The sequence below is a fragment of the Drosophila ananassae genome, chromosome XR (assembly GCF_017639315.1).
Source record: "Drosophila ananassae strain 14024-0371.13 chromosome XR, ASM1763931v2, whole genome shotgun sequence".
Classification (NCBI taxonomy): Eukaryota; Metazoa; Arthropoda; class Insecta; order Diptera; family Drosophilidae; genus Drosophila; species Drosophila ananassae.
In genome coordinates this window covers 9,311,288-9,455,466 of record NC_057932.1, presented here as the reverse complement: position 1 = coordinate 9,455,466, position 144,179 = coordinate 9,311,288, and the positions used below count along the sequence as shown (strand labels likewise).

Below are 144,179 nucleotides of genomic sequence, written 5' to 3'. Positions count from 1 at the left end.
AAATTTTAATTACAAATTTTCCCAAAATTTTATTAAAATCCAAAATTGTTGTGGGAAACCAAATTGTTTAAACAAACAAACAGATGAGGGGCCGATCCTTATGAAATTTTGTACATAAGATATTTTGGCCAAATATAACATATGTGAAAAGTCCCAACCCTGTAACTTAAAAAACATCAAAGTTATTTTCGATCAATCAGTTATATGGCAGCTATAGGATATACTCTACCGATCCTGGCCGTTCCGACTTATATACTACCTGTAAGAAAAAGAAGGTTGTGTGCAAAGTTTCAACTAGATAGATCTAAAACTTAGAGACTAGTTTGCGTAGAAACAGACGGACATGCTTATATCGACTCAGGAGGTGATCCTGATCAAGAATATATATACTTTATAGGGTCGGAGATGTCTCCTTCACTGCGTTGCACACTTTTGACCAAAATTATAATACCCTCTGCAAGGGTATAATAACCCAATCCAGCGGACCAGCACACAGTGGTTGCGCCCATAGGACAAAATTAAAAAAAATTATAAAAACAAAAATTTTCGAAAAGTGACCACATTGCTTCAAAATAACCAAGCTTCTTTATAGCAAACCGGTTTTTTTTCTGGAAATCTAACGGGAATTTCTAAACAAAAGAATTGAAGCTGTGTAAACGTGTTCAAAAAAAAGGCATGGCAAAGATTTCACGACAAAAGGGAATTTTAAAGTCATCTAATTACACTGCCCAATTTAAATTATATAAAATGGATTTTAAAGTTAATGGCATTATTTTTAAGTTTAAATATTAATAAAACCTAACTTGTGTTGTCGTTATTATGCAATTAATTCTTTACTTTATTATATTTTTAGTATATTTTGTATTCATTTTTTCCCCCCAAGATGCGCCGATTCATTTTTTTTTCAGTGTATGTGTTAATAATTTAAGGTACAAAAGAAGTTAAATCTAGCTGCCGACATTTGCAGTTGAGTGAGTAATCTTCAATAAACCAACATCGTCTCTTTTTCCCTTCAAGGTCAAATCAGCTGTTTTGCATTGTAGATGTGCTGAGTCGTGCTGTGCCGTCTTTTGTGTTATGTTCTTAGCTTCCAATTTTGATTTTTATTCCAGATGCAGCCACTGTCCTTCTACGCAAACTAGTCTCTCAGTTTTAGAGCTATCGAGTTAAAACTTTGCACCCATCCTTCTTTTGTCTGCAGGCAGTATAAAAGTCGGAACGGCCAGGATCGGTCTAATATATCCTATAGCTGCCATATAACTGATGGATCGGAAATGCCATAACTTTACAGGGCTGGGATTTTCCACACATGGTATATTTTGCCAAAATATCTTATGGACAAAATTTCATAATGATCGGCCGACTATATGCCATAGCTGTCATAGAACGATCGGAATTGGCATAACTTTGGTGTTTTTAAAGTTAGAAAGATGGGACTTGGTAGAAGTTCTATTTTGGGAAACATTTTTAGATTTGCCAAATTTCTTAAGGATCGGCCGACAATATCCTATATCTAACTGAACGATCGGAATTGGCATAACTTTGGTGTCTTTTGAGCTAGAATGATGGGACTTTCTACGGACTTCTACATTTTGGGCAATCTTATTTGTCCTGCCAAATTTCATAAGGGTCGGCCGACTACATCGGAAATGATCGGAAATGGCTCAACCTAAACTGCAAGGGTATTTCAACCTCGGCTCCGCCCCAAGTTAGCTTTCCTTTCTTGTTATACCCTTGCAGAGGGTATTATAATTTTGGTCAAAAGTGTGCATCGCAGTGAAGGAGACATCTACGACCCTATAAAGTATATATATTCTTGATCAGGATCACCTCCTGAGTCGATATAAGCATGTCCGTCTGTCCGTCTGTCTGTCTGTTTGTAAGCAAACTAGTCTCTCAGTTTTAAAGCTACCGAGTTGAAACTTTGCACACACCCTTCTTTCCTTCGCAGGCAGTATATAAGTCGGAACGGCTATATCCTATAGCTGCCATATAACTGATTGATTGGAAATGCCATAACTTTGTTTTTTTCAAGTTAGAAGGATGGGACTTTCTATGCATTCTAATTTGGGCAAACTTTTACTTATCTGCAAAAATTTCGTAAGGATCGGCCGTCTATATCCTACAGCTGCCATATAACTGATTTATCGGAAATGTCATAACTTGGTTGTTTTTCAAGTTAGAAGGATGGGAGTTCCAATGGGTTCCGCTTTGCGCAAAATAATTCGATATGCCAAATTTCATAAGGATTTTTAATTATGCTTTTTGTAAATTGTAGATAATTTAAGCAGGGTGAACTAGGTGTCATACATGTAGAACAGCTGTAACTAACCTATCTACGATGCTTATTTTTTTGGGGGGTCTTAAGCAATATATTCACGCGAAACCGATTCTTTACGGATATAAATTTTGGGTCGGCACTACACGGTTTGGCTATATCAACTGGTTTGAGCCATAGGAGGGAGCTTCAACCAATACAAGTAAAGATTATGCAGATTTTGGGGTTGGAGCAGTGGTGGTCCTGGAACATGCTCAAGCTATACACAGTGCTAAATGGCCAGACCAAAAACTCCATTTATTTTTCGACAACTTTTTCAGCTCCATTCATCTGATCGAAAATTTAACAGAATGGAACAGCCGTCCGGGAACTCTACAGGTACCTGATTTACGATATGATCGTCTTGATCATCTTGTCATAGTTCAAAATCGACACACAAGATGTGCCCAATGTCATTAAAAAACCACTACTAAAATTTAATAAATTTGTGTTTTTGTAACGATTAGTTGCAGTGCTGAGGTGGCATTGTTGGGGATATGGGGTGAAAAATAGGGTTAATAGGGCAGATCTCGTCGGCTAATGGGTGGGTTCTGTAAAACTCCCTTCTCTCTCCCTGATGCTGCCTCGGTAATCAGAAATTATATCAACATTGATGCGTGCACGACCTCACGGACTGAGTGGGGTCAAACACAGTCTCCTCCGAACGATGGACACCAGGATCCCATTACGGTCCTCGAGAAAGCCAATGGGATGGTCTAGCGGCAGGGCGGTGGCAAATTAAACGAGGCGAATTATCTTTTCTTACTTCATTATAATTACCATATTTATTCCTTAAAAAAGATCCTTACATCACTAAATGACATATTTCCCTGGTTTCCTAAATATCCTAATATTATCCTAATAGTATTCAATATTCTCTCTTGCTAGGCTATCGATAATTTATCACTGTAGATATGCAAACTTAATGCGTACTTATTTCAGCTGGGTATGCGGGAGCGCGGTTAACCCCAACACTTATAGTTCTAATAGCTAAACAAGATCCACTACAAACTCCGCGTTCGAAAGTGGGCTGTACTGAATCTTCATTCCAAAACGCCTTCCTCACTCGTTCTATATTGCGAGACCGTTTGCGCCAATATTTTACACTAATACTTAATACTAAAGTACTAAAGTAAAGTAATAACATTGTGTACGCTATTTTCTTAGTACTGGCCAAAGGGAGTCGACTCTTTACCGTATCAACGCTCGATATCATTCAAAAGCGCGGGTCACTACCGCCGATCCCTTTGGGATCCAATTGGAATCCAACTCCTGGGGTTCTCTCTCTCTTCTCTCAGCGCGATCTAAACATTATGGAGGGCAACTATTTAGCTGGGGAAGCCCCTAGGGCCGGAGTTTGCAAAACGTGGCAAGGTAATGATCGGAGATCCGCATCACTTCAGCTGGCTTGGCATAGATCAAAGATTACTCACCCCTTTTTTATCCGCGACGAGCTGTCGAAGCGCTTCCACGTGCTCGAGGCTGAAAGGGAAAAAATATATCGGGAGGACTCTCATCTATCCCGTAAACAACGCCAATACAAATTACATCGCCAGCAGCAGTGCTCTAGCCCAAATATTTCCGGACACTACTCCTTTCGATTATTGCCAATCCCACGTCAACTCCTTAATGCGCGCTGATCCCTGAGCGGGTAATCTTCCATTCTAGCACTTCCTGATTTCCTCGTCGTCTCTTCCGACCGGATGAACCGGCGGTTAAAACGCCGAAGAAAGCTACTCCCACGCGGTTTTTTAACCTCCGCTTTATGCCTATTGCCAGATCGTCAAAACCCGCAATGAAATAGCTAAATAGGGTCCTACTATGCAACAGGGCTGCCACGTAGGTTACTTCACCGCCGCCCCTGTGTTACCACCTAGGCCGATCTATCGCCGACGTTACATTCTTCAGTTTAAGGATGTTTTTTTTTACTTTATTTAAAGCCAAATAGACCAAAAATTTTAATTATTGCTGAGCGAGATATGGGTTTATCTGGGTTAAGCTAGATAGGTGAAACTTTCTACCGACTGTGTTTTGGGCAACCTAACCCGATTTGCCAAGTATAATAAGGATCGGCCGACTGAACGATCGGAATTAGCATAACTTTGTTGTTTTTTAAGCTAGATAGATGAAATTTTCTATGGATTTGTACAACAACTCGAACAACTTAATCCGATCTGCCAAGTTTTATAAGGATCCGCCGACTATATCCTATAGCTGCCGTGTAACCGAACGTCAGAAATGGCACAACCCTGCTATTTTTAAAGATGCTTGGGGCTGGCTGGCAGCTATAACCTGGCAGCAAGCGCCATTCAAGGCACCCGGTGGGGAAGGGGGCTCCAAAAAGTACTGCCTGGTAACAACACTCGACATCAAGAACGCCTTTAACTCAGCGAACTGGTCGCGAACGTTAGAGGCGCTTATGAGGATGAACATACCTGGATACTTCCTAAGGATGGTGGATAGCTACCTGAGCAAGAGATCTCTTCTATTTGTCACGAACGAGGGACGCAAAGAGCGCGAGGTCACCGCTGGAGTGCCCCAAGGCTCAGTGCTCGGGCCACTGCTCTGGAACGCGATGTACGATGGTGTTCTTCGAATTCCAATGGCCGAGGGAACATCTGTAATTGTATTCGCCGATGACGTTGCAGTGGTCGTGGCGAATACAGTCGGGGAGGTGGAAGCTACTACGAACCGTGCGATCGAAAAAGTGGAGGCTTGGCTGTCCACCGCCGGCCTACAATTGGCACCGCACAAGACGGAGGCAGTGCTAATCTAGTAGAAACAAGTGGAAACAGCAATGGTCCGCGTAGGAGGAGTGGCCATCACCTCAAAGAGAGTGATACCTCGGAGTGATGCTGGACACGCTGCTCTCATTCCGGGAGCACTTGGAGTATGCTCACAAGAGGGCAAGTGAGACGATAAGGGCACTCTCACGCATGCTGCTCAATATTAGAGGCCCGATGCAAGAAAGGCGTAAGCTCATCACCAGCGTGGTAAGCTCGCAGATTCTCTATGCCGCCCCGGTGTGGGCCGAGGCAATGGCCGTGCGGTCTTATGTGTGGGCAGAGCTTGCAAATAACTGTTAACCGTTTTTCGTTGTCTGCAAATAAATGTCTTTCTCTGACTCTTTACGAAAAGACTCAGAGTGCAACAGTTTCATGGGTTCTTTAACTAGCTCGCTCGCGCTCAGAGCGAAACCCTTTTTTTCTATTCTGTTTTGTTTTGGTTGTTCCAAGCCCGTTTTGTCGTGTTCGGTGCAGCAAAAAGTCTTTTGCGTATGTATTGGTTTACATTCACACGCATAGGTAAGCAAATCGTTAAACGTTTAATTGCAATCGTGAATTGAGTGTGTGAAGGTGCAAAATAATTGGTATTGTAAAATGGGAAGAGAAATGAATAAAAATGTGCACCAATTCTTTAAGTTTAATTTGGACGAGAACAAATCAATTTGTAATGTTTGCGGTATGAAATTGTCCGGTAATCATTCGACAAATTTAAAACGGCACTTAACAACCAAGCATAAGGACATTTTCAATGAGTGGAATAATGTTGAATATTCAAAGTTAACACAATGCGAAGAAAAACGAAGAATATCGTATCAAACGAGTGAAAAAGCAATTGTTTCTTCCTTGATCAAAATGGTAACCACAGACGGAAAACCATTCAAGTTTCTAGATAGTGAAGGGTTCAGGGAAATCATGGATCCAATACATAATGCACTGGGCATGAACCCTGTAACGTCTAGAAATATTATGAATTTTGTGTCAGTCAAAGAGCAGTTTGTTAAAGAAAATATAAGGGCACTTGCGAAGGGAAAACTAGTGTCGCTGAAAATCGATGTTGCCACCAGAATGGATAAAGCCATCTTAGGAATCAATTTGCAAATGATACACGCAAGCCTGGCAAAAACCGAGATAGTTGTGAAGACCTTGGGCATGATTGAACTCGTGCAATCTCACACTGGAATATATATAAAGAGCAAAATTCTAGAAATCTTAGATGATTATGGCATATCACTTGATCAGATCTACAGGTAAGAATTGAATTACATACAATTTTTAAAATAGTTGATTTTTTTTTACAAAATTGTAACTTCATGTACACAGCATTACGTCTGATAATGGGCGAAGCATGATAAAAGCCGTCCAGGTATTAAATGATGCGACAGAGGAATCCCTCTTTGAAGAAGACATAGAAAGTGAGAAAGTTCTGAATGTACTGGATTCTATTGAACTGGCTAATATACACCTTGTGAGATGTGCAGCACACACTCTGCAACTGTGCGTATTTGATGTGAACAAAACCAAGGAGATCGCCGATAAAATAAGTGCCTGTCGCACATTATGTAAATCGCTGCGCACTGAAACATATAGGTAAGTTATAAGTTATAAAAATTTATTTATATATATATATAATATATATTTATATTATATATTTATAAAATCTATGCAGACGTATCTTAATTGAGAATGAAAAAAACATACCATCGCTCGACGTTGCTACAAGGTGGAATTCAACGTATTCAATGCTAAAGAATTTATTGGACTTAAAGGATTTTTTGGCAACGCAGTCTTATATTTGTGTAGAGGCCGATTAGGATTGGATCGAGACGTACATTGACGCTTTTAGTGACACATATCAGGCAACTTTAAAGCTACAAGATAAAGATTTAGTTTATAGTGAGTTCTTTATAGTATGGATGGAACTAAAATTAAAATGCGAGAATAGCTACAATTTAATTTAAAAAAAAACAAGCGGCACAGATAAAAATAAGAGAGACAAAATTGTTAGAAAATGATGCATTGTTGGCAGCAATTTACATGGATTCTCGGGTAAATTGTATGTTGAAGAACAATCAGAAATCGTTAGCAAAAGCTAATTTAAAAAAAACAGCATTTCGTTTATATGAGTTGAAAGAAGTAAGCTGTATGTCGTAGAATGTTTGAAATTTGGGTCCTGTTTTGTTTATGTTGTAGTTTTCAGAAACTAATTTAAATTGTCTTCGTCAAGACTAATACTTTTACTAAACTAAAATCCAAAAAACATTGCATACTTATTTTCGCTTTATTATTCAAGGCACAAACACGAAATGTTCCAGCGCTCGAGACTCCTGAGCATGAAGAGATGTTTGCTTCCCCAGTCTCGTCAATTCTTTCAACCGCATCCTCATCTGAAGAGAAGACGCTGTTCTCGGCTTTTTTGGACGATTCGCAGACAGTTTCAGAAAGCAAAAAAGATCCTGTTTCTTCAAAACTTGCCAAAATTTACGCTGTCATCGAAAACTTCGACGTAACATTTGGTCGCTTGCCATTAAATTCAAATATATTGGATTTTTTTAATGATTTGCAACTTAAGATTCCGCATATAAGTGCACTAGCGCAGGTTGTGCTGGCTACACCTGCAACGCAAGTGTCCGTCGAACGGGCATTCTCAGCCCTACACTTTATATTAAGTGAACGAAGAAGTTCGATTAGTGCTGAAAATTTAAACTCCTTATTAGTTATAAAGCTTAACACATAATATGTAAAAAAATGTTACAAAAAATTTATATATAATTTATATAAAAATAAAAAAAAAAACATTTATAAACATTGTCTGAAATTTTTGTTTTCTTTTTGGTAGCATTATTGTATATGGAATATGGAATCTAAACGAAATTTGTTACAAAAATATTTCAAAATAAAATTAAATTGTTCTATTAATTTCTTTGCATATGTATTGGTATACATTCACAATCGTTCGTTTTGCACACGAAATACATTAATTGCAACAACAACGAAAGTAAATGTGAAGACCGTTTGCGTTGAGTTTTTCGGTCAATCGGTCTTTTGCTGACCTATTTGTGCGAGCGTTTCTCGTTCCGCTCTTTACGCACTGCTCATTGAACGACCGAAATAAAAAGAGCTCAACGAAAACGCTCAACAGGAAACAGAAACAAAGATAGCAAAAGTCTCTTGGTCAGAGCGAGAGCGAAAGAGTATGAACTTTTTCGATTGTGCTCGCCACGAGAGCACAGGAAAAAAAACGGTCGACAGTTATTTGCAATCTATGTGTGTGGGGCATCGAGGCTGATTATCGGCTTTGTGCGTTATGCACGTCATGCGCCTTCAGAACGGTGTCGGACGACGCGGCACTCGTGATCGCCGGTCTCATTCCGCTAGGGGAACTGGTCCGGGAGAAGTCAGGGCTGGCCCAGACGGCGCAGGACGAAACCGCGTCGGCGTCGGCTAGGAAGGCAGCGGCGAGAGCCAGAAGCCTGGCCAACTGGCAGAGCTTATGGGAAAACTCTACAAAGGGACGTTGGACGCACAGGCTCATTGCGGATGTGGGCATATGAACCGGAAGAAAGCACGGCGAGGTGGATTTCTACCTGATTCAGGCCCCTAGTGGACACGGGTGTTTCAGAAGCTATTTGAAGCGATTCGGGCACGAAAGAGAGGATGGCTGCCCCTCATGTGGCAGGGGGTTCATGGAGGACGCCTACCATGTCCTCTACGACTGTTGGCGCTTCGACGAGGAACGCACTAACCTTGAGGAGAGCCTGGAGGAGATCTTCTCACCGGAGAGCAGGTGCCACTAATGCTGGAATCGGGCGCAAATCGGGGAGGACTAAGTTGCAGGAGTTGGGCGAAGCATTGCTTCACGGCCGTACCGTCCAACACAGCAGCATCAAGCTCCTCTAGCCCCAATAATAAATTAAATTAAAAGTAATGTAAATAATGTACTGGTAGGATATATTTAACATAAGAGCAAATAAATAAAATACGAATATAAAAACAAAAAAAAAAAGCTGCAAAAACTCGTAAATGTAAAGTTTATTCAAAGCGCGTAATTCAAAGCGTGCTAGTGTTTTTTAGTATATAAGTCGGAACGGCCGGGATCGGTCGACTATATCCTATAGCTGCCATATAACTGATTGATCGGAAATTCCATAACATTGGTGTTTTTTAAGTTGGAGGGTTGAAACTTTCCACACATGTTATATTTGGCCAAAATATCTTGTCTACAAAATTTCATAAGGATCGGAATTGGCATAACATTGATGTTTTTTAAGTTAGAAAGATGTTACTTGGTACAGATTCCATTTTGGGCAAAATAATCTTATTTGACAAATTTCATAGGGATCGGCCAACTATATCCAATAGCCGCCATATAACTGAACGATCAGAAATGGCACAACTGCAAGGATATATCAACTTCGGCTCCGCCCGAAGTTAGCTTTCCTTTCTTGTTTTGTATTCATCCGAATTGTTCGTTTCAACCTATAAAAACATCAATTTTCAGAAAAGGTAAAAGTTATTTAGGCAACGCCGTCCTCCATTAAAACTTTTTTCAAAAACTTAATCAATATTTAGTAATTCCAAGTTATGAAAATCATCTGCCTCTATTTGCTACAATTAATGTAATAGTGCGTAGAATATCTGCGTCTCATCCAGGATTTCTATGTTGTTGTGTCTTTGTTTCGTGCGTTCCTTATTTTTTTCTTTCGTCGTCAGCCAATTGTTTTTTATGTAATGCCAACCCAACCGAAATTAATAACATAAAAATCTATTTAAAAAGAACAGTTCATCAAAATCGGTATGAATTTGGATTATCTCCGCTGCATGTGTATGTTTTTTTTGTAATTCAAAACACATGGGTGATTTGGATTTTCAATTAAACAATGGCAAATAAGAACAAATGAAAGAAAAAAAAACTTCAAGAGCGAAAAAATTTTAATCAGAACGAATTTCATCAAAAAATGGGACTCATTCTAAACAAACCAAAAGTTAGAGGAAGTGAATCCACAAACGATGGAAACTGAGGCAGAAAGTAGCCGAAGTAAAAGGGATAGATGGTCACTTGATAGATAGATGTGGTGCAGAATTACGCATTAAATACAGTTGAAAAACTAACAAGCAATACTCGTGGAAATATCTCCCAGCCACAGTTCATAAAGTCATTTATTCAGTTCAACGATTCACGGACCTGACATAATTGAGAATGCTTTAGTTTCAATTGGCGAACTTTCGGAAGAAAAGAATAAGTCAAAAAAAAAGACATTAAAATATTTAGAAGCCAGAACACACGTAAAGTTTCGCGTATACGGCCGGGATTGGTCGACTATACCCTATAGCTGCCATATAACTGATTGATCGCAAATGCCAAACCTTGGGTGTTTTTTAAGTTAGAGGGTTGGGACTTTCCACACATGTTATATTTGACCAAAATATTATGTACCAAATTTCATAAGGATCGGCCGACTATATCCTATAGCTGTCATACAACTGATTGATCGGAAATGCTATAACTTCGTTGTTTTTCATGGGAGTTTCAATGGATTCCTCTTTTCGATATGCCAAATTTCATAAGGATCGGCCAACTATATACGATCCGCTATATATCTAATAATATAAGATGCGTGGCGCCACCTAGCGGACTACGACTCAACTGCAAGGGTATATAAACTTCGGCTCCGCCCGAAGTTAGCTTTCCTTTCTTGTTATACTTTAATTTGTATTTTTGTATTAAATATACTTTGTTAATTGTTTAATTAAAATGAATTTTTTAATAAATTCATCTCAGCAATCGAAGAAATTATTTTGTATTGTTGTTATTTTGAACAATTACCTCAAGTAATCCAGCTGAGGCGGTAATGAGCTCGTGTGTACATCTTGCACACGAAGTCTTCTTTTGGTAACTGCAAAGCGGTGGCTACTATGGTCGAGTAATCCAACAACGATAAGAGAGACTAAAATCGCTCTGCGTTTTGCGTAAGCGGGAGGTCGTTTACAAATTATTGTGAAGACTTTTTGATTTGAACTGAAAATAATATAATGGAAGAGTCATCTTGCTCGCAGCCTAGCAACAGGAACGATAAATATGAGAAGATGAGACAAATAGCTGATGCATACCCTGGAGAAATAAGATCCCAAATCCGCGACCGGCACTTAAATCGATCTGCCCACCTTGCAGGTATGCCTTAACAAACAGCGACCACCAGCTCCATGGTGACAATTAGCAGTAACTCTACTACCAGTGTAATCTGCACCATTACAAACGCCAAAACAACTGCGGACGGCAGCATATGCTCAACTACGACTCCGCTTGGCGAATAAAACAAGTAATTCAAAATTTCTGTTCCAAGCTCCTGGACGAAATGGCAGTCGAAAACGCATAGACGTGACTATTTGCTCTCACTCCACCCCCGATCCGTAAAGCTAAGTTTCAGACCTCAACCCCGCTCAACAAGACGGCTGATTCTTCCTCTGCAAAGGCATTGGGTAACAATCGATTCGCGATTCTGGCTGCTGAAGCAGAACAAATGGAACAGGATCTGGAGGATGTTGACTCTATCAATGGGGATACAGGTGCCCTTGGTGGAAATGACCAATCTGCAAAATCTAGAAAGATCCCTGCTATCTGCGTTCCAAATGTAAGCGATCCGGTCTTAATAGAAAAATCTCTTGATCGTAGCATTGGCTCCTCAAACTAGAACATTTGCACTTCCAAATTTGGTGTTTCCTGAATATATGCAGCCAACTCTGACGCTTTTTGAGCATCTGTAAAAACACTGACATCGCTTAACCGCCAATTTTGGCACCATCTAAAAGAAGACAAGGCATACAGAATTTTAATCAAAGGAATCCATTCAAACGTACCAAAATCACAAAGTCCTTAACATATACTGCCCAAAAAGTGTGATGGGAAGAAAATTCAGGTTAACGAAGCTACAATAAATTTTAAAACTAGGCAAAACTTATTTTTTGTCAAGTTAAAAGCAGAATGCTAACGTAGCAGAGTCCCTACAAATAGCACAAATTGGGAGATACAAAGTCACTGTCGAGCGTGCTTCTCATAAAAAGGATTTACTTTAATGTCAAAGATGCCAAACTTTTGGACACTCTAAAAACTACTGTGTCCTGGACCCTATTTGTGGTAAATGTAGTGGCCCTCATGGTACTGGTTCCTTACTCTGTATAAGCGATACATGCTTGTGCATAAACTGTGACGGTAAGCTCGTCTCGACAGATAATAGCTGCCCAGTCTGAATAGAAAAAATTAAAAAACAAAAACCGAGGCCTATAAGCAATGATCCCGATAACCAATGATCCACGACGTGTCTCACGTGGATTTATACCAGCTGAAGCCTTAAGAACGAATCTGTATTATGCTGATATAGCTCGACATAAGGCATCCAAGGACTGGCTCAATCTTGCAGAGTGACGCAAGCTCTTTTTCCGACCCTAGGCTCAGCCATAAGTTCACATAAATAGATAATGCCATCCGCGACATCAATACCAAACTGGGCACTCTATTTAAGCTGTAACGTGTAACGGTGTGGGTAATGAAAGGGACCCGTCTTCACAGGAGCACGCTATAGAGTCCGGCTCACGCTCGTCGGCTTGGGGGGTGGAGGTCTTGTTTCGGACGGATCGCACAGGTTACAAATTAATAATCTAAAGTCAAGAATTGAGCGTGCTAACGACATAAGAATTGCAAGATAGAACCGGTAAAGTATATAGAAGATCAAATTTTATAGAGGGGGATAGAGAAGGACGAGAGCGCGAAGATGTAAACTAGGCGGAACCACTGGTGTAGATGTGGCCTTCAAATTTGCCCTCCCAACCTATGATCATCATCCTTGAGACTGGCTCTGATGACCCCTTTATCCTGCGACCGCTAGGTCATTAGCTGAGTTCAGATGAATAAGGTTTAGTTAGTTTTCATTGTTCAATATTAACAGGGTTTAATTTTTCAGATAGACTTACATGCTAATATAATGATATATGTTCTAAAATACTTCGATAAATTTAATAAAACAAAAATTCTTCATAAATGTCTTCGATTCAGTTTTTTTCTAACTTGCTAATGAGTATAAGATTCGAAAAGATTTTTAAAAGTTTTCTTAAAGTTCACAATTATAGCTTCGGCATTGGAAATATACACCTTGAAGAGGCTTAGATATTTCATTAAACGCAATCAGAATGATAAATGATGTACTTTTAGTTCAAGCTTAAAGCTTTGTAATAAGTTTACGTTATTTACTTTTTTTTAAATTCATTGACGACCAGGTATGCTACACTATTTGCAGATCATTATAAAATTTATCAAAAGACAAAAGACAATATAATAAAAACATGCACAAAAATGACTCACAGTATTCACTCCTGATCTAGCGTAGAAAGATCGATCTTCCGAGGGCTGAAAGCTGTAAAGTGGCCTAAAAGTGGTCATCCCCAAAATTAGGCATTAAAATTTGTGTTATCTGCTCAAAAGTGTAGAGATTCCTTATCGTTAGAAGATTCTGGAGACTGGTTCTTACATATAAAAGCTTTAAGCTTGCATACGAGCGTTTATATACACTGAGAGAAATTTAGGTTAGATAAACTTATAACTAAAAAATAAACAAATTTGAAAACATGATGCTTGTGGTTTGGAATCCAAATTGATTTGGACTTAAATGACTAATGAAATATTTATAAAAATTCAGTTTTGTGTTTAAGAAAATATCAAATTAGGTTAGAGACACGTGATTCTCATTCAAAGTCCAATTCTTGAGCTGGCAAAAAGGTATATTTATGTGTGCCAAGAATAACAGGATCCGAGATAGTAATGGGCCAGGGTTTTGCGGCGCGATCGTGGCGACATGGTGTTCTTCTAGGGCTCAAGACCGACCCTCTAAATTAAACATGTATTTTGATGCCGCGACAGGGCCGAAGCTCGGGAAGATATACAAGGGTTTCGGGTATGTCGTCAACTCATCTCATTTGGCCAATTTTGTTAGTCCCTCAACGGATTTTTCCGTTTTATTTTTAATTTAGGATTAAGAGGGCCGAACTAAAAGAACGTATTACCCCTGGGTTAGGAGCACCGATCCGCACTGTTCACATAGTTACATACCCGCAGATCCGGCCCCTTTAAAATATGTTGAATTTGGCGGCTGGCCAAACGCAGATAGCTCCTGCTAAATGCAACAGTCCGGGCTTCTCGTAGAAAATGCTCCTGGCTCTTGTTCACTATTTTTCCACTTTTCAGCACTTTTTTTTTCCCCCACGAGGTTAACGTCCGATTTTAAATAAACGTAGACTCGACTGTCCCTTACGACTGCGCACACAAGAAAAGAGAGCGAAACTGCACGCCTCCGACCTTTTAAAGCCAGCTGCAGCGGAAATGTCCCCGATCTAAATCATCCTCCATATTTTAGAACAATCCCCTAATCTTCCCTGATCAATACTCCACCAGGGTAGACTAATCTCTCGCTGAGCTTAAGCGGTACTAAATAAGTTTTCTAGCGCCACCTATTGTTAAAATCCAAGCGTCCCAAAATAACAGAACGTAATCTGTCCACTTTAAACGCTGCAATGAATTTAACGGCTACTCCATTCAAATATTGAAGTCATCTTTTACCTATCTCGTTTAAATTATTGGTTTCTTTCAAAGTCCCTTCAGAAGACCGCTACAAAGCTCCCCCGCTACATTCAGGCAAGGGTATATCCAGCGTACCCTAGACTTAAAACCCAGCTGAAGGGACGCTATTGACGAATGTCTTTAGCGTGATAAATCCCTATCAAATGCCCTTGTAAGTCTTCAAGCTCGTAATACGAGTTCCCTATTTTCTTGCAAACTCTTGCTTTTACGAAAGCGGGTCCAAATTTAGAGTTATACCCGGTCTGAAAACAGCTTTGTCTAAAGTTCCGTCTATAAACTTCTTGCCCTTCTTTGAAATAAACTTGCCTAGCACGTAGGTTATTTCTTTTGGCATTTTCCTCGTACGCCTTTAACATGTGGCTTGAAGTCTGTTGTCGAACAATTTCAAAAGAGTCGGATCTATTTAGCAAAAGAGAACGATCATCAAGTAAATTTAATTTTCTGAGCAGTACATACGTCGATCCAGATGTTATCATATGTTGACCGAATGCCATGTAGTAAGGAGAAGTTCCTATACTCGAATGCACCGAGGAACGTAAAGCGCAACATATATGATTGATGTGTTCGTCCGAGTCCTTTTGATCTGGTCGCAAATAGGATCGGATTCTGGAAATGACACAACGATTAACCCTTTCGGAAGCGTTGGCCTGAGGCGAATGAACTGTCGTAAAGGAGTGACTGATCTCGTATTTGCCGGTCAACCTACGAAATGCCACAATTGCGAGCCATTGTCAGACACAATCGTTTCAGGTACCCCGAACGACATGAATAAATCGTCTTCGAGATATTTAATCACCACTTCTGCGTTGATCTTTCGCACTGGTCTCAAAAACACGTATTTAGAAAAATGATCAAGGACGATAAAAATCCCAATATGCCCACTTCTGGACCGGGGATAAGGACCCAGGAAATCTATGTATAACCGTTGCAAAAACCGTAGAGTTTTAGGGGCTTTTCCCATAGGCGGTCTTAAGGTGTGATTAGGTGCCTTTGTGGTCTTACATACATCACAGGAATTAATGTAGGCTTTGACGTCAGTTATTAAACCAGGCAAGAAATAATACCTCCGGATTCTTTCAATCGTTTTATGAATGCCTCCATGAGAAGCAAGGGGATTGTCGTGTGCTTTTCTAAGAACTTCGGGAACTAAGGTCTTCGGAACCCATAATTTCCAGGCATACTCGTCGTGGACCTCAACACCCGTGAGATGTTCTGCTTTACGGTAGAGATACCCATCTTCCACCTTTAGATCAGGAAAATTATTTCCGTTTCCTTCACAAGCTTCAGTAAATCCACATACTCCTGGGATTGGAATCAGTCCGATGTCCACCAAAAATCCATCCCGCAAATCGATTGCAGCTATTTCATTCTCGTTTAAACGAGACAAAACTTCAGGTACCACGTTCTGCGAACCCTTTTGGTGCTCTATGGTGAACCGATATCTTTGTAAAGATAATGCCCACCGAGCTAAACGAGTACTAAGGTCCGTGTTAGACATGAGCCACTTTAAGGATGCGTGATCCGTTATGATCTTAAATTCATGCCCTTCCACGTATGCTCTAAAATTTCTAAGCGCCACTATTGCAGCCAGACATTCTTGTTCCGTCACCATGTAATTACGCTGCGCCTTATTTAACTTCTTTGATATGAATGCGATCGGACGTTCGTCCCCCTCCTCCGAATTTTGTACAAGCACCGCGCCTACTCCGGTTTTACTGGCGTCACAGTGCATAGCAAAAGGTTCAGAAAAGTTGGGACTACTTAACACCGGAGCCTCACACAGACAGCATTTTAACTCGTTAACCTCTCTCTTCGGTCAGGACGAACCATTTCTTAGTCGTCATCAAATCTGTAAGAGGAGAAGCCAGAGAATCGAAATTAGGAACAAACTTGCGATACCATCCGCATAAACCAATGAATCTTCTCAAACTGCGAAGGTTTTTAGGTGCTGGAAAGCTGCTGATAGCTGATATTTTCTCGGGATCCGTCCTGATACCTCCCTCTCCAATAATATGACCTAAATACCGAACACTCTTCTTGCAAAAATGGCTCTTCCCCACATTAATTGTTAGACCCGCACGCTTTAGGTGCAGCGATATTTCACTTAATACGTCCAAATGTTTCTCGAAACTGGATGAAACCACTAAGAGGTCATCAAAGTAGATAAAAACCTCATTTCGAAGATTTGCAGGAATGACCTTGTCCATTAGCCTTGGCATAGTACTGGTAGCGTTACACAGTCCGAACGGCATTACCTTGAATTGATAAAGCGGTCTGCCAGGAACTGTGAAAGCCGTTTTATCTCGAGACGCAGGATGTAAGGGCACTTGCCAGTACGCGTCTTTTAGATCTAAACTTGTTATGTATTCAGCTTTTGGCAAGCGACTAAGTATCCCACTGATCTGCGGCAGTGGGTATGCATCTTTGCTGGTGAAACTGTTCACCTTCCGACAATCCAAACACATACGAGCCTTACCAGGTTTCGTCACCATAACTATCGGAGAGGACCAAGAACTTTCCGGTTCTTCAATAACCCCGAGTTCCAACATACGGTCTATTTCCGCGTACATGGACTTTTCCACCGCGGGTGAGACCGGAAAGTGTCGCTGCTTGACTGGTTTGGCATCACCTACGTCAATTTCATGGTGTATTAAATTGGTTCTCCCCAAGCCCTCCCGAGCAAATGATGGAAAACATTTTACCACAATATCCAATCTGGCTCTTTGAGTGTCTGTTAAATCGTGTTCATTACCATCATTACCCTTGTCGTGACCAATCGGGACTTTCTCCACTTCCGCTATGTTTAAGTGTTTTGGAAATAGATTATAAGTTTTCCAAAAGTCCACCCCTAAATACAAATCGTGTTTCAAAGATGGTACAATATAAATCGTAAAACTTCGCTACGTTTTCAAATTCTAACTCAACCTTCATTAACCCTAATACCCGTTGAAGAGTTCCATCACCCGTGCTCGCCTTTTGCTTAAGGGGCTTGTAAACCATTTGACTGGCACCTATTTCTTTGGCTAAACTCCCTCTTACACAGGATATAGATGCTCCTGAATCCAGCAACCCGTAGACGGTGCGATTTAGAAATTCTACTGGCAGAAACGGTCGAGGATCTCGAGAAGTCATTTGGAGTTCACAGACATACTTAATGCCTTGACGAAATTTTCGACTATTGTGCCAAAATGATTTCATTCTAGCAGCGCTACGAGTTTTCGGGGGTTGTAAACGTTTGCTACTGTTACTTGTCGAAATTTTAATTTCCGAAATTTCAACTATCTTCCTATGTAACAAAGCCAAATCCGGGTTTGTTCGTACGTCCGGTCTGTTTCTTGAAGCATTTATGGATACCTCATTTCCTTTTCGGTCATCGTTGATTAATTGGGTCGAGCACTGGAAGTCTTCGGTCTGTACTTCGGCTTCGCAGTGCTGCCTTTGAAGTTTTTTGAACACTTTAGACAGCTTGGTTTATAAGTGTCGGCCGCACCGCAACCACAACAAAAAATCCGTCTTTCCGATACACATTCTTGGTAGCGGTGCCCCTCTTCTTGGCAGTTCCAACATACAAGTGTAAAAGCTTCTACTGCCTCTTCCTCATCGGACTCAGTAGGCTTTCCCTCATCACCAGGTACTATCTCCGAAACGTCCCTTTTAAAAGGATTACTTTTGCCGTACCCATGAGTACGCCTCACGTCTTCAAGAAAGGATTCCCGACGCCTACATATCTCTCTTAAATCAGAAACGGAGCTAACTTCCACGTTTAAAATTTCGTGCCGGATCTAAGGTCTCAAATTATTTTTGAATCCTCGGACGAACTTCGCTGATCTTCGGTTGTTCGAGCTGATTTGTTTTAAATTAAACTCCCATTATCTTTAGACTAGTGATAACCTTATTACGAGAGGAATAGAAATGATTTCCATGGGTGTTAATTTTAGCCGGACAGACAACTAACCGCAGTTGTATTTGATCTGTGTTCACGCTCTAACTAGCCTTAACTCCGATGGTTTCGTAGGAAATGGTGTGGATAAATCCAGAATTTAGCTTTGGCCAGAAAAGACACTAATGTCCTTTTAACTGTTATCCTCACTAAATTCTGCGTTTAGCCAGCCCTTTGGATAAAAAGGATAAGAATAATAAAATTTGAAGTTCTATTCGTAAGTCCCAATGAGTGTTTACTTTACTCACAGAGTACTTTTCTTTATGATTATTAATAAAAATAACTGTAACGTGTAACGGTGTGGGTAATGAAAGGGACCCGTCTTCACAGGAGCACGCTATAGAGTCCGGCTCTCGCTCGTCGGCTTGGGGGGTGGAGGTCTTGTTTCGGACGGATCGGCCAGGTTACAAATTAATAATCTAAAGTCAAGAATTGAGCGTGCTAGCGACATAAGAATTGCAAGATAGAACCGGTAAAGTATATAGAAGATCAAATTTTATAGAGGGGGATAGAGAAGGACGAGAGCGCGAAGATGTAAACTAGGCGGAACCACTGGTGTAGATGTGGCCTCCAAATTTACCCTCCCAACCTATGATCATCATCCTTGAGACTGGCTCTGATGACCCCTTTATCCTGCGACCGCTAGGTCATTAGCTGAGTTCAGATGAATAAGGTTTAGTTAGTTTTCATTGTTCAATATTAACAGGGTTTAATTTTTCAGATAGACTTACATGCTAATATAATGATATATGTTCTAAAATACTTCGATAAATTTAATAAAACAAAAATTCTTCAAAAATGACTTCGATTCAGTTTTTTTTCTAACTTGCTAATGAGTATAAGATTCGAAAAGATTTTTAAAAGTTTTCTTAAAGTTCACAATTATAGCTTCGGCATTGGAAATATACACCTTGAAGAGGCTTAGATATTTCATTAAACGCAATCAGAATGATAAATGATGTACTTTTAGTTCAAGCTTAAAGCTTTGTAATAAGTTTACGTTATTTACTTTTTTTTAAATTCATTGACGACCAGGTATGCTACACTATTTGCAGATCATTATAAAATTTATCAAAAGAAAATTTTTCCCAATCAGGGGAGAATTTAGGATATAATAAAAACATGCACAAAAATGGCTCACAGTATTCACTCCTGATCTAGCGTAGAAAGATCGATCTTCCGAGGGCTGAAAGCTGTAAAGTGGCCTAAAAGTGGTCATCCCCAAAATTAGGCATTAAAATTTGTGTTATCTGCTCAAAAGTGTAGAGATTCCTTATCGTTAGAAGATTCTGGAGACTGGTTCTTACATATAAAAGCATTAAGCTTGCATACGAGCGTTTATATACACTGAGAGAAATTTAGGTTAGATAAACTTATAACTAAAAAATAAACAAATTTGAAAACATGATGCTTGTGGTTTGGAATCCAAATTGATTTGGACTTAAATGACTAATGAAATATTTATAAAAATTCAGTTTTGTGTTTAAGAAAATATCAAATTAGGTTAGAGACACGTGATTCTCATTCAAAGTCCAATTCTTGAGCTGGCAAAAAGGTATATTTATGTGTGCCAAGAATAACAGGATCCGAGATAGTAATGGGCCAGGGTTTTGCGGCGCGATCGTGGCGACATGGTGTTCTTCTAGGGCTCAAGACCGACCCTCTAAATTAAACATGTATTTCGATGCCGCGACAGGGCCGAAGCTCGGGAAGATATACAAGAGTTTCGGGTATGTCGTCAACTCATCTCATTTGGCCAATTTTGTTAGTCCCTCAACGGATTTTTCCGTTTTATTTTTAATTTAGGATTAAGAGGGCCGAACTAAAAAAACGTATTACCCCTGGGTTAGGAGCACCGATCCGCACTGTTCACATAGTTACATACCCGCAGATCCGGCCCCTTTAAAATATGTTGAATTTGGCGGCTGGCCAAACGCAGATAGCTCCTGCTAAATGCAACAGTCCGGGCTTCTCGCAGAAAATGCTCCTGGCTCTTGTTCACTATTTTTCCACTTTTCAGCACTTTTTTGTTTTCCGTCCGATTTTAAATAAACGTAGACTCGACTTTCCCTTACGACTGCGCACACAAGAAAAGAGAGCGAAACTGCACGCCTCCGAGCTTTTAAAGCCAGCTGCAGCGGAAATGTCCCCGATCTAAATCATCCTCCATATTTTTGAACAACCCGCTAATCTTCCCTGATCAATACCCCACCAGGGTAGACTAATCTCTCGCTGAGCTTAAGCGGTACTAAATAAGTTTTCTAGCGCCACCTATTGTTAAAATCCAAGCGTCCCAAAATAACAGAACGTAATCTGTCCACTTTAAACGCTGCAATGAATTTAACGGCTACTCCATTCAAATATTGAAGTCATCTTTTACCTATCTCGTTTAAATTATTTGTTTTTTTTTCAAAATCCCTTCAGACCACCGCTACAAAGCTGATATAGGAAAATGCAGAGTCCAATGCAGAAAATGCAGCTGGTCCAGGTTCTCATTTCGCGTTTGCCGAAATGATTTAACTAACAATAAATATCGGATTGTAGAACGCTCGTGGATTAATCAGAGTATCTGAAGAGCTTCGATTATTCCTCGGCACTAATAACTTAGACATAATGCTTGAATTTTTGACAAGGGCCACTGGCCTTTGCCTTACTTTATTGCCTCACATATTTTCAAAAAGTCATGGCTATCTAAAATTTCTGTAAAGCTTAACTAAACCAGCTGAACTTGCAATAGATACGTTTTGAACATAGAAACAGCTTTAGATAGCCATGACTTTTTGAAAATATGAGTTTAAAAACTCAAACTTAACCCTCTAGCGCCTAAATTTTCTTTTCCAAGAAAAAAATAATTTTTGGATTCAGTATGTATCAAAAATGTTTTAAAAAAAATTTATTTTTGCTCGGATTGAGTTTTATGTGAATTCTTTTGTTGAACACATTTGTTCGTCCACAGATAAGCGTTGGCGGATCGGAACTAATTGGTACTTGTCATTAAAATGATTCGCGAGCGCCCGTATTTTTTATAAAGGATCGTGGTCGGCAGAATCCTTGGAGGGCAACTTACTGTTGTCATTAAAATGCAAATTTCTTCGTATTTTTTCAAAGCGATTTCTTGACATTGCGTTTTGTATTGTTCCAAATGCGTACTCCCTCCAATATGAACGAACATTTGGGGAGCGAGAAACTGACATCAAAATAAAATATTTATTGGTATTTTATTTTAATGTAAATTTTTTTTAGAAAGAATTGGAGAGTTTCTAAATTTGTTGTGGAAAACGAAGTATTGACATCCTTTTGGGTAGCATACAAATTTGTTTGCTGGGTGATATTTTCAATAATAGTATCATAAAAAAAAATTGAAAACACTTGAATGGCGTATATTGCAGATTTATCCATAACTAGGTTCTTTTGGCACCACAACATCTTTTTGAAAAGTGGTGCTTTCGGATCAATAGTCCAAACAGATCCACATTCAGCTTTTGTGCTTTCTTTAACATGAGCAATATTATGCTCAGCAGGCGCTTTACGTTTGCGTTTCTGTGCTTGAGGTGAATTTTACGCAATCGAACTTGAGGGTGACAACAATTTTGGAAAAGGAGTAGGACTTCCGCTTGAAGTTACACAAATCTCTCTACCCAACATAAATCAATGTCATGGTATCAATGTCAAATTGAATAGAATTTAATAATTTTTCAATCTCCACGTCGGAAAGAGCTGATAATTTATTCACATTATTCAATTAATTCATTATTCAAGCAATTATTCGTACTTAAATATGTCATAGGTTGCTTCCCTTTCTAACTTACCTAATACATTTTTTTCCCGAATTGTCCCGATAAATTCTTATTCAACACGAATTTCATCAAAGAATGGGACTCATTCTAAACAAACCAAAAGTTAGAGGAAGTGAATCCTCAAACGATGGAAACCGAGGCAGAAAGTAGCCGAAGTAAAAGGGATAGATGGTCACTTGATAGATAGATGTGGTACAGAATTACGCATTAAATACAGTTGAAAAACTAACTAAGCAATACTCGTGGAACTATCTCCCAGCCACAGTTCATAAAGTCATTCATTCAGTTCAACGATTCACGCGCCTGACATAATCGAGAATGCTTTAGTTTCAATTGGCGAACTTTCGGAAGAAAAGAATAAGTCAAAAATAAAGACATTAAAATATTTAAAAGCCAGAACACACGTAAAGTTTCGCGTATTCATTTTTAAAAATAAGGATTTATTTAATAGGCTTTTATAAAGTTCTGACCCTTACGCACCCGAAACAAAGAAAATTAGGAAACGAAAAATCAATTTTGGACGCATATGATATGCGTTTACGATTTGCATAAGTAATGGTTTTTAGTTCGCATTAACGTGTTCTTTTTATACCCTTGCAGAGGGTATTATAATTTTGGTCAAAAATGTGCAACGCAGTGAAGGAGACATCTCCGACCCTATAAAGTATATATATTCTTGATTAGGATCACCTCCTACGCAAACTAGTCTCTCAATTTTAAAGCCATCGTGTTGAAACTTTGCACACACCCTTCTTTCCTTTGCAGGCAGTATACAAGTCGGAACGGCCGGGATCGGTCGACTATATCCTATAGCTGCCATATAACTGATTGATCGGAAATGCCATAACTTTGGTGTTTTTTAAGTTAAAGGGTTGGGACTTTCCACACATGTTATGTTTGATCAAAATATCTTATGTAATAGGATCTTATGTATAAGGATCGGCCCACTATATCCTATAGCTGTCATAGAACGATCGGAATTGGCATAACTTTGGTGTTTTTTAAGTTAGAAAGATGGGACTTAGTACAGATTCCTCTTTGAGCAAAATAATACAATATGCCAAATTTCATAAGGATCGGCCGACTATATACGATCCGCTATATATCTAATAATATAGGCTTTAATATAGATTTGTAGAGGCGAATTTTGTTTTCCAGTGAGGTTTCGGATTTTCGACTTATCAACCAGGACATTTTTAGTGTTTTAAGTCTAAGTTGCTGACATTTGGCTTTTATGTGATTTTTCCACGTTAATCTGCGGTCGAGATGCAAGCCCAGATACTTGACACAGGTACTTTGTGGAATTGGCGAGCCGTTAAGTAACACATTTGGGCAATTACCTGGTCTCAATGAAAAGGTTATTTGGACAGATTTTAGACAGTTAATTCTAATTTTCCATCGAAGGAACCAGTCTTCAATTAGGCTTAGCTCACGCTGCAGAAGTTCAGAAGCTTCATTTCTAGATGAGCTTGTGGCCAAAACGGCTGTATCATCAGCATATGTTGCAACAGTGCAGTTGTTTGTGACTGGCATATCCGCCGAATATAAAGTGTAGAGGATTGGTCCCAATACGCTTCCTTGTGGGACGCCTGCATTAATGAGAAGTAACGTTGATGAATCGTTTTTCTGCTGCACGTAAAATCATCTTTTATTAATATATGATTTGATTATTAAGTAATACGATCAAACGCTTGTTGAACGTCAAGAAAAGCAGCTGTGCAGTATTTTTTGTTCTCAAATGCAGTAATTATATCAATAATGACCCTGTGGCACTGCTCGGGGGTCCCGTGGCCTCTCTTGAATCCGAATTGGTATTCAGGAATGATGGAATGTTCGTTTGGCAACATTCTCTTCAGGAGTATTTTTTCAAACACTTTCGAGAATATTGTCAGCAGACTAATGGGACGATACGATGTTAATTCTGTTTCCACTTTGTTTGGCTTTAGGATCATTATGATCTCTGCACATTTCCATTGACTTGGAAAGTGGTTTAGTCTGAGAATTGCGTTAAATATAAGGGTGATAAACTGTATGCATTTTGTTGGTAAGCTTTTCAGGGTGATGCCGTTTATTTTATCAGGACCTGGTGCTTTTTTATTGTTCAAGTCTTTGATTTTTGTTACGACTTATTCATATTTGATGCTTTTTATAGGTAAGCTCATTTGGCAGGGTGACTCAAGAAATTTTTCTACTTCGGTCTCTGTTATTAATTATTAAGAATTATTATAATCGTTGGGCTGGAAGATAGATTGCAGATGTTGTGCAAATGCTTTCGCTTGTTCGTTATTAGACCTACACCAATTTCCATTGCTATTACGAATATTTGTGTTTCTTTTAGCTGGTCTCTTTAGGTATTTAGTCGCCCTCCATAGGTTGTGTTCGTTGTTGCAGGAATTAGGATCTAAGTTTCTCAGATACGCAGCTAGAGATTCATTGCGTAAGTTCGACAGAAGTTGACTAAGGTAAGATGCGGCCTTGTTGTATAATCTTTTGTCAGGACGGTAGTGAGTTTCTTGCCAACGTTTACGCAGTTTTCTTTTATTTTCTACTTTCTGTCGAATCTCGATAGGCAGGTACAATTGGATTGACTGTTGATGATTAAGAGCATGATCCGTGTTTCTGTAACTCGCTTTATGAATTGTGTTTGTAGCATAGTCTATCTCCTCTCCTGTTTTTAACGAAATATCCAGGCTTATAGCTGAGTCTAAATAGCTCTTGAATGCGTTAATGTCTGTAGATGCTGAAATGACTGTGTAGGGCTTTTCCAACATATGGGCCATTGTGCTGTAAGTAGCTATTATTGGAGAATGATCTGACTTAAGGTCAAAGCTTTCCATTACATGGTTGGAAAGCCCATTGGCATTCCATATTCCTAAGTTTAGGTTTATTTGCATAGCTTGTTTACAAGTAATGTTGTTCTATTAATAGTTTTTAATAGCAGCCGAATAAATACACGCGTTTCAAATCAATGTTTCAATATATTTATTTTGGGTTCAATTTAACCCTAATCTATGCGGCTCCAATCAACTCCAAATCACAACAACGCAAAACCAAGAACTTGCGCAGAAGCTCAACCAAAGCTCCCCAAAGCGCATACGCTACAAATAACAATAAATCGCATGCGAAACTGGGAGACAAAACAGAGACGAAAACATGCTGATAACAACAGCTGCAGCTTAGCATATTATAATTATTTTATATGCATTCTTTGGTGGCTGCTTGGCCCAACATCCTCCCCCCATTGAAGGGTGGGCCTTCAATAACAATGTTGGAAGGGGCAGCAGTCACATTATTGCAGAGGTTATTCCATGGATTGTCCTTCCTACCACAGAGCGCCGACACATCCCGTGATAGTCCACCGTGGCCAGAAAACACCCAGCCAAATCGAGTTCTGAGCAATGGGGAGCCCGTGACCTAACTGGATTTGGCCAGCCGACAACAGGTCAAAGAATAAGCCGGCTCCAATCAGCAGGTCCACTCGCTGCGTTTTGTGTCAGTTGGGGTCAGCCAGGAATCTTCCAGCCCGAAGCATCTATGTCCTGGCTAGGCTGATAGTCCGTTATATGTGAAGCTACAACAGCCTCAATTTCCACTGAATATGTGCAAAGGCGGGACTTCAAACACACATTAACGGATGCTCCATCTGTTTCAAACCCAACGCCGTCGAAACCGGCCACCGTTGTGGAGCATTTGGAGCGGCCAAGCTGAAGTTCATTCGCCAGCCGCGACGAGATGAGATGCACTTGTGAACCGGAATCCAATAAAACTCGGCAAGGCAGGAAGTCTCCAGATCGACCACGAACGAGTACATTGGCTGTTGGCAGGAGCACTAGCTCAGCATTGCGTTCCTGGGTCACAACAGTGTTAATTGAGCGGGATGGGTTCGCACCAACAACTGCACCGAGAGGACGTGAGACTCGTGCTGGTGAAACCTGCCAGCGAGGGTGCAACAGAATATGATGACGGTGATTGCACGTCGAGCAGCGGGAAGCTGAGCATCCGCGAGCGAGATGGCCATCCGCTAGACAAACAAAACAGCGAGTCAGACGCCGCACTTCGTCGTACCGTTCCTCAATTGACAAAGCACTGAGCCTTGGACAAGCAGGAAGCTCGTGCGCCGAAACACCACACAGGGCGCATAGAGCAGGACTGGCGTTAATAACCATGCACGAGGATCGGTTATTGGACGATCTACCTCGGCCTACTTGGTTAACTGGTGAATACGCCGCCAAAGAAAAGTCAACGCTTTCGAGAGTCCGGCACCTTTGCTCTAAGAATCGTGCCATAGACTCCCAAGATGGAAGGCTGTCATCAGTGCTTCCTGCCAGAAAGTCTTCCCATTTGGCCTTTGTAGCAGGGTCCAGCCTTTGAAAGATGATCTGGATGAGGAGGCACCCTTGAATTTTGGCCGACGTCCCGGAACTCATGAGGGCCCGCATATGTCCATTGAATCGGTCGGATAACTCCCGAAGAGTAGCAACAGACCCTGGCTCAAACACACGAAGCTGCAGGATCTCATTAATGTGAGACTAAAATATTAAACGCCGATTACTAAAACGATTGCGCAATAGGTCAAGAGCCACATCGTAGTTCGCGTCATTAATTTCCAGAGCTCTCACCGTATCCAAGGCTGACTCGCGCAGGCATGAAATGAGCCCCCGGAGCTTTTCCATTTTCGTTAGGTGAGGATGGCTGTCAATCGTGGTCTTAAAAAAGGCGCAGAAATCCGGCCACTCGGCATAGCCGCCGCTGAATGTTGGCATCGGCAACGGTGGCAAGGAGGGGGCTGGCTTGTATGGCATTGGCGATACACGGGCACCGTCGAGAAGTGTGGAGTGGGCAGCGATTCCCATGGAGCGCTTGGCAACCTCCACCTGAATTTCCACTTCCACATCAGTCGCCAGCTGCGAGAATCTCCAATACAGATCACTCCCGATCTCGCTAAAATTAAGCTCCTCCAACTCTTCTTGAAGAGCGGTGAACCGCTCACGCAAACGCTTCTCCACTGACTCCAGCGCAATAATGGAACAATCCTCAGTCCGCGCCGCAGCCTTTACCTTATGATGCAGCGCCTCCATCTCCTGGCAGGCCGCCTCTGCTCTTCTCCGCAGCATCCTTTCCCTGTTTGCGGCAGCAAACCATTCTTCAATTAAAATGCAACTTGTAACAACAACAACAAGGGCGTTTTCTTGGCACTTTTAATGTTGATCACAATAATCAACCGGGATAAAATCACGTCGGGGTCACCAATGTTGTGCTATTAATAGTTTTTAAAAGCAGCCGAATAAATACACGCGTTTCAAATCAATGTTTCAATATATTTATTTTGGGTGCAATTTAACCCTAATCTATGCGGCTCCAATCAACTCCAAATCACAACAACGCAAAGCCAAGATCTTGCGCAGAAGCTCAACCAAAGCTCCCCAAAGCGCATACGCTACAAATAACAATAAATCGCATGCGAAACTGGGAGACAAAACAGAGACGAAAACATGCTGATAACAAAAGCTGCAGCTTAGCATATTATAATTATTTTATATGCATTCTTTGGTGGCTGCTTGGCCCAACAAGTAACATTATCATATTATGTAAATTACACAGTGTTACAAAAAAAACAAACATTAATGAACTTTTGAAGTGACATAGTAGGAATTGTTTTTGGGTCGAGTATATCACAAAACCATGTTTGAAATATTTGTAACACCCTCAAAATCTTGATTTATGGTTAAAAAACCGTTTTTCGGGACTTCTTTACGCTTAACAATTCCTGGACGCGTTTTTTTCAACCGATTTCAAAATTTTCGGTGTTTTTCAATAGTTAAATGTTGTAGCTTTTGAAAAAAAAATATATCTTTGATTTTGTGATTTTGAACAAAAAGGACAACAATTTTACACCTGAAACTGAAGTTTTCGACTTTTATTCGTGTTTTTCGGATTTTGACGCCAGTTTTTCGGTACAATTTACAAAAATTCTGTAATTTTTGCCACATATCAATGTTGTCTCATTAATTCTGAATAAATCAAAAAATAATGAAAATTGGTGAAGGTTTAACGCTTTTCCCAAAAAACTTCAAACATGGTTTTTTGATATACTCGACCCAATAAACAATTCCTACTATGTCACTTCAAAAGTTCAAAATCACTGTTACACTGTGTTATTCGTAAGTTCAAATTGTTTTTCCAGAAGCTGTTCTATTCTTTCTAGGGACGTGTTTGTGATACTTTTTCCCGCAGCAGCTTGAGCGTATGATTGATAATCCTTGGGTTGTTGAGTCGAATTATTAGACGGAGCAAATGATTGAGTTGTAGCATAGTCATTTCCTTTATTAAGACTTTGGTGTTTTTTAGGTGGTTGCGTCCGCTTACTATTTTTTTTTATATAAGTTCCTGATAAACTTTACACCCTTTGTAACTAACAGCATGATCTTCATTGCAGTTGGCACATTTTGGTGGTTGTTCTTTGTATTTTGGACAAATGTTACTGGGATGACTAAGAGAGCATTTTACACATCTGTGAGTTTTGGAACAGTATGACTTTGTGTGTCCAAATTCCTGGCAACGATAGCACTGTACGATTTCTTTGGTTTTATGGGGGGGGTTCTATATTAACAACTGCGTTACCAATGTGTTTAACTTTGTATATATCTAAGTTCTTATTGTTGGGCTCAATTTCTAAGAAGAACAAGTTCAATGGCTCTTTGGTTACACGACTTTTAATATTACTAATGTTTCTAACAGTGTGGCCTTTGGACTCCACTTCTTGTTTGATTAAGTCGATATCCGTTGAGAAGTGCAAATTCTTAATAACTACTCTAAATGCCCTCGTAAGTTTGATATGTGTGAAATTTGACAAAATCTCCAGGAAGAGTTTTAACAAGTTTCCTGTATTCTTCAATAGACTTAACCATAATTCTTACTTGATCATCGCGTTGAACTTTATAAAAGAAAAGCTCTTTTTTAATTTTTGTCTCGAGATAAGCTAGCATTCCTTTTATATTACTGCCTTCAGATAAGAATATAGATGGCGGCTTGGCAGATTCATCTAAGGTGTCTTCAGTTATCAAGTCCAGTGCTTCGCTTTCGTCTTCAATTCCATTATTTGGCGTGTTGTCGCTTAGGAGGGCGTATTGATTGGAGCTCGTGCTGGGTGCATGGGCCAGGGCAATTTTTTTCTCTAGTAGGATCGGACACTTGGTGTTCAAGCATTGAACACGATAAAAATTCCAAACATAGAATGTAGGAGATCGGACCCATGTGAATAAGTGATTAACAGCATGGTTTGAAAGACGATCTCCTGCAGTCTAACCAAATGTTTATGTGGTGCACTTGAGGCACTTAAGAAAGGGTCACATAGCATGTCAGCGAGCAGTCCGTTTATAAGTAGTTTTAAATAGATTTAAGATTTTCATGTATCTTTCTTGTAAGAGAAGTGTGTGAAATAAAAACAGTTTTTAAAACAGAACTCATTGGAGTATCACGAGTATTTACGGAGCTCCTCTTAACATTTGGTCCTTCGAGCCGGATCACTTGATAAGAGGAGCCCCTATACTAATAAGGTTTCATTTGAAAACTCATTGGAGTAACACCTTTATATAAGGGGCTCCTCTTATCATGTGGTCCTTCGGGACACCCTGACGTTTTCCCCCCTGTGGTAAGAGACTCAGGTTAGGCTGCGATCTGGGCAATAAAGAGCCCAGTTTAAAATCGCGTAGTCAAACAAAAAAAAAAAACTGTTGTTTCCCCCCAAGAGGTAAGGAACACAGAAAATTAAATTATAAAAATGCCAATAGGCATAATATAAGGCTGCGATCTGGGCAAAAAAGATCCCAGTTTAAAATCGTAGTCAGGAAAAAAAAACTGTTGTTTCCCCCCAAGAGGTAAGGAACACAGAAAATTAAATTATAATTAAAAATGCCAATGAGCATTAAATAAGGCTTCGATCTGGCCCAAAAAGAGACCAGTTTAAAATCGTAGTCAGAAAAAAAAAACTGTCGTTTCCCCCCAAGAGGTAAGGAACACAGAAAATTAAATTATAAAAATGCCAATAGGCATAATATAAGGCTGCGATCTGGGCAAAGAAGATCCCAGTTTAAAATCGTAGTCAGAAAAAAAAACTGTCGTTTCCCCCCAAGAGGTAAGGAACACAGAAAATTAAATTATAAAAGTGCCAATAGGCTTAACCTAAGGCTGCGATCTGGGCAAAGAAGATCCCAGTTTAAAATCGTAGTCATGAAAAAAAACAAAACTGTCGTTTCCCCCAATAGGTAAGGAACACAGAAAGTAAAATTGTGTAAATGCCAATGAGCATAAAATAAGGGTGCGATCTGGGCAAAAAAGAGCCCAGTTTAAAATCGTTCCTTTCTATGGTATTTTTTCCGGGACAGCACCGGAATAAATAACATTTGAAACTATAAAAAATAAAATTATAAAGGTGTTGGCGTATCCGAGGCCCTACATCGAAAAATTTAATAAACATCAGCCAATGCAGCAGTGAGCACCCCAGCAAAAGCAACATCAGTCACAGCAGCAGCAGCACCCCAAGCAGAAGCAACATCCGAGCGACAGCAACATCAGGAGCAACAGCAGCCAAAGCAACAACGGAAACAAAAGCATCGGCAAGAGCAGTAAAATAACATCAGCAATTATAGTCATCGGCAAGTTTTGTTTTATTTTTGGTTTTATAACATCAATTTAATTTTAATTAAAAAAAAAAAAAAAAGTTTTCAAGATGTCCACTAAAAACAAAAAATTAAAAAATATATATAATATTACAGTCCACTAAGAAATCGAACAGAAATAATAATTAATTTAAAAATGTAAACATAAGTCAAGCACTTTTGTGGCCCCTTGCAGGATGTTCAAACATTAAGTTGAACATGGGAGCTAATAAAATAACTTAAACAATGTTAAACTATTTAAAAATATGTAATAGAATGATATAATTAACGACATATTGTCATCGAACAATTATAATAATAATAGTTTTCTAATATTGAAGAAAACAAATTTAAAAATATATAAAATGTACACCTTTTTTGTGGCCCTTTGCAGAATGTTCAAGCATTGAACACGATAAAAATTCCAAACATAGAATGTAGGAGATCGGACCCATGTGAATAAGTGATTAACAGCATGGTTTGAAAGACGATCTCCTGCAGTCTAACCAAATGTTTATGTGGTGCACTTGAGGCACTTAAGAAAGGGTCACATAGCATGTCAGCGAGCAGTCCGTTGATAAGTAGTTTTAAATAGATTTAAGATTTTCATGTATCTTTCTTGTAAGAGAAGTGTGTGAAATAAAAACAGTTTTTAAAACAGAACTCATTGGAGTATCACGAGTATTTACGGAGCTCCTCTTGCCTTCGGCTTCGGTCTTATTGTCTGCCAGCTCCAAGCCGATGTGTCGTCTTCGTCGTTGTTCATGTTAACAACAACGATTTTTTAGTGCTTATCAGCAACCACTATTTTGTTTCGTTTTTTGTTGTAAATCGAATAATAATAGCTTTAGCTTCCGCTTAAATTTTAGGCACGTCTTAACTCGGGGAGTGTTTGATCGCGACTGGACTGGAATTGAAACTATTTCTTACTCCTCACGACAGATACGAGTTTATTTGCCACTATTTGGAATTGTCCTTTTTTATTTAACGCAATTAAAAAAAGTTTTTTAGAACTTTTAGAAAACTTTTAGATGACTTTTAGAAAATGTGACATTAAAAAGTCCAATTTTATTGACGAAAATATTGTTTAACCACCTATAATAAATTCAATAAAATTATTTCGTGTTTTTTCTTTAATCAAAAATGAAAACATGTTATGATCTACTGATTTTAATAAGAAAATAAAAATCTTCCATAGAAGATTTGCTAGAACTGCTAGATACCATTTTTTCATTTTCGTCGGTACACATACATTTCAAAAATGATATGTACTAAAAACAATGATGGTCATCGCCATTTCACGGCCTACATAATTTAATATATGTATGGTAAAATTTGATCCATTTCTTCTCTTAGGTGTACCGCGGAAACTGTGGGTGATAGAACCTATGTTTGTTCTGGACTTTGGTTCAGGGGAGCTTAAAGGTTATGGAGCAGGTGAAATTATGCGTGTTATGTGTGTTATTCATTGAAATTGAAACTAATATAAAAACAAGGAAAGAAAGATAACGGGCGGAGCCGAAGTTGATATACGCTTGCCGTTAAGGTTTGTGCCATTTCCTATCGTTCACTTACGTGTATAGGATATAGTCGGCCGATCCTTATGAAATTGGGCAAATCGGATTTTATTCTATCGGATATTTATTTTAGTCCAAAATGGAATCCGTAGAAAGTCCCATCATTTTAGCTTAAAAAACACCGAAGTTATGCTAATTCCGATCGTTCAGTTATATGGCAGCTATAGGATATAGTCGGCCGATGCTTATGAAATTCGGCAAATCGGATTATTTTGCCCAAAATAGAATCTGTAAAAAACTTAAAAAACACAAAAGTTATGCCAATTTCGATCGTTCTATGACAGCTATACTGATATAGGATAAAGTCCGTATGCCGATCCTTATAAAATTTTGTACATAAGATATTTTGGCCAAATATACCATGTGTGGAAAGTCCCAACACTCTAACTTAAAAAACACCAAAGTTATGGTATTTCCAATCAATCAGTTATGTGGTAGCTATAGGATATACAAAAGGGTGTGTGCAAAGTTTCAACTCATGCTGTCTCGTGTCAATGTCCAGGTACTGTCGGTGTAAAAATACCAAAGAGTGATCGGCCCCCGGGGGCTATAGATCCTCACAAAACAAATTTTTGCATACTTTTATATGTTTTGGAAGCAACAACTGAAACTATCCAGTAGAAAAGAAGAATACAAAGTTTATAACTATAAATATGTTCCGATTTGTCTGAATTTTGTTTTCTAGATATAATTCAGATATTGGAACTACAGCTTTTTCTAAAAACTTTTCTGACCTGGCGCTACATTGAGATTGCATCTTTGGTAGCAGGAGGGATAGTGTCAAGATTTTGACATAAACTTCATCTGCTTGGGTGACCTCTTGACGACGTAAAATAACGATAGCGACCCCGCATGCCACACTCAAAATATCTGATATCAATTTTGGCGACGAATAATAATATATATGTAATATATGTAAAAAAATTATACATTCAAAATATTCTTACCCGGCACGTGTTTATATTTTTGTTATTGTTACACGTGTCGAATAAGAATATTTTTGATGTACAAACAAAAAAACTTTTTATTTAAAATTAAATAAATTAAATGCAATATTTCTATTTAATGTTTTGTTTTTATTTTCAGACACTACAAAAATAGGATCAATAGAGCCAATTTTGAAAAAAAAAATTGAACAGGTTTTTTTATTTTTGTTATAGTGTATGTGGGATTTGGACGTATTAGGACTTATAGAAAGGGCCACACTTAAAAATTATTATGGTCGCAATTATTATTAAGATAATTTATTTTTGTATACCTTACCTAAAGAATTTAAATAAACTATAATTTGTACAACCCTACATGTATTTCTTTTTCCTTAAGACATTTGCTCTTAAAGAAAGTGAAAAAGATATTTAAACAAGTAAGGAAAGCTAACTTCGGGCGGAACCGAAGTTGATATACCCTTGCAGTTAAGGTTGTTCCATTTCCGAACGTTCAGATATATGGCGTCTATAGGATATAGTCGACCGATCCCTATGAAATTTAGCAAATCGGATTATTTTGCCCAAAATCTGTACCAAATTTCTAACTAAAAAAACACAAAAGTTATGCCAATTTCGATCGTTTTATGACAGCAATAGCCGATCCTTATGAAATTTTGTATATAAGATATTTTGGCCAGATATAACGTGTGTGGAAAGTCCCAACCAACAATAAACACCAAATACTGATTTTTTTCCCCTATAGATTTCCAAAAAATTTCTAATAAAAATATTGGAAACAGCCCCAAGCATCTTTAAAAATAGCAAGGTTGTGCCATTCAGTTCAGTTATATGACAGCTATAGGATATAGTCGGCTGATCCTTATGAATTTGGCCGATAAGATTTTTTGATCAAATGTAACATTTTCCACACATGTTCCAACCCTCCAACTTAAAAAACACCAAAGTTATGGCATTTCCGATCAATCAGTTATATGGCAGCTATAGGATATAGTCGTCCGATAGACAAATAAAGTAAAAGTTGAAAGAATTTACTCTATATTTTAAAGTTTATTGCACACATTCATGAACAAGCTCAAAAGACCCAGCAGTACTAAAATTCCTGTCACCTCCTTTTCCGGCCGTAATGTCAAAATTCGTTCGAAAAACAAAAACCATTCAATAAGGTTTGCCCTTGGAACGTCAAAACAAAGTAGGCGAAGTAATTCTCCGGTCCTCTGCTGCTGCTAGAGTTCGAAATTACGCATATTCGATATTAGTTTATTAATCACTAATATTTTCTTGTCATTCTAAATATTTTGCGCGATATCTGTCTGTTAATCGTAAGGTCGTGGGTTCGATTCCAAGCAGAAAAATCTTTATTATGGGTTGATTTTTGTTTACTTTAATTTTTTTATATCGCAGTTTCAAAATAAACTGTTATATTTAATATTTTTTATTATCTAATTGAATGCAAAGCAATTTAATATTTAATTGAAATAATACCTTTCGATTGGTATATAATTTATACCGATAATTTAGAACGGTTGCCTACAGAAAATTTTTAAAATTAAAAAAAAAAAAGGTTTTTCCAGTTTTTCTGGTTAAACAAATTGTTGAATGTAACACTTTATTTTGGGTGTGCGATATAAAATAATAAATATTAGAAAAGTATTGGCGGAGTTGGTTTGGCTAGTTTTTTTTTTAGCTTTTAATCCATGATTTGGCCCAAAAACGGTGGTGGCTGTAATTTAAGTAAAGCAGTGTTTTATTTATATGCATAATATGCTCAGTGGGGGCATATGCATATAAAGCATACTCGTAAAATTGTGCATTTGTAAGTCTTCTCATTAAGACATGAGACACTTTTCAGCAGAACACAAAGCAGAATTAAATCAAAATTTGCCATCAGGCAACGAAGTTCGAGGTTAGCCAAGTGGAGAGCGTTGTGGTTTCTAACACGGAGGGCCTGAGTTCGAGCCCTAGTTGAGCCAATGTTTATGTTCAACTTTTTAAGCCCTTTTTTATTTGGATTTTATTTTTAAATAAAAAAACTAAAAGCTGAAAAGATATACTCCATATTTTGTAGGGGGTACTCCATTTTTGTATACTCCATATTTTGTATACTCCATACTTTGCATGCAGACTCCAAAATGCAAAGTTGCCAATCAAATACACCCACATGTAAAAGTAAATTCAAGCTTCACAGGAGGCTGCACAAAATGGGTAGCTGCACTTACAGGACTATATCTTGAGTTAGCGAATTTTGCTAGATATGAGCGATATATTAAAAGTTGCGCCATCTCAAAAGCTATCTCCACGTGCAATATAAATAGGATCAAATAAGCAAATTTTTTTTTGCCAAAAAAAAATTTTTTCAGTGTATTTTTTTTTGTGTACTATAAAGACGTTTGGTCTCAAAGAAAGTTAAATAGATATTTAAAAAACCTTTTCAACGGAGTAAAGCACGTTTAAATATCTTTCTTAATTATAAAGTTATTTTTTAATTAACAACGATTTTTTCAAAATTACAACGAGTATTTAAAAAAGTTGTAGAACAATAATTGCTCATATGATAGTAACAAACATCTCCAATTTTTTTCAGGATTGCCAAGAAAAAAATAGTGCAAACAGACAACCAGACAAACGGACACACACTGGCTTCATTTTGAAGAAGAAGAAAAAATCGAATCCACAGTGATAAGGCAAACGCGGACGGGAGATTTTTCAGAGACAAATTTTACAAACATCTTCATTTGGGAAATTCTTAAAAATTTGTTTTCTCAGATTAACTTTTGAACGAAATGTCGGATCGGGTTGGTTATGGTTACCAATCGACGTATTTTAAAGCTGTTTATATACAAATATTTTGTATGGTGACACCAATGACCCCACTATATCCAATTTAGTAAATCAAAAATGTTTTACATTGACGCAAATTTTTCCCAAGTCAAACTACTTTTGGTTTGTTAAAACCTTCTAATGAAAACAATACCTTTCATTTGGTTTATCACTCATTCAGATTGAATGCACACAAAAATGTTTAATGTGATACAAGTGTTCATTCATTTTATTTATTCATTTGGCCATACTTTGGAATATAAAATTCTTTAATGAATATTGCTTTGGATACTGGCGTAGTGAATTTCTATTTTTTTATATTTTATTTAATTTTTAATTTTTTTTAATTTAGTGTTGCCACCCATACGATGGCATTCTATCGATAGCATCGATATTTGAACCGGGAATAATTAGTGTTTCTCAGCCATAAGACCACACCAAAAATACCAATTTTACCAAAATGTAAAATTTTTAGCAGAAAAGACAAGAAACGAGCAAATGAATTATCTTTAATATTTTAATCAAATAAGCACGGTTAAAATCTGTGTTGTTCTGCGAATTTTTTTTGCGAATTTGAAAAATTTGAGTGTTTTGGTTGAAAATAAGAAGTCGAAGTTCAAGCAAATTATGGAGAAAAACATTCCTCCTTACTGTTCAACCATTTTTTTTTTTAATTATTGTATTTTAGTTAAAACATATGGGCGGATAAAGATGTTTTTAGTGGCTTTTGAGTCCCATCCGATACGATTTTGAGGGAAATTCAAATTGACATCTGGTAACACTAATACGTAGAATGAAAATATTAAAAACATAAAAACGAATATTTTCATACTTTCGATTGCACATATCTTGGTTTCTATATTTTGTACTTTAGATGTATGTACCTTTTTTTTCTACCGATCTTGTGATATGTTACGGCTTCTGAAAATAAAACACAGCCAAGTTCGTAATCCTATTAGAAACAAGCAGGTGATTTTGTCGAAACAAACAGCGCGTTTTTACTCGGCGGGAAAAATGGTAAAATATTTAAGCCAAAGCGAAGCCATCAACGTGGATCAGGAGCTCTTTAACGATTACAAGTTTAGCGTGGACCAGCTGATGGAGCTAGCTGGACTGAGTTGCGCGCACGCCATAAGCAAATGCTTTCCGACGGATAAGTACGGTCGTGTCCTAATTTGCTGCGGACCTGGCAATAACGGAGGTGATGGTTTAGTTTGTGCCCGCCACCTTGCTCTCATGGGCTACACCCCAACAATATACTACCCGAAGCCCACAGCCAAGCCGTTGTACGAGAACCTGAGCCACCAATGTAAACTGATGGAGATCTGCAGGGTAGAGGACTGTCCAGCGATTAATGAGGCTGCCTCAAACTTTGACCTTATAGTAGACGCTCTGTTTGGTTTCAGTTTTAAACCTCCAGTTAGGGCTGAATTTGTGGCCATAGTTGAGTTGATGCAACAGACCACGTTGCCCATAGCTAGGTTGGTATCCTATCGTTATGACAAACAATGTTTTTAAATAATTTCTATTGTTTATAGTGTGGATATTCCCAGCGGATGGGATGTTGAGAAAGGCAAAGTAAACGACTCTGATCTAGAACCGGACTTGCTAATTTCGCTGACCGCTCCTAAGATATGTGCCCGGAATTTTAAAGGTAGATACCACTATCTGGGTGGGAGGTTTGTGCCTCCGGCACTGCAACGCAAGTACGATCTCAACTTGCCAACCTATCCGGGCAACGAGCTGTGCTTAAAGCTGTGATTAATATAATACATTGGAAATAAATAATATGTTACCATTGTTAATTTCCTTTAGAGGCCATAAATTTCGTTATATATTGGCAAGTGGTTTGTTTTAATTGGTTGTTACATTCTCAACCACAACGCAACTATGAGCTATGAAAGGAAAGCTAACTTCGGGCGGAGCATATGTTGAAGTGTTGCAGTTAGGTAGAAGCTTATATTATTGTATATATAGGGGATCGTATATAGTTGGCCGATCCTTATGAGAATTTCACCATAAAATCTATTTTATAATAAAAATGTTTAAAACAGACCCAAGCATCTTCAAAAATAGCAAGAATGTGCCATTTCCGATCGTTCTGTTACATGACAGCTATAAAATATAGTCGGTTGATTTATGAAATTTGCCAAATCGGATGACTGCCCAAAATCTGTACCAAGTTCAATCTTTCTAACTAAGAAATCACCAAAGTTATGGCATTTCCGATCACTCATATGGCAGCTATAAGATATAGTCGACCGATCCCGGCCGTTCCGATTTATATACTGCCTGCAAACAAGAGACTGTGCAGAGTTTCAAGTCGAAACTTTAAAACTGAGAGACTAGTTTGCGTAGAAACAAACAGATGGACGGACATGCTTATGTTGTCTCTGGAGGAGAACCTGATCAAGAATGTATATTTTTTATAGATTCGGAGATGTCTCCTTCACTGCGTTGCAAAGGTATAAAAAGTGGAGCCATGCCAAAAAAAATATTCACCAAGAAAATTTAATGGGAAAATGGTTCAACAGCCTTTCCGAGAAGTGTTTCTAATTACTTGGAAATTATGTAATATGAAAAAACGACGAAAATTAGTCTTTAAGTTTGGTCTCATTCTAATTTTTATAATTTAGGTTGAATGCGAAAAATTTCTATCAAATTTCAGCGCATTGCTACTGCTTTTCATGACAGGTCAAAAGCATCAATCATCCATTTATCCATGAAAAAACTACAAATAATGGCAATTCAAATTTCAACAATAAAATGGATCTACGTATGTGCAGCGTTGGTTGCAGGAAATATACCATTGTTGAATGTAGTTTACAATGATACATTAGAAAATTAAAAAAAAAATGCACAGGGCAACAAATACCAGATGAGAGTATGCAAAGAAAAACGCATTTGGACAAATGCTACCAGCAATCAATGCCAAAAATTCGCGACGAAATTAAGTACGAAATCGTTTGGATTTTAACGAAACAACCGATAAGCAAGACCGTTATGTCGCGAAATTTATTGGAATCTTAAGCGAAGGAACACTCAAACTCATTTTATTATCGTGTAAACAACTAGATGAGGTCAACAATGCAACAATATCTCGTTTCGTCAAAGATAGTATTCGATTATTGTGGCGACAAGGCAATGAAGGAAAAGTTTTGCTGCTGTTAACAGACGCTGCAGCATACTTTTTTATCCCAACATGATTTACATAGCATGTTTACCACATGGCTTAAATTTAGACACTTTTTAGACAAGGAATTACCCCCTGAATCCATAATAACCAAATGGGGCACGTGGTTGAAAGCGGCATCATATTATGCAAACAAAGAATTGCAGGAGTTCTTAATACACTAAGCCCAGAAGACGCTGAATCCATAGAGCAGGTAAAAAAATCGGGATTTTGTATTATTTAAATCGAATTTTGATAGACTTGCCAAAAAAATAACTTTCTGGGAAGCGAGGGGCCTTGCATTGGCAAGATCAATGAAAGTATAATTATTATCTGATTTGTATTTGAATTATAATGTTCTGTTCCCATTGAAAATGTTTCAACAACTTATTTCAGTAAAACGATACGAAATGAAAAAAAAAATTATGTGTGTGCAATATTGAATTAAATCTCTGGAATACAAAAATCTGGAGTACAAAAATTTTCAAAAATTACTGGCCATCTGATTTCCACAATCACATACATATGCGAGTAATGGAAAGCTTTGACCCTAACTCAGATCATTCTCCAATAATAGCTACTTACAGTAAAATAGCCCATATGTTGGAAAAGCTCTTCACAGTCATTTCAGCCTCTACAGACATTAACGCATTCAAGAGCTATTTAGACTCAGCTATAAGCTTAGATACTTCGTTAAAAACAGTAGAGGATATAGACTATGCTCTATTGGAGCTTTTCACAAACACAATACATAAAGCGAGCTACAGAAACACGGATCATGCTCTTATCATCAACAATCAAAACAATTGTTTGTCGAATCTACCGAGATTCGACAAAAAGTACAAAATAAAATAAATTTGCGTAAACGGTGGCAAGAAACTCACTACACTGCTAACAAAAGATTATTTAACAAGGCTGCATGTGAGCATTTGTACACATCTGAAATATGTCTTTCAGCCCAACCATAGTAATAATTCTATAACAGAGACCAAAGTAGAAAAATTTATTGAGGCACCCTGCCAAATGAGCTTACCTATAAAAAGCATCAGGATTAATAATAAAAAAGCACCAGGTCCTGATAAAATAAACGGCATCGCCCTGAAAAGCTTACCACCAAAATGCATACGGCTTATCACTCTTATATTAACTGCCATTATCAGACTAGACCACTTTCCAAGTCAACGGAAGTGTGCAGAGATTATTATGATCCTAAAGTCAAACAAAATGGAAACGGAATTGACATTATATCGTCCCATTACTCTGCTGACAATATTCTCGAAAGTGCTTGAAAAAATGCTACTGAAGAGAATGTTGCCAATTTTGGACGAACATTCATTCCTGAAAACCAATTCGGATTCAGGAGAGGCCACGGGACCTTTGAGCAGTGTCCCAAGGTCATTAATTATATAGTTTCTGCATTTGAGAACAAAAAATACTGCACTGCTGCATTTCTTGATGTTCAACAAGCGCTCGATCGAGTCTGGCGAAAAGGTTTATTGTACAAGATAAGGAAATTGCTACCTGCTCCTTATAACTTAATAATCAAATCATATCTTAATAAAAGATGTTTTTACGTGCAGCGTGCAGAAAAACGACGCATCACGATACTTCTCATTAATGCAGGCGTCCCTCAAGGAAGCGTATTGGGACCAATCCTCTACACTTTTTAAACGGCCGATATGCCAGTCACAAACAACTGCAACATATGCCAGTCACAAACAACTGCAACATATGCTGATGATACAGCCGTTTCGGCCACAAGCGCATCTAGAAATGAAGCTTTTCAACTTCTGCAGCGTAAGTTAAGCCTAATTGAAGACTGGTTCCTTCGATGGAAAATTTTCATTGAGACCAGGTAATTGCCCAAATGTGTTACTTTTTTTTTTTTTTTTTTTTTTTTTTCTCCTATTACTCCGCTTGGGAGCTTAGGGCATTTACAAGGACTTTGAACCTGACTCTGTTTGGTGCAGTTTGCTTAGCGTAATCCCACGTGATGTTGCTGCGGGATAATTCTTGTATTATAGTACGGCGCCAGGTAAGCTTGGGGCGGCCCACTCTTCTGCTTCCCTGTGGGTTCCAATCCAGTGCCTTCCTGACTATGCTGTCTGTTTTCTTCCTGAGTGCGTGACCTATCCATCTCCATTTTTTCTTCTTGATTTGGTGATGGATGGGAGCCTCCCCCGTGTTGCGCCACAGGTCACTGTTGGAAATTCTGTTGGGCCAGAATATCCCACATATGATCCTGAGGCACTTGTTAATGAATGACTGCAGCTTTGTCATCATCCTTTGGGAGGTTAGCCACGTCTCAGCTCCGTACAGAAGAATGGATTTTACACACGCATTGAAGATCCGCAGCTTTGTTCTTTTACTTATTTGCTGATTTCTCCAAATGCGGTGCAATCTTCCGAATGCAGATCTTGCCTTGCACAGTCTGCTCTCTACATCTTTTTCCACTCCACCACTGGATGATATTATGGTGCCAAGGTAGGTAAAGTGGTCGACGAAATCGACTGTTTTACCGCTGATGGTGATGCTACCTTGGTTGGAGTTATTAAACCGCATCGCCTTGGTCTTTGATGCGTTGATGGAGAGGCCTACTGCGTTGGCTCTCTTCTCGAGGTCGGACGCCTTGGCTTGTATATCGATGAGTCTGTGTGATAGGAGGCATATATCGTCGGCGTAGTCTAGGTCTTCAAGGTGTTGTGTGAAGCTCCAAGTTATCCCGCGTCGATGCATGCTTACTTCTCTCATGATCTCATCAATCACCAGGTTGAACAGTAGGGGTGATAGAGGGCAGCCATGCTTGACGCCAGTGTTCGTCTGAAAGGGGCACTGATTTTTCCGTTGTGCAGTACTGCCAGGTCCGCATCATCATACATAGCTCTTACTATGTTTACGATGTTGATTGGCACTCCTTTCCTTGCAAGTGCACGCCATATCGCCGCCCTGTCTATTGAGTCAAACGCTTTCTGGAAGTCGATGAATAGAAGGTATAGTGGCGAACGCCATTCCACGGCTTGTTCGGTTATTGTGCGTAGCGTGTTTGCCTGGTCTACGCAGCTCCTAAGTGGTCTAAAACCTCCTTGTTCATCTCGAATTGTTGGCTCTAGTTTCTCCATAAGTCGTTCGTTCAGCAGGGTCGCTAATATTTTATAGCTGGTGTTCAACAGGGTGATCCCTCGCCAGTTGTTACAGTCACTGAGGTCTCCCTTTTTTGGTAGCTTAACGATTACTCCTCTCTTCCAAGCGTCAGGAACTCGCTCACTTTCCCATATATCTTTGAAATGCGGGTGCAATGTTTCGGCCATTAGTTGCGGGTCAATCTGGAGGAGTTCGGCAGATATGCCGTCCTCTCCAGCCGCTTTGTTGCTCTTTAACTTCCTGATTGCATCTCGTATTTCTCTGATTGAGGGAGGGGTTGGGGGTATCCTAACGCTGCTGTTGGGTACGATACTCTTCTGAAGTCGGGCTGTGCGTTGCCTGGTTGCTCTGTACAGCTGATCTCCATGAAGTGTTGCCTCCATCTCTCAAGTTGAGCATCGTCGTCTACTAGGAGCCTACCGTCTGAGTCTCGAATGGGTTGGGTTTGCCTCTGGTAGCTTCCAGATAGTTTGCCTATCAACTGGTACAGTGAGCGCATGTTGTTTGTATTTGCTGCTCTTTCTGCGTTTTCTGCAATGCTGTCCAGTACGGCTCTCTTGTCGCGTCTAGCTGATTTTTTCACCAATTTGCAGAGATTCCTGTGTTCTTCTCTGGCTCTGCCGTCGTGATCCGCTATCGACTTGAGTCTATTCCGTCTACTGATGAGTTCCCATGTGTCCGCCGAGATCCATTCAGAGCAGCTGCGTTGTCTCGTGCCAAGCATCTCCTCTGCGGTACTTCTCAGTAGTCTGCAAGTTTGTTCCCAAGGGCAGTTCCGCTGTGGTGTCAACTGTTCGCGTAGTGCCGTTGCCATTCTGGAGGATAGGGTAGTATCTCTGAGTCGATGTATATTCAGGGGGGTCGGTCTTCTTATGGCCCTGGTGGCAGTGTGCTTTCGTTGGAGTTTGATTGAGATCTCTCCAACTACAAGCTCGTGGTCACTGTCTATTGACGCGCCTCTCCTATTGCGTACATCTCTCAGCGAACGCCTCCATCTCTTACTTATGCACAGGTGGTCGATTTGGTTGCGGGTCTTTCCATCTGGAGATGTCCATGTATATTTATGAAATTCCCTGTGGGGAAATACTGTTCCTCCAATGACCAACTGGAAGGTCTGGCATAAGTCGATCAGCCTGTCTCCATTGTCACTTCGCGTGCCGATACCATGCCGGCCCATGGTTGATTCCAATCCGGTGTTGTTGGGGCCGACTTTCGCATTGAAGTCACCCATGAGAATCTTGATGTCGCCTCTTATGACCTTGTTGAGGGATGAGATGAGTGCGTTGTAGAAGTCGTCTTTAATGTCATCGCTGGCGTCTTCTGTTGGGGCATGGTGATGTGCCTGGCGTTGCATCGGAATCTGGCGGTGATGATTCTGTCAGAGACGGGGTTCCAGGAGATAAGTGTCTGTTTAAATTTCCTCGAAACATAAATCCCTACTCCATTTCGTCCACCATCACTGCTTCCGCTATGCAACACTAGATTACTTTGTGATGTTGTTGTTGCTCCCTTCCCACTCCATCTCATCTCGCTGATGCCAGCAATTGCGATGTGCAGTCGGTCCATCTCGTTCTCCAACTGCGCCAATCTGGATGGCTCCATCAGAGTCCTAACGTTCCATTGTCCAATTCGTGTCCGTTTCGAGATGCGAAGGGTCGTCATCGGTTTTGGAGTGTCATTTGGTTCGATTGTACTTGTATTTGTTTTTGTAATCATTGTTATTTTCGTTCGGCCCGGTGATTGGCCGGACGCGACTTATCCCATGTAGTGGGGCTGCCACTAGCGTGCTAACCGCTAGGCTACGAGGCCCCCCATGTGTTACTTAACGGCTCGCCAATTCCACAAAGTACCTGTGTCAAGTATCTGGGCTTGCATCTCGACCGCAGATTAACGTGAAAAAATCACATAAAAGCCAAATGTCAGCAACTCAGACAGACGGACATGCTCATATCGACTCAGGAGGTGATCCTGATCAAGAATATATATACTTTATACGGTCGGAGATCCTTCACTGCGTTGCACACTTTTGGCCAAAATTATAATACCCTCTGCAAAGGATACCACATACTCGATCTCCCCGATAGATAAATTCAATTAACAGAAAAGATGTTGTGTATAATAGTGGGGTTCACTTAAAAACTGCTATTTCTGTCTTTAGTCTGACTTTGCCGTATCCCGACGTGTTTTTGCGATTGCTCTCATCTGATTACCTACATCTTTGATACGAGTTTCCCCTTTTCGCGTATCATCGTCGGAGCATATTTGACTTACATAGTTCATTTAACCATTCACTTCTTAAAAACAATATTATTATTCAATATTACTTCTGCCGCTCTCTTCGAATATTCATATATATATTCCCTTCCTGAGTTCTATTCTCAGGTTGAGTAATCCCGTTACATCACTGTTACTCTCAAGCGGTTATTCGTCATGGCGTTTCTGTTTTGTGACGTCTTCGCTTCGACGTGCCTGATCCGAACGTGCCTCTCTACCACAAATTTCTAATTGATCTCTTCTCGCTCTCACTACAGTGGACAAATCTCAGTCAATAATGAGTCTAATTTGCACTGCTAAGAAATGCGAGTTTGGAGGATGCATCACTGGTGACTCGTATCTGTCCAGCTGGCTTTGCAACAACTGCTCATAAATTAAATGTGCTGGTGGTGGGCACAATGGACGGATAAGCGATCTTATCACAAAGAATCATGGTCTGACATGGTCTTTTATTGCCTGTAGAGAGATTGAGTCTGAGATGCGGACTTTCATGAAGCAGACGAGAAACGGCTTTTTAGATGTCCGTAAGCAATTTTCTGCACTTAATGAGCAATTCCTTACACTTGAGACCCAATTCCTTGGTCTCAAGTTATTAAGTGAATCTCCAAGGAGAAAAATTCCAAAACAACAACCCGATGGGGGTCACTTTATTGGGTACTCCTGCCTGGGTACTCCATGCGATTCATTCGGATCTTTTTTTAACGCCTAATACTTCGTCGCCTACTGTTGTGCCTGTGGAAGTGATCCATTCACCAAGTCAGCCAATGGAATCGTCAAGGAGTATTGGTCCACCTATTGTCTTGGATCCTCCATCGTTGGAAAACCTGCAGGTTCCTGTAGCACCGTCTCCTAGGCCTCTCACTGGTGTAGCGCCTGTGTTAAGATCCTCTGGGCTTTCGCTTAGAGCTGTTGCACCTCGTAAAGCTTTATTTGTATCCCGCCATGATGTCAGGAGTCACCTCTTAAATCATCTTAAGGTAGCTCCTAATGAACTAGCGGTCTTTAAGTTTAATTTTAAAAATAAGCGTAGTATCCTCTTTTAAAATTGTGATTCCTGAATCCTACTTTGAAAAAGCACTTGATCCATCAGCCTGGCCTGACCACAGTATTAGTCATGAATTTTTAGCCAAAGATCCTCTAAATCCCCACTATGTCGATTCAGCTCCAAAAAACTGAGTAATAACGTATTTTCTTGCTGCTACCAAAACGTTTTAAGTATTCTGGGTAAATTGAGCCAATTTTTTACTAAGAGTGCTTCTTTTGATTTTGATTTTGATGCTATTGCACTAACTGAAACCTGGCTTAATTCCTCTGTCTCTGATTATGAAATTTTTGTCCAAAGTACACTGTGTTTCGAATGGATAGACCATCTTTCGGCTTTCAGCTGAACTAATCTCTTTCCCGAATCAGTTTGGAATCGAGCTTATCGCTTTAAAAATAGCTGTTGGACCGACTCATATTTTCATGACCTGTTCCTATATACCTCCATCGGTTGAGGATACTGTATATTTTCACCACCTCGAGGCTATTAAGTTCGTTCTATCATTAGTTAGTGACTCAGATTTTGTCCTAATTATGGGTGATTTCAACCTTCCCAAAATCTCCTGGATCCCGTGTGAAGATGACAATTCCTTGCATGCCAGTTGTCAAAACGACTTTATTGATGCATTAATTGAAATTGCTCTTTTCCAAATTGACCCCATCCTTAACACACTTAGCAGATCTCTAGATCTTATTTTCTGTTATAGGATATCCTCTGTGACTGTAAATCGGTCTTCACCTTCGCTTCACCATCGCTTCCTGAGGACGTACATCATCCTACACTATTGGTTTCGGTATTAATTGATGTCCCTAATATACATGCTAACTATACGACTCAGTATCGTACTAAATGTTTCCGAAAAACGGATTATATTGCTCTTCGCAATCATTTAGCTGGATCTGGGAATATCTTTAATCTTTTAACTCTATTGATGCTGCTACTGATTCTTTTTATGATGTAAATTGGTTCCTGTAGTTTCATCGTCTTCATCAACTAAACCGCCATGGTTTAATAAACACCTATTTCGTCTTAAGGACAGGAAATCTAGAGCTTACAAAATGTTTTTTAAGTCTGGATCTTTGTTTCATCAGACAAACTTTCTTTACATTCGCAATCAGGGTATTATTCTTAATAATCAACTTTATAAGCGTTACATCGTGAATTGTAAGGCAAACTTCCGAAATGATCCGATTCGTTTGTCAATATGAAATGCAAATGCAGTCTTTTTCCTCCTTCCCTAACTTATAAAAATATTTCTGATTCTTTAAAACAAGGTATTGCTAATCTCTTTGCTTCATTTTTTCAATCAACTTATTCGTCCGATTCTTATAATTTAAATTCTACATTCCCTTATAAAATTCCGTATATAAACAATATTTACTTGTCTAAATTCAATCATCTTGATGTTTTTAATGCTCTTTCAACCTTGAATATCTCCTTCTCTGCTGGTCCTGATAATGTCCCGAGCTGTATTCTCAGGCACTGCTCCGATATCCTATGCTACCCTCTTACCATCCTATTCAATTTATCTCTGGACCTTTCATGCCTTTTTAAGAGATGGAATGAATCTTTTATTATTCCACTTCATAAGAAAGGTTCTAAAATACTTATAGATAACTACCGCGGTATTGCTAAGCTCTCTGCTATTCCCAAGCTGATGGAGAAATTGGTTACATTGCAACTGCAACATCATTGCAAAAGCATAATTTCCTCCTCCCAGCATGGTTTTGTCAAATATCGTTCTACAACAACCAATCTGCTAGAATTCACTTCGATCGTCCACAAGGGTTATCTAAAACGAATACAAACCGATGTAGTTTACACCGATTTTAGCAAAGCTTTCGATTCTGTTAATCACCGTCTCCTTCTCCATCGTCTACAGTGGATGACTTCATTTCTATTGAATCGTACGCAGCGGGTTTTGTTCAAGAACATCACATCTCATGTTATAAAAGTAACATCTCTTCTGTTTATCCTCTTTGTTAACGACCTACCTAGTGTCGTGAGCTATGCTTCTAGACTTATGTATGCTGATGATGTCAAGCTCTGCTTTTCTTTCTCTGACCACTTCCTTCATAGACATCTGCAATTTGACCTTGATAAATTATTCTTGTGGTGCTCTAATAATCTTCTCTCATTAAACTGCTCAAAGTGCAAGGTTATGACGTTTAATCGTGTCATGCCTCATGTCATCTCTTACTCACTTGGGAATCACTTTTTAGATCGTTTATCCTTAATGAATGATCTTGGAGTTCTTTTCGATCACAAGCTGTCGTTTAATGAACACATTTCTGTAACAGTTATTAAAGCCAGAGGAGTACTTGCTTTTATCAAGCCTTGGTCAAAAGAGTTTGATGATCCCTTCACCACTAAAACGTAGTATATCTCTTTGGTTCGACCGATCCTGGAATACTATCATGCGTTTGGAGTCCGCAGTATATGGTTCATCAAAGAAGTATTGAATCAGTGCAAAAGCAGTTTCTTTTATTTGCCTTAAAATATTTAAACTGGGACTCAGATGATCTTCTTCCACCATATCTTTGTCGGCTAAAATTATTAGACCTACCACCATGCAGGTGCGTCGTACTTGTGCTGGGGCCATGCTCCTTCATAAAATTATTCTTGGTCAAGTTTACTCGAAACTTTTACTCGAAAAGATACTCTGTCCCAAACAGGTCAACCAGGTCCTTCCGACCCCTTTGGGGACCAATTTGCAGATCTAATTTTGCGGATCATGATCCTTTTCGCGTTATCTGTAAAAACTATAACCTATTGTACCATATATTTTCGCCTGAATTATCCCTAGATGTAATAAAATCTAAATTGATTGTTTTTCTATTAGAATAATTTGCCTAATTCTTAATTATAATTAATTTTAATAATTGTATAAATAACAGTTAATTGTTATATTCAATAAATAAAGAAGGTCTGTTTATTTCATATTAATTATAAAATTTACTTATTGTTTATAAAAACAGATTGTAAATAAAAAACAAAAAAAAAAATTCAAAATTGGTCGATTCAAAAATTTAAATTTTTTTAAATTGGTTCAAAATTATATACTGAAAACGGACCACTAAAACACGATTTTCAAAAAATTTCTTTAAAACTGTTCTCAAAAAAAAAATAAACGGATGTCTTTATCGTGTTCTCCGACCCCAAATTACTATAAAACAATCATCAATTTCACGGTTCACTCCCTTAAAGGTTTCACGATTACCCTTAAATTTGCAAGCTTGTGTAATCAGTGGGGTTTGTACTACGTGTTGTGTGAATCGAGGGAGAAAGCAATTCTTGATGTCTTTAAAACTAAAACTAGTGGCAGTATATCAGAGAAAACAAGAAAGGAAAGCTAACTTCGGGCGATGCCGAAGTTGATATACCTTTGCTGTTAATGTTGTTCCATTTCCGATCGTTCAGTTATATGTCGTCTATAGGACATAATCGGCCGATCCTTATGAAATTTGGCAGGTCGAATTATATTGCCCAAAATAGAATCCGTATAAAGTCTCATCATTCTAGCTTAAAAGACACCAAAGTTGTACCAATTCCGATCATTCAGTTATATGGCAGCTATAGGATATAGTCGGCCGATCCTTATGAAATTTGGCAAATCCGATTTTTTTTTCCAAAATAGAATCTGTACCAAGTTCCATCTTTCTAACTTAAAAAACACCAAAGTTATGCCAATTCCGATCGTTGTATGACAGCTATAGTCGGATATAGTGAAATTTACGTACATAAGATATGTTGGTCAAATATAACATGTGTGGAAAGTCCCAACCCTCTAACTTAAAAAACACCAAAGTTATGGCATTTCCGATCAATCAGTTATATGGCAGCTATAGGATATAGTCGACCGATCCCGGCCGTTCCGACTTATGTACTACCTGCAAGGAAAAGAAAAGTGTGCAAAGTTTCAACTCGATAGCTCTCGTTTGCAAGGTATCGTTTGCGTAGACTAGTTTGCGTAGAAACCGACAGACAGACGGACATGCTTATATCGACTCAGTAGGTGATCCTGATCAAGAATATATATACTTTATAGGGTCGGAGATGTCTCCTTTACTGCGTTGCACACTTTTGATCAAAATTATAAGGATGCTAGGCGGAAACTATGCTAGCGTTTAACTGCAAAATGGAAGAAATGCCGAGCGAAGATCCGTATCAATAACAGTGTGTATAAGAATAAGAGCATATTCCTTTCTTGTACACAAGCAAGTTTCTTTTATTTGCCTTAAAATATTTAAACTGGGACTCAGATGGTCTCCTTCCATCATATCGTTGTCGGCTAAAATTTTTAGACCTACCACTATTGCAGGTACGTCGTACTTGTGCTGGGGCCATGATCCTTCATAAAATCATTCTCGGTCAAGTTGACTCGAAAGTTTTACTGGAAAAGATACTTTTTTCTGTTCCAAACAGGTCAACCAGGTCCTTCCGACCCCTTTGGATTCGAATTTGCAGATCTAATTTTGCGAATCATAATCCTTATCGCGTTATCTGTAAAAATTATAACCTATTGTGTTATATATTTTCCCCTGAATTAACCCTAGATGTAATAAAATCTAAATTAATTGATTTTCCATTATAATAATTTAGCCTAAATCTTAATTATAATTAATTTTAATAACTTTATAAATAACAGTTAATCGTTACATTCAATAAATAAATACAAACTGTTACTTCGGAGCGCTCGCAAGGTTGAATTGACTTTTTTTGGGAAAAGCGTTAAACCTTCAACAATTTGTATAATTTTTTAATGAAATTTGTCTCGTTTTATTTAGTATTAATGAGACATAATTGATATGTGACATGAATGACAGAGTTTTTGTAAGTTGTAACGAAAAACTGACGTCAAAATCCGAAAAACACGTATAAAAGGCGAAAGAAAAGGTTTAAAAAATCTAAGATCTATTTTTCTTTTCAAAAAACTACAGCCAAAAACTATTGAATAATACCGACAATTATGAAATCGGTTTAAAAAAAAGCGTATAAGCGCAACAAAGTTCCGAAAACCGGATTTTTAACAACAAGTAATAATTTTTAGGGCGTTAAAAATATTTCATACATGGTTATGTGTTATAGTCGACCAGATAAACAATTTCTACTTTAAAAGTTCAGAATCACTGTTGCACTGTGCAATCAATGCTCACTCAGCGCACGTGTCTTTCGATCCGTGTGACCCTTATTGGTGTGTCACCCTTATTGGTGCCGCGGCATCATATTGCATCCGGTGCACTCAATGTGGTTGCGTAATCTATATTGCAGTTGTTATTAAGAACTTATGAGCGTGTGGCTGGACTTTTTATTTGCTTTATTTTATTAGCGTTTTATTAGCTAATTCAGTATTATTTAGTATTTGGCATTTAAGGTGTTACCTCTTCTCCCTTAAACGCGGGCGTCCTCGTTCACAACGTAGAAGAAAACAGGGTTAGGTGGGGTAGGATCCGCCGGTGTTTTTGTCGTTTTCGGTGCGGCTTCTTTTGGTCTGAACCTTCTAACTAGCATTGTAATCAGACTTATGATCATTATGAGCAGAATAGGGGCTGGAAGCGTTTACGCCGATCTGCATTGTGGATTTTCTGTGCTCGATGATGAAGGATCCTTGGAGATAAAGGCTTTTTCCGTCCAAAGACACCATTCCATTTAAGTCGTTCAGCATCAGTGTTCCCAGTAGTAATTTCTCAAAATTAGGCACGTGTTGACTGTTGATTGCCTTGCATTCCGGTGGTCTTAGCTTTAATAGAGCGCTCATACAAGTGTCGTTACTTAAGTCTAACAGTTTTTTCTTAACACAAACGGTTTTATCATTATGCGATTCACATGGTTTCGATATCGCAAATAGTTCCTTTTTACATTCTAACAAGTTTTCATATATTATGTCCTATATTATATGGGCCTTTTTTACTGCTTTGGCTAATAGAGTTCTACAGATTTCATTACTTATTATTGGGATACTTATGATATACAGAAGGCCTTTATTATTTGATGCAAGTTTGACTTTTGGAAATTCTAGTAGTTCTTCCATATTAATAAACAGATTATTTTCTTTATTAAAAATTTGTTCTAAAATATTGGTTTTAATTGTTGAGAATATAAAAGAGTTTATAATATTTGTTTTGGCCCAAGTTATTGAATGTAGTATATTATAAATTACTTATTTTACTAGTTGAATTTTATATCTGAGGATATTTGCCTCTTCGTTAATTATTTCGTTTGAATTTTTAGTTAATTTTAGAATGGCATTCGTTGCGTTATGAGTCATTTTTTCACTTAATAAGCTTGTTTGGTCGCACGTTCTTTCTCAAATCACTTGTGAATTTGAATAATCAAGGACTGTAGACAGGCTGGGGCAAGTTGGTATGAATAGTCTGAAAGTTAGTTTCTGATGTTATTCGTGGATATTATTGATATTATTCCCGGATTGAGTTTTAATTATAGTGTTATTATTTTCTTTTACTGTTGCTTTTCTATAGCGTTTAGTAAGTTTGGTACACAGCCTTTTGTCGACTTTTACATGAATTGTATCTCCTGTCTCATGTTGTTTGGGCTGTACTTTATCCTGATTATGGTATTCTAAGTCGGCTACTTGTTATATTCTTACTGAGGGTATTATAATTTTGGTCAAAAGTGAAGGAAACATCTCCGACCCTATAATATCACCTCCTGAGTCGATATAAGCATGTCCGTCTGTCTGTCGGTTTCTATGCAATCTAGTCTCTCAGTTTAAAAGCTATCGAGTTGAAACTTTGCAGACACCCTTCTTTTCCTTGCAGGTAGTATATAAGCCGGGATCGTCGACTATATCCTAAAGCTGCCATATAGCTGATTGATCGGAAATGCCATAACATTGGTGTTTTTTAAGATACAGGGTTGGGACTTTCCACACATGTTACATTTCGCCAAAATATCTTCTGTAAAAAATTTCATAAGGATCGGCCGACTATATTCTATAGCTGTCATATTACGATTGGAATTAGCATAACTTTGGGGTTTTTTAGGTTAGAAAGATAGGATTTGGTACAGATTCTATTTTGGGCAAAATAATCTGATTTGCCAAATTCCATAAGGATCGGCCGACTATAAGTTATCTTGCCGTCAGTTCCTCGGTGGTAAGGCTGCTCCAGATCCGGCCGGTGATGAGGTGGCACCAGTAGGGTGCTTGATGAGTAGTAGCGGTTCAAGTTAGGTAAGAATTGGCGGTCGGGCTGCTGGTCCCAGGTGGCCGCTGATGGTGTGCCACCGGTAGGGTGGTTGACGAAGTGTAAAATAAAGTTTATGTCGAGAGGGTGACTGCCCCCCTATACCCCTGGCCTTTAGCTCAGTGGGCGGATGCAAATAATAAGACGGCGATAACCGGAGTTAAGTTTACGGAGCTAAGTGCTCTTTATTTAAATGATTATAAAACAGAACTGAGGAACTTAGCAGTAGGGTGCTTAGTCGGCAGGCCGACCGCGTGACAGTGGGAAATGATGACGATCGCAATATGAGCATAGCTCACCATACCGGGAACCAGTGGGATCCAGGCGCGGCCCCCAAAGGCGGGCATGCTGAGTCGGCATCTAGAAAGACTAGGGTGATCCAAGAATCACCCAAGATTTCTACCGACTGTTTGTTATCCCTCAGAAGTGTTAACTACTCCCCCCTTAGGAGTAAGACCGTCCTCGGTCGTCTTGAATGTTTCGGCAACCTGTTGCATTTCCCATGCCTCTCGTCGTCTCCTCCACACGAGATGGAGTAGAATGAAAGTGCTGATCAAAAAGATTACTCCCACGCCGACAGCGATCCACATGTCCGTTGATCCAGCCGACTTTATTTCGCTTTTAGGGTTTGGATCGTTTCCAGGTTTTGGCTGTTCATCCTCTGAAGCATTGGCATACTGAGGACGTGGTTATGCCCGATAATGTTTAGCAGGGGGGAGGCCGCCGTTATTAGATGCGTGCCATTTGTTTCTATATTGGGGCCGTCATCCATGCTGACTATTGCCGGACACTCATTGATTATCATTATACCATCGTCTACCAGCGTTATGGGGCTTAGGTGGCTGGCCTGCGTTTCGCAATGCGCCGTGACCCTTGCGTGTAGACCTCGGGCGCAAGTGTCCTGGGTTGCCAGTTTGCAGAATGCTCCGTACATCGTCGACACGCAATCAGTGATCGCTAAGACTCCTTGGTTTCACTCAGCTACCACGTTGTCCCGTAGTTGGAGAACAGTGTGTTGGTGAGAAACGGGGAAGCCGGTAACCTTTTTACATTTAAATTTTATCTTAGGGTATGCAATGAGCACGTGAATAATATTGTCGGACTGAAGGACTTTAAAACTAGATGCCTCTATTAGGCTGATAACGGGGACCTCTGTGGGATGATCAACTAAAACAGACTTCAAATCTTCATGGTTAAAAATGGGAGGATTTATGATATTTGATTTTGCAAGTGTGACCGAGAGCATCAGATTCTGTATCTCTGTAATTAGCATTCTATTTCTGGCCAAAAGAACTTCGTATAAATGGGGTGTGTCAACCAGGTTAATCTTTTTTGCCTTAATGATTTCGTTGACAGCATCGGTTAGTTTGTTAATCTGCTTTTGCGTTTCGGTGTTAATAACTACTTGTCTATTGTTTGTTTCGATAAACCGGGACTTGGACACTTTTAACATTTCGAGGTCGGCGGCATCAGGTGTGCCCGCTACCACTTTTAACGCGGTGCCAAAAAAGTCTAGGCTTCTAGGAATTGCACCTTTAGTACGGATAATATATTTCTAAAATGATCAGTATCAACATCTAACAATTTTCACATGTGCGATTGTGGGAAAAAAGTGGCCAATCTAGCTGTTTCGTCATAATTGAAAACTCTGTCAAATTGCTCAAATGCCTAAAGTAACTTCTATATTGGCTATTTTCTAAGTGTGTGTTTGTGTTGTAAATTGGAGAAAAAGGTTACTTAAGGTTGTCCTTGTGGACTACCGTCCCTCCAATGAGGACCGCTGTCCCCAGGTCCGCTTCTACGCGTTTTTTCGTGTATAACGGGGTTAAATTATTGCCTAGTCTTATACTGTTCTCTAAGTAGACTCTTTCTCCTACCTCAAATATTATATTTTGTCTTGATCGGTTACACCTGTCAATATTATCCCTCTGTGCTTTTTCAATATTCATTTTTATTGCTTCCTTAACTTTTTCGGAAGCAGAGTAGATTACATCAATGGGTTTTTGGTTAATGGCCGAATGTAATGTTTTATTATATTCAACAGTCGCCCGCATAACTAGCTCCACTGTATCATTAATTTGCTTATCCATTTTGATGCACCTCGCTATTTCTGTTAGGGTGCTGTGTAGGCGTTTGATTTGTCCGTTTGAACTACTGTGCAGCGGGGGTGAATTTACATCTATGCCATACTGATTTTTGAGTAACGATGTGATCGTTTCAGAGCTGAAATACTCTTCGTTATCACGGGGGCAGTAGCGGGGGCAAGAGGAACCAGCATGGCGTCCCAGTCGTGCCTGGCGCTCGCCAAACGCGCATCCCGCGGTAGGAAATGGAGTGCGCGGCGCACTCCCATCTGCGGAAAACCATCATTCCGATTTACATTGGCGTGGCCGCTTTTCTCACCCAGCGGAGCGAGTATCAATATGCTTGGCGATCGGAAAAAGAAGGCGGGTCTTCCCTATCCGCAAGCTTACCGGCTAGGGGAGATCGGCGTGAAATCTCACCCAGGGAAATTCTGGTTGAAAAAAAATGTCCCTTGCTTTTTGCTTTTCTTTTGATTTTTGTTTTTGTTTTTCCCAACCATGCCCATTGATTTTTACTAAATTCGAAATGCGTTGTTTGTCATATTTATTTATTATTAATTATATTTATTATTTATTAATCTTAATAAATAAAACTGAAAAGATATAAAAAGAAATAACAAAAAGCTGAAAATAAATTAAAAAGAAAACCAAATTATTTAAGATTCTTACAAATAAAGATATTGAGACGTCCAAATCACTGTGGACGGAAGTCCACGAGGTGACGACCTGCATGCCTAGGCGTTCGCGAGGAAACTCTATATATAGCCGAAGAATTAAAAATTTTCTGTAGGCAACCGATCTAAATGAGTGATATACCAATCGAAAGGTATTGTTTCAATTTCTAGTACAGCCAGAACTGAAAATATTTGTTTAATGATATAACGTTTATTCATCCTAAAAACACAATAAATATACATTGAATTGTTCATGAAATAATTTTTTCTAAGTTAAAAGTCCCACGCATAAATTTTTCTTGCATAAAGTCCCAAGCGAGATGAAAATTTTCTAAGTCCACTTTTTTGAGAGCAAAATCTATGTTGAGAGAACAAATTCCCTCTCTCAACTCGGGGTGGGTGACAACAAGGTACGAAAGATGCCTGCCGGAATGCACCGAAACGCTGCTAGCACCGAAAAGTCCGCCTGGGGTCGCGCACGAAAGAAGAAGGAGGAGGAATCATCGTGGAACGTAACGGTCCCGGGCGGGCCTCCGCGGCCGCTTTCGAATGTTATAGGAGAGAGCGGGGACGGCGGGGAACGAAGCGGCCGCGACTGGGCAGATGTGTTTAGAAGAATGCGGAAAACACAGGCATTTTGAGATTGCCCAAAGGGGGGGAGCGCGGGGATATCTGGACGATTGACCTGCACAATAACAATACGGATCGGAGGCCCAAGCGCGGCAAACAGGGGGGGTAAATAAAGAAAGCCCGCCGATAGAAATGTGGCGGGAATTGGAGAAAGCTAACGGAGAAAGAAGAGGAGCGAAGGATTAACGGCAGGAAGATTTGCAAGGATTAACGGGTGCCTCTGGCACTATATAAGGAGGGCCCTTGGAGCAAATCGAGGCCGAGTCTTCTAGGGAAGCTGGAAGAGTTGAGTGGAAGACCCCCCGTGGGTAAGTCTGACATTCAAGCGGGAAAGTTTACTTGGAAGTATTAGGAGTATAGGCTGAAGGACCCCCGTGGGTAAGTCCGACAGTCTCAAGTGCGGTATTTAAAGCGAGTGCGAAGGATCTGCGAATCAGTTCAGGGACCCTGTGGGTAAGTCCGGCGGCAGAAAATTTTCATCTCGCTTGGGTCAAACAGTAGAAGTCAGGAGCAAGTTGGAACAGGATCAAGGATCCGCGGCGGAACCGAAGCCCAAGCGTAAATCGAGTCGGGTTAGGTTAGTCCCGGACACGACAGGTATCCTGGCGATAGCGACGGATCGGCCTAGCGTACGCCTTGTCTGTTCCTGATCAATAAGTCCAGGTGTGATCCTGTGAACCAAGGGATAGCCAGCTCGGGAACTCAAGCGGCGACGGCGAGGGAGCAGCAGCGACGACGAGGGAGCAGCAGCGTCGGAGGAGCAGCGGCGACAAGGAAGCGGCGGCGACAGACGAGCAGCAGCAGCAGAAGAGCAGCGAAGAAGACAACAGCAACAACACAGGCCCCGCAACCAGAGTCCGTGAGTCCAAACGAAGGGAACCATGAGCCGTTTTGGCGCCAGGCACCAAGACCACAAGACCTGCCGGGTGCAAGCTTTGGGAGGGCGTGTGTATTGGTACCAACCCGGAGCGGGGATCGGGGATCGACGGGAGGACGACCACAAGCGAACAAACATTAGCAAAAACAGTTCGTTGCACCTGGCGCCCAAGCTCCGTGATTGCTTTAGGGTCTAGGAGTAACACAGCTTCAAGATGGGGAAGAAAAATTGGATTTACGCGCTTCGCAAAGAGGAGTTGTGTGAAGTGTGCTCGGTTTCCCAGCGGATGGAACCGTTGAGATCATGAGGGCACTTGTTGCAAGGTGGGCCGACGAGAGGAAGGACGACGAAGTGATGGTGGTCGCGCGTGGATTCGAGGAGAAATACGCGCAGAGGTCCACGCCAAGGCAGAGAGCGGTGAGAGAGTCGGAAAAGCTCATTCAAAGTCTGGCAGTGCCAGAAATGGAAAGCATAAGGAGCATGGAGCCACAAGTGCGGAAGTCAGTCCCGGTACAGGTGGACTATGCGAAAGTGGCGAAACAAGTCCAAGAGTGGTCGTTCTGATTCGACGGAACAGGAGATCCTCTCGAGTTCGTGGACCGAGTAGCATGGTCCGCTAAAACGTACGGGATGGAAATAAACACAATCCCGCGGGCGATGCCAGAACTACTCCACGGCAGAGCGCAAAGGTGGTTCTTAATGAACAATGAGGAGTGCACCACATGGAAGGAGCTTAGGAGAAGCTTCAAGGCCTTTTTCCTGCCGAAAGGGTACTTTGAGAAACTGGCAGACCAGGTTCGGCAGCGGAAACAGCAACGAGGAGAACCGTTTAAAGAATACATGGTGGACCTTCAGACGCTAATAAGGCCTTTAGGAAAGTCCATGAAGGAAGTCATTGAAAGGCTAGTGGAGAACTGCATGCCGCGCATGAAAATGTTCATGAGGCCATACGCATGCGCATCGCTCGAGGAGGTGATGGCTCTGGGCGAGGAATTCGAGGAGCTGGCCTTGGAAGAAAGGTTTTTAACATGCAAGCCGCCACGGTAGACGGCGGGTGGCCAAAAGAGGAACCGCACCAGAAACCACCGGAGCAACAGAGCCCCCCAGGGCAGGGATGGGGCAGAGATGGCAGCCTGAGGAGCAACGCCAAATGCCACAGCAACAGCAGCCGAGCCAGCAATGGACAGTCCCAAGGCAATAGCAGCCGAGTCAACGATGGGCAGCAAAGCCAAAGTTAAAGGCAGCCGAACCTGCAGTGGGCAGCGACGACTAGACAGGGACATATAGAAAACCCAGTGCAGGCATGCAACAGGTGCGGAGCCATGGGCCATTGGGCCAGTGGGTGCAGGAACCCCTGAATTTTGTTCTGCAGGATGTGCGGCGCAATAGGGGTGAGAAGCACAGAATGCTGCCAACGAGCGGGAAACGTGCAGCGATCTCAGCCATAGAGAGGAAGGCGGAGATCGCGAGGTGCTGCCTCTCAGAACTAGTTGGAGGATTAACCGGAGACGATCAGCAATTAGCGGCAGTCATCAAGGTCGAAGGAGCAGAAGTGAAGGCCATGGTGGACACCGGGGCAACGGCTAGCTTCATCTCAGAAGAACTAGCAAAGAACCCGGAAATCGCCGGAGAACGAAATGCAACAAGGAGACTAGTAAAGTTAGCCAACGGGAGCCACATAGAGACTCAAATGGTACTCCTAACAACAGTAAGCTTTGGCAACAAGAAAAAGGATTTGAATATGTTAGTGTTGCCAGGCATGGGAGACAGCGCGGTGCTTGGATGGGATTTCCTCGCAGAATTCGGCACAACAATCAACTGCGCAGGCCACCAAGTCACGATCCCGAGAAGAGAAAGATGGAGCGGATGCCTGGAGGATAGGCTGTCCATAGCCATAACTAGACCCTCGGAGGAATGGGAGAGCGAGCGGGACAAAAAGTTAATCGAAGAAGAGCTGGCGGCGTTCACAAACCAGAAGGGTTGTTCGAACATAACCCAGCATAGGATCACGATGAAGGACGACATCCCAATAAAACAAAGGTATTACCAAAAAAAACCCCAAAATACAGGGGGAGATCAATGAAAAAGTGGAAGAGCTGCTGGAGAAGGGATGCATCGAGCCTTCCAATAGCGCCTACAGCTCACCCATTGTCATGGTGAGGAAAAAGACGGGTCAGTGAAGAATGTGCGTGGACTTCCGACAAATCAACCCAAAATTAGTAAAAGATGCGTACCCTATGCCAAGGATAAACTTCATATTGGAACAATTGAGGGAGGCAACATTTTTCAGCAGCCTCGAACTTAAGGATGGCTATTGGCAAATCTCACTGGAGGAAGAGAGCAGGAAATACACGGCCGTTACGGTACCAGGGAAAGGTCTGTACCAATGGAAGGTGATGCCATTCGGATTAAACGTCGTGGTATCGGCGATTCGTCCCCGACTTCGCTGGGGTCGCAAAGCCTTTGGACGATCTCCTACGAAAGGGAACAAAGTGGGAGTGGAGGGCAAAACACCAAGGTGTTTGAGAAGTTAAAGTCGCGTTTAGCAGAGGATTCAGAGCTGGCATGTCGCGATTTCACGAAGAAATTTGTGCTGCAAACAGACGCCAGCGACTACGGCGTGTGTGCAGTACTGACGCAGGACACGGATGAGGGCGAGCGAGTGGTCGCTTACGCCAGCCGAACGCTAATAGGCGCGGAGAAAAATTACTCGGCAACGGAGAAAGAGTGCCTAGCAATAATATGGACAATTCGGCAGATGAGACCATACCTGGAGGGGTACCAGTTCGACGTGATCACGTATCACTTGGGGCTGAAATGGTTAAACAATATAGAGGGCCCACTTGGAAGGATCGCGGGATAGGTCTTCGAGTTGCAACAGTACGATTACGTTATCATCTACAGAAAAGGCAAGCTGAATGTAGTCGCGGATGCACTTTCCCGCCAGCCGATAGTAGAGAAGCTGAGGAGTGCCACAGCAAGCGAAGACGCGGAGTGCATTTGAATAGGCACACTAAAAAAAAGATGCGGGAAAACCCACGGAAATATCCGGAGTACGTTGAGGAGGCAGGCCTGGTTTACCGATATGTTCCACATAGAGCCGGAAGCGAAGAAGTAGCATCACGGAAGCTGTGTGTACCGATGGACATGAGGCAACAGGTGCTGAAGGAGAACCACGACGCACCGACAGCGGGACATCTAGGCGGAAGAAAAACAATCGCGAAAGTAACAGCAAGGTACTTCTGGCCAGGGATGCAAAGGAACGTAAGGAACTATGTCAGGAAGTGCGAGACATAAACCAAGGAAGTGCGGTATAAACCAAGCCAGATGCAGGCCGCAGGGAAAATGCTGACACACATCCCAGAGGAGCCGTGGGCGACGGTATGTGCGGACTTCGTGGGACCGTTGCTGAGGTCCAAGCATGGAAACACCATGCTATTGGCGATGATCGATCGGTTTTCAAAATGGACAGAAATGGTCCCAATGCGGAAAGCCACAACGGAGACTCTGCAGAAGGCAATCCGCGAAGGATCATCGCTAGATACGGGGTGCCAAAGGTGATGGTGACAGACAATGGTGTCCAGTTCACTAGTAGGAGCTTCAAAAAATTTCTCGAGGAGCTCGGAGTTCATCATCAGTTTACCGCACCATACACGCAGCAGGAAAACCCTACGGAAAAGGCAAACAGGACGGTTAAGACGATGATCGCCCAGCTTGCAGCCAATTACCAAAGGACATGGGACGAGCACTGGCCAGAATTAATGCTGACAGTGAAGTCGAGCGTGTCAGACTCCACGGGATACTCACCATGCTTTGTAACCCAAGGCAGAGAGCCAAGTATGCCGATAGCGATATTCGACAAAGGGGCATTGGGGACAGGAGAAGCACAAACCACCCCCTCAGAAAACGCAGCAAAATTACAGGAAGTGTTTGAGCTGGTGTGAAGGAATATGGATCGCGCGGCGCAGGAACAAGCTCGGCATTACAATCTGAGGAGGCGGGAGTGGAGCCCGAAGATCGGCGACACGGTCTGGGCAAAGGAGCACCATTTGTCGAAGGCAATCAAAGGTTTCGCGGCGAAACTAGCGCACCCTCCGGCAGATGGAGCGTGATCTGGCAGGTAGGGGGGGAAAGTTTTCGGGGTTTAACACCTTTACACCAACTTTAACACCAAAAAAAAACATAAATAAAGAGAAAACAGTCAAAACTGCAAACATTGAATCAAAAAAAAAGAGGGGGAGGGAAACAAAAAAAAAAAACACACACACACTAAACAAAAAAAAGAAAATAAATGAAAAAAATATAAAAATTAAAATATGAAATATAGGAAAAAAAAACAATATATATAAAATATAATATGGAGAAATATAAAAACGGGGAGAAAATATAGGCAGTAAAGAAAGCCCGCCGATAAAAAGGCGGCGGGATTGGAGAAAGTTAACAGCGAGAAACGGAGGAGCAAAGGATTAACGGCAGGAAGCGAGAGTTGCAAGGAGAGTTGCAAGCGGGAAAGTTTCCTTGGAGGAATTAGTAGTATAGGCTGAAGGACCCCCCGTGGGTATGTCCAACAGTCTCAAGTGCGGGATTTAATGCGAGTGCGAAGGATCTGCGATCAGTAGCTTAAGGACCCCCTGTGGGTAAGTCCGGCAGCGGTACGCAAATCAACCAAATAGTAGAAGTCAGGAGCAAGTGGGAAAAGGATCAAGGATCCAAGGTGGAACTGAAGCCCAAGGGTAAAGCGAGTCGGGTTAGGTTATTCCCGGACACGACGGGTATCCTGGTGATAGCGACGGATCGGCCTGGCGTACGCCTTGTCGGTTCCTGACCATTACCTGGTCTTGTATTATCCTGAGAATACCTGGTCTTGTATTATCCTGTAAAGCAAGGGATAGCCAGTTCGGGAACTCAAGCCCAACAGTGAACCGGGAAAGTCATTAGAATCCTGATCCAGGCGCTGGGGCGTATGAACAGCGTACCACCTGGAGTTAAAGGAGATGCGACGCCAAAACCTCTGGCCCACCATAAATCCTGCGGAGCGTATACACACAGGTGTTTGGAGGCGAGTGACGAACGCGACCGGGGGTGTGCCCTGCGGGGTAGGTAGCCCCTTGGTGCCCTGATCCGACCGCCAGGCATCGAGAAGCGCATCCTGCCCGGCGTATGCCTGGAAGGTGAGCCTATCGGTCTGCTAACACGGATTAGGTGCCGGCCACGGCGAAAGGGCATTCCCAGTGAGCCAAGGATACCGAAGGTCCACGGCACCCGCAAAGAAGAAGCAGCGACAAGATCAGCGGAGGATGCAGCACCAGGAGCGGCGACGACGAGGAATCAGCTGAATCGACGAGGGAACAGCGACGACGAGGGAGCAGCGACGTCAGAAGAGCAGCGACTACGAGGGAGCAGCGAAGAAGACAACAGCAACAACATAGGCCCCGCAACCAGAGTCCTTGAGTCCAAACGAAGGGAACCGTGAGCCGTTTCGGCGCCAGGCACTAAGACCACACGACCTGCTGGGCGCAAGCTTTGGGAGGGCGTGTGTATTGGCACCAACCCGGAGCGGGGATCGGGGATCAACGGGAGGACGAGCGGTCGGTCGGCTGAGCCAAGCAGCCGGTGAGATTCACCTTTTTGTAAATTTAACACAATAAAGGGGATTTGTATTTGTATCGGATATATAAATTCGGTGGAACGTACCCCCAACCTCTGTGAGCTAGTCGCGGCATTTGTTGCGAACTAACATTAGCAAAGACAGTTCGTTACAGTAGTTGAATGAAATCGTTCTACCTGACCGTTACTGGTTGAAGCGTATGGGGCTGTTGTATAAACTGATATTTTAAGTTGATCTTCTAAAAGGAATGGAATCGCAGCAGAGTTTAAGGTCCGTTCGTTGTCCATTACTACCCACTTGGAAATGCCGAATGCTATTAGCATTTCTCTCAAAGGCGTTTTAATGTCCTCGGAGGCCCTTGAGTTTAATATCTTGATTTGGGCGTATTTTGAGATTTTGTCGAGAACAGCTAGAATATTATTTTTTCTGTAATATAAGTGTCAATTTCGATGATTTTGCCTGGGTACTTAGGGATGGGACATCTTTGTGTGCCCTTCTATGTTGGTTTTAACTCCCTCTTCTGAAATCGTATATCCCAGAAAATAAACTTCTTTTTTGAAAAAGTGGCATTTGTCCATTTTTATCCTCATATTGGCTTTTTGTAATGTTAGAAACATTTTGTTTGAGTTTTCCGCATGATCATTTTCTATTTTTCTGAAGACGATTATGTTATCAACGTACACATAACAGATTTTTCCTATGTGGCTGGTGAATTTTTTAATCCAAATGGTAATCTGATAAATTCGTTTTTTCCTCCATTAACTGCGAATGCAGTATTTTCCATGTCTGACTCTTTAAGTGGTATTTGATGAAATCCACTTTTTATGTCTAGTACTGAGAAGAATCTGTTGTTTCCTAATTGTGCGATTATTTCGCCTATTTCAGGAATGGGGTACCGATCGGATATTGTTACCTCATTGAGCTTCCTATAATCAATAACTAGCCTGTATTTTTGTTTTTTATTAGAGTCGGGTTTTTTCGGGACTTCCCAAACTGGTGCATTATAGGGTGACCGTGAGGGTCTAATAATGCCATCCTGCAGCATTTCTTGAATTTGTTGTTCTACTTCTTGCCTAAGCGATGCCGGATATGGGTAGTGCTTTCCGCAGACAGGGGTATCGGAGGAAGTCCTAATTTCTCCTACAACTCTGGTAGTGTAAGTTAGTTTAGTTTCAGGATAAGCGAAAAGGTTTTTATGGGTGTCGGTACATTTTTAAATTATTTCTTTTTGAGTTTCTGTCATATGTTCGTCTGTTGGTCTGATCTTGTTTACGGCTTGTGCATCTAGTTGATGAATTTTAATTTTCCTATTCTTTCCCAACAACAGAGTATCATTTTTAACATCTATTATGGCTCCTAGTTTTTTCATAGTGTCGTTACCTAGAATTCCATGGAAGGTTTTCAGTGAATCTAATAGAAAAAATTTTAGTGGGGTCTGATTATCTGATTATTTACTGTTACTGCATTTACTGTAAAGTTGTTACTGTTGGGTTTAGGGCTTGGTACTAGTTTCGCTTGAATGTAATTTTGGTTTGAGACCGTGTCAATTAAGAATTGTTATCCTGGGGTCTATTCATATAGTTAACGTGGCGTAAACGAATAGACTGGTCTACGTCCATGGGTGTTGGCTTTGGTTGGGGTCTGGGAGGTGGGTTGGGGTTAAAGGAAACTTGCGCTCCTGGTTGATTTGTTTGGTTGGGTGGGTTAGGTCGGTTTAGTGTTGTTTCAAATATCCTTGGTGGGATTGCGGGTTTCTTTACTTGGCTTCGATAATAGTACAGATTTGGTTGAAAATTTGTTTGGGTCATTCGGGGTAGGTCTTGAGGCGGATACCCTCTAGTGGGTACTAAGTTATCTCTTCTAGGGTATATGGTTTTTGGTGTTTGGCCATTCCTAGTGTTCTGATTCTCTATTAGGTTGCAAAGATGTAATGCATGTCCTAAGTCGTGGGGCTCTTTAATAGCCAAAAAGGTGGATTCAGGTCTCTTCCAAATGTAACCAGAGCTTTCTCTCTATATAGTGCTGTTAGGGCCTGTATAGTTTCCTGAGATGCTTCGAGATTCCCAATTTGGTCCAAAATCAGACAAAGTTGTTGGTATACGGCTTGACAAAATACAACTATCGAATTGCTGCCTTGGTTAAGTGCGTACAACTGATATTATAGTGTCTTTAGGTCTCTCCTATCAGCAAAGTGAGCAGTCAGACACTTCGATATTGCCTCCCAATCCAAATGTGTGTTATAGGACTCGAGGACCGGGCTAGTTCCCTTTTAATTTTTTGGTCTGAAAAGTTTTAAAAGTCCTTGTTTGGTTTAAGGATTTCCTTAACCAACTCAGCTGGGTTCTCTTGAAGTATGTCCCTAACTTTCTCTTCCATGTCTTTTTTCGTCAGTAGTTTCGAACTCGTCCTTACAGAAGATTTGTATGTTTTGATTGGGATTTCCTTAAAATTATTTTTTATATCCTTTTTAATATTATAAAATTTTTTCTTTTTTTTTCAATTTCTTGATGAGGGTTTCCTCTTAGTTTCAATTTCGGCTATTAATTTTTTGTTCGTGTTTTATAATCAAGGTTTCTTAAAAATTGTTCTGGTTTCAAATATTTCTTAACTAGCTTACATTAAAATCATTTCGGCGTGTTATCGTGACGATAGGTTCGGCTCATTCCTATTTGCCCCACGCAGCAACGATTCCTCCTGTGTATGGTTGTTCCCTCTGAACGGGTACTGAAGGGATCACGGCGATAAAAATTGGAGCCAGATTTTTCCGCTAGGTTCCTTTGATTTGTAGCGTTTGTGAAATGAAGATATAGCTGAACGTCGGGATTTTTTTAGCGATCTGAACGAGATGCGGAACTTGTATCCTTTCGCGGTTTTTCACCAAGTCGCTGCTCGGGCGCCAGTTAAAAAGATTTTCAGTTAAAAAGATTAAAAAAAAAAACAGAAATTAATCCTTTTTACATTTCGTTTATATGAGTATCGGATTAAAATTGACCATTATGATTCTTATAATTAATAATTACATCTATGCGTCGCTCCATCGCTGCCGCGATCTCTGTCGCGGTTGCTGCTGCTGCCGGCGTCCCTAGGTAACATTGGTAGCTGTCGTTGTTGCTGTAACTTAAGTCCGTGTCTTCGTTGCTAATTGATCAATGCAAGTGCATTGTGTTGTTGGTAGAAGTCAAATAGTAGAAGTCAGGAGCAAGTGGGAAAAGGATCAAGGATCCAAGGTGGAACTGAAGCCCAAGGGTAAAGCGAGTCGGGCTAGGTTATTCCCAGACACGACGGGTATCCTGGCGATAGCGACGGATCGGCCTGGCGTACGCCTTGTCGGTTCCTGACCATTACCTGGTCTTGTATTATCCTGAGAATACCTGGTCTTGTATTATCCTGTAAAGCAAGGGATAGCCAGTTCGGGAACTCAAGCCCAACAGTGAAACCAAGCAGGGACACCCCGGGAAAGTCATTAGAATCCTGATCCAGGCACTGGGGCGTATGAACAGCGTACCACCTGGAGTTAAAGGAGATGCGACGCCAAAACCTCTGGCCTACCATAAATCCTGCGGAGCGTATACACGCAGGTGTTTGGAGGCGAGTGACGAACGCGACCGGGGGTGTGCCCTGCGGGGTAGGTAGCCCCTTGGTGCCCTGATCCGACCGCCAGGCATCGAGAAGCGCATCCTGCCCGGCGTATGCCTGGAAGGTGAGCCTATCGGTCTGCTAACACGGATTAGGTGCCGGCCACGGCGAAAGGGCATTCCCAGTGAGCCAAGGATACCGAAGGTCCACGGCACCCGCAAAGAAGAAGCAGCGACAAGATCAGCGGAGGATGCAGCATCAGGAGCGGCGACGACGAGGAATCAGCTGCATCGACGAGGGAACAGCGACGACGAGGGAGCAGCGACGTCAGAAGAGCATCGACTACGAGGGAGCAGCGAAGAAGACAACAGCAACAACATAGGCCCCGCAACCAGAGTCCTTGAGTCCAAACGAAGGGAACCGTGAGCCGTTTCGGCGCAAGGCACTAAGACCACACGACCTGCTGGGGAAGGTCAAATGGTAATCTGATAAATTCGTTTTTTCCTCCATTAACTGCGAATGCAGTATTTTCCATGTCTGACTCTTTAAGTGGTATTTGATGAAATCCACTTTTTATGTCTAGTACTGAGAAGAATCTGTTGTTTCCTAATTGTGCGATTATTTCGCCTATTTCAGGAATGGGGTACCGATCGGATATTGTTACCTCATTGAGCTTCCTATAATCAATAACTAGCCTGTATTTTTGTTTTTTATTAGAGTCGGGTTTTTTCGGGACTTCCCAAACTGGTGCATTATAGGGTGACCGTGAGGGTCTAATAATGCCATCCTGCAGCATTTCTTGAATTTGTTGTTCTACTTCTTGCCTAAGCGATGCCGGATATGGGTAGTGCTTTCCGTAGACAGGGGTATCGGAGGAAGTCCTAATTTCTCCTACAACTCTGGTAGTGTAAGTTAGTTTAGTTTCAGGATAAGCGAAAAGGTTTTTATGGGTGTCGGTACATTTTTAAATTATTTCTTTTTGAGTTTCTGTCATATGTTCGTCTGTTGGTCTGATCTTGTTTACGGCTTGTGCATTTAGTTGATGAATTTTAATTTTCCTATTCTTTCCCAACAACAGAGTATCATTTTTAACATCTATTATGGCTCCTAGTTTTTTCATAGTGTCGTTACCTAGAATTCCATGGAAGGTTTTCAGTGAATCTAATAGAAAAAATTTTAGTGGGGTCTGATTATCTGATTATTTACTGTTACTGCATTTACTGTAAAGTTGTTACTGTTGGGTTTAGGGCTTGGTACTAGTTTCGCTTGAATGTAATTTTGGTTTGAGACCGTGTCAATTAAGAATTGTTATCCTGGGGTCTATTCATATAGTTAACGTGGCGTAAACGAATGGACTGGTCTACGTCCATGGGTGTTGGCTTTGGTTGGGGTCTGGGAGGTGGGTTGGGGTTAAAGGAAACTTGCGCTCCTGGTTGATTTGTTTAGTTGGGTGGGTTAGGTCGGTTTAGTGTTGTTTAAAATATCCTTGGTGGGATTGCGGGTTTCTTTACTTGGCTTCGATAATAGTACAGATTTGGTTGTAAATTTGTTTGGGTCATTCGGGGTAGGTCTTGAGGCGGATACCCTCTAGTGGGTACTAAGTTATCTCTTCTAGGGTATATGGTTTTTGGTGTTTGGCCATTCCTAGTGTTCTGATTCTCTATTAGGTTGCAAAGATGTAATGCATGTCCTAAGTCGTGGGGCTCTTTAATAGCCAAAAAGGTGGATTCAGGTCTCTTCCAAATGTAACCAGAGCTTTCTCTCTATATAGTGCTGTTAGGGCCTGTATAGTTTCCTGAGATGCTTCGAGATTCCCAATTTGGTCCAAAATCAGACAAAGTTGTTGGTATACGGCTTGACAAAATACAACTATCGAATTGCTGCCTTGGTTAAGTGCGTACAACTGATATTATAGTGTCTTTAGGTCTCTCCTATCAGCAAAGTGAGCAGTCAGACACTTCGATATTGCCTCCCAATCCAAATGTGTGTTATAGGACTCGAGGACCGGGCTAGTTCCCTTTTAATTTTTTGGTCTGAAAAGTTTTAAAAGTCCTTGTTTGGTTTAAGGATTTCCTTAACCAACTCAGCTGAGTTCTCTTGAAGTATGTCCCTAACTTTCTCTTCCATGTCTTTTTTCGTCAGTAGTTTCGAACTCGTCCTTACAGAAGATTTGTATGTTTTGATTGGGATTTCCTTAAAATTATTTTTTATATCCTTTTTAATATTATAAAATTTTTTCTTTTTTTTTCAATTTCTTGATGAGGGTTTGCTCTTAGTTTCAATTTCAGCTATTAATTTTTTGTTCGTGTTTTATAATCAAGGTTTCTTAAAAATTGTTCTGGTTTCAAATATTTCTTAACTAGCTTACATTAAAATCATTTCGGCGTGTTATCGTGACGATAGGTTCGGCTCATTCCATTTGCCCCACGCAGCAACGATTCCTCCTGTGTATGGTTGTTCCCTCTGAACGGGTACTGAAGGGATCACGGCGATAAAATTTGGAGCCTGATTTTTCCGCTAGGTTCCTTTGATTTGTAGCGTTTGTGAAATGAAGATATAGCTGAACGTCGGGATTTTTTTAGCGATCTGAACGAGATGCGGAACTTGTATCCTTTCGCGGTTTTTCACCAAGTCGCTGCTCGGGCGCCAGTTAAAAAGATTTTCAGTTAAAAAGATTAAAAAAAAAAAAAGAAATTAATCCTTTTTACATTTCGTTTATATGAGTATCGGATTAAAATTGACCATTATGATTCTTATAATTAATAATTACATCTATGCGTCGCTCCATCGCTGCCGCGATCTCTGTCGCGGTTGCTGCTGCTGCCGGCGTCCCTAGGTAACATTGGTAGCTGTCGTTGTTGCTGTAACTTAAGTCCGTGTCTTCGTTGCTAATTGATCAATGCAAGTGCATTGTGTTGTTGGTAGAAGTCAAATAGTAGAAGTCAGGAGCAAGTGGGAAAAGGATCAAGGATCCAAGGTGGAACTGAAGCCCAAGGGTAAAGCGAGTCGGGCTAGGTTATTCCAAGACACGACGGGTATCCTGGCGATAGCGACGGATCGGCCTGGCGTACGCCTTGTCGGTTCCTGACCATTACCTGGTCTTGTATTATCCTGAGAATACCTGGTCTTGTATTATCCTGTAAAGCAAGGGATAGCCAGTTCGGGAACTCAAGCCCAACAGTGAAACCAAGCAGGGACACCCCGGGAAAGTCATTAGAATCCTGATCCAGGCGCTGGGGCGTATGAACAGCGTACCACCTGGAGTTAAAGGAGATGCGACGCCAAAACCTCTGGCCTACCATAAATCCTGCGGAGCGTATACACGCAGGTGTTTGGAGGCGAGTGACGAACGCGACCGGGGGTGTGCCCTGCGGGGTAGGTAGCCCCTTGGTGCCCTGATCCGACCGCCAGGCATCGAGAAGCGCATCCTGCCCGGCGTATGCCTGGAAGGTGAGCCTATCGGTCTGCTAACACGGATTAGGTGCCGGCCACGGCGAAAGGGCATTCCCAGTGAGCCAAGGATACCGAAGGTCCACGGCACCCGCAAAGAAGAAGCAGCGACAAGATCAGCGGAGGATGCAGCATCAGGAGCGGCGACGACGAGGAATCAGCTGCATCGACGAGGGAACAGCGACGACGAGGGAGCAGCGACGTCAGAAGAGCATCGACTACGAGGGAGCAGCGACGTCAGAAGAGCAGCGAAGAAGACAACAGCAACAACATAGGCCCCGCAACCAGAGTCCTTGAGTCCAAACGAAGGGAACCGTGAGCCGTTTCGGCGCAAGGCACTAAGACCACACGACCTGCTGGGGAAAGTCAAATGGTAATCTGATAAATTCGTTTTTTCCTCCATTAACTGCGAATGCAGTATTTTCCATGTCTGACTCTTTAAGTGGTATTTGATGAAATCCACTTTTTATGTCTAGTACTGAGAAGAATCTGTTGTTTCCTAATTGTGCGATTATTTCGCCTATTTCAGGAATGGGGTACCGATCGGATATTGTTACCTCATTGAGCTTCCTATAATCAATAACTAGCCTGTATTTTTGTTTTTTATTAGAGTCGGGTTTTTTCGGGACTTCCCAAACTGGTGCATTATTGGGTGACCGTGAGGGTCTAATAATGCCATCCTGCAGCATTTCTTGAATTTGTTGTTCTACTTCTTGCCTAAGCGATGCCGGATATGGGTAGTGCTTTCCGTAGACAGGGGTATCGGAGGAAGTCCTAATTTCTCCTACAACTCTGGTAGTGTAAGTTAGTTTAGTTTCTGGATAAGCGAAAAGGTTTTTATGGGTGTCGGTACATTTTTAAATTATTTCTTTTTGAGTTTCTGTCATATGTTCGTCTGTTGGTCTGATCTTGTTTACGGCTTGTGCATCTAGTTGATGAATTTTAATTTTCCTATTCTTTCCCAACAACAGAGTATCATTTTTAACATCTATTATGGCTCCTAGTTTTTTCATAGTGTCGTTACCTAGAATTCCATGGAAGGTTTTCAGTGAATCTAATAGAAAAAATTTTAGTGGGGTCTGATTATCTGATTATTTACTGTTACTGCATTTACTGTAAAGTTGTTACTGTTGGGTTTAGGGCTTGGTACTAGTTTCGCTTGAATGTAATTTTGGTTTGAGACCGTGTCAATTAAGAATTGTTATCCTGGGGTCTATTCATATAGTTAACGTGGCGTAAACGAATAGACTGGTCTACGTCCATGGGTGTTGGCTTTGGTTGGGGTCTGGGAGGTGGGTTGGGGTTAAAGGAAACTTGCGCTCCTGGTTGATTTGTTTGGTTGGGTGGGTTAGGTCGGTTTAGTGTTGTTTAAAATATCCTTGGTGGGATTGCGGGTTTCTTTACTTGGCTTCGATAATAGTACAGATTTGGTTGTAAATTTGTTTGGGTCATTCGGGGTAGGTCTTGAGGCGGATACCCTCTAGTGGGTACTAAGTTATCTCTTCTAGGGTATATGGTTTTTGGTGTTTGGCCATTCCTAGTGTTCTGATTCTCTATTAGGTTGCAAAGATGTAATGCATGTCCTAAGTCGTGGGGCTCTTTAATAGCCAAAAAGGTGGATTCAGGTCTCTTCCAAATGTAACCAGAGCTTTCTCTCTATATAGTGCTGTTAGGGCCTGTATAGTTTCCTGAGATGCTTCGAGATTCCCAATTTGGTCCAAAATCAGACAAAGTTGTTGGTATACGGCTTGACAAAATACAACTATCGAATTGCTGCCTTGGTTAAGTGCGTACAACTGATATTATAGTGTCTTTAGGTCTCTCCTATCAGCAAAGTGAGCAGTCAGACACTTCGATATTGCCTCCCAATCCAAATGTGTGTTATAGGACTCGAGGACCGGGCTAGTTCCCTTTTAATTTTTTGGTCTGAAAAGTTTTAAAAGTCCTTGTTTGGTTTAAGGATTTCCTTAACCAACTCAGCTGAGTTCTCTTGAAGTATGTCCCTAACTTTCTCTTCCATGTCTTTTTTCGTCAGTAGTTTCGAACTCGTCCTTACAGAAGATTTGTATGTTTTGATTGGGATTTCCTTAAAATTATTTTTTATATCCTTTTTAATATTATAAAATTTTTTCTTTTTTTTTCAATTTCTTGATGAGGGTTTGCTCTTAGTTTCAATTTCAGCTATTAATTTTTTGTTCGTGTTTTATAATCAAGGTTTCTTTAAAATTGTTCTGGTTTCAAATATTTCTTAACTAGCTTACATTAAAATCATTTCGGCGTGTTATCGTGACGATAGGTTCGGCTCATTCCTATTTTTCCCACGCAGCAACGATTCCTCCTGTGTATGGGTGTTCCCTCTGAACGGGTACTGAAGGGATCACGGCGATAAAAATTGGAGCTTGATATTTCCGCTGGGTACAATTCCTTTGATTTGTAGCGTTTGTGAAATGAAGATATAGCTGAACGTCGGGATTTTTTTAGCGATCTGAACGAGATGCGGAACTTGTATCCTTTCGCGGTTTTTCACCAAGTCGCTGCTCGGGCGTTAAAAAGATTTTATTAATGTTTAAAAAAGAAAAGAAATTAATCCTTTTTACATTTCGTTTATTTGAGTATCGGATTAAAATTGACTATTATGATTCTTATAATTAATAATTACATCTATGCGTCGCTCCATCGCTGCCGCGATCTCGGTCGCGGTTGCTGCTGCTGCCGGCGTCCCTAGGTAACATTGGTAGCTGTCGTTGTTGCTGTAACTTAAGTCCGTGTCTTCGTTGCTAATTGATCAATGCAAGTGCATTGTGTTGTTGGTGGATGCACTTGCTTTTAAGTTCAGTGAGCTTTGCCAAATATTTGGGTGTTTTCTTTCTTTTGGCTTTCCCACGATCGCAAGCATAATCAATGCTTACTCAGCGCACGTGTCTTTCGATCCGTGTGACCCTTATTGGTGCCACGGCATCATATTGCATCCGGTGCACGGGGAACTCAATGCGGTTATGTAAGCTCTTTTGCAGTTGTTATTAAGAACTTATGTGCTTGGACTTAGCGTTTTATTAGTATTATCTAGTGTTTGACATTTTAGGTGTTAACTGACGTATCAGTGTTTTCTTTTAATAAAAATTTTGGTTTATAAATGCGTTGATCGGGGCTTCTACTGAGAATATAAAATTTAATTATGTGAGGAACTTTCGTCGCTGTGGATTGTAGAGTCTGAATTGGTTGAATTAACTTCTGGTCGGGCTCTGGATAGGGCGTCTGCTACTATTTTAGGTACACCAGGCTTATATTTAATCTCGGGGCTGTATTCGCCGATAATGTCTCTCCAGCGTTTGAGCTTGGCATTGTGATTATTTGCACTATTCGAAAGGTTAGGAGGGTTCGAATATACGTACAGATAATGTCTTAAACTTTGGAGAGCCCATACGATTGCTAACATTTCCCTTTCGTTCGTTGCGTAATTTTCTTCGGTTTTCGAGAGGGTACGGGATATGAATGTTATTGGTCTATGGTTCTGTTCTAAAACGGCTCCTATGCGTCAAAATTTGATGCGTCTGTGGTCAGTTGGAATTCCTTCGTAAAGCATGTAATGTTACATCCCTAGAGATAAGCGTGATTTTAAGTTTTTCGAATGCACCCGCTGTTTCTTTGTCTAGGTTAATGGCTATTCTGCTTGTCTTGTATTTGGAAACGCGTCCTTCTTCTCCCCTCAGGAGGGCAGTTAGAGGTTTGACTATCTTCGCGTAATCCTTAATAAATCTCCCATAATAGCTGTCCTAAAATGATCGAAGTTCCTTTAGTGTTTTTGGGTATTGGGAAGTTTTTAAATGTCTTGATTTTTTCTATGTTGGTTTTAACTCCCTCTTCTGAAATCGTATATCCCAGAAAATCAACTTATTTTTTGAAAAAGTGGCATTTGTCCATTTTTATCCTCACATTGGCTTTTTGTAATGTTAGAACATTTTGTTTGAGTTTTCCGCATGATCATTTTCTGTTTTTCTGAAGACGATTATGTTCTCAACGTACACATAACAGATTTTTCCTATGTGTTCAAATATGGCTGGTGAATTTTTTAATCCAAATGGTAATCTGGTAAATTCGTTTTTTCCTCCATTCACTGCGAATGCAGTTTTTCTATGTCTGACTCTTTAAGTGGTATTTGATGAAATCCACTTTTTAAGTTTAGTACTGAGAAGAATCTGTTGTTTTCTAATTTTGCGATTATTTCGGCTATTTCAGGAATGGGGTACCTATCGGATATTGTTACCTCATTGAGCTTCCTATAATCAATAACTAGCCTGTATTATACCCTTGCAGAGGGTATTATAATTTTGGTCAAAAGTGTGCAACGCAGTGAAGGAGACATCTCCGACCCTATAAAGTATATATATTCTTGATCAGGATCACCTCCTAAGTTGATATGAGCATGTCCGTCTGTCCGTCTGTCGGTTTCTACGCAAACTAGTCTCTCAGTTTTGGAGCTATCGAGTTGAAACTTTGCACACACCCTTCTTTCCGTTGACTAATCCTATAGCTGCCATATAACTGATTGATCGGAAATGCCATAACTTTGGTGTTTTTTAAGTTAGGTTGGGACTTTCCACACATGTTATATTTGACCAAAATATCTTATGTACAAAATTTCATAAGGATCGGCCGACTATATCCTATAGCTGTCATAGAACGATCGGAATTGGCATAACTTTGGTGTTTTTTAAGTTAGAAAGATCAATTCTGGTAGAGATCTGGAAATCACAATTCTGGTAGTGTAAGTTAGTTTAGTTTCAGGATAAGCGAAAAGGTTTTTATGGGTGTCGGTAAATTTTTTGATTATTTCTTTTTGAGTTTCTGTCATATGTTCGTCTGTTGGTCCGATCTTGTTTACGGCTTGTGCATCTAGTTGATGAATTTTAATTTTCCTATTCTTTCCCAACAACAGAGTATCATTTTTAACATCTATTATGGCTCCTAGTTTTTTCATAGTGTCGTTACCTAGAATTCCATGGAAGGTTTTCAGTGAATCTAATAGAAAAAATTTTAGTGGGGTCTGATTATCTGATTATTTACTGTTACTGCATTTACTGTAAAGTTGTTACTGTTGGGTTTAGGGCTTGGTACTAGTTTCGCTTGAATGTAATTTTGGTTTGAGACCGTGTCAATTAAGAATTGTTATCCTGGGGTCTATTCATATAGTTAACGTGGCGTAAACGAATAGACTGGTCTACGTCCATGGGTGTTGGCTTTGGTTGGGGTCTGGGAGGTGGGTTGGGGTTAAAGGAAACTTGCGCTCCTGGTTGATTTGTTTGGTTGGGTGGGTTAGGTCGGTTTAGTGTTGTTTCAAATATCCTTGGTGGGATTGCGGGTTTCTTTACTTGGCTTCGATAATAGTACAGATTTGGTTGAAAATTTGTTTGGGTCATTCGGGGTAGGTCTTGAGGCGGATACCCTCTAGTGGGTACTAAGTTATCTCTTCTAGGGTATATGGTTTTTGGTGTTTGGCCATTCCTAGTGTTCTGATTCTCTATTAGGTTGCAAAGATGTAATGCATGTCCTAAGTCGTGGGGCTCTTTAATAGCCAAAAGTTGGGAAAAGGTGGATTCAGGTCTCTTCCAAATGTAACCAGAGCTTTCTCTCTATATAGTGCTGTTAGGGCCTGTATAGTTTCCTGAGATGCTTCGAGATTCCCAATTTGGTCTAAAATCAGACAAAGTTGTTGGTATACGGCTTGACAAAATACAACTATCGAATTGCTGCCTTGGTTAAGTGCGTACAACTGATATTATAGTGTCTTTAGGTCTCTCCTATCAGCAAAGTGAGCAGTCAGACACTTCGATATTGCCTCCCAATCCAAATGTGTGTTATAGGACTCGAGGACCGGGCTAGTTCCCTTTTAATTTTTTGGTCTGAAAAGTTTTAAAAGTCCTTGTTTGGTTTAAGGATTTCCTTAACCAACTCAGCTGAGTTCTCTTGAAGTATGTCCCTAACTTTCTCTTCCATGTCTTTTTTCGTCAGTAGTTTCGAACTCGTCCTTACAGAAGATTTGTATGTTTTGATTGGGATTTCCTTAAAATTAATTTTTATATCCTTTTCAATATTATAAAATGTTTTCTTTTTTTTTCAATTTCTTGATGAGGGTTTCCTTTTAGTTTCAATTTCAGCTATTAATTTTTTTTTCGTGTTTTATAATCAAGGTTTCTTAAAAATTGTTCTGGTTTCAAATATTTCTTAACTAGCTTACATTAAAATCATTTCGGCGTGTTATCGTGACGATAGGTTCGGCTCATTCCTATTTGTCCCACGCAGCAACGATTCCTCCTGTGTATGGGTGTTCCCTCTGAACGGGTACTGAAGGGATCACGGCGATAAAAATTGGAGCCTGATTTTTCCGCTAGGTACAATTCCTTTGATTTGTAGTGTTTGTGAAATGAAGATATAGCTGAACGTCGGGATTTTTTTAGCGATCTGAACGAGATGCGGAACTTGTATCCTTTCGCGGTTTTTCACCAAGTCGCTGCTCGGGCGTTAAAAAGATTTTATTAATGTTTAAAAAGAAATTAATCCTTTTTACATTTCGTTTATTTGAGTATCGGATTAAAATTGACCATTATGATTCTTATAATTAATAATTACATCTATGCGTCGCTCCATCGCTGCCGCGATCTCGGTCGCGGTTGCTGCTGCTGCCGGCGTCCCTAGGTAACATTGGTAGCTGTCGTTGTTGCTGTAACTTAAGTCCGTGTCTTCGTTGCTAATTGATCAATGCAAGTGCATTGTGTTGTTGGTGGATGCACTTGCTATTAAGTTCAGTGAGCTTTGCCAAATATTTGCGTGTTTTCTTTCTTTTGGCTTTCCCACGATCGCAAGCATAATCAATGCTTACTCAGCGCACGTGTCTTTCGATCCGTGTGACCCTTATTGGTGCCGCGGCATCATATTGCATCCGGTGCACGGTGCACTCAATGCGGTTGTGTAAGCTATATTGCAGTTATTATTTCGGAATGGCCGGGATCGGTCGACTATATCCTATAGCTGCCATATAACTGATTGATCGAAAATGCCATAACTTTGGTGTTTTTTAAGTTAGAGGGTTGGGACTTTCCACACATGTTATATTTGACCAAAATATCTTATGTACAAAATTTCATAAGGATCGGCCGACTATAGCTGTCATACAACGATCGAAATTAGAATAACTTTGGTGTTTTTTAAGTTAGAAAGATGGGATTTGGTACAAATTCTATGTTGGGAAAAACAATCTGATCTGCCAATTTTCATAAGGATCGGCCGACTATATAGGATCCGCTATATATCTAATAATATAAGATGCGTGGCGCCACCTAGCGGGCTGCGACTGAAATGCAAGGGTATATCAAATTCGACTCCGCCCGAAGTTACCTTTCCTTTCTTGTTTTGTTTGAGAAACAAACCATATTCTGGTTTGTTTCTCAAAAAATTACTCACAACATTTTGGCTTCGTCCAATTTTTTCAATTCGGCCTCTTTCATACTCGGATAGTTTTTCTCCGTGTCCCATTTATCAATTAATTTAAAGAAAATAAATGAAATTAAAAACTTGCATCAAAAATGTGTCACTACACCACCAAGTTTAATTGAAATCTAAAAATCTGTTCGTCCGTAGAGCTTTGTGCGGCCACTACGTTAAATTCGATGTTAAAATCGCGGGCATAACGGTAGGTCCTGGAGTCGTAGTCAAAGAACGTATAAATGTTCTGACTTAATGTACCTGGATTCTGCAAGGGACTGATCGGGTTGACCAGACGCTTGCTGTGATCAGGCTGGAGTTGATGTGAGGTATTTGAAGTCCTGGGTTTGTTCTCCTCATGTACAGATGGTACGGGGTTTTGGCTAATTCCGTATCGGCTGGTCCTACTTGTGGTCCGTTTCACGGGAGCAACACTCGAAGTAGAGTGGGTAAGGGGGTTTCTACTTGTGATCCGTTTCATGGGAGCAACACTCGAAGTAGGTTGGGGAACGCGGGTCCTTCATTTGGTCCGTTTAACACAGGATCACTCGAAGTAGGTTGGTTTTAAGTGTCGTACCTTGACACTGAGTAACGAACCGATCTACTCTTTATTCGCAACTATCTTTATTTCAGAAGAAAAATTCTTATATAAGATGCTAAATTATACATAATTAAATCTAGGGAAGGTCAATGTTATAGACGTGCTAAAACCAATTTTAATGCCAGTGACACCCACCTCTGAGTCTACTGACTCAGATTGCTTGTCCATGCATTGCTTGTACATGAATTTCGGCTTAGCTAGCTGGGTTTTGCTTGCTTCGGTCAGTCGGTCATTCTTTCCTCTGATAATGCTGATTTCTGCTTCTGGCGCCGTCTACTAATGCTGGGTTATTAGGTTGGATATTGTTTTATGCTTATTGCTAATTATTACTAGGTGTGCCAATAGGTTAGTGGGTCTGAATATTGTGTATTGCAATAAACCTTTGTTCCGATACGATTTCACCGATTCCTTTTTGTGGTTCGTTAGCTTCCGGTGTCCAAGCCGACGTATTACAGACGTAGTTCTGCCTTGATATCAGGAGCTGATTCTGGTCGCACTGGCCCCATCACAATCCATCCAAGCGCGGTGTTTCTTAGTAGTGGCTGCCCTTCTCCCAAATACGCCTGTTGTGGCCTCATAAGCTGAGAGATGATTTCGGCGCCCAACAACAGGTCAAAATTCTGGGACTGCGTGAATTCAGGATCGGCTAAGCGCAACTGAGGTGAGATATTTCTTGGCGCTTGAATAAGATGGGATGGTTGATTGGGCATTATTTCCAGTAGTAGAACGACGTTGATTTGATTTTTGAAATCAGTGATTAATGATGATAGGGTCACTACTGCCCTTTTTCGTGATCTTTTAGTTGTTCCTCCCAGTGCAGCGAGGTTGATGACTCCAATTGTAGTCCCAGTGTGTCAGCCATCCTTCTGGAGATTATGTTAATCTGTGATCCAGAATCTAGGAGTGTGCGGCATCGCTGAAGGGGTCCGGCTGGTCCATGTATTGCGACTTGGGCGGTTGGGAACAGAACGGTGGGCGTATCTGTTAGCAGACCTGTGGCTGAAAACACCACTCGTGATGAACTGGATCGAAGTGGAGCGGTCGACGTATTTTCTGCATTGTTACTTGACTGGTTGCCTGACGCTCAAGGTTTTCTAACATCTCCTTCAGAGATTGTCGATTGGTTGGATCGGTGATGGCTAGTTCTAGAGATGATAGCGTGTGTGGATCCAATCTTTCCTCAATGATGTGTATCAATATTGGGTCCCAATTGTCTGTTGACACCTTGAGTGCGTTGAGAGTGGCGATCGTTCGGAGCACGGTATTATGTAAGCTGCGCAGCTGGTCCGCTTATCCATTTGTTCTGGGGTGTCCGAAAAGCTCTTGGATCGCGGATTTAATCAACAGCCGTTCATTTTGGTATCGATTCTTTAGTCGTTGCCAGGCATCCTGGTAACTGGTCTGTCCGCCAATTGAAGTTGAGATTAGGTTTTTGGGCTCCACCTGTTACATGATTCTCCAAATGACGGAATTTTACGGCACCGCTGTAGTCTTGATTGTGGATGCATTCCGTTTAAAATTCGTACAATCGTAGCCAATGTTGATAGTCTCCGTCAAACTTTGGAATTTCTACTGGTGGTATTACAAACGAAGGTGCGATAGCGGGTTTTTGTATTGATGCTGAAGTCGATTGCGATTCTTCGCTCAGAAACGAAAATAATTCTGCCCGTACAACCTGAAATCTTTCAACGGTGTGTCCATAATTTTTTATGGCTGGTTCCAGGTCGATGAGATTATGGTATCCCGCGACGATTTACTATTTTTATTTCTCTCTTTCGCCATTGATTATTTTAATCTTACATGGCTACTATACAATCTAACTTACATACTACTTAAGAAATGGCTAACCAATAAGACCCTAAACGCTTGTTTATCTGAGCCCCACTTAGTTCGGAGGCTAGGCGGCAAAGTATTAAAAAATGATAATGCTCTATCAATAGGCTCGTTCAAAAGGTAATTGGCCCTACGACAAGCAATCCGAAAGGGAGCAAACGAGCGAAGATCCCTCTGGGGCACATTGAAGTTTATAAGCTCCAATAACATGGGGCAATCAATGCTGCTAATTACTATGTTATTGATGAAAGTTAAAGCTGCCACAGTGCGCCGAACCTCAAGTGTACATATGTGGAGGAGAAGGCACCGGCTATGGTATGAGGGTAGAGGATCCACAAACCTTAAAGGGAGAAGTGCAAATTTTAAAAATTTTTTCTGCATCCGCTCAACTCTATTGGAACTTATTTTATTTGCAGGGCTCCAAATAATAGAGGCATATTCCAGCCTCGACCGGACGAATGCGGCGTAAACACTGAGCTTCGCGTATGGACTCTTGAATTGGTCTGTGTGCCGCTTCACAAAACCCAACATGGCATACGCCATAGGCATTATAAAATCTAAATGGCTGGAAAATTTTCAATTTGAGTCAAAAAGGACGCCAAGATCAACCACCTCCTCCTTGTGCTGCAGGTCATGGTTGCCAATTGCATAGGAAGTACCTAAGTCTAGCGCCCTCTTACTGTAACGAATGAAATGACATTTAGCTAAATTTAGAGGAAGAAGATTGAGGGCGCACCAAGAAGAGACTCGGCGCAAATCATCCTGCAGTAGATAGCTATCTCTAATGCAGCTAATGGCCTTATACATTTTAAGGTCATCCGCGTATAACAAAAAATTCGAATAAAGAAAGCAAGAGGAGATGTCATTGATGAAAATGATGAATAGGAGTGGCCCCAAAGAACTACCTTGCGGGAGGCCAGATGAGGCAATAAAGGGACTCGAGGCGGCATCACCAATGGGAACGTGGCATGGTCGGTCTGCCAAATAAGACTCCAACCAACTTAACATGGAGGAATGAACACCTAATCTGAACAATTTAGCAAGTAGGGCTGCATGGCAAACTTTATCAAAGGCTTTAGAGAAGTCCGTATAAATGGCATCAACCTGACATCGGCGTTCAAAGGCTTCCAGGCAGTGCTTAGAGAAAACCACTAAGTTGGTTGTGGTGGATCGCCCAGGAAAGAATCCATGTTGATTGTGAGAAATAAAGTTACGAATTAGAAATGTTAGCCTTTTGGTGACAATACGCTCAAGTAACTTAGCAATATTACATATCTTGGCGATAGGCCGATAGTTAGTGACGTCTGCCTTGCTGCCACCTTTATGAATGGGCGTGATCGAGGTAATTATCCATCGAAAAGCAAACTTACCCGATGATAATGATATGAAGTACCTCCTACTCATCCCAAGAAACCTTTGGCTCAAGGTTTGAGGCAAAATATTTCGCAAAAAGTTCAGAAATGCCCTTATCGGAGTTAGCTGCCAAACCTCCATAAGACATGGAAGAAGGTATATCAGAGGATGATTTTTTCCCGTTCATGAGGCTCGCTTCAACATCAGTAATGTTGGCACCTAGTTCCAAGACCTACTACCTAATCAAGATGCATCAGCAGGTCACAATATATGTACAAGCATCAGACCTACTAGCCTATTAATAATGTAAGCATAAGCCAATACCCAACCTACTAACTCGGCACTAGTCGATGGCTCCGGAAGCAGAATCAGCGTGATCAGCGGGAAGAATGACCGACTGACCGAGGCAAGCCGAAACCAGCCAGCGAAGTCGAAATGCGTGTGGAAAGCAGTACGTGAACAAACAACCCCTGAGTCAGCAGACTCAGTGACCCTGGCATTAACCTTAGTTTTAGCACGTCCAGAACTTTGACCTTTCTTAGATTTAATGATGTATAATTTAGCATCTTATATAAGAGTTATTCTTCTGAAATAAAGACAGTTCCGAAATCAGAGTCAATCGTCTCGTTACTCAGTGTCTGAACCACGGCACTTAAAATCAACCTACTTCGAGTGATCCTGTGTAAAACGGTTCACAAGTAGAATCCGCGGCATACCAGTCTACTTCTACTGTTGCTCCCGTGAAACGGACCACAAGTAGACCCCGCGTCACCTCCTTACTTCTCGTGTTGCTCCCGTGAAACGGACCACGAGTTGATCCCGCGGCATACCAGTCTACTTCGAGTGTTGCTCCCGTGAAACGGACCGCCAGTAGACCCCGCGGTACCTAACTACTCCAAGTGTTGCTCCCGTGAAACGGACCACGAGGAGACCCCGCGGCATACCAGTCTAGCTCGAGTGTTGCTCCCGTGAAACGGACCACCAGCAGACCCCGCGCTATCTAACCTACTTAGAGTGTTGCTCCCGTGAAACGGACCGCCAGTAGGACCGGCCGATAAGGAATCAGCCGAACCACCATACCACCGGTACGAACATTTGGTGACCCCGACGTGATCCTTTAGGATCACAACTTGAACACAAACCTCAACGCAATTGAACTCAACGAGAAAAAAAAAACAAAAAAAAAGGAGAGAGGAGAGATACATTGCAACAATGGGATCAGAATCAGACCCCGTAATCCAAATGCTCATTGATGAGCAAATTGAAAGCAACATAGTCATCCAAAGGCTAATAAGAAACTTCACTAAGGACTCCGCAGAGCGTAAACTCAAGGGAGGATACTTCGAAGAGAAACTCAGACAGCTCACTCACTCATGGACCCAGTTTAAAAAAAATGATGCCAAGCTCAAGGAGCTAGCACTAAGTCCTGAGAATGAGTATTTCACAAAGGCCAAAGCGCTAGAAGAGCTTGTGAAAAAATATGAAGCAATATTTTCGGATGGAATCCCATCAGTGTCAGGCCCGTCACAAAGGCCCCGGAAAACAGGCGAAAATCTCGAGCCAAAGGCACAATCATCACGAGGAAACGAAGGAGAAGACCTTCGATTAACATCATTAAAACGAAGACATGAAAGACGATTAGACGATATGGAAGACTTGCTGTGCAACCGCACCGAAGGACGGGAAGTGTCCACACACGTCAGACAACACATGAAGGAGCTATGGAAGGAAATCGTCACGGGATACCATGATCTCATCGACCTGGAACCAGCCATAAAAAATGATGGACACACCGATGACAGATTTCAGGTTGTACGAGCAGAATACTTTTCGTTTTTGAGCGAAGAATCGCAATCAACTTCAGCGTCAACACAAGAACTCGCGATTGCACCTCCGTTTTTAATACCACCAGTAGAAATTCCAAAGTTTGACGGAGACTACCGGCATTGGCTACGATTCTTCGAAATTTTTACGGAATGCACGATCAAGACTACAGTGATGCAGTAAAATTCCGTCATTTGGAGAATCATGTAACAGGTGAAGCACAAAACCTAATCGCAACGTCGATTGGCGGACAGACCAGTTACCAGGATGCATGGCAACGACTAAAGAATCGATACCACAATGAACGGCTGTTGATTAAATCCGCGATTCAAGAGCTTTTCGGACACCCCAGAACAAATGGATCAGCGGACCAGCTGCGCAGCTTACATGATACCGTGCTCCGAACGGTCGCCACTCTCGACGCACTCAAAGTGTCAACAGACAACTGGGACCCAATCTTGATACACATCATTGAGGAAAGATTGGATCCACACACGCTGTCAGATCTAGAACTAGCCGTCACCGATCCAACCAATCGAAAATCTCTGAAGCAGATGTTAGAAAACCTTGAGCGTCAGGCAACCAGTCAAGTAACAATGCAGAAAAATACGTCGGCTGCTCCACTTCGATCCAGTTTATCACGATGGGTGTGTTCAGCCACAGCCCTGCTTACAGATAAGCCCACCGTTCTGTTACCAACCGCCCAAGTGGCAATACATGGCCCAGCCGGAACCCATCAGCAATGCCGCACACTCCTAGATTCTGGATCACAGATTAACATAATCACCAGAAGGATGGCTGACACTCTTGGACTACAATTGGAGCCATCAACCCTGAACATCGCTGCACTGGGAGGAACAACAACAAGATTACGAAAAAAGGCTGTGGTGACCCTATCATCATTAACCACTGACTTCGAAGATCAAATCAACGTCGTTGTATTACCGGAAATAATGCCCAATCAACCATCCCACCCTATTCAAGCGCCAAGAAATATTTCACCTCAGTTGCGCTTAGCCGATCCTGAATTTACGCAGCCCCAGAATATTGATCTGTTGTTGGGCGCAGAAATCATCTCCCAGCTTATGAGGCCACAACAGACATATTTGGGAGAAGGACAACCACTACTAAAAAATACCGCGCTTGGATGGATTGTGATGGGACCAGTGCGACCGGAATCAGCTCCTAATAGCAAGGCAGAACAAGTCGTCGGTAATACGACGGCTTGGACACCGGAAGCTAACGAGCCACGACAAAGTTTGATTGCATGCATCGGCAAGGAGCAAATAGTAAAATCCGGAGAAGTACATAGTTCCCCACTCATTGCGGATCAACAAGAAGCTAACGAGCCACGACAAGATCAACAAGGAGAGCCGCAGACGGACCCCAATCCACAAGCCCAAGGTTGTCAACTCACAACTGAAGAGCACAGAGTGGAAGGGCCAGTAACCAAGGAAATTCAAGGAGTAGAAGTCACCTCCTATCTGACATGGGTAACATGCATCTTCGAAAGGGAGCAAGAAGCAAGGTCAAGAAAGGACCAAGAGTCCTGTATGCGCACTGACCAACCAGAAAAAAGGTGTAGTACTTCATGGGATGCCCAAGGAGTATGGTTACGAGGGCGCGCAACAAGGCGAAGGAGACAACAGGTCGGATAGAATTATCGTTGGTAGAGATCTCACCCACATGATTCAAAATTTTTTTGTAGTAACTTTAGATTTTTAGTAATTAGTTTTAAGATACACAATATTTCTAGCGCAAGGGTACACATCGGTTCACTAAGACGGTCCAACAACAACGCACAGCCGCATTGGATTGAGTCCCTCAATGGGGGGGGGAGAATGTTGGCACCTAGTGCCAAGACCTACTACCTAATCAAGATGCATCAGCAGGTCACGATATATGTACAAGCATCAGACCTACTAGCCTATTAATAATGTAAGCATAAGCCAATACCCAACCTACTAACTCGGCACTAGTCGATGGCTCCGGAAGCAGAATCAGCGTGATCAGCGGGAAGAATGACCGACTGACCGAGGCAAGCCGAAACCAGCCAGCGAAGTCGAAATGCGTGTGGAAAGCAGTACGTGAACAAACAACCCCTGAGTCAGCAGACTCAGTGACCCTGGCATTAACCTTAGTTTTAGCACGTCCAGAACTTTGACCTTTCTTAGATTTAATGATGTATAATTTAGCATCTTATATAAGAGTTATTCTTCTGAAATAAAGACAGTTCCGAAATCAGAGTCAATCGTCTCGTTACTCAGTGTCTGAACCACGGCACTTAAAATCAACCTACTTCGAGTGATCCTGTGTAAAACGGTTCACAAGTAGAATCCGCGGCATACCAGTCTACTTCTACTGTTGCTCCCGTGAAACGGACCACAAGTAGACCCCGCGTCACCTCCTTACTTCTCGTGTTGCTCCCGTGAAACGGACCACGAGTTGATCCCGCGGCATACCAGTCTACTTCGAGTGTTTCTCCCGTGAAACGGACCGCCAGTAGACCCCGCGGTACCTAACTACTCCAAGTGTTGCTCCCGTGAAACGGACCACGAGGAGACCCCGCGGCATACCAGTCGAGTGTTGCTCCCGTGAAACGGACCACCAGCAGACCCCGCGCTATCTAACCTACTTAGAGTGTTGCTCCCGTGAAACGGACCGCCAGTAGGACCGGCCGATAAGGAATCAGCCGAACCACCATACCACCGGTACTTGAGGAAAACCACCCCAGGACTTCAAGCACATCAACTCATGCCTGATCACAGAAAGCGTCTGGCCAACCCGAGCAGTCCCTTGCAGAATCCAGGTAAATTTAGTCAGGACTATTTACGGTTTTGACTACGACTCCGGGACCTACCGTTACTCCCGTGAGTTCAAGTTTGACGTAGTTGCCGCATAACGCTCTACGGACGAACAAGTAATATACTGGTTATATAAAAATTTATTGAGGAATTCAAACTCCCGCTTATATTGCCGGTACAATTCACCAGCCATTTGTTCCCCTGTCTTTAGGAATCGCTTGCGCGAATGCGTCGCGCACAGACGGCATGCGGCGGCAGCAGCGGGGGCAAGAGGAACTCGCACGGCGTCGTGCACGGAAGAAGGAGGAGGAGAATTCACCGTGGAACGTAACGGTCCCGGCCGGGCCTCCGCGGCCGCGCTCGAAGATCATAGGAAACAGGTGGGGATCGAAGCGGCCGGCGACTGCGCAGCTGTGTTTACAAAATGCACAAAACACAGAAATGCATTTGGAATGTCCAGGGGGGGATCGCGGGGTATCTGGACGAAGTCCGATGACCGGCACAAAAACAATGCGGATCGGAGGCCCAAGCAGGGCAATCGGGGGAGGGACAATAAAGAAAGCCCGCCGATAGAAATGTGGCGGGAATTGGAGAAAGCTAACGGAGAAAGTAGAGGAGCGAAGGATTAACGGCAGGAAGATTTGCAAGGATTTACGGGCGCCTCTGGCACTATATAAGGAGGGCCCCTGGAGCAAATCGGGACCGAGTCTTCTAGGGAAGCTGGAACAGTTGAGTGAAAGACCCCCCGTGGGTAAGTCTGACATTCAATCGGGAAAGTTTCCTTAGAGGAATTAGGAATACAGGCTGAAGGACCCCCCTTGGGTATGTCCGACAGTCTTAAGTGCGGGCTTTTAAGCGAGTGAGCAAGGATATTCGATCAATAGCTCAAGGACCCCCTGTGGGTAAGTCCGGCGGCGGTTCGCGAAACAAGCAAGGAGTAAGGGGAAAGGATCAAGGATCCGCGGAAAACTGAGGCCCAAGGGTAAACGAGTCGGGTGGAGTTATTCCCGGACACAACAGGTATCCTGGTGTAGTAGCGGCAACGACGGATCAGCCTGGCGTACGCCTTGCCTGCTCCTGACCGTTCGATCCAGGTGTGATCCTGTAACGCGAGGGATAGCCAGCTCGGGAACTCAAGCCCAACAGTAAAACCACGCAGGGACACCCCGGGAAAGTCAAGAGAATCCTGATCCAGGCGCTGGAGCGTATGCACAACGTATCACCTGGAGTCAAAGGAGACGCGACGCCCAAACCTCTGGCCTACCATAGATCCTACGGGGCGTAGGCACGCAGGTGTTTGGAGGCGAGTGGCGAACGCGACCGGGGGCGTGTCCTGTGCGGTAGGTAGGCCCTTCGTGCCCTGATCCGGCCGGTAAGCAGCGAGGAGCATATCCTGCCCGGCGTATGCCTGGGAGGTGAGCCACTCGACCTGTTAACACGGATTAGGTGCCGGCCACGGCGAAAGGGCAAGTGCAGCGAGCCAAAGTTTCCGAAGGTCCACGGCACCCAAAAAGAAGGAGCAGCAACAGCAGAGGCGACGACGAGGGAGCGACGGCGACAACGAGGAAGCAGCAGCATCGACGAGGGAGCATCAGCGTCAGAGGAGCAGCGACGACGAGGGAGCGGCGGCGACGGACAAGCAGCGGCAGCGGAAGACCAGCGCAGAAGACGGCGGCAACAACACAGGCCCCGCAACCAGAGTCCGTGAGAAGAGCTGGCGGCGTTCACAAATCAGAAGGGTTGTTCAAACATTACCCAGCATAAAATCACGATGAAGGACGACATCCCAATTAAACAAAGATATTACCCAAAGAATCCCAAAATGCAGGGGGAAATCAATGAAAAGGGGGAAGAACTGCTGGAGAAGGGATGCATCGAACCTTCAAACAACGCCTACAGCTCACCCATTGTCATGGTGAAGAAAAAGACGGGACAATGGAGAATGTGCGTGGCTTTCCGACAAATAAACGCAAAGTCAGTGAAAGATGCGTACCCTATGCCAAGGATAAACATCATTTTGGAACAATTTTTTTTTTTTTTCCTATTACTCCGCTTGGGAGCTTAGGGCATCCACAAGTGCATTCCATCGGACCCTATTTTGCGCTGTTCTCTTTGCCACGTCCCAGGTGATGTTATTGTCAGCGAGTTCGCGAACTGTTGATCGGCGCCAGGTTAGCTTGGGGCGTCCCACTCGTCTGCTTCCTTGCGGGTTCCACTCCAGGGCCATCCTGACTATGCTGTCTCGACCTTTCCTTAGTGCATGACCAATCCATTTCCATTTTTTCTTCTTTATCTGCTGCTGGATTGGTGCTTCGTTTGTGCAGCGCCACAGGTCATCATTGGTTATTCTATTTGGCCAGAATATACCACATATGATCTTAAGGCACTTATTGACGAAGGCTTGCAGCTTTAGTACCATTCTTTGCGATGTCAGCCAGGTTTCCGATCCGTACAGCAGTACGGATTTGATGCACGTATTGAATATTCTCAGCTTTGTTTTTCTGCTGATCTGCTGGTTTCTCCATATGCGTTGCAATCTCCTGAAAGCAGATCTGGCTTTGCTCAGACGATTCTCCATGTCTTTTTCCACTCCCCCGTTTGCGGATATTACGGTGCCTAGGTATACGAAACTGTCGACATACTCGACACTTTTCCCGCAAAAGGTGATCCTGCTTTGGTTGGGAGTGGAGGATCCGCATCGCTTTGGTTTTTGCTGCATTGATGGAGAGTCCAACTGCTTTGGCCCGAGCTTCGAGGTCACTGCATTTGGCTTGGATGTCGGTGAATCTACGAGCTAGGAGGCAGATGTCGTCCGCGTAGTCCAGATCCTCTAGGTGTCTGGTGAGGCTCCATGTTATGCCGCGGTTCGATCTCGTCGATCACCAAGTTGAACAACAGCGGTGACAAAGGGCATCCTTGCTTGACGCCAGTGTTCGTCTGGAAGGGTGCACTGATTTTTCCATTGTGCAGTACCGCCAAATCCGCATCATCGTACATAGCTTTCACTATGTTTATGATATTGAGTGGTACTCCCTTCCTTGCAAGCGCCCGCCATATCGCTGCTCTATCTACTGAGTCGAACGCCTTCTGGAAATCGATGAATAGGAGGTACAGCGGCGCGCGCCATTCCGCAGCTTGCGCGTAATATGTTCGCTTAGTCTACGCAGCTTCTGTGTGGCCTAAAGCCTCCTTGTTCATCGCGTATTGTTGGCTCGATTTTTTCCAGTAGACGTTCATTCAGTAAAGTGGCTAGCACTTTGTAGCTGGTGTTCAGCAGGGTGATTCCTCGGCAATTATTGCAATCACTGAGGTCTCCTTCTTCGGTAGTTTTACGATGATGCCTTTCTTCCAGGATGGGGGGATTCGCTCGTTCTCCCATATGCTCTCGAAATGTGGGTGCAACGTTTCGGCCATTAGAAGCGTGACAACTTGGAGCAGTTCTGCGGGTAGACCGTCCTCTCCGGCTGCTTTGTTGTTCTTCAATTTCCTGATTGCATCACGAATTTCTCTAACAGATGGTGTCGTGTGAGGAATTCTGGTGTTGGTGTTGGGTACAATACTTCTGAAGTCGTCATCTGCGCTGCTCGCATGCTCTGTGTGGCTGATTTCTAAGAAGTGTTGTCGCCATCTGCGGATCTGGGCATCATCATCGACAAGGAGTGTTCCGTTGACATCTCGTACTGGATGGTTCTGTTTTTGGTAGCTTCCAGATAGCTTACTGATTGTTTGGTATAGTGAGCGCATGTTGTTCGCGTTGGCGGCGCTCTCTGCATTTTCTGCAAGCCTATCTATCAGTGCTCTCTTGTCATTTCTGGCTGATTTCTTCACTAGCTTGCAGAGTTCCTTGTATTCATCCCGGGCTCTGCAGTCGTGATCCGCTTTCGACTTGAGGGAATTTCTTCTACTGATAAGCTCCCATTTGCGTGTCGAGATCCAGTCTGTGCTCCTGCGTTGTCGGGTGCCAAGCAAACCCTCCGCAGTGCTCCTCAGTGTGCTGCATGTGTGTTCCCAGGTGTGATTCTGCTGCGGTGTTAGCTGTTCACGTAGCATTGTTGCCAATCTGGTGGATATGACAGGGTCTCCAAGTCGGTGTAAGTTCAGGGGGGGTGGTCTTCTTGTGCTTCTTCTGGTGGCCGTGTGACTTCGTCTGAGCTTGATTAAAAGCTCTCCGACTAGTAGTTCATGGTCACTGTCAATTGACGCACTTCTCCTGTTCCGTACATCGCTAAGGGAGTGTCTCCACTTCCTACTTATGCACAGATGGTCAATTTGGTTGCGTGTATGCCCACTCGGTGATGTCCACGTGTACTTGTGCACTTCCATGTGGGGGAATACAGTGCCACCAATGACCAGTTGGAATGTCTGGCATAGGTCGGCCAGCCTGACGCCGTTGTTGCTACGTGTTCCCACACCGTGTCGGCCCATGATTGCTTCCAATCCGTTGTTTTTGGGGCCTAATTTCGCGTTGAAATCTCCCATGAGAATTTTAATATCACCTCGTTTGCTCTTGGTTAGTGAAGATGTGAGGGCATTGTAGAAGTCGTCTTTGATGTCATCGCTGGCGTCTTCTGTCGGGGCGTAGCATTGCACGATGGTAATGTGCCTAGCGTTGCATCGGAATCTTGCAGTGATGATTCTTTCGGATACCGGATTCCAGGTGATAAGTGTCTGTTTGTATTGCTTTGACACGTATATTCCTACTCCATTCCTGCCCCCATCACTGCTCCCACTGTGCATTACTAGATTGCCGTGTGTTGTTGTTGTCGTCCCACTGCCTCTCCACCTCATCTCGCTTATGCCGGCAATTGCGATCTGCTTTTTTTCCATCTCCTTTTCAAACTGCGCAAGCCTGGAAGGCTCCATTAGGGTTCTCACATTCCATTGTCCAATTCGTGTCCGTTGCGAAAAGCGGAGGGTCGTCATCGGGTTGGGTGTGTGAGTGTTTTCTGATCTTGTGTTTGTTTCTGTAATCGTTATTGTTCAGTCGATCCGGTGATTAGCCGAGTGCAACCTATCTCAGAAGTGGGGCTGCCACCTAACGACATCTGGGAATGCCGGTTTTTCGGGTCTCATGTCATAATTATAAATAGCGAAAAATCCAACGAAAGCTTTGTTCGCTATTTACATCATATGCGCGAGCGCCGAAAAGCTTTCAGGGCCATGCACTTGACACGAGTGGGGCTCGAACCCACGACCTCACGCTTAGCGAGCTAGTACACTAACCACTAGGCTACGAGGCCCCCCCCTTTGGAACAATTGAGGGAGGCAAAATTTTTCAGCAGCCTGGGCCTTAAGGATGGCTATTGGCAAATCCCACTGGAGGAAGAGAGCAGGAAATACACGGCTTTTACTGTACCAGGGTCTGTACCAGTGGTCCAGGACCAGGTCTGTACCAGTGGAAGGTGATGCCGTTCGGACTACACTCGGCCTCGGCAACATTTCAAAGGGCCTTAGACCAGGTCATAGGTCCGGACATGGCTCCTCACGCATTCGCGTACCAGGATGACATCATAGTGATCGGACGCACGAGGGAGGAGCACATGGCGAATTTGAAGGCAGTGTTCCGGAGACTGAAGGCGGCAAACTTAAGGATAAACACAGATAAGTGCCACTTCTTCAGGGAAGAGCTGTTGTACCTGGGCCACCGGATAACAAGTCAGGGGATTGGTATGGATCCTGGAAAGGTTGCAGCGATCACGGAATTGGAACCACCGACAAACGTGAAAGGAATACGGCAGTTCATAGGGATGGCGTCGTGGTATCGGCGATTCGTCCCTGATTTCGCTGTGATCGCAAGGCCGTTAAACGATCTCCTACGAAAGGGAACAAAGTGGGAGTGAACGGCAAGACACCAAGAAGCGTTTGAGACGTTAAAATCACGTTTAGCAGAGGATCCAGTACTAGCATGCCCCGATTTCACGAAGAAGTTTGTGCTGCAAACAGTACTGACGCAGGACACCGACATGTTCCACACAGAGCCGGGAGCGAGGAAGTGACATCGTGGAAATTATGTGTGCCGATGGACATGAGGCAACAGGTGCTGAAAGAGAACCACGACGCACCAACCGCGGAACATCTAGGCGGAAGGAAAACGATTGCGAAAGTAGCAGCAAGGTACTTCTGGCCAGGGATGCAGAGGGACGTGAGGAAATATGTCAGGAAATGCGAGACATGCATGCGGTATAAACCGAGCCAGATGCAGGCCGCAGGGAAAATGTTAACACAGGTCCCAGAGGAGCCTTGGGCGACGGTATGTGCAGACTTCGTGGGACCGTTGCCGAGGTCCAAGCATGGGAACACCATGCTACTAGTGAAGATCGATCGGTTCTCAAAATGGACAGAAATGGTCCCAATGCGAAAAGCCACAACAGAGACGCTGCAGAAGGCAATTCGTGAAAGGATCATCGCTAGGTACGGGGTGCCAAAGGTGATGGTGACGGACAATGGAGTTCAATTCACCAGTAGGAGCTTCAAGAAATTCCTCGAGGAGCTCGGAGTTCGTCATCAGTTCACCGCACCATACACGCCGCAGGAAAACCCTGCGAACAGGACGAACAGGAGGTGAAGACGGGCGAACAGGACGGTGAAGACGATGATCGCCCAGTTTGCAGGAAAGGACCAAAGGACGTGGGACGAGCACTGGCCAGAATTGATTGAGAGAGCCAAGAATGCCGAAAGCAATATTCGACCAAGGGGCATTGGGGATAGGAGAAGCACAAGCCACTCCCTCAGAAAATGCAGAAAAATTGCAGGAAGTGTTCGAGCTGGTGCGGAGGAACATGGAGCGCGCGGCGCAGGAGCAAGCTCGGCACTACAATCTGAGGAGGCGGGAGTGGAGCCCGAAGATCGGCGACACAGTATGGGCAAAAGAACACCATCTATCCAAGGCGGCCGAAGGATTCGCGGCAAAGTTAGCGCCAAAGTACGACGGGCCGTACACGGTGGTGAACTTTGTGTCGCCAGTGATTGCTGTGCTACGGCACGCGGGCACAATGAAGGAAAAGAAGCCCACCTGAGTGAGCTGAAAGCCCAAGCGCAGGTGTCGGCGCAGGCATAAACCACAAAAAAAACGAGAAAAAAAAAAAAAAAAAAAAAACTAAAAAATATATATTAAAACAAGAAAGGAAAGCTAACTTCGGGCGGAGCCGAAGTTGATATACCCTTGCAGTTCAGTCGCAGTCCGCTAGGTGGCGCCACGCATCTTATATTATTAGATATACAGCGGATCGTATATAGTCGGCCGATCCTTATGAAATTTGGCAAATCAGATTATTTTGTCTAAAATAGAATCTGTACCAAGTCCCATCTTTCTAACTTAAAAAACACCAAAGTTATGCCAATTCCGATCGTTGTATGACAGCTATAGGATATAGTCGGCCGATCCTTATGAAATTTTGTACATAAGATATGTTGGTCAAATTTAACATGTGTGGAAAGTCCCAACCCTCTATCTTAAAAAACAACGAAGTTATGGCATTTCCGATCAATCAGTTATATGGCAGCTATAGGATATAGTCGACCGATCCCGGCCGTTCCGACTTATATACTACCTGCAAAAGAAAGAAGGATGTGTGCAAAGTTTCATCTCGATAGCTCCAAAACTGAGAGACTAGTTTGCGTAGAAACCGACAGACAGACAGACAGACGGACAGACGGACAGACGGACATGCTCATATCGACTCAGGAGGTGATCCTGATCAAGAATATATATACTTTATAGGGTCGGAGAGGTCTCCTTCACTGCGTTGCACACTTTTGACCAAAATTATAATACCCTCTGAAAGGGTATAAAAAAGGAGAAACAATTAAAAGAAAAAAAATACAAAAAAAAAAACAAAAAAAATATATATTAAAAATATATAAAATAAGAAAAAATATTATAAAAAAGAAAAAAAAAGAAAAAAAATGAAAAGGAAAATAGAAGGAAAAAAAAGGGTGTGTCAAGCCTACGCAAGACAGAAGTGAAACTTCTAGTATTCCTCTCTCTCTATTTTCATTTCATCATCTCTATTTTCTCTCTTAGGTTAGTTTGAAAATTAGAGGTTAAATAATTCAACGACGAAGCATGAATTTGCTTTTTCTAATATTTTCTTATAGATGAATGACGTTCGATTAATGTATAGTTCCAAAAATTTTCAATTTATTCACAAGTATACAATATTACATAAATAACAATATTACAATTAAAAATTACAAAGAAATTACAATGACAATTTACCAATCATGTGCCATTTTCATTGTCAATTTCATGAATATCATTTCCTAATGTCGTGATAATTGGGTTATGGTAACTAAAGTGTGAGATATATACGTGAGCACTTAAATCCTTAATGAATCGTGCAAAAACTGCATCGATTGTTGTCCCGTGTCTAGTCGTGCTAGTGTTCCTATCATTAACAATATCCAAATTGAGTGTGTTTTTGAAAAAGTTCAATAACTCTACAGATTCTTCCCTCGCGAAATTAACATTAAAATCTCCCGAAATGATCATTGGAATTTCGTGATAATTCTTATTCAATAGCCTCGAACCACCCTCTGTATATGGCAGAAGCACATGGTGGATAAAATCTTTGATATCAGTAATCGATTTACCTGGTGAGATATAAATCGACACCATAATAATTGTTTTCCCATTAGCCAGAGAGCATTCTGAGGCGTGGCGCAGCTCGCTGGTGTCTGAGAGAGAGGAAAGAAGAGAAGAGAGACAACGTTCGTGAGCGGCTCCCCCACCTCAACAAGCGCATATGGTGAGAGAGGGACAGTGAACGGTGAGCGGTGGTGGGGGTACTCGCATTTTCGTGTCGATCCTGACTCGGTTTTACTCCGTCCCCGAAAATCCATTACGCGCCTAAAGAAGTTTCACTTCAAAAAAAAAAGAAAAAAAATATAATAGAAAAGAAATATAAAAAAAAGGTAAACAAAAAAAGAAATTATTATTATGAAAAAAAATATATATATACACAACAGCATAGAGTAAAAGAATGACTCTGACGTCATCTGAAAAAGGGGGGAGGTGGATAAGGGTATCCACACGCAAGGAAAAAAAAAAACAAAAGAAAAAAAACAACAAACAGGAAGCTGGAACCACGAAGCTTCTGTCGTTTCCGAAGAAGGTGGGAAGTATGAGGAGATTAGATCTCCCACACACCGAGACAGGTGGCAAGAGGGGCTGCAGCGGGGGGGGAACAAGCAAGTCAGCACTGCAGCGTCGGATGGGCCAGCGCTGCTGTGTTTAGAAAAACGGAAAGGGAGAAATGCGTCGAGCACAGACGGCTTGCGGGGGCAGCAGCGGGGGCAAGAGGAACTCGCACGGCGTCGCGCACGAAAGAAGGAGGAGGAGGAATCACCGTGGAACGTAACGGTCCCGGCCAGGCCTCCGCGGCCGCGCTCGAAGGTCATAGGAAACAGCGGGGACGGCGGGGACGGCGGGGAACGAAGCGGCCGGCGACTGCGCAGCTGTGTTTACAAAATGCACAAAACACAGAAATGCATTTGGAATGTCCAGGGGGGGATCGCGGGGTATCTGGACGAAGTCCGATGACCGGCACAAAAACAATGCGGATCGGAGGCCCAAGCAGGGCAATCGGGGGAGGGACAATAAAGAAAGCCCGCCGATAGAAATGTGGCGGGAATTGGAGAAAGCTAACGGAGAAAGTAGAGGAGCGAAGGATTAACGGCAGGAAGATTTGCAAGGATTTACGGGCGCCTCTGGCACTATATAAGGAGGGCCCCTGGAGCAAATCGGGACCGAGTCTTCTAGGGAAGCTGGAACAGTTAAGTGAATGACCCCCCGTGGGTAAGTCTGACATTCAAGCGGGAAAGTTTCCTTAGAGGAATTAGGAGTACAGGCTGACGGGGGGTCCCCCGTGGGTATGTCCGACAGTCTTAAGTGCGGGCTTTTAAGCGAGTGAGCAAGGATATTCGATCAATAGCTCAAGGACCCCCTGTGGGTAAGTCCGGCGGCGGTACGCGAAACAAGCAAGGAGTAAGGGGAAAGGATCAAGGATCCGCGGCAAACTGAGGCCCAAGGGTAAACGAGTCGGGTGGAGTTATTCCCGGACACAACAGGTATCCTGGTGTAGTAGCGGCAACGACGGATCAGCCTGGCGTACGCCTTGCCTGCTCCTGACCGTTCGATCCAGGTGTGATCCTGTAACGCGAGGGATAGCCAGCTCGGGAACTCAAGCCCAACAGTAAAACCACGCAGGGACACCCCGGGAAAGTCAAGAGAATCCTGATCCAGGCGCTGGAGCGTATGCACAACGTATCACCTGGAGTCAAAGGAGACGCGACGCCCAAACCTCTGGCCTACCATAGATCCTACGGGGCGTAGGCACGCAGGTGTTTGGAGGCGAGTGGCGAACGCGACCGGGGGCGTGTCCTGTGCGGTAGGTAGGCCCTTCGTGCCCTGATCCGGCCGCTAAGCAGCGAGGAGCATATCCTGCCCGGCGTATGCCTGGGAGGTGAGCCACTCGGCCTGTTAACACGGATTAGGTGCCGGCCACGGCGAAAGGGCAAGTGCAGCGAGCCAAAGTTTCCGAAGGTCCTCGGCACCCAAAAAGAAGGAGCAGCAACAGCAGAGGCGACGACGAGGGAGCGACGGCGACAACGAGGAAGCAGTAGCATCGGCGAGGGAGCATCAGCGTCAGAGAAGCAGCGGCGGCGACGGACAAGCAGCGACAGCGGAAGACTAGCGCAGAAGACGGCGGCAACAACACAGGCCCCGCAACCAGAGTCCGTGAGTCCGAACGAAGGGAACCGTGAGCCGTTTCGGTGCCAGGCACCAAGACCACATGACCTGCCGGGCGTAAGCTTTGGGAGCGCGTGTGTATTGGCACCAACCCGGAGCGGGGATCGGGGATCGACGGGAGGGCGAGCGGTCGGTCGGCTGTGCCAAACAGCCGGTGAGATTCTCTTATTCTTTGTAAAGTAAAGACAATAAAGGGGATTTGATTGAAACGAAGCATTCCGTGTTATTTTTGGGCTCGGGCAATCACGTCGAATCTATAAATTCGGTGGAACGTACCCTCAACCTCTGTGAGCTAGTCGCGGCATTTGTTGCGAACAAAATATAGCAAAAACAGTTAATTACAGTATCAACAATGTCTTATGGTGCATATCACACGGACTTAATGGTACATTACAAATTTCTACTTTACTATGAACGAAATTATTTAAAAATATCAGATCCAGAATTTTCGATGAATCATTATAAATTTTATTTACTTGGGAGAGGCCCATGCTAAAAATATCATCCAAAACAACGATTTCATGCGATTGGTGAACATTGCTGGGTAACATGCCAAGGGACTCCGGGTCCCAAGTCCAAACAATAGAGCTCAAGTTGAAAACGCCAGCAACCATCAGAGCAGTAGGGTCCTCCATACTACCACAGACACTGGCGATATTTTCCATATGCGCTTGATAAGTACTGAATGCGCTGTTTGGTGGGATATACGATGCAATGATGATGAAAGGGCCCTGAATGCCCTGGATTGAGACGACTAGCTGGTCCAGTATAGGGTCGCCAACCTTAAGGCTAACCACTGTGGCCAACATGGATCGGCGGATAGCGATAATCACACCACCTCCTCGCTCACAATGGGTGCTGGATGAATCACGGTCTTTTCTTAATACTTGAAACAAGTTGGGTTCAAAGAACTCGGAGGAACTAAAGTTGCTATTGAGCCATGTTTCCACGAGAACGATTACATCAAAATCACAGACTGAAGAATTCAAAAGCACTATGCGCGATTTGGTCCGCATTCCAGATATATTTTGGAAGAAAACTTTTAAGCTCTTATTGGAGCCCAAGGCAGCACGATCCATGCAGTCCACTGTAGGAATTGGCAGGGTCCTGATACTAGAGGCCACATATCCCAAACGCATAGTTTCCAAGGTAGCCAACGTGGACAGGTATGTCTCGGATCTCTCCGGTCTTGTTTAACGTGGCGTGTTCCAGACTGAAGGGATTACAACCACGGCACTCGAGTATACCTACGAGTAGGCATATAGTGCACGGGCACGGATGGTACGCCTGCCAACGCCCCGGAATAGAAGCTATAGCAAGTACATAGCAACTAGCCCGGTACCAATTTAAGTATCTGCGAGTCGGACAGAAAACTTCCCCTTGGTGAGGAGCGAGGTGTATCTATCACTTCTACTGATCTATGGGTCACAGCGCCCGAGTTGTATAACGCAACTCCACGTCGAGTCCGAGGACTCTACCCGCGATTTGGGTATCAACCACAGCCACCACGATTTTCCCACAAGGGGGCCTACCTCAAATGGTAGTGCTTGGACTTTATCCAACCCGTGGTACCGAAGTTTGTGGGCTCGGTGACCCACCCCTTTAGCTCCGACAAGCGCGGATGGGGAACCTTGTCATATTAGTCGCCTCCTACGACAAGCTATGGGGAGCTGTGGCAGTATTCTACGCCGCTACCACACGGCGAGAAAAATGGGCTACTGCAAGCCCCTCCTCCTCCGAAACACCTCCTCAGCAAACTCCGTGAGTCTTCTGGTCCTGTCGCCGCTCTCCAAAATCCTTCCAAACGTCCAGGTTCCGCCAACGTGCTGCAAACCGAGTCCATCGAGGTCTCGCAAGTCTGCATAAAGGGGGCAAGCACATAAAATGTGTTCCCAGTCCTCATTAGGATCGCCACATGAGCATGCAGCGGTATCGCTAAGGGCTCTTCTATGCAGAAATGCATTGAACGACCCGTGCCGTGTCAGCAAGAATCCCGCGCGCATGGAGAACCCGAAATCCGGATTCCGATAGACAAACCCTGCATCTGGGATGAATTTGTGAGTCACCCGACCAGGCGAATCACCGTCATCCCATCTGCTCTGCCAGTCCGACAGAAGGCATTCATCTGCCCGCGAGACTCGTTGCGTCCAGCTCAGACCTGAAAGGTCCTCGCCATAGAGCCAGTCGTCCCCCTTCAACAGGTATCCACGCTTCAACTTGTACTTGACGGCTATTTTCATAGCGGTCAAGTCAAGAGGCGGGGCTCCAGCAAGCACCTGCAGTGCCAGGGTTGACACTGTACGGCATACCGGGAGTCATCCTAAAAGGATCAGCCTCTGGCAGGCAAGAAGTCGCCTCCTAGCTACAACTTGCCTCGTCGTCACGACATACCATACCGAGGCACCAAACAGTGCACAAGGCACCATGAGTCCGGCATAGATGGTCCGCCTGGCCCGAGGACTGAAACCCCAGTCGACTCGCAGCACACGCGCCAATGCTTGTACTACTCCGGTCATTCGCTGACGCAGCGATGCGATGTGCATGAAGAAGTTCATGCGCTCGCTGACCGTGATGCCAAGGTACCGGCAGCTGCGAACATATGGGAGATTTGCTCCGGCAGTTCTCACCAACGGGGTGCGCGCGAGGGCACCCTTCAGCAGCATAATCACCGTCTTGCTGGTGGAAATGGTAACACCGATTTCCGTACCCCACGCTTCAACAATGGACATCAGTTGCGCTCCTTTATCCTCCAGCACGGCTCGGGAGTTGCCTTCGACAAGAAGGAGCAGGTCATCCGCATACGCGCTAAAAGCGCAGTATGGCTGGAGGCGCCGCAGCAGGACGTCCATCAGCAGATCCCAAATAAATGGGCCACTAATGGATCCCTGAGGGCAGCCTCTAGTTACTGGAACACTCACAGTTCCAGAACTGCTTCGGATCTCTGCTCTTCTGTCTGAGAAGAAGCTCTGCCACAAGCTCAACTCACGGCATCCCAAGTCGGCGAGCCGGCGCAGTGCAGCACTCCATTCGACATTGTCGAACGCACCCTTGAAGTCGACGAAGATGCCGAGCACGTATCGTGCCGGGCTGGCAGCGACACTGCTCTTGACGGGCCTCCAAGCGTCGTCGACACATCGTCCTTGGCGGAATCCAAACTGCCATCTGCATCCTTCCGGAAGAACTTCTCTCACACGATCAACCATGATGGCCTCAAGCACCTTGCCAATACTGGCAACAGGCATATCCCACGGTACGACGAGGGTTCGCACCTATCCTTGTCGGGCCCCTTGAGTAGCGCCACTACACGTGGGCACTTCCACTCTCGGGGGAAGTAACCCGACTGGATGCAACGGGAATAAAGCGCCGTCAGATACTGAGGTATGGCGCGCCACACTGCTTTGCAGATAGTGCCATTGATGCCGTCCATGCCGGAAGAGCGACGGCTCTTCAACCTGGCGACACAAGCATCAACCTCTACTTCCTCGAGGGCCGGTGGGACCTCCTCCGCTCCGGCAATCGGTTCATCAGACTCCGCAACTGGGAAAAAGTTACGGAGGAGCACTCGCGCACAGTCACCCCAATCGGTGACCAGCTCGCCATCAACGCGGAGGCACCCAATCTCCGTGCACTTTCTGCGTCCTCGGCAGATCTTGTAGACGCGCCCCCAGGGATTGTGTGCGTTTTCTCCCACGAAGCGTCTCCAGCTGTCCTCTTTCGCCCTTAGGATGAGCTTCTTGTAATCGTCTGAGGCTTGCCTCAGCGCGACCACAATCAGCTCAGCCGCATCGTCGTCTCCTCGACGGCGAGCGTTTTGAAGCCGGCGGCGAAGTCTCCTCACTTCGCGTTTCACCGTGTTCAGGTTGGCGGTCCACCAACCTGGCTTCCTTCTCCTAGGCGATCTCGGCGTCCTCCTTCCCATCGCAAGGTCACACGCATCGTGGACCATGCAGCGCAGGGTCGAAACTTGCTGATCCAACGGCGACTGTGAGAAGTCTTCCGGAATATCGGCTGCCCCACTCACCATCTCCTGTTCGAACAACTGCCAGCGAGCATTGGAGATGTTCCAGGGCGGCACAGGAGCTAGGCTCTCAACTGTGCGCGTAGTCGTTGGAGTAACCACAACAGTAATCATGTTATGATCACTCAACTCCCACTCGTCCACTCTCCACTCGAATGTGGCCCACATCGATGCTGCGTCGTTGGCAATTGTCACGTCGATATCGGTACGCGCACGGTAAGTATCGAACGTGAACACCGGGCTGGGCTGGTTGAGGGCAACGGCTCCATTCTCCAGCATCCACTCAGACAGCAGCTCACCCCGGTTGTAGTTAGCATGTCCCTCGGGGTTCCGAGGGAGTTTGCTAAACCACATGGGGGATGCTGCATTCGCGTCGAGTCCCAGGATTGCGGGGGTTCTGCTGACCTGCAGCAGGACCGCATCCATGTACCTGAGGTACGGCTCTAGAAGATTGAGCCAAAACTCCCTTTAACACTCGCATACGCCGTAGTCGGTGGTAAGTGGCTCCAGATGACATCTGCGGCATGCAGCTCAAGAGTCGCAGCCCGACCTCGACCACAGTTTGCTTGGATGAACCTATACATTAATGTCTAGAGTTCACCCTTGCTAGCACCGCCGCATACACCGGGCAGCTCGGAGACAGCATGCTGTGCCCCGAGGGATGCCCGTAGAATCGGCAATTCCGACAGTACACCGGATTGGTGCAGCTTTGCGCACTGTGGCCGGACTGTCCGCATTGTCTGCAGACATTGTCCTTCTGCTTGCACTCTGCCACCTTGTGGTTGAAGCCAACACACATGTGACACGCGTACGTCCGCACAAGGGCCCTGCATCGGTAGGAGAACCACTTAATGTAGATCCGCCCACCTTCCAGCAGATCTAGCACCTTGGGTTCGCACTCCAACGTGACACTCACCGTAGCTCCGTCGGCAACCGTCCAAGGCTTGGTGTCCAGATGGACAGCCTTGCGGAACTCCGCCTTCGGGATGTGTTCTCGGAGTTTGTTGGCATACAACTCCGCCATAAACTCCTCCGGAGCGATCTGGGTAGCAACATCCTGAACTACCAGTTTGAGCCGTTGCGCAGCGTTCGGATTGACCTCGAGGCCAATCTCGCCGAACTTCTTGCTGGCTACGACCCTCTTGATCTCACCTGACGAGGGGGTGCGGATAATGGCACCGTCACGCGCAAGCCCTCTCACCTCGGGCAGGCGAACTCCCAGCGAAGGAGCAATCTCCCGACGCACCTTTTCGGCAACCTCTTTACCCGAAAGTTTCGGGTCCTTGCTCATCACCACGGCCGACCACGTATCGCGTGGTTTTCGCGGCGCGGGCTCGGGAGCTACGGAAGGTGCCGGCAGGCTGGGATATGCGGATGCATACCCAACGGGTGGCCGTGAGACCACAGCTTGCGGCACCGATGGCATCTGAACCGGCGGCGGTGGCAGCGGCATCGCCGCTCGCAGCTTGTTAGATTCCTCCAACACTGCGTTTCGCACCATAAGCGCCTGGACGATCCCGTCATACCGGCTGATGCATCTCATCAGCGCCGTAGCCTGCTGGGTGCTCATAAGCGACTCCACCACCAGGGACACAAACGTCTCCTTGATGCTGGCCGCTTCCTCCATAACGCCGTCAGCTCCATTCTTGATGACACAGTCAAGACTGCGCATCGAGACGGCAGATCGCTCCGAGACGGCAGCGGGGGCAGCGAAGGTAGCGGCGGAGGCATCAGCAGCAGAGGTAGCTGGGATAACCGGCGTCTCCAACGAGGAGAGCGCAAACTCCTCCAACACCCCAACTGGCTCTGGTCTGTCCGCTCCAGTAGCGGCCAATAACTTGGCCTGCGTTGGCGCCAAAGGGTCGTCGCTTTGGACTTGCGTCCTCGACGGCGTCCTCTAGCAGCACCAATCGCACTGCTTGCGCGACTGCTTGCCGGCTGCTTGCAGAGAGCTCGCTCTCCGACAATGCGCTCATGGCGCTCATGTCGCCGTCTACGAGGGCAAGTGGCGCCGCCTAGTGGAGCTGTACTGAAAAAATGGGGGCCCAAAAATATGCAACAGAAAAAAATATATGCAAAAAATAAGGGCAGCCCAAAAGTATGCACCAAGTGTTTACTCAAGCGCGCGCAAAAGCACGCACCAAAGCTTGCACAAAAAAGCACACTCAAAGCTCCGCAAGCACGGCAAAAGCACGAGCGAGAGCACCCTCAAAGCTCTCTCTCAAGCTCTCTCTTGGGTACTCTCACACACACTTCTGCACTAAAGCTTTCACAAATACATACGTCTCACCGAGCTTTATCAGTGGAAAATTTCCACCACGTGCAAACACGTGCAAAAACGAAAACACTGTTTTCCGAATGAAAAACTTAATTTTCCGACGTGAAAATTATACCGATCGATTCGCGCAATTAATACGCGAATTTCGGCACTAATTTTAAACGTCTACGACACCGATTTACCGGAGAAAATGACTTTTGAAACGGAGCACTCCAAAAACACGTCCGTCGTTAAGCCATTCATGCGCGTCACTGTGGGCACTATAAATGTCCAGTCGCCCCGCGAATCCAGTGACAGGTAAAGATAAAGATATAGAGCTAATATAGTTTTGAGCATCCACGCGTAGCGATGCTCTACGCTCCAGACCAAGATGTAAACAAACATTTCCTCCAGACGCCGAAAAGTGAGCACGAGTGGTCAGTCTCACAGTGGACAACCCATCCAAGAAAGATAAGATAAACAGAGAGGGGCTCACAATAAGACGATTACGAACCATTTGTTGTTGCTGGAGGTCCACAAGCGAAGATAATATGCAAACAGCCCACCTTGGGATCAGCTGCAGAATAACGTAGAAAGTGTCATCAACAGTTTCCATAACTGCCAGCGCCGAATGTTGTTGGCGGCTCAGGAGAGGGAGAATATGATGACCGGTCGAAGAATATGAAGAGGGAAAAATAACGGCTCCAGTGGCGCCGCCAGTGGGGGTTTTTTGACGTTCCAGGGTTTGATCGAGGGAGTCTCGCAGGGAGGTCAATAACCTTAGCAGGCTCTCTATGAAGAAAACGAGTGACTTTTACCGACTTGGGCCAAAAATCAACATTAAAGACAGCGGGGAAATGTTGCTCGGGAACTCCCAATTTAAAGTTGACGAATTTTAGAGCGTTGATATCAGCATCTTTTTTAACCAATCTAGCACAGGCTATATCACTGGGGTCCAGGTGCAACTTATCAGCGACATATTTGCACAGTGCTTTCGGTTGGCCGTTGGAAATTTACCAATGTGCAGGTATTTTAAGGTGGGAAGAACTTGGAGCTGCGCACAGCTGGGTGCATGTCCAACAATGCGCCTGTTTGGGTTATTCCTCTTATTTCTTGGGACAGCCACTTTTGACCCAGTGGGGATCTGGGCCAATGAAGACTTTTTATTTTCAGCATTAGTAGAATTAGTAGGGGGTGTCACTCTTTGAGACCCCTCTGAAGCAGCCATGGGTCCAGACGAACTTTCAAGAACAAGATCCAATTTTGCATTAATGCTTATGTAAAGGGATTCCAGATCCAAAACCTTCATATTAAGCTCATCAATTTTTGAATGAGAGTCGTTTCCAATGACGCAACTATCACATTGCCACAGTAAGTTTGGAATGTTTATTAGAAGTTTTATAGCCTTTGAGGGTAAATCAACACAAGCGGTATGATAGGCACGGCGGCAGATCGATGAGCACCGAACGGCCTCACACCCACGAAGCTGCTTAGCAGTAACTTCCCCACTGCACTCCGAACAAACGAGCGGCGACATTAGCAGAAAATAAACGTCCGAACGCAAAGAAAGCTAGACTGAGACTGAGTATTTGTCAAAGCAAAGATTAAGAAGATAAGTCCTATTTATTATGAGTTAGTTAGCGACACGGAGAAACAACTAGGAGTGTACCATTTGAAGGACATCAAAACGTAACGAATAGAAAGCGAATTGCATCAGCCGACCCTTTTCAGTTAATGCATCCTCCATCGAGCTTCGGCTTTATTAACTGTGGTTGTGGGGGTTGAAGCAGTAGAGAGAACCAAGAAATTATTTTGAATCAGCCTTTACCAAGAATAGTCGGAAATGCCGAATCCGAAGTGTAGGGTGCGGAGCATAGAGACGAAAACGGCTATATAATCGTCACGCTCTGGCACACGGTAGGCTCTCTATCTGGCATACTTGTGCGAAAGCGCTGAGAGACAGATGCAAACGGAGATCAGGAATTGTCCCGTTATTGGAAGTTTTGGAGATTTTTTCGGTTGCGTAGCAACGAAGTGAGCTTATTAGCAGTTCGTTCATTTACATTTGCGATAGAGAGAGCACTAGACGTGAAAAACTGACCTGCGTAAATTGTACGAAGGCAGCAACCACGTGCTAAAGCAGCTTTGGAATTTATAAAATTTCCAATATCTCTAACATCAGTATTAGGAACATCTCGTGCAACAGTTGAGAGTACTAAGATTACTGAAAGGTAAATATAGTGAATAGATAGTGAACAGATCAGTGAGACAATTTGTATTACAGTGGGAAAGCAACCTGTAGTGCCTGTATCTCCACCGACCGGTTAGCCTCGCGCACGTCGCGTAGCGCGTTCGAGTCGAGGTCGAGTACACGTAGCAACCTAACCTTAAACTGATGACGTAACACAGCCATAAGCAGAGTAGGCTAAAGCAGCAGTTTCCGCAGCAGACAAGCTTGGAACTCACTCATCCTTGTGCCGGTGTGGCATGAATTCATAACCCCGTGATCTCGCAGATCCGCCGGTCCTAACCTTCGCACTCCACACCCCCCCGCAGCGACCCGAATTCAGCAACAGACCCCGAAAAAAGCAATCACGAACTAGGATGTGAGAAGTATCAAAGCGTTGGATCAATTAAAATTAGATTTAAGATTTTGCTAGAGATAGTTATTTTGGGTAATTCCTATTTTCATGTAGTTTAAATGTAACTGCACATGCACCACACAACCGCCACCAGCCTTCACTTGCAACGAAGCAAAATTTTACAGAAATCTGCATCTTCGATGGGCCCAACGAACCTGCATCGCCGGAAACAAGCGTAAGTCCGCAAAAAGTGAATATATATCTATATATATATATATATATATATATAAATGTAACATTTATTAGTGAATGCGGTGACAATTGGTACATATGACAGCTAGGCAAAATTAAAGTAAGATGAATTTGTATTATTTCTTTTATTCTTTAATTTGTATTTCCTTAGTTTCTTTTTGAGTTTTCTTTATTTTGATATGGCGCAAAGGCGTATGAAGTGTATTTTGATTTGATTTAGAAAAGATAATGTATATTATAATGGATTTGAAGAGTATTATCTGGGTCTGGGGCTTATGGTGATGCAGTTTTCAGGAAACTCCGAAATCGTTTGAGTCTGTAGAGTACATTACTCTAGGGATACCAAACAGATTCACATCGAGGTATCAAGGTAGGGAGGGTAAAGACCAGGGGAGCGTACAACATCTCAGCCACCCTGATCAAGCGAAAGTTTTTCTGATCCTCAATACAACCCGTGTCCGTCCGTTTCCAACAGGTCTTAATTCAAATATTTGCCCGATCATTAACGAGCAGTGGAGTGCACTTAAATAATTATTAGAGTAGAGTGGTGTTATGTAGGAAGCTAGGAAGAACCCACACCGTTCCGACGAGCTTAGAACCGAGCAACGCGAGAAGTGCACGCCCCCGAAACCTCCTACGCACTGTGGGTAAAGACGGTCCGTCCATCCCAGGGTGAATACCGACAGTAAGCCCCTTCGCAACCAGTTTTTCTTTAACGATGTGGTAAAGCGAAAAGGAATAGCAGCGTACGAATACTTGCTTTTACTAACTGGATACTACATAGTAGACCCGGGACACTTTCTTAAGGAAATCCAGCTATGATTAGGTATCTGGTCAATTATGTCTCGTATTGTGACCTTTATATACTTTCGGCCCCAAATAAATGACTAAATGTAAATGTTCATTTGGTAAAGTTATAAATAATTTAAATATTATATTCAAGACTTCTGGTGCAACACTTTCCCTACAAAAATGGAAAATATTGCACATATGTAAAAAGCACAAATGTACATACCCTTTATTTTAGTGATTAACCTTTAATACACTTTCAATTGAATGCGTTGATAATTTAAAAATACTACGTGTATAAGAAACTTACTTATAAAAATTATTATATATTATTATTATATTATTAATAGTTTCAAGAGACAGAGACTACCTAGCATCGAAGCACTCTCTTATTAATATAAACTCCATAATTCACGTTCCAAGGGCCCTACTACTTGCTAAAATTGAATACGGCCAGCCTATATTTGGGTGGGCTGCAAGTCAGCATATAAGACTACTTAGACCTGGCTTTATTTAAATTAATTTATTTAAAAAATTAAGAAATAAATTTAACTATTGTGTAATTCTTTCATATGCACCTATCAATAAAAACAAGTTCTATATACTTGAAAATTTAGAAACTAAACGGATTTTCAGCTTTTATGCGGGACGTAATTACTCGGCTGCCGGTTCTGGAGCAGGTTCAGCAGGTGCTTCTGTCTCTGGCTCGGGTGCCGCAGCCGGAGCCTCAGCCGGAGGATCCTCCTTGGGTGCTTCGGGTGCAGCTTCCAGGAGTGGTGCCTCTGAAGCGGCTGCTTCAGCAGCGGACTCGGTGGGAGCTGCAGGTGTCTCCTCTGCCGTGGGTAGTCCTTCTCCAACAACGGTTGCAGGGGCTTCTCCTTCTCCTGCCGGCGCCGCCCCTTCTGCCGGAGCCGCCTCTACTGAAGCCGGATTCGCAGCCGCAGCCGCCGCATCGTCCGGTTCCACTGGCTCCTGAGGCCCAGGGACCGTCTCGGTGATCTTTTTGCTCTGTGGAGAAAAAAATTGTATACTCATGCATTATTATACCCTTGCAGAGAATATTATTATTTTGGTCAAAGGTGTGCAACGCAGTGAAGAAGACATCATCTCCTGAGTCGATATAAGCATGTCAGTCTGTCCATCTGTGTGTTTCTACGCAAACTAGTCTCTCAGTTTTAAAGCAATTGAGAAAGCTGTAAAGCTATCCGATTGTTAAATATTTAAGAGTCAATAAAAATTTAAACAATTTTTAAATTGGTTGGATGTTGCACATTTGTCCAAAAATTGCTTAAAATTTTATAGAAATCTAAATCGAATTACTGGAAAAAAAAGGCCTTAAATGGCAGAATCCTATCTCTCCGTCTATCCTATAACAAAAAAAAGTATAATGGTAGTCCTTAATCCGGAGTACCCTAATTTTTTGGCCTCTTGCTATCCAACTAACTTGTTTTTTTTTGTCTCAGATGACAATTTAGTTAAGGAATAGAACGAATATGAATAGAATAGAGTCATAGAGCGCACTTTCCTTCTTTAGCCTTGATGAGCTTTTTGAAGGCTTTAAATTACCGCCCCTTACCTTCTTTCTCTTTTTCTCTGGCTCGACAACGACCTCTTCTTGAAGCTTGTAGTCCTCTGGGAAAAACCTAAGGGCCTCGTCTTTACCAACATTGACGTTGGGACTCACGTAACTGGGTCCGTAGGAGACCAGTGATAGCATCATGTTGGACTGAACCTTGTTGACCTTTAGGACGATCTTGTCAGTCCTAGATGGGATGAAACATGAAAGGAATGAATATTAGTGAATCATGGATATATTCGGAATTTTGTAAGGGCAAGAATACGAACGGAAGATGGGGGCTACTCTCGTATTTGTCCGTGGAATTTGCAATCAGCTCCGCATCTTCGGGATCACCGCTTGAGAAGTACCCGTAGAGCGGAACGTCATCCTTATGACGATCGACAACGTGCATAATCTCCTTTCGCTTTAAAGCGTCAAATGCCATGATAACGTGAGGTGGCTCTGGCTTGGGATCTGGTGGCAGGAAGCCACTAGTCTGACCACGGAAGAACACATAGATGAGGGCGGCATGTGTGCGACGATTGTTAGGCACCCAGATTGGTGGAATTTTAACGGTCTTAATGCGGGTTAATGGTTTTGGTGGCTCCTCCTCTTTAACTTCTGGTGCTTCTTCTTCGTCCTCTCCAGCCTCATCGTCGTTGTCGATATCCATGTCGAAGGGCATGTCAGGAAACCCAGGTGGAGCGTCGGCGGCTGCTTCGGGAATCTCTTCTTCGCTGGCTTCCTCCTCGCCGTCGATATCGGCCGCCTCTTCTTCGGCGGGATGAGTGTCCTCTTGCACGACCGACTTGCTCTTCACCTTGGCCTTGGCTTGGGCCAGTTTAAGCTCCTCTTCGGAGCTGACTTCTTCAACCCATACTTCACCCTCCTTTAGCTCCACTTCGATTTTGAGCTTCATTGTGGCTATGATGGGTGGTATGATATGCTCCTCGCCAAACTCCTCATTGGGCGGCCCTACCCTCTCTCTGGTTAACTCATGAGCGTATGCCATAAGCACGTTAGGCACTGTGCCGATGCTCTCGTCGATTTTCCAGAAGCACATGAGCAACTCCTTGCCGTCCAGCTGTTCAATTACATCCATTGGTAGAGGGTTCTTGCAGGCAAAGTTGACGATCTCGAATTGATCCATCGACACCTGGAGCACTCTACGGTCCTTGCATTGCATCTTGAGTGGCTCGGCGGGTTCAGTGAGCTTCTTAAACATGTCGCGGTTGACTTGAGGACCAAACACTGTTACGCCAATATCAGGCATGTTTTCCATAATGGATTCTGTCACTTGGGTGAGGTAGTCCACCTGCTTCTTGTGCTTAGCTTCCCGTTCAATGCGTTCCGCGCGTTCGATGGCCTCCATCTTAATCCTCTGCTGCTCCACCTCGATCGGTTGCAACTCGTCTAATCGGTAAAAGGCTTGCCGCGTGGTTTTCTGAAGCGTTTTTTCCAGCTCCCTGGTCAGTAAGTTTAGAAGTTTCGGCACGTCTGTTCCGAACATTATGTTGACGGCCCTACCGCCCTGTAATTAAAGTACAAAATCATAACCCAAGGTGTGAAAAAATGTTTTTTTACAATCGAGGCTTACAGTCACAAACAACCATGTGGGTTCGCTCTTTTTATTAAACCGCTTCAGGGCCGTAATATTGTCTGATTTACACTATGAGGGACTACAGTTAGTGCTTTCTGGAAATGTGTAATTTACGCTGGGACTCACTATAGCCAGTTGCAGGTTGTCGCCACCCATCTCCAGTTTGATCTTGCGTAAGTTGCCAACCAGGGCTAGACACGGCCCACACCACTCCGAGTAGATATCGAGCACTGCCGAACAAAGAGGAGAAATCAGGGGGATAAGCGAAGTGAGCAAAGAAATTGGACAAATATGGGTACCAAGGAGTCCAGGTCGTTCAAGGAAGCGCTCGAGGTCCTCATCGCTCTGGATATCCGCTTGCAGTTGTTGTTGTCCTGCCTTCTTGGCCATTATCTACATGGAACTACGAAAGCGAGGAGTCCAAAAGTGGGAATTCCTCAAAATTTGGTTAGATCGGCCAAAAATCGATAAAATTTTGGAAAAGAAAGAAAATTTTGTTTATGTTTTTGGATATATGTTAAAAAGTTTGTAATTTTTTTCAATGAACTATTGATCAAACAAAAGTCGTTAGCGACCTTTCCCCTGGCAACCAGTAACAATAAAACAATTTTTCTTATTTTTATTAATACATTTTTATTAATAAATTAGTTAACCACACGTTTAATTGACAGTAAGTTTACCGTTCCTACAACTTGTGAACTCCTAAACATTGCATAACAAAATTTTATACACTTTGATTAACTTTCTATAGGGTTTAAATAATTTAAAGATACTAAAAAAAAAGCTCAAATGTGTATAATCGACACGTTGAGCTGTAATACGTCTGTATTTGGCAGAATTTTTATTGATTTTCGCTTTGCAGTCGATTTCAAGTTTAGATTAAAGTACTTGTTAGGTACATGAAGCTGTCATACATCTTTACAAGCAAAACTACGAGTAACTAATTTCCTTTCTTAAACAATAACTATATACACTTAAGCGTACAAAACTAACGTTAACAGAAGACTAAGCATGAATAATTTTCTTTAGGTCGCACGCCCGTGTGCTTTAATTCATGTAAATTGAAAATTTCATAAAAAAGAAACCTTTGCATTAATAAGGTTATACATTAAAGTAAATATATGTAAGTGATTTTAATATCGTCTGCATTTAGTGGTAGTACATATAAAGGAAATCGTATAGAAATGTTGCTATGTTTTTGTTGTTGTTTTGTTGTTGATGTTTTTGTTGGGACTGATCAAAATATGAAAAGAATAATATAATAAATATTAGAAACATCAATATTGTTCAATTGATCATTTATAACTTTTTCAAAGCTATGCACATTAAGAATATAAGAATGATTTCTGGTAGGTACATAATTTGATGAGCCCACAGCTCTGTCGACCTATCTGATCATTCGTTAGAGTCTCATAACTCGCATAACAATAATCTAATGACAGGCCTTATGGAACCCTATCTAACGGATATCCCGTTGATGGTAATAACGTTACTGGCCACCGGTTCGGGTTCATAAACCTCGTCGTTAGTCCGCATTTCGTAAGGAGCATCGTAAAACTGTTCATTTGGGATCTGATCGTAGATGTTCTCTGTAAATCCAAGGGCGATTAAGAATTTGAAGATGAAAGGGAATTCTCAGGTCGCACTTACCAGATCGGTTGTTGTTCAGTCTTTCGCCACCAGCCGCTGAATAAGCGGCATTATTGCCACGACCGTCAACGCCGTGGAACGTGTTGAATGTAGCCGAGGTGTTGTTATCCATGTGCATCCGATTGTTGGCCTCCAGGGTAGAGTACGACATGACGGCAGCATTTCGCTCGTCCTTCGTCTCGGCTGCCTGCACGTTTTCAGTATTCTTGACAGGTCGGGCTTTGTTGCGGTAGAGAAATATAAAACCGAACACAACCAGCAACGCCACAATGATAGTCGCCCCAATGCCCACGCCAGTGCTCAGGTCGGAGCTCTCTTGGCCCTCAACGGTAGCCAATTCGCATCGGGGCTGCTTGCCACTCCAAGCCCCGTCGTCGGTGCACTTGCGCAGGTATTGCCCTATCCGGTTGTAGTTCGGTATACAATGGTACTCCGCGGAGCCACCGTACAGGGTGGAGTCGTTGACCACAATTACTCGTCCATTCTCGATTGCTAGTGGACGTCCGCAATCGACAGCTAAATATAGGAACAAGGAAACCACTTAGCCAATCCATTTCAAATCTTCAAGGAATTATAATCTTCGTATACTCACGTCTGCAAGTTGGATTCTTTCCAGCCCATTTTCCATTTTTCTGGCAGACGCGGGTGTCGTTTCCGACCATGATACGACCCTTGGCACACTTAAAGGTCGCCACAGACCCCACGGCTCGAGTTCCAGCCTCGACGATCAGGTTTTCATTGATATTGGGCATGTCACACACAACCTCCACGCACTCTGGTGTCTCATGACTCCAGTTTCCGTGCTCGGTACACAGGCGGCGGGACACTCCATTAAGCTTGAAGTTCACGTTGCATTCATAGAGCACGGCTGCTCCGTAGTAGGTAGCATTGGTGGCCAGATTCGCCTTTCCGTTGGTAATGTTCTCCGGTGCCCCGCATTCAACGTCTAACAAAAATAACGATTGTGATAAGTGTGGGACTTGATTTTACCCCATGAACTTTTTTAAAGGCGATTGCCAATAAGTAAAACAAAAAAGTAAAAGAAAAGGATAAGTAAAAAAGGATACAGGCTAGATTCTCATTCTGAACTCACAAAATCTTGTTGGGCATAAGTTACTTTAAAATAAAAAATTGCCTATTTAAAAGAGGCTTCCAATGTGCATTATAATTCCTAAATCAGAGAACTGCACGAATCACATTTTTTTTGTTCATACTCGAGTAATGATAGGTTACTCTGATTGATTTTAAAATTTGATTCATGTGAACAGAGCGATCCGAATGCTTCGTGTCAATGATTTGGAGCAATTTTGAATCACTATCGCATCAATTGGGAATGATTTGTTTTGATTTGTTCAGAAGCAAAGCAATACCCGAAAATGATGTAAAATCATACACATATGATTGATTCTGATTCGCCTGCTGAGCTTAATGAGCTTTAATCTGGAGCCTTTTGAGGCTGTATCTGGAGCCTATATGAGGCTTAATATATTTATAAGGTTACGTGGAAATTTGGTTAAAAGCAACGCCATAAATAGGGTAATCAAAATTTGGTCAAGAGGATAATAAAATAATAAATAAATATTAAACAATTGGCTTTGTAACATAATCTTTTTGGTGATTTTTGACCCCTTCATGCATTTTATTGTGAAGCATTGTGAAGAAATATTATGATAATATGAAACGTCATTATTTCGCTGAATCCCTGTCCCCTTAGTTGATAGAGAAGCTGAAATTCTGTCTATTCTATTTGTATATTAAAAAAATTAAAATAAACATTACTACAAGTCTCTGGTTTCAATCATACATTTTTACTCGAGTATACCTCAATGATTTAAATCATCTGCCTGGATCGTAGCCTACTTCAACAATCATTTTGTATCAAAGTCAGTCAATTATACCTGACGATTTTTTTGAAGCGATTTGATTCAAACCGAGCTAAACTATACGATACAAATCACATCAACTGATTTAAAGTTGACTTGTACTTGAATCGATTTGAAATGTTGTGACATATGATGTGATTTGATTTGATCTGTTTTTGTTAAAGATGATTTTATCATACTCAATCATACTCGTTGCAGTTCTCTGTCCTAAATGTCATATTTCTCAACATTTACATTCATAGTTTAAGACCTTTGAAGTTAGCGAAAATAAAACTATTGGAAAACGTAAATAAAACTAGCATGAAGCAAGTGACAAAAAAAGAGTTCTAGATAGATAATAAATAGTTCTAGAGGTCCCCAGTACGAATTTTTTTGTATACGACCGTATATTTAAAAAATTATTGAACAATAAAAGTTTAAATTAAAAGTATTTCACAGAGGTGGCGTAGAAGTATAAACGGTATTCACCATTAAAAAACAAGAAAGGAAACCTAACTTCGGGCGAAGCAGTTAAGTAGCAGCTTATATTACTATATATACATCGGATCGTATATACATAGTTGGACTATCCTTATGAGAATTTCACCATCGAATCAATTTTCTTATTAAAATGTAGGAAACAGCAAAGCGACTTTAAAAGTAGCAAGGTTGTGCTATTTCCGATCGCTCAATTACATGACAGCTATAGGATATAGTCGGTCGATCCAATTGGTAGATCGGATGAAGTTGCCCAAAATGGAATTCGTAGAAAGTCCTTTCCTTCTAGCTTAAAAAACAACAAAATTATGACAATTATGATCGTTCAATTATGTGATAGCTATAGGATATAGTCGGCCGATCCTTATGAAATTTGGCAGGTTGCCCAAAATGGAGTCGGTAGAATTTTGCATCTATCTTACTTAAAAAACAAGAAAGGAAAGCAAACTTCGGCCGGAGCCGAAGTTTATATACCGTTGCAGTTGAGTCGCAGTCCGCTAGGTGGCGCCACGCATCTTATATTATTAGATATATAGCGGATCGTATATAGTTGGCCGATCCTTATGAAACTTGGCAAATCGAATTATTTTGCCAAAAGAGGAATCCATTGAAACTCCCATCCTTCTAACTTGAAAAACAACGAAGTTATAGCATTTCCGATCAATCAGTTATATGACAGCTATAGGATATAGACGGCCGATCCTGATGACATTTAGCAGATCATATAAGTTGGCCCAAATTAGAATGCACAGAAAGTCCCATCCTTCTAACTTGAAAAACAACGAAGTTATAGCATTTCCGATCAATCAGTTATATGGCAGCTATGGGATATAGTTGGCCGATCCTTATGAAATTCGACAAATCAGATTGTTTTTCCCAAAATAGAACCTCTACCAAATCCCATCTTTCTAACTTAAAAAACACCAAAGTTATGCCACTTTCGATCGTTCTATGACAGCTATAGGATATAGTCGGCCGATCCTTCGAAATTTTGTACATAAGATATTTTGGTCAAATATAACATGTGTAGAAACTCCCAACCCTCTAACTTAAAAAACACCAATGTTATGGCATTTCCGATCAATCAGTTATATGGCAGCTATAGGATATAGTCGACCGATCCCGGCCGTTCCGACTTATATACTGCCTGCAAAGGAAAGAAGGGTGTGTGCAAAGTTTCAACTCGATAGCTTAAAAACTGAGAGACTAGTTTGCGTAGAAACAGACAGACAGACAGACGGACATGCTCATATCGACTCAGGAGGTGATCCTGATCAAGAATATATATACTTTATAGGGTCGGAGATGTCTCCTTCACTGCGTTGCACACTTTTGACCAAAATTATAATACCCTCTGCAAGGGTATAACAACAAAGTTATGCCAATTCCGATCATTCTATGACAGCTATAGGATATTGTCGGCCGATCCCTATAAAATTTAGAATATAACATATTTTGTCACAACCCTCTAACTGAAATAACACCAAAGTTATGCCAATTCCGATCATTCAGTTATATTAATTATATTTATTTTTTAATATCGCAGTTTAAATATAAAATCTTACTTTCAATCAATTTATAAACGAGAAAAGATACAAAATAACAAAACATCATATTTTTTAAAGCCATATCATTGGCAGTCGTGGCCTTCTCGGATGCTTATTGTAACATACACAGAGCCGAAGAATTTATAAATGTCAGTTTGCGTCCTATCTGAATAAACGATAAACCAAACGTAAGGAATTAGTTTAGTTAGATCATTTATTTCAGTTAAAACCGGCCCAGCTCGGTCGTCTATACCCTATAGCTACGATATAACTTAACGATGTTATCTATTATTGAAGATAGAAGCTTGGAACTACAACAAAAAGTTTTTTTTAGAAAATTGATTGAATTCAAACTCTCATAAAGATCGGCCCACTATATCCGATCCGATTTTATCTAATAATTTAAGCTCATCTGCAAAGGTATATTAACTTTGACTCCGCCTTTAGCTAGCTTTCCTTTCTTGTTTAAATTAAAAAAATTGTCTGGTTAAGCCATTTGTTTATCTGTTTGTTTTTTTTTGAACCTTTTGGTTTACCACAACTAAGTATTATTCCTACCCGACACATGACATCTACCATATCTACCTCTAGTTCTAACTTAGTTATATTATTTAGTATTATTCATTAAGTGGTGTTGCCATTTCTAACGCTCTGTTAAACAATGTAAATTTAAATTTGTGAATAACTTTTTAAATATTGGTCGTGAACAAAAAGTTTATATGGAGGAGGACCTTGAGAACTCTTTATTATCTACCCAGAACACTTTTATCGTGATTGGTACTTACACACACACTCCGGAATTGCGCCGCTCCATTGACCACTATCCATGCAAGTGGCCAGAGCTTCGCCCACCATTTTATATCCTCGTTCGCAGCGATACTTAGCCAAAGCACCAATTCTGTTTAAGAACAAATAATTAATTATCAAAATAATTGGTTTCAAGGAAAAGCTTATAAAAGGAGAAAGGAGACGAGAATCAATTAACTTACTTGTATGTTTGAGCTGTATTTTGAGAAGATTCCGAGGTGCGAATGAGTGTGCGACCATACATGCGATCGTTACCGGTTACGGAAAGCAAACTGTGAGCTGCTAGTTTAGGCTCCGGGCAGCGAATTTCTACATAGGAATTATAGGATTATAAAAAAAATTGTAAAAGGATATTTCCCATTTTCTATCTCACCTTCGCACTTTGGAGAGGCGTCACTCCAGACACCCGACTCCAAGCATTGACGCTTCACCACGCCGCTGAGCTTATGAGACTGGGTGCAACTGAAGACTACCTCGGAGCCCACGTAGGTGCTGTTGGTTACATATTTGTGGCCGCCATACGGAATGGGTAAGATCGGGCCGCAGTCAATGTCTATAGCGAAAGATATATATAGTAACATATCAACAAAATTTCTTTAAGTGTATATCAGTAAATTTTGTAAACCAATTTTGTAAACCGAAGCTGAAGCCTTTTGTATTGAAATTCGTAATCCAGCTGCAAATTGCATCATTCCAATTTTTGTAAAAACATAAACATTTAATTTTTCAATTCGGCTGAAAACAGTCTCATTTAAGATTTCCAATTTCTAAGAGCCACTTCAGATTGAAAACCAAAACAATATTTTGGTAAACAGAATCCCGACTCAAATCTTTCTCACTCCTTTTAAGTGAAATAAAACTAAACAGCTCAAACCATTCTTAAATGGGCATCCACTTCACAGGAAATTTCACATTTTCTTGTCACCTCGATTAATTGAGACCCAAAGTCTTCCACGTCAACTGACACCTCAAGTAATAGGTTCCGACTCAATCGATTTCCTTCAGAAAACAAAGCCTCTCTGAGAGAAAAGCTTCTTTCGAGCTTTGATCTGCAAAAAGCTTCAGCAAGGGTAGCTATAAAAGGGACTTAGAGCCCCAAAGTTAGGTTAGTTCTGAAACTCCAAAAATTCTAAGCAGTTTTAAAGAAATCACACTGTATCAAAAACGGAACTCAAATAAAAATATATTTTTTCAAACTATTTTTGAAGAAGATATTTAATTGGCGCAGCCGGTAGGATGTGTAAAAGTGACCAGTGATCAATCGAGATCATAGAACATCGTTGAAGTATTTTGTGCTAATGCAACTGCAGCCTTAATACTAACCGCGAGTGTTAATCGCTATTCACATCCGCAAAAGAACTTACGTGTTAGTTTCAATTTGTAGCCCACTTTTCGAAGTGTGACTGCTACCGAAAATATACAAAACACAAAAACTTAAAATAAATTAGTAGCCCGCTTTCATAGTGTGACCGCTACCGAAACAAATAAGAAATACGAACATTACAATGGCCGAACCAGTAGCACAAGTCCAGTTACTCTCCGAGCTACACCTTAATCAGGCTTTAAGCCAGATTAGGCAAGTTCCCAATTTTAATGGAAGCACCAGGGAATTAAGTGCATTCATCAGACGGATCGAATACATTTTAAATTTGTATCCATCAACTGATCCGCGTCAAACAGCTGTATTCTTCAGTGCAATCGAGATGCAATTATCAGGAGATGCCCAGCGAGTGTCACAGATATCAGCAGCAACCAATTGGCCCGATCTAAGGATTGCTCTCATCGATGAGTATAAAACCCAAACCCCATGCGAGGAATTACTAAGACGACTCTACAATACCCCTTTCAATGGAAGCATTCGTAAGTTCGTCGAGGATCTAGAATATAAAATATTTGTCATAACAAACAAATTGTCGTTAGAAAATAACAATTTAAATACAATGATTTATAATAATGCCATGAATAATACTGTAAAAGATGTAATAATGAGAAAACTTCCTGACAGGTTATTCATGACATTTGCAAGGCACGATATAACTACAGTCAGTAAACTTAAACAAGTAGCACAACAAGAAGGTTGTTATGATTCTGGTTCTGATAAAGTTAAATCACAACATAATTCAAAACAAAACGGACAAGATAGGAGAAATTATCAAAGAAATAATAATTTCCAAAGAAATAATTCCTTTTATAATAATAATAATCAACAAAATTATAATCAGCAAAGTAACTATAGACAACCAAATAATTTCAATCAACAACAATTTCAACAGGAATTGCAGCAAAATTTAAATCATGGTAGAGCTCAGAATCCTATGAATTATCAACAGCCAACATCTTCTTTACAAGGTTATAATTCTAACAAACCAGTGAAAAGACAGCGTGAATATTCAAGCGATCAATCTAGAATGGAAATCGAAAATTTTCATCAAATAGCCTCGGATCCAATAGAAGAAATAGAAATCCTTACATCAGAATAACTATTAACAATCGCGCATTTAAATGTGTAATAGATACAGGAAGTTCAATAAACCTAATAAAAGAAAATTATTTTAATTTCCCACAAACATTAAAAACGTTAGAAGTACACACAATTAATGGTGTAATTAAATTAAATAAGTCCGTAAATTTTAAATCAAGTAAACTTTGTCCGATCGATCAACCATTTTGGGTTCACAATTTTTCGCAAAAATATGACATATTGATAGGAAGAGAGTATTTAGAAGCATGTGAAGCAATTATTAATTATAAACAGGAAACAGTCACTTTGAGCGGATTTGTTTTTTCCATGATATATAACCACGAAGATTTCAAGAATTCCGAAATTGAAACATTGGAAGATTATCTCAGTCCACCTTCATCTGAGGATATATCTTTTAATTTTGCAATTAATAATGACTTAGAAGAAAATAATAAATTTCGAATAAATCATCTTAATAAAGAAGAAAGAACTAAATTAAATAACATTTTATTTGAATTTAGGGATATCCAGTACAGGGAAGGTGAAAATTTGACCTTTACCAGTGCTATAAAACATTCAATCCAAACCAAACATGAAGATCCTATTTACAAAAAACCTTATAAATACCCCCAAGCTTATGATCAAGAAGTAGAAGTCCAAATTAAAGAAATGATGAATCAGGGAATAATGCGTAAATCGAAATCCCCTTATTGTTCTCCAATATGGATAGTCCCAAAGAAAGAAGATGCATCAGGTAAAAAGAAATTTCGAATAGTAATAGACTATCGAAGTCTAAATGAAATAACTATTGATGATAAGTATCCGATACCAGTTATGGATGAAATACTTGACAAACTTGGAAAGTGTCAATATTTTACAACAATTGACCTTGCCAAGGGTTTCCATCAAATTCAAATGGATGAAAATTCTATTTCAAAAACAGCTTTTTCTACTAAAAATGGACATTACGAATACACACGAATGCCATTTGGTCTGAAAAATGCGCCTGCAACTTTCCAACGTTGCTTGAACAATTTATTAGAAGATTTAATATACCAGCATTGCCTTGTTTACATGGATGACATAATTATATTTTCTACTTCATTAGAAGAACACATATTGTCCATAAAAAAGGTGTTTTCAAAACTTCGAGAAGCTAATCTTAAACTTCAACTTGACAAATGTGAGTTTATGAAAAAGGAAACGGAATTCCTTGGACATATAATAACAACAGAAGGAATAAAGCCAAACCCCCAAAAAATTGAGGCAATACAAAAATTTCCAATACCAAAAACTCAAAAAGAAATAAAATCATTTTTAGGTCTCTGTGGATTTTATAGAAAATTCATACCTGATTTTGCTAAAATTGCAAAACCTATGACTGTAAACTTAAAGAAAGGTTCCACTATAAATTCAACCAATAAAGAATATTTAGAAGCATTTGAGAAATTAAAACTTCTTATTACATCAGACCCAATTTTAATTTACCCTAACTTTGAAAAATTATTTTCCTTAACAACAGATGCTAGCAATGTCGCCATAGGCGCAGTATTATCGCAAAATCATAAACCTATTTGTTATGCAAGTAGAACTCTTAATGAACATGAAATTAATTATTCAGCAATAGAAAAAGAGCTTCTGGCTATAGTCTGGGCCACTAAATATTTTAGGTCTTATCTCTTTGGTAGAAAATTCGAAATCCTTAGCGATCATAGACCATTAGTTTGGCTTCATAATATAAAAGAACCAAACATGAAACTACAAAGATGGAGAATAAAATTAAATGAGTTTGACTTCACTATTAAATATTTGCCGGGAAAGGAAAACCAGGTAGCTGATGCTCTGTCAAGAGTGAAGCTAGAAGAAAATTTTTTAGGAGAAACACCGGATAATACCGAGTCATTACCCACAATAGCAACAGTTCATAGTGCACATGAAGACAATCAGAATTATATAGAAATAACGGAAAGACCTTTAAACTATTACAATAGACAAATTGAATTTCATAGAGGAAACTCAAATGAAGTCAAATTGAGCCAATACTTTCATAAAACCAACCTTAAAATAATTTATAAAGAAATGACCCATGAATATGCAAAAGAATTAATTAAAGAATATTTGTGCTCTAAAAAAAGTGTTATTTATTTTCCTTGTGAAATGGACTTCATAATATTTCAAAATGCTTATATAGAAATCATCAGCCCAAACAACTTAACCAAAGTTATGAAAACTAGTACAATATTAACAGATGTCCAAACATTCGCCGAATTCAAAGAAATTGTCCTTAAAGCTCACGTAGAATTATTACATCCAGGAATAGAAAAACAAACAAGCCTTTTTAAAGAAAAATATTATTTTCCCGATTATCAGAGATTAATTCAGAATATTATAAATGAGTGTGAAATTTGTAACCTTGCTAAAACAGAACACAGAGATACAAAACTTACATTTGAATTAACCCCAGAAACCTTTAACCCCAGAGAAAAATATGTTATAGATTTTTACATGATCGATAATAAACAATTCTTATCTTGCATTGATATTTATTCCAAATATGCTGCTTTAATAAATGTCAACAGTAGGGATTGGTTAGAAGCAAAAAGGGCATTACTCATGATATTTAATGTAATGGGTAAACCAAAAGAAATTAAAGCCGACAAAGACTCTGCATTTATGTGCTCAGCATTGCAACTTTGGCTGCAATCAGAAGATGTAAGAATAACTATAACCACAAGTAAAAATGGCGTTTCTGACATAGAGAGATTTCATAAAACTATTAATGAAAAATTAAGAATTATAAATTGTGAACAGAATCCTGAAAATATAATTACTAAATTTGAAACAATCGTTTATATTTATAATCATAAAACAAAACATAGCTCTACAGGTAGAACACCAGCAGACATTTTTATTTTCGCCGGAACTCCAAGTTATAATATTCAAGTGAATAAAATAAAGAAAATAAACAAGCTTAATAAAAATCGTCATACATTCGATATTGATACTAGGTATAGACAAGCTCCACTTATAAAATCTAAAACAACAAATCCTTTTAGGAAGACAGGCCAAATTACACAAACTGACGAAAAACATTATGTAGAAAAAAATAGAGGTAGAGAAATCACACACTATAAATCGAAATTTAAAAAGAAAAAGAAAATTAATACCAGCAAATATAATAATTCCAGATTTCCACCGGAAGACAACCCAGCTTAATAAAATTATCTTTTATATAATAACTTTATTATGTCTTATATATCACGCCATGTGTCAGAACATAGATATCAATCCAATTCAAGCAAAAAATGGATACTTAATTTTCCAAACAGGTAACATAGATCTTCCCACTAATTATGAATATCATTGTCTCACAGTCAATTTAACTAAAACTGAACAAACTTATAAAAATCTAATGGAACAAACACGAGAATTTGAACATTTGGATCAAATTCAATATCTAAAAGAAAAATTAAATAGAGAAATGAATGGAATAAAAATTGCTCAACGAAACAAAAGAGGACTTGCAAATTTTGTAGGTACCTTTTATAAATATTTATTTGGCACATTGGATCAACAAGATAGGGAAGAATTAGAATCAAAAATTGATAACTTGTCCGAAAATAGTATACAGATCAACGAATTAAATAAAGTTATTGATGCAATTAATAAAGGAATAGAAACAGTAAATCGTTTAAATGAAAACCAAAATGAAAACCAAAGGTTAGCAATCCTTATTTTCAATTTACAAGAATTTACAGAGTACATAGAAGACATTGAATTAGGAATGCAATTTACAAGATTAGGCATATTCAACCCAAAGCTCCTAAAACATGACCCGCTTAAACATATTAATTCAGAAAAATTGTTAAATATTAAAACATCTACTTGGTTACAAGTTAATACTAACGAAATATTGATAATTTCTCATATTCCTCGTACTATTATTAAAACCCCCATTTACAAAATTTTACCGTATCCGGATCAGAATCAGAATATAATAACCGAAACATTGCATGATAAATATTACATAAAAAATCAGCAAGTCTTTAAAGTAAAAACAAAAGAAATAGTAAATAATAAATGTATAATAGGTCTCTTAAGACAAACAAATACAGAATGTAGATATACAAAAATGTACAAGAACTTCGAATTAAATTATATTGAACCCAACATTATAATAACATGGAATTTACCAAAAACTTTGTTAAATCAGAATTGTATAAATAAAGATCTAATAGCAGAAGGAAACAATATAATAAAAGTATTCAACTGTTCTATACAAATAGAAGATGTAATAATAACAAATACTATGCTTGATTACACCCGAACTATTTATGTAAACAACAACATAACTAAACTCGAACCTTTATCGTATATCGTAGCCAAAGAAATATTCCAAAACCACTCAAAACAATATTTTAAAACTCAAACAATTTTACTAATACTACTAGTAGTAATAATTATTATTATAATCATATATTTGATTTATAAATTTAAGAACATCCCAAAAAGGATAATAATGAATTATAAAAAACAAAAGGTTATAACTCCCGAAGAAGAAACTATAAGTTCAGAGAATAAAGAACATGACCTACAGTTATACCCCAAACTAACCGCCTGAGGACAGGCTAAATTCTTAAGGATGGGGAAGTAACATATCAACAAAATTTCTTTAAGTGTATATCAGTAAATTTTGTAAACCAATTTTGTAAACCGAAGCTGAAGCCTTTTGTATTGAAATTCGTAATCCAGCTGCAAATTGCATCATTCCAATTTTTGTAAAAACATAAACATTTAATTTTTCAATTCGGCTGAAAACAGTCTCAATTAAGATTTCCAATTTCTAAGAGCCACTTCAGATTGAAAACCAAAACAATATTTTGGTAAACAGAATCCCGACTCAAATCTTTCTCACTCCTTTTAAGTGAAATAAAACTAAACAGCTCAAACCATTCTTAAATGGGCATCCACTTCACAGGAAATTTCACATTTTCTTGTCACCTCGATTAATTGAGACCCAAAGTCTTCCACGTCAACTGACACCTCAAGTAATAGGTTCCGACTCAATCGATTTCCTTCAGAAAACAAAGCCTCTCTGAGAGAAAAGCTTCTTTCGAGCTTTGATCTGCAAAAAGCTTCAGCAAGGGTAGCTATAAAAGGGACTTAGAGCCCCAAAGTTAGGTTAGTTCTGAAACTCCAAAAATTCTAAGCAGTTTTAAAGAAATCACACTGTATCAAAAACGGAACTCAAATAAAAATATATTTTTTCAAACTATTTTTGAAGAAGATATTTAATTATATAGAAATTTGTACTAAATAGCAACCAATATGATACCTTTCTTGATAATTTTTTATATTTTATTCTAAAAGTTTCAATATTTTATAAAGAGAGCTAATAAAGAAACATAATAATGGGATTTAATAACTGGGATTTACTAAATAATATTAAATCTTAAAATTACATTCTTTGCAAAGCTTCACTATGCTAAGAACTAACTAAATTATTTGTTAATTATTTTTTTTATTTTTGAGACTCACATTCGCAAATGGGAGCATCTGTGCTCCATTCGCCGCTATCGAGGCACTCCAAATCCGAGATACCATGCATGATGTGTCCGGGATCGCAGGAGTACTTGATCTTCGAGTGGACATTGTAGTCATAGCCCACGACGTATGAGCCGGGTGGCACCGGGGGCATTTCGCATGTGACTAGTTCGCAGACAGGGGCTTCGCCTGACCATTTTCCGTCCCTGGTGCAGTAAAGCTCCGACGGCCCGTCGAGCCAGTGGTCCTCATCGCACTCGTACTTGACCACCGACCCAACAGTTGTAGTGCTGTTTAAAAGAACGGAGCTGCCTCGGTCTGGACGTGCTGGAGCTCCACAGTCCACAAATCGACAGGACGGAGTTTTGCTTGACCACTCGCCTCCCAGTCCACAAGAGATAATCTGAGCCAGAAAAACGGGTAAATATCGTTCGAAATGGGGAAATAATACCAATGACACAAATTAGTACATACCGCCTCACCAACAAGTACATAACCCAGATCACACTCGTAGGTGGCCGTGGACCCAGCCCGCTTATCGTTGAAATGCACGTTGCCTCCAGTAATGCGCTGTGGGTCTGGACACCAGTCCACCAGGCATTCAGGCTGCTTGCCACTCCACCCATTCACGTCGCAAGTTCGGTTTTCATTGCCAATCAACGTATAGTTTTCGTGACAGCTATACGTGGCCACCACGTCAAAGCTGGTGCGCTCCTCCGACAAGTGAATGGACCCGTACTTTAGCTCTGGCAGCTCTCCACAGTCAACATCTGTAAAAATTGAAGGTAAGTAACTTATCAAAAGATCTTCTCAATGTGAGATGATAATAACTTATATCTTGAAAAATGTAACTCTCTTAAGTTAAATTTAAAGCTTGTCGAGACCGAAAAAATATACAGCTAGAAAGGAAAACTAACTTCTCAAGAAGATGAAATGTAAAGCTTGTCGGAACCGAAAAAATATAAACAAAAACTAAAAAGGAAAGCAAACTTCTCAAGAAGATTATACATTTATTCGCGTTTACACCTTCCCCAAGCGATCAGAATAGGTCGAGGAGTAACGAATGTTCAGCATATACATAGCTCCCTACATCAGTATGTTAATTTCTACAAAGCTCGACTCCAAACATTTTCACTTACATTTGCAGGTCGGCGCCAAACCGCTCCAAGTTCCATCGAGTCTGCATGTCCGTTCCGCTTGACCGAGCAATGAGTGGCCCTTGGGGCAGGCGTATTGGATTTTCTCCCCCAGAGTGAATTTCTTGCCCATGACAGTGGTGTTTTGCTTGACATCCGGGGAGCCGCAAGAAAATGGAGCTAACGGAAAAACAAAAGGTGAAGACATGACCCTGACACTGATCTCAGAGGCTACTCACAGTGTTGGCAGATAAAGTGCAGGTAGTCCAAGTTGCAACCGACATCGTTCCACAGCCAGTTGCGACCTCCATCCAACACCACACAGTTCTGTTCTCCATTGTAGTTGTTTGGCTGGTCCTTGCCCCAAGTGGGCTTTTGTACCACTTCGCCTTTAAAAAGTGAGAGAAAACTATTAAGAAATTGTTTTTTGCATAAAGATCAACGACTGGAAATGGAATTGGACTGGAATTAGAATTAGCTACGCTTGTCTTTAAAAAAATTAATTTTTCAGTTTCATTTTTCCTCCTACTCATAAGTTATAGGTGCCGACACAAATCATAGACCGGAAAAGCACTATTACCGGATAAAACCACTTACCGTTGACCCATTTCCAGGTCCGAGATGTGATGCCAGGCTCTTTCTGAGCTCCGATCCATACGAGCTGAGGCTTCAGTTCAGTCTTGCGACGCTCCAGCTCAGACAAAATGTACTGGCTGGTGGCGCCTCTAAAATCGTAAGCCAAGTCGCCACCTATTTATGAATGCCCGAGTCCAATTAGTGGCCGGTTTAAGATTAAACACACCAGATATATCTCTGGTAATTACTCACCAGTTTTCTTGCAAATGGCTTGTGCTCTTTCAAAACTCTCTCCTTTTGTAATGTGGAAGTCGTAGCAGGTTTTTGAGAATGTTGTCACCACAGTGTCTACTCCAAGCGTGGGGCTCAAGCAGCGGTCCACGGAGAACTCGTCATTAGTAAACGTCTCCACCTCGCACAGACTTAGACTGCCCTCGACGCCTACCAGCTGGATGACCACAAATTGGCCGACCAGTGGCCGGGCACACGTAAATGTCTTCACGACGCCCTCATCTAAGGTTCCGGGATACCAGGCGCACAAGGGATTCCGCTGCAAGTCAGCGCTGCTATTACCCACGCGGATCTCGAGATCCTGCAACGGTTGGTGCCCGCAGCATCCGCGCGTTGTGATCCGCACAACATGCACCGCCTGTGGTGTGAGAAGGTCAACACGCCACCAGGGTGACGGCTCCTTTTGCGTCTCCGAGCACTCTTGGCCATCGGGATTCTAAAAGAGCAATAAGAAAGCTTGATCACGGGAATTTTCATATTAAAGTACTCGACCGATATCTATGGAAACTATCCTTGTCTATCAGACTAGTTTCTCACAATATGCATTTTTTAAAAGTCTCAAATTGCTATGTATCTGTGAGGTCACGGAAGTTATTACATTTCGGCTTTAGTCGTGATTCCCGACTATATGATACTCATCTATTCATTCCACATTCGTTGTTTTTTTTTTTAATTCATAAAAAATAATCATAAAGTATAAATTCAGTAAAAAAAACTTTTGTTTTTTAACAAAACTGAAACATATCAGTGGGTTCAATTCCGCTCGAAAACTCCTAAATTTAAATCAGCTCTGACACAATTCCACCCACAAATTTTAATGTGAATTATTCTCCTTCGATTGAGTTGTCATTTCGCTGGCGAAGGGAAGTAGGAAGAATTCGATGTGAAATATTTGTAAAACTAAATCTTTGAATACCTTTGATTTTGTAAGGTAGCATTATTTATAGTTAAGCACAGATTGCTATATTAGTAATAGAAAGTTAACCAAATTGTCCTGCAGCACAATAATTAAATCCTAATATTTCAAACCCTTGGGAAAGGAAGTCTTACAAAATGTCAGCCCTGAGAAGAGAGGTTTTTTAACATGGTTAAAAACCTTAAAACTCTAGAAATTTTTTGTCACCACTTGTGGCGCAGAATTTCTTGTAACGTATGTAGGTGCTGTTGGTCACATATTTTTTAAATATAAATGGAAATATGGATATATGTACTTTTATTTGTCTTTGTCCATGGTAGACGCGTAAAGGTCTCACCTTATTGCCAGGCTGGCCGTCATTGGCGTAGCTCGCAGGACCACTGCGAGTGTAGGAGCTCTGGTTGACAGGCTTGCGGTACGCCACGTTAACTCCGCAGAAGGGAAGATCCCTTTCCCATCCCGTTCGATCGTCGCACTTTATCGAAGTTGGCCCGAATAGCTCGTAGCCGGCGTCGCACTCGTAGTGCGCTTCTGCAATTCCAGAGTTTCCGGGCACTGTTCGTACTTTGGAATTCAGCGGCACTGCCGGAGGACCACAAACTGCAAAGAAGTATACAACCATTAAATCTTTCTTTAATCCTCAATATGATACAATTTAAATTTTTTTCAAAAGTTTTTTAGTTTTAAATAGATTTTGGTGAAAGTAAAAAAAATATTAAATCACTCAAATTAGAGTGGAGTCCCTAAAAAAATGCATGCATAGAATTCAAACACTTCGGAAGCAGAATGAAAAGTGTATAACTTAAAGATATTCTTTTCCAGACATAAATTAGCTATAGAAATAGTTTGGCATCAGAACTAATTAACTGAAAAAAAAGTTTCCTGAACAGGCGCTACAGAAATATGCCATTTTGGGAGCGTGGCAAACATTTGAGACATACTTGACCTAAGCTGAATTATATAAGTCTATGTGCAAAATCTTACAGCCCAATCTCTTATAGTCTCCGTGATTCATAAAGTCAAACGGACATACGGGTCAGACGGACATAGCTATATTGACTCGGCTGTTGATGCTGATGAATAATATATGTACATATAGACAACAAAGTATATAAACAAACACCCTTATTTTCTACGTGGAAGGCAAGGAAGTATGTGTGCAACCTGAAGCCGATCGCTTTAAAACTGAGAAACTAGTTTGCGTAGAAACTGACAGACAGGCGGATATGCTAATATCGAATCTGGAAATGATCCTGATCATGAATATATATTGTATTGGGTCGGAGATATCTCCTTCACCCAATTTTTCACTCTTTTGACCAACCCTCTGCAAGGATATACAAATTATCTAATTGAAACAATTCCTTTCCATTGATGTATCATTTATTTATATCTGACGCACACAGAAATTGTAAAGTTCTTCGCCTTTATATTGCAGACTCCTCTTGCGCACTAAGGCATACAGTTCGTTACCTAGGTGGACTGCCGTCCAGAATGATATGTTCTTTATTTGAACCATCTACTGAGTCGATATATGCATAACCGACAGTCTATGCCTGACTCCAAACATTGCATACATTCTTCTTTCCTCTGTAAGTAGTCGGATGGGCTGAATTAATTGTCATAACTTGGGATTTTTAAGTTAGATTTTGGTAAGTTGGTCCATTTTTTTAAATTTTATTCGGGTCGGCAGATTTTATTTTATAGCTGCTGTCATTTGATTCTTCAGATAAAACTATTAAAACATAAATTATAACATAATATCATAGATTAAAATATTATAATAAATTGTTTTTTTTATGCAATTCTCACAGGCATCGGCCTCGGATTTTATCGAATATTTGCTATATACATGAGATCCTTGAAAAATACCCTCACTTAATTGCAAGTGTATATCAGCTTCGGCTCTGTTCGAAGTTAGATTTCCTTTCTTCTTTGGTTTTATTTCTGCTAAAAAGTTGGCAAGAGAAGCATGTCATTTTAGACCTGTTTCACAATCAAAATATTGTTTCTTTATACACATATGCATACACACATAATGTTTAATTTACACATAAATATTTATATGTGGGTAGATCAAATATAATCATTTCACTCGTGACAAAGGCCAGAGTGACGCAGCTTGCAATCACTAAAAAAATAAAATAGAAGCCTGTACGGGATTGGTAGACTTTTTACTTTAGTCATATAACTGAACGATCGGAAAAGTCGAAACTTTTGTCTTTTTAAAAATAGAGGGTAGGGGCGTTTTTTTAAATTTGTTTATAAGAAAACAAATAAAAACAAGAAAGGAAAGCTAACTTCGGGCGGAGCCGAAGTTTATATACCCTTGCAGTTAAGTCGCAGTCGCAACCCCCATTGAAACTCCCATCCTTTTTAACTTGAAAAACAACGAAGTTATAGCATTTCCGATCAATCAGTTATATGGCAGCTATAGAATATAGTCGGCCGATCCTTATTAAATTCGACAAATCAGATTGTTTTTTCCAAAATAGAATCTGTACCAAATCCCATATTTCTAACTTAAAAAACACCGAAGTTATGCCAATTTCGAAGAATATATATACTTTATAGGGTCGGATATGTCTCCTTCACTGCGTTGCACCCTTTTGACCAAAATTATAATACCCTCTGCAAGGGTATAACCAGAAAGGAAAGATATAGTTGGCCGATCGCTATGAAATTTGACAAATAATATTATTTTGTCCAAAATAGAATCTGTACCAAATCCCATCTTTCTAACTTAAAAAACACCAAAGATATGCCAATTTCGATCGTTCTATGACAGCTATAGGATATAGTCGGCCGATCCTTATGAAATTTTGTACATAAGATATTTTGGTCAAACATAGCATGTCCCAACCCTCTAACATAAAAAACACCGACCGATAGTCGACCGATCCCGGCCGTTCCGACTTATATACTACCTGCAAGGAAAAAAAGGATGTTTGCAAAGTTTCAACTCGATAGCTCCAAAACTGAGAGACTAGTTTGCGTAGAATCCGACAGACAGACAGACGGACAGACGGACATGCTCATATCGACTCAGGAGGTGATCCTGATCAAGAATATATATACTTTATAGGGTCGGATATGTCTCCTTCACTGCGTTGCACACTTTTGACCAAAATTATAATACCCTCTGCAAGGGTATAACAAAGGAAGCCGAAGTTTATATACCCTTGCAGTTAGGTATAAGCTTTTATTATTATATAAATATCGGATGCTATATTGAATTTTCACCGGCTTGCTTGGCTCAGCCGACCGACCGCTCGTCCTCCTGTCGAAACCCGATAACCGTTCCGGGTTGGTGCCAATACACACGCCATCCCAAAGCTTGCGCCCAGCAGTACGTGTGGTCTTGGTGCCTGGAGCCGAATCGGTTCACGGTTCCCTCCAGCTGCGGGCCTGTGCTTTCGTTGTTGTTGTCATCGCTGCTCTCCTGTCGTCGCTGCTCCCTGGTCGTCACCGCTGCTCCTGTCGTCGGCGCCGCTCCTGTTGCTGCTCCCGTTGTCGCCTTGCTCCTGATGCGGATCCTATCACTGCTCCTATTGTTGCTTCTGTGGCTGCTTCTGTCGATAATCCTGCTGGATGTCATACTTACCCACGGGGGGTCTTTCACTCAACTCTTCCAGCTTCCCTAGAAACTCGATCTCGATTTGCTCCAGGGGCCCTCCTTATATAGTACCTGAGGCGCCCGTTATTCATTCGCTCCTCTGTTCTCGCCGTTAACTTTCTCCAATTCCCGCCGCATATATATCGGGCTTTCTTTAGTATATAATTCGGAACGGCCGGGATCGGTCGACTATATTCTATAGTTGCCACATAACTATTTGATCGGAAATATCTTATGTACAAAATTTTATAAGGATCTGCGACTATATCCTATAGCTGTCATAGAACGAACGTAATTGGCATAACTTTGGTGTTTTTTAAGTTAGAAAGATGGGACTTGGTACAGATTACTCTTTGGGAAAAATAATTCAATATGCCAAATTTCATAAGGATCCACCGACTATATACTATCCGCTATATATTTAATAATATAAGATGCGTTGCGCCACCTAGCGGACTGCGAGTGAACTGCAAGGGTATATCAACTTCGTCTCCGCCCGAAGTTAGCTTTCCTTTCTTGTTTCCTATTGTTTTTGCATTTGACGAATAAATTTGAAAAAAAAATAAGTTTTGTCTCACCATGAGATATGTATGTGCAATTTTATTTGACACAATAGAAATTTCCCAAAATTGTTCTTTATGTAAATTGTAAGCGTAAATACCTTTATGAAAATTTCTGAGTAATAATCGTATCTTAAAGAATTTTGCGGGAAATTAAATGTTATTAGCCAGTCGAATGGGGACACCAGTGGCAAAGGTTTTAATTTCCGACATTCTGAATGTGCGATATGTGTGTCTATTCTGATTGTCGTCTTTTTATCCCAAAAAAGTCAAGATTTAAGCAACCATAAAGGTTAATTGGCAATTTTGTATAAATAAAGAAATTGGAACGCTTTGATAAGACATGATTAAGTGTGTAGTGGAAATTTCCAGAATTTACGCATTGAACCGTGAAAAAATTATTTTTATTCCTTTGCAGATAAATAATTTTGTATTAAAATTTTGGTCATAAGGAAGCAAGGCAGTGAATAACGCATCTCCGACTCTAGTAGTATAAGTAGTATAAGTATATATGTACTCTTGATCAGCACTGCCTCCTGAATCGAAATAAGCATGTCAAACTGTCTGTCTACGTAATCTAGTGTACCAATTTTAAAGCTTAACGATCGGAAATGTCCCAGATTTGTTAATTTTGAAGAAGGAGCCTGTGAAATTCTACGAATATAACTTTTGGCCAACTGATTTATTCTTCTAAATATTAGATATTTACATTTACATACATATATTTATCAACTAAAATATGGCATAAAAATCGGGGTTTGTGAAAAAAGGGAAGTCTTTCCCACTTATGTTCATAACAATTATGTTTGTAAAGTATGGTATGATGCTTCATTTATTGCCTATAATGATGAACATTTTGCATACACGGCAACGTAACTGGAATTTCAATCGTTGCAGTCTGCAGCTGTTCATTACTTTTAATATAAATTTGCAAAAAAAATAAATTTAATTTAGGGGATCTACTCCTAAATTTTTCTTTAAATTGATTTAATAAATCGATATAAAAGTTATTAAGTTACTTATGTGTTAAATATACGTGCTAAACGATATATTTAGATAGAACACAAGTTACAGCATCTGAAACATACCTATGTGTGTATGTTACATGTGTTTTTGTCAAAACCAATTTTTATTTAAACTCGTAACAACAATCAATGAATTTTGGAAGTACATACATATAATAACAAAACGAAAAATTTCACTTTTGACTTTAATGTTTTTTGTGTTCCAATTCATTGAATTTGGATTCGAGGCATATACAATTTTATTTATTTTGATAGACTCTTTTTAGGGTTCTTAATAATGTTAATTCTGAAAGACCCTAGGGTAGACACGTGTTGTTTGCAAAAAATATATAAAAATTTTTCTCAAAACTATGTTTTTAAAGTCTGTTGTCAAAATGTCTCGCAAACAACTCAACCGATCTTAATGTTATTTTACCCAGCGTTCGAAATCATTAACAAGGTATTAACCGAGAGACTTTTTTATACCCTTGCAGAGGGTATTATAATTTTGGTCAAAAGTGTGCAACGCAGTGAAGGAGACATCTCCGACCCTATAAAGTATATATATTCTTGATCAGGATCACCTCCTGAGTCGATATGAGCATGTCCGTCTGTCTGTCTGTCTGTAGGTTTCTACGCAAACTAGTCTCTCAGTTTTGGAGCTATCGAGTTGAAACTTTGCACACATCCTTTTTTTCCTTGCAGGCAGTATATAAGTCGGAACGGCCGGGATCGGTCGACTATATCCTATAGCTGCCATATAACTGATTGATCGGAAATGCCATAACATTGGTGTTTTTTAAGTTAGAGGGTTGGGAGTTTCTACACATGTTATATTTGACCAAAATATCTTATGTACAAAATTTCTTAAGGATCGGCCGACAATATCCTATAGCTGTCATAGATTGATCGGAATTGGCATAACTTTGATGTTTTCTAAGTAAGAAAGATGGGACTTGGTACAGATTCAATTTTGGGCAAAATAATCTTATTTGACAAATTTCATAGGGATCGGCCAACTATATCCAATAGCCGCCATATAACTGAAAGATCAGAAATGGCACAACTGCAAGGGTGTCAACTTCGGCTCCGCCCGAAGTTAGCTTTCCTTGTATGTTGTATGTTGGAGATTTTATTTATTCTCATGCAAAAGGCTGTTTTTTGTTACGAATCTGGGATCTTTGCCATCTGGTTTAACCGGAGATATTTCTAAATTCCTCTTAAAATGCGAAAGGCGAGAATTAACCCCAGAGCCCGGTCACCCTTTTCCTTGAAGGGTGAAAATTAGTGAAACAGCCAGCAAACTGGCTTAAAGACCATATTTGTATGTATAATGTGAAATGGGTTAGGAGAGCGATTACAGGTTGGCCGCGTAACCATTATAAAGGTTTCTGAAATACCGTTATGACAACACCGGCCAAAAATAAAAAAGGAAACAGTACGGTATTTATATTTTCTGCACGTAGAAGAGCGCAATGCATACAATGCGACAGAAGGGTTGACATTGTAGCTGATTAATTGCTAGATCTAGCTTTTTTGAAATTGACCTCGATATATATTTTGATGAAATGCTACTAACATAAATAAATTTAATAAGAAAATTAGTTAGAGTTTGCCTTGATAAAAGTTGCTATTTTCATGATAGCGCAAATAGGCCTTTTTCTTCAGTTGAAATTGGTCTGAAGCCAAAGTCCCCATAAAGATCGGTTTGCTTTATCCGATATGTGTGATATATGTCCGCTCTGTACATACACCTCCATTTGACTATAGATATTTCAGGTCCTATATCAACTTCGGGTGATACCCTTGCAGAGGGTATTATAATTTTGGTTAAAAGTGTGCAACGCAGTGAAGCAGACATCTCCGACCCTATAAAGTATATATATTCATGATCAGGATCACCTCCTGAGTCGATATAAGCATGTCCGTGTATCTATTTATACGCAAACTAGTCTCTCAGTTTTAAAACTATAAAGCATCCTTCTTTTGTAGGTATATTAACTTCTGATCCGCCCGAAGTAATTTTTTCTTTTTTGTGTTTTTTACTATTAAGCGAACCAAATACTTCCTACTTAAGACTATGAATTTAATTCATTCAACCTTTTTAGTCTCCTTCTTATAATAGTTTTCCCAACATAATTTTTTTTTAATATCTAGCTACTTTTTTATAAATTCAGCTATTCCGGTGAATAAGTCTGTGACAACACAGCCCCCAGACAGAGCAGTGAAATGTTCAAGTTTTTATCACGGATCGAAACTTGTGAAACTGGTTAGGCAAGAATCCCAACAGTCAATTGGCCTCATGCTGTCGGCTGGCCCGAAATCTTTGCTTACATATGGCCAGAAGTCATCGTACCACTGACCGGAAACTTTCACTGCTCTTGGCCAGTTGTTTTTCTCTTTTTATTCCGATGTCTGAGATCTATTCCGTTGCCGAATTTATATATTGTATTATTATTAAAAAAATTTTTATGGTATTTGAAAATTTGGTTTATATGTATTATTTTATTTTCCATTTTTCAAAATTGATGATTCCTAATTTTTGTTTTTCTTTTAATAACACCCTAACAGTGCTGATTTTATAAACTACATACCTTTTGTCAGAAAAGTACCGGGACTGGATTAATTAAAAAGCTTGTGCTGAACCGAATTTTGCATTTTTTTTGCTATGTTGATAACACTGTTCTGCATTACGAAGAAGTGAAGTTTGTGCGCGATCTGTCTAGTATTTTGTTTACAGTCGCTGGTTACGTCAGTCTATGTTCTAGTTGCTTGTCGAATTTCATAATAAACGAATATATTGAACAAAGAATTTGTCTTAAATTTTGTGTTGCGAACAAAATTTCTTGTGTTGACGTGTTAAAAATGTTGCAGAAGGCTTATGGTAATACAGTTTTATCGAGAACACGTGCGTTTGAGTGGTACAAAGCATTCCAAGAGGGTCGTGAGATTGCCGCGTTCGGGACGACCATCCACCTCTCTCACCGACACTAACATCGATGCAGTGAAGGAATTTATTTCTGAAAATCATCATGGCAGCTTAAGAGAGATAGCACAAGTCCTGAACATCTCTCACGAGTCAGTTCGTACCATTTTGATTGACCGTTTGGGTATGAAAAGAGTCGGTGCACGAGCTGAATTTCCTGCAAAGAGAATACCGAAAGCAGGTGTCTGCCGGCATGCTGGATCGCGCTAATTCCAATCCCACGTTCATAAATCGTATCATTACAGCTGATGAGACGTGGATGTATGAATAAGACACAAAATGCAGCTCCGTGGAACCAGTTTTGGCACCATTGAAGACATCAAACAAAATTCGGCACGGGAGTTAAACGCTATCCCGGAAAACGCCGAAAAAATGTTTCGAAGACGGGCAGAATCGGTGGCATATGTGTATTGATAAATGTATACTCTCGATAATCACGACGAGTCTCTATGAATTTTTATCAAATCATTCGCCAACTTTGGAAGATCTGAGACTTCGCAAAAAGTCGTGAAATGCTTGCAAGCAAATCCGGTTTAATAATCCATCAAATCTAGTAAATATATTATATTATTTTATTGTGAAAAAGAATCATTTTAAATGGTTATAGAATTTTTCAATCAGAATATTATTTGAAAGTTTTGCGAGTATATTTAAATTTCGCTTTCAATTTGCTTTGAAGCTTTTTTGACCACATATAATAAAAACAAATAATATAAAACAATGTCGAAATAAAATCAATTAAAAAACAAAATGTATAACTTTGCTTTAAGAGAGCTTTGTTTTGCTTGTAACAATTATTTTGTAACAAAAATTTTGTTTCCTATTTTTTTCTGAATTTATTGTCATCATTTATTATTTTATCCTCAATCCATACCCTAAGACTCTCTATACTAAATTAAATAAAAATAATTATAATAAAAAATAATATTAAATAATTTTTATTACATTATTTCATGATCCTTTCGGCTTTGCTTTAAGATTAAATTGCGACCCCATTCAATGTAAATATAAATACATATGTATGTATATACAATAATATACATATGTACATAGAAGTTTATGGAGAGGTAAAATTGGGTTATTGAGTTAATGGCAGCTAAAGTTTCCTTTGTTTTTCAAAGTTTTGCAAAGAATTGGATACCTTGACCCTTCAAACCAACAATTCAGATATTGATCTATTGTCAAGTCTCTGCAAAAATTTCTATAAAAATAATTGTATCTTATGGATATACATGTGCATGTACAAATATACCCAGGACATATGTACCCATAAAATATAAATAATATCGAAAGTATATATATATTTTACAAAAATAATGATATTATAAAAAGAAACAAATAAATAAAAATAATGTATATTTATATATATATATATATATATACATTATTTTTACATTATTATTATTTTTATTACATTTCATTATATATATATATATATATATATATATATATATATATATACGTACATACGTATGAATATGTATATATTCTATACAAATATTTATATTTGTCGAGATTATGTCTGCTCAATGTGGCAAATACTATTTACTTGGACTCTTAAGATGACCTGACATTCTTTGGCCACTGACTAATTGACAAATTGTGTTGAAAAGATGGATTTGGGCCAATGCTACCGGCTGTGGAGTGGATGGTGTGGATGAACTTACTTTGGCAATTTCCGGCTGTGCACAACGCCAGCAGTATAATGAGGGGCATTGGATGCGAAAAAGACATGGCCGTCGCTCCTCTCAAAACTCCGAACAATGACTTTCGGCCCAACATTGTGCGCTGGTGGCAGCTGGCGACGTTACCGATGTTGGCGATGTGGTTCCTGCTCCTGAAGTTGTTGCTCATGTTCATTAGCTCGGGGCTTCACAGTTGTTTTTGTGGCATAAGCAGCGATTAATTTATGCACACACTAGATGATTATTTTTTTTTAGATACACATGCATACGTGAAACATGTATATGGCGTGAGCGTCTTGCGTTTATAAGTTTTCACTTCGCATTCACTTACAATATATTTTCCACAGCATAATAATTATGATTTCATATTATAGTATGCATACATATGATTATGCATTGTAGTTATTGAGAAAAATCACAGAAGTCGGCCGTTGACTCTTTGCCCGCTGAAATCAAATCACAACCACTTTCCTAAATTTCAATATGCATAGTGGGTCCGATTCGGCGTATTTAATCGCTTGCCCGAATCGAAAAGTAAAAGTAAACTTTAAACGGCTTCCCCTTTATTTGGGTTTCGAAGCTAGCATGAATATTAAAAAAAAATTATCGCACACGAGCACCGGTACTGCCTGGTCGCTTGGTGGGACTTGATCCGATGTGTTTTTCAGGGTTACAACAAACACGACTGTTTCTACAGCCATGGAATATACTGCGGTATACCATGGGTACATTTCAGGCAGAATTCCGGTCAATTACAGCTACACAAACTTTCATTTAGACGTATACATATACATATATACATCCTACTAATTATCAGTTTTTGTTCAGGTGATAGTCTCTTCAGTATGTCGAAGTGCTTGGAAAGTTTCGGAATAATTCCTGACTTGGGCACCCTAATTCAATAACCAGAGTGATAATTAAAACAGAATGCGAAAGTACACGACGACCGCATTAGTGGCAAACTTGAAGAACGGGATCAAATACTTGTTTCCAACTTTTTCTACACATTTACCTGGTGGGATAATATGATTCAATGAAGGACAGATTTGGGTTTCTCGCTGGCCAAAAACCGAGCTGTGGGAGTTTTGGGCCGACTTTTGGAACTCACTCTCTGACCAGTTCTCACAAAAATAAAATATGAAGCTCACAAAAACAAAAATAGCACAAAAACAGCAGCAGCAGTGTAATAGTGGTGCAAAATAAAAAAAAAAATATAAGAAACCTTCACGATGGGGGCTAGATTGTACAATCAGCCCAAAATGGCTACCTATGAACGTGAATTTATTAGTATTTTTATGTAAGTTTCCTAAATGTGGACTAGCACCATACTTTGCACACCGTCGCTGCACACCACACACAATAAACACTTCGGAATTTTAGGTGGCAAAATGCTGCAACTTCCAAAAAACAAACCGTCTCTATCCGCTCCGAGCACTGTTAACGTCTGCTTTGAATGAAAGTTGACTAATAACTGGTTTTTCTTTGGGCCGCTTTAGTTCACAGAAGTTCACGACGCGGTCCAAGCCAGGCCGCCCGATCAAACTAGATTCGAAGTTAACTGAGCTGAGGGGGATCCAAGCTTCGGTGCAAGTCGGACAAAGTCGGTCCGAGTCGGTCCGTCTCCGACTCCGGTTCCGAAGCAGTGCGAAGCTGCCGAAGTCACAAAAAGGTTAATTCGTCGCTCGACTGGTTCTTTCCAGTTGCATTCAATAAAAACACATAACGAAAAGCTTCATTTCCGAAAGCCGAAAATTAAATACTCTCTATAAATTACGTGCCCTGGTACTCATAGAGCAAAATTAAATTTTTAAGACATTTATATTACAAGAAAATAAAAGGTAAATACAAAAAAAACGCTAAATATGCATTTATGAATTGGGGGTATGTGGAAAATATTATGTTAAATTACCATTTTAATCACAACTGGGAGTTTTCTTTTTATACAAATAACTAGTACATTATAATATTTTGAAAATTTTGAGCAATATATCGAATAAAATATTAAGAAGAGATAAGAAGACATAGGAAAAATCAAATAAAAAAATTAAATGTTTAAATAGTAATAAAAATTATGTACACATACAATATATTTTTTGGCATAAGTATCATACGGGGGATATAAAACCAATGATTCAAAAATGAACCAATTCAACCGAATTTAAGACAAATAATGTGTTGAATATTATAGATATAATAAATATTATACATTTATTTGAATTAAATTCAGTATTCCAATATTATTTAACAAAGAAAATTGTGGCCATACTCTTTATGTGAAATTTTCTTAGAATACTTTTAGTTTCCCAATTGGAACTTTCTTCATACGAATTTCCTTGTATGCAATGTATGCAAACTCAAATAAAATCTTATTATTTTGCCTTTTATATTTGTCTTATCGTTTACGAGGTTCGCATATTGACTTATAAGGTCACATTTACTTATCCCTGAAAATATGCTACAGTATTTTCAAGGATATTTATACCCTTGCAGAGGGTATTATAATTTTGGTCAAAAGTGTGCAACGCAGTGAAGGAGACATCTCCGACCCTATAAAGTATATATATTCTTGATCAGGATCACCTCCTGAGTCGATATGAGCATGTCCGTCTGTCCGTCTGTCTGTCGGTTTCTACGCAAGCTAGTCTCTCAGTTTTAGAGCTATCGAGTTGAAATTTTGCATCCTTCTTTTTCTTCAGGTAGTACATAAGTCGGAACGGCCGGGATCGGTCGACTATATCCTATAGCTGCCATATGACTGATTGATCGGAAATGCTATAACTTTGTTGTTTTTCAAGTTAGAAGGATGGGACTTTCTGCCAAATTTCATAAGGATCGACCGTCTATATCCTATAGCTGCCAAATAACTGATTAATCGGAAATGCAACTTCGTTGTTTTTCAAGTTAGAAGGATGGGAGTTTCAATGGATTCCTCTTTTGGAAAAATAATTCGATATGCCAAATTTCATAAGGATCGGCCGACTATATGCGATCCGCTATATATCTAATAATATAAGATGTGTGGCGCCACCTAGCGGGCTGCGACTCAACTGCAAGGATATATAAACTTCGGCTCCGCCCGAAGTTAGCTTTCCTTTCTTGTTTTTTATTGATTTTATTTTTCTTGTATGTACATTCTAAAGATTTAAGAAAATTACGACTCGGAGCACCTACACAATACTTTTAACTATCTTAATTTTTCAATAAAAGGTATCAGCCAAGTGACATTAACGCGTTATAACGTATAAAGTCAATGCATAGTATAAGGTTTATACTGAGACTGATAATTTGGACCGTTAATCCAAAAAATTATAAAAAAAATAATAATGAAAAAATTAAAAATAAAATAACAATTAAAAATAAAAAATATTTCTGAATTCGTAACGTGCGTTATTTTCAAGGTGTTGTTAATAACAATACTTGTAGTGTATCCAAGCGTCGGTTCTACCCACAACTAGCCTGCCTTTCTGTTTTGAAAGTGTAATAGACTCGCTTACCGCTCGGTGGTCAGCAGTTCGCTCCGTTGGCGCTGATGCCTGTTGGTTTGTCATTGCGATATTGTTGGCGACGCAAAATGAAATCCGTGCAGTCGCAAAATTTCAACAATGTCCAAAAGGGTGGACCAAAAGGTCCCCTATGTTTCCTATGGAATTTTAACCAAACAATAAAATACAATTTGGAAGCTAATAAATAAAATTTTTGTTTCCAAAATATAATCTATGTATGTATGTGATTTAGAACAGGGCGGCACAGAATGAAAACTTGGGAGCCAACATACCATTAAACAAAATACACTGTTACTTTTATATAGATTATTTTATTGTTACAAAATACTTTTTTTTTAAATTTCTTTGAAAGCTTTTTACACTGAAAAATTAATAAATTGCTGAAATCCAAAATGATCATTTTATTGTTTTGGGATGTTGGACGCAGTATTTATTTTCCAGTGTAAGCGTTTGAAATGACTGTCACTTTAAATGTTGACAGCCAAATTTTTAAATTTTTTTTGGAGCTCTGGGAGTCGAAAGAGACACTACGTGGCCAACCCTGGCCTAAAATAATAAAATTTGAGGCCTCCTGTTAAACCCAAATTACATTCATAATTAACACAGATTAACAAAATCCATTTTTTTAATTGACGCATAATTTCACTTACCATAACCTTTAGGCCCTGAACCAAAGTCCAGAACAATTATAAGTTCCACCACCCACAGTTTCCGCGGTACACCAAAGACAAGAAATTGATCAAATTATAGCATATTTGGCATGGTGCCAAATTTTTATAGTAAATATAATTTTTTTTTTATTTTTATACTTCTATTTATGCTCAAAATGTTTTCTTTGGAAAATTTTTTGTTTCCTATTAAAACTAGTAGAGCATTAGAGCATACCCTTTATTAAAATTAGCAATATTTTTGTCAATTAAATAAGAGCTTTTAATCTCATTTTTTCAAAAGTCTTGGCTATCTACAAGATCTGTAAAGCTTTACTGATCCAGCTTTCAAAGAGATTTTATTTGAACAGTGAAGCTGTCCTAGATAGTAATGAATTCTTTAAAAATGAGATTAAAAACTAAAAACTATTAATTAAATGAATAAAAACACAAATCATATTTTTTTTATGTAGCGGATTAAAAAAAAAAATTTTTTTCTGTCTTAAAATATTTATTTAGGCCCAAATTCATTTTAAGGCAGCCGCCGAATTACTTGATCATCAAATTGTTTTTCAGTGAGTTTTACCATTGCATTCACTTTTTGCTTAGCAGTTAATTCAGTTATTTCATTATTTAAAAGTTAAACTATATTTGCCATCTGAAGCATTACAAAATGAATTCAAATAACCGTGACTGACATCAGCCCATGAGAAGACGACGTGGACTCGCTATGGCGAGTGTTATGGAGTCACGAGTGTACTATGATGGTAGCAAAATGACAAATACCAGATGGATTAATGATAATGACATCTTTGCAGTTGCAATGCATAAAAATGTACATTATTGCCAATTTAGCCAGTTGGGTAACTGAGAAGAAACGTCAAAAGAAATCTATGGAATCTTTAAACCCACAAGGGTTTCGACAACAAAAATATTCCGTTGCCATAATTTCGAATTATGTCCATTGAGCTACTTGGGGATTTTGTGGAGACTCGAACTGGTGTAGTTGACCTCAAAGTTGCCATTTCATTCAGCGGAGATTGTGAGTGAACCTAATTTAGTTTTGTAGAACGTTGCACTAGCGACAAATTAAAGATATTACTAATTAATTACTTGAATATATAACCCAAACTAGGTCTTGATAAATAAGTTTTTTAATATTTGTTATCTCAAAAAGGTAATTTCTCGATTACACGATAATTATATTGGAATTAGAATCAATGTGGGAAAATAATCGGAAAGAGTAAGGAGCATCTTATTTTTTCGTAAGAACCACACAATTCCATTAACCGTTTTATCATTGTGCTTGCCAAATTGGGAAAGCTTATTATGCTTGCAGAGGGCCTTAAAATTGTGGTAAAAAATGTGGCACGCAGTGAAGGAGACATCTCACAGTATAAGTCGCAGAGTCATGAAGTAGTTATATTAAGTTTGAGTATAAAGAAATTCTTGATAGACAGTAAGAGACTGTAAGTTTAAAAAAGAACATTCTGTTAAACGAATAGACCATCATTTGAGGTGATCTCAAGTCAGCATGGTTCTTCTGCGGTTGCATAGAGTGCGATGTATGGACACATCAATTTTTATACCCTTGCAGGGGTATTATAATTTTGGTCAAAAGTGTGCAACGCAGTGAAGGAGGCATCTCCGACCCTATAAAGTATATATATTCTTGATCAGGATCACCTCCTGAGTCGATATAAGCATGTCCGTCTGTCCGTCTGTCAGTCTGTAAGCAAACTAGTCTCTCAGTTTTAAAGCTAACGAGTTAAAACTTTGCACACATCCTTCTTTTGATTGCAGGCAGTACATAAGTCGGAACGGTCGGGATCGGTCGACTGTATCCTATAGCTATCCTATAGCATATCTATATGGCTATAGTATCCTATAGCCATATAACTGATTGATCGGAAATGCCATAACTTTGTTTTTTGAGCTAGAATGATGGGACTTTCTACAGATTCTATTTTGGGCAATATAATCTGCCAAATTTTATAAGGATCGCCCGACTATATCCTATAGACGGCATATAACTGAACGATCGGAAATGGCAAATGCAATGGGAAAATTGCAACCTTAACTGCAAGGGTATATCAACTTCGGCTCCGCCCGAAGTTAGGTTTCCTTTCTTGTTTTTTTTTATGTTTTTCCATGTTTAAGTTTTTTTTAAATCCATTGATGTTTCCTCAATGTATTGCCGATGTTTGCTACAAAAATGTCATATTACAAATACAAATTAAAATTCACAGTGGTAAAATAGTATAAAAGAATAATATATACGATAATATATATATACTAGCTGTCCCGGCAGACTTCGTACTGCCAGCTGTTGTTTTTTTTTTTTTGTTGCGTTCAGAATCTTCTTTTGTGACAAAATTTAAAATTTTTCAAACTTAAAAAAATTATCTGATACAGTAAGAACTGAAGATAGCTAAAATTAAGTTTCGCGGAGCTATCATTTTAATCATTTTCAATCTTAAAAATTAAAGAGTACCCTCTTATTTTATTCAACTTCATTTATTGAATAAAACCATGAAGTTTTATTATTATTTTCGATACATCATGTTGCTTACTTACAAAACAGAGTTTTCCTGAAAGACTAACTATTTATAAGATTTAAATTTGATATTTACAGACACACACTGTTAAAATACATTCTGTCTAATCATCACTCATTTACCTCTGTCTCTGTCTCTGTCGCTGTCTCTGTCTCTGTCTCTGTCTCTGTCTCTGTCTCTGTCTCTGTCTCTGTCTCTGTCTCTGTCTCTGTCTCTGTCTCTGTCTCTGTCTCTGTCTCTGTCTCTGTCTCTGTCTCTGTCTCTGTCTCTGTCTCTGTCTCTGTCTCTGTCTCTGTCTCTCTGTCTCTCTGTCTCTCTGTCTCTCTGTCTCTCTGTCTCTCTGTCTCTCTGTCTCTCTGTCTCTCTGTCTCTCTGTCTCTCTGTCTCTCTGTCTCTCTGTCTCTCTGTCTCTCTGTCTCTCTGTCTCTACCTCTGT

The 144,179-nt window shown here is 41.1% G+C and overlaps 4 protein-coding genes and 2 long non-coding RNA genes across 8 annotated transcripts; 1 reads left to right on the top strand and 5 right to left on the bottom strand.

The window, feature by feature from the left end:
• Positions 1-7,369: 7,369 nt before the first annotated feature.
• LOC123257569 lies at positions 7,370-36,924 on the bottom strand. The gene is made up of 2 exons (XR_006507675.1): positions 36,618-36,924; positions 7,370-7,793 (listed from the first exon to the last, which is right to left on the bottom strand). It is a non-coding gene; the product is annotated as an uncharacterized LOC123257569 (long non-coding RNA).
• LOC116656436 lies at positions 18,755-21,039 on the bottom strand. Its single transcript, XR_004311394.2, has 2 exons — positions 20,554-21,039; positions 18,755-20,490 (listed from the first exon to the last, which is right to left on the bottom strand). It is a non-coding gene; the product is annotated as an uncharacterized LOC116656436 (long non-coding RNA).
• A 39-nt stretch (positions 36,925-36,963) lies between the features above and the next one.
• LOC6502246 (NAD(P)H-hydrate epimerase) lies at positions 36,964-38,307 on the top strand. Of its 2 annotated transcripts, XM_044717266.1 has the most exons (3): positions 36,966-37,238; positions 37,338-37,944; positions 38,002-38,307. In XM_044717266.1, exons 2-3 carry the CDS (start codon positions 37,373-37,375, stop codon positions 38,222-38,224), a joined length of 795 nt encoding a protein of 264 aa, XP_044573201.1. In that variant the 5' UTR covers positions 36,966-37,238; positions 37,338-37,372; the 3' UTR covers positions 38,225-38,307. The 2 variants fall into 2 exon arrangements, with proteins under 2 accessions (XP_001967143.2, XP_044573201.1); XM_001967107.4 differs by having other exon boundaries at positions 36,964-37,944.
• Positions 38,308-89,360: 51,053 nt separating this feature from the next.
• On the bottom strand, positions 89,361-97,979 carry LOC123257667. Its single transcript, XM_044717490.1, has 2 exons — positions 97,549-97,979; positions 89,361-90,939 (listed from the first exon to the last, which is right to left on the bottom strand). The coding sequence occupies exons 1-2, from the start codon at positions 97,977-97,979 to the stop codon at positions 89,361-89,363; spliced, it is 2,010 nt and encodes a 669-aa protein (XP_044573425.1).
• Positions 97,980-107,281: 9,302 nt separating this feature from the next.
• Positions 107,282-110,456, bottom strand: LOC6502062 (stress response protein NST1). 2 transcript variants are annotated; one of them, XM_001967108.4, is made up of 6 exons: positions 110,196-110,456; positions 110,023-110,126; positions 109,894-109,965; positions 108,584-109,827; positions 108,315-108,501; positions 107,282-107,746 (listed from the first exon to the last, which is right to left on the bottom strand). In XM_001967108.4, exons 1-6 carry the CDS (start codon positions 110,284-110,286, stop codon positions 107,393-107,395), a joined length of 2,052 nt encoding a protein of 683 aa, XP_001967144.1. In that variant the 5' UTR covers positions 110,287-110,456; the 3' UTR covers positions 107,282-107,392. The 2 variants fall into 2 exon arrangements, with proteins under 2 accessions (XP_001967144.1, XP_032311917.1); XM_032456026.2 differs by lacking the exon at positions 110,196-110,456 and having other exon boundaries at positions 109,894-109,975.
• Positions 110,457-110,720: 264 nt separating this feature from the next.
• On the bottom strand, positions 110,721-138,600 carry LOC6507964 (CUB and sushi domain-containing protein 3). Its single transcript, XM_001967109.4, has 15 exons — positions 138,449-138,600; positions 137,018-137,481; positions 127,522-127,784; positions 126,230-126,704; positions 125,999-126,151; positions 125,641-125,790; positions 125,405-125,581; positions 124,740-125,035; positions 124,260-124,668; positions 116,634-116,813; positions 116,443-116,569; positions 116,239-116,351; positions 112,139-112,492; positions 111,547-112,062; positions 110,721-111,485 (listed from the first exon to the last, which is right to left on the bottom strand). Exons 2-15 carry the CDS (start codon positions 137,208-137,210, stop codon positions 111,352-111,354), a joined length of 3,540 nt encoding a protein of 1,179 aa, XP_001967145.2. The 5' UTR covers positions 137,211-137,481; positions 138,449-138,600; the 3' UTR covers positions 110,721-111,351.
• Between the last annotated feature and the right edge of the window lie 5,579 nt (positions 138,601-144,179).

Coding starts and splice junctions, on each gene's coding strand:
- LOC123257667 (XM_044717490.1), bottom strand. CDS start 97,979: ATGCGTTTGGGATATGTGGCCTCTAGTATCAGGACCCTGCCAATTCCT. Junction 90,940..97,548: donor CCTTTCATCATCATTGCATC/GTATATCCCACC, acceptor GGAGCCTTCCAG/GCTTGCGCAGTTTGAAAAGG.
- LOC6502246 (XM_001967107.4), top strand. CDS start 37,373: ATGTTACGGCTTCTGAAAATAAAACACAGCCAAGTTCGTAATCCTATT. Junction 37,945..38,001: donor ACCACGTTGCCCATAGCTAG/GTTGGTATCCTA, acceptor TATTGTTTATAG/TGTGGATATTCCCAGCGGAT.
- LOC6502062 (XM_001967108.4), bottom strand. CDS start 110,286: ATGGCCAAGAAGGCAGGACAACAACAACTGCAAGCGGATATCCAGAGC. Junction 110,127..110,195: donor TGAACGACCTGGACTCCTTG/GTACCCATATTT, acceptor TTTGTTCGGCAG/TGCTCGATATCTACTCGGAG. Junction 108,502..108,583: donor GAGAGTAGCCCCCATCTTCC/GTTCGTATTCTT, acceptor CATCCCATCTAG/GACTGACAAGATCGTCCTAA.
- LOC6507964 (XM_001967109.4), bottom strand. CDS start 137,210: ATGAACATGAGCAACAACTTCAGGAGCAGGAACCACATCGCCAACATC. Junction 126,152..126,229: donor AGCCATTTGCAAGAAAACTG/GTGAGTAATTAC, acceptor ATTCATAAATAG/GTGGCGACTTGGCTTACGAT. Junction 116,570..116,633: donor CGCCTCTCCAAAGTGCGAAG/GTGAGATAGAAA, acceptor ATTCCTATGTAG/AAATTCGCTGCCCGGAGCCT.